This window comes from Muntiacus reevesi, chromosome 10 (genome assembly GCF_963930625.1).
Source record: "Muntiacus reevesi chromosome 10, mMunRee1.1, whole genome shotgun sequence".
NCBI lineage: Eukaryota > Metazoa > Chordata > Mammalia > Artiodactyla > Cervidae > Muntiacus > Muntiacus reevesi.
Window position 1 is genome coordinate 56605405 of NC_089258.1, and position 144179 is coordinate 56749583.

Sequence of the window (144179 nt, forward strand, 5' to 3'; positions counted from 1 at the left end):
GGCTGGATGGCATCACCGACTCGATGGACATGGGTTTGGATAGACTCTGGGAGTTGGTGATGGACACGGAGGCCTGGCGTGCTGTGATTCATGGGGTCGCAAAGAGTAGGACACTGAGTGACTGAATTGAACTGAAGTGTCCAGTTAGCAAAATAGAAACTACTCTAGGACTTTCAGATAGAAGAATGTTAGCATAGGAAATCAGCTATAAATGTTTTGAAGGGCTGGAGGAAAAAAAGAGAGAGAAGCTGAGATCACTCAGAGATTAGTAATTGCAAGAAGCTAGCTCCATCCTAGGGCTGACCAAGGGGGAAAAAAAACAGTGTTGAGGAAAAAAAAAAAAAAAGGCCTTATCCAGAACATGCCATTGCTATGTGGCTGAGCCTACTCTTATAGTCACTGCTCCACTGCTATTATTCTTGGAGCATCTCTCAAGAAGCCAGGAAGCTGAATTCTCATCCATGGTTGTCCATCACTGATCCTGCTGCTACCAGAGCCGGGGTCTAGGAGCACCTCTGACTCCACTGTTGAAATTCAACTACCTAAGCACAAACCCACCTCAGCCACTGTTGTTACTGCTGCCATAGCCAAAGACTTCAGCAAAAAAAAAAAATTTTTTTTTAATTAGCTCCTTCCTTCCACGTACCTTCCAGTCTCCCCCCAGTGTCTCCCCTTGGTAGAGCTCACTGGGAAGCCAGCTGGCTGGGGGTCTGGGAAATGTGGTTTGCAGGCTTCCAGCCCCTCTATAGAGAAGGACAAGGAGGTGGGAATGGAACTCAGAGACTATAGAAGAATAGCCAGCACCCTGCTCCACACACACAGGTGTTTCCCCACAGATGTGCGTGTATCTCCAGATGTTTTCTACTCGGGTCTATCTGAAGCAAAGAGAACATACGCTGAATGTTTCAAAACCTCTAATAGAACACTACCTCACCACATTTAACCATCTGATGACCAAACCGCTCTTCCTCTCGGCCATTTATTCCTTTCTTCCTTGGGATTGGCGGGGAATATGTAAATGCTGGTAATAATTTGCATGTCACACTCCTCTCTGCAAAACACCAGTGGAATCATTCTGGCTTCTTTAGACACAGGGACACGGGGGACCTTGCATTCAGTCAGCAACACAACCAGGTTGCGCACCCGATCTATTCCATTCACACGTCAGTATGGGTGAGTCCCACAGACTGGCTAACCCTCCCGGGGGCTAAGGGATGAGTAATCTTCACCAAGCCTCTGTCCTGGGCCAGTCGCCTTCCTGTGTGTTTGCACACAGCATCCACCGCAGTCTACCTAACTACTCTGACTACTAGGTATTGGTGCACCCACTTTTCAGAGTAGGAACATGAAGTCTAACATTATAAATGGTACAGTCAGAGAATTTGAACTCAGGTCTGACTTACTCCAAAGCCAAATTATTTCCATAACACCGGCAGCCTCTAGATCTACCTTGGGATAACTCCCAAGCATCTAAGCAGCAGGAAGAGGGCTGGGCAGAAGAAGACAAGAGCTGAATGACTGGTTTGGACAGGACTGGAAACAGGGCAGGGGCTGCAAGTGTCCCCACTCATCACAGGCGTCTTTCCGCTTGTGTCCCCTCTTCCGCCAGCATCTCTCAGAGGTTGAGAGAGGCCTGGGTCACTTGCTTTTATTGTTTTTCCCAGAACACAGTATATAAGTTTGAATTTGGGGTTTCTGCTGATTTCCCCCACAGTGGGCCCCGAGGCTGCCCCTCCTTCTGTCTGCACCATGATCTGCTGGGCTCCAAGGGGCAAGTGTCTTACATGACACATGAGACCTCCTCTTTCAAAAGGTTGTAAATACAGCTGGTCAGATCCCAAGCCTGCTCTTTAATTGCTTTCCCTCAGGACCCATTACATCACTCTGCACCCAGGGGCGGGTCTATAAATATTTTCTGACCAACTGAAAAAACACACTAACCTTTAAAAAAAAAAAAAATCCTCATCATTTTAGGAAATGAGTGACCACTAAAGTTGATTTCATGGGTTCACTTTGGGATTTGCAATGTTTCGAGCAGTCACAAAGCATGAAGCCTGTGGCATCGAACAAAATGAAAGAAGTAAACCATAAATATATATCATTTTCTAAAATCTCTTCCTTTTAAAATTTCATGATTTGAGACAGTGTCTCCTGCCTGGGCAGCCCTGTAGTCAGGTCCTCACCCCCCACACACTGCTCTCCTCTGAAGAAGAATGAGAAGGAAAGAAAAAAAAAAAGGAAATCTTGTGCTATTGGGAAACTGCTGGCTAAAAATTCTTTCTATCTCAACACATTGTCCTCCTGACCCAGTTCTGTGAAATATCTTCATGGTTGAAAGCTTTACACATTTAAACAAAACAGAACTCAGAATCCAGGAATGAGAGAGAAAATGAGATGATCTGAGGTGATAAAATATGCTATTTTAGCCTAGTCTTCCCTTCTACATAGATATCATTTACAGAAAAATGGTTTTAAACACCATTTTATGAAAACCCATCACTGGGAAGCAGTTCAGAAGAGGTTTCCTCCCGGTGAGGAATTTGGTGCAACTTTTGGAATTTCATATCTACCATATTTTCAGCAGCTAATCAAAAAGTCAATAATGCTACCCAGACAATTTTTCAACTTTACACCAGCTACCAGACAGATCATCCTAAGGGTCTGAAAACAATATATCCCTAGTAGTGATTTCTTAGAAGCTTTGAAAGACTTCTAAGCTGAGATGGCTCAGTAAATTCCATGTGCATTTTCAAAATGTCGCTATCCTGCCTTCAATTTTAGTTCCTCTTTCAGCTGTGGAAGAGCAAATGCTGCTGCAGAAATTAGCTTCTCCCACTCCTCTGGAGTCTCTGAAGAGAAATGGACAGAGAGATGTGCATATAATATTTTGTCTCTGGGCCCATGAGCCTGTGCTTGGGGCAGGGCGGTGGGGGGCTGGGGTGACCTGCAGTACTTCTCGACAGGGGTCAGATGTCTATGGCCTCAAGAATCGACCCAGAAAGTTGGGGAAACTTCTCTTGCAGAGTGATAACAACTCTCCCTCCTCTGGCTCAGGCCCTGGCCACAAGACAGGAAGGAAGTCACAACTTAAAAATAAAATTCACACATAAGCATTCAGTCAACGTCTTAGTATTAATCAGAGGTCTCATGGTGTCCTACCCTGAACTTCACCCAATGTCATCAACAGTCATGTGGGTATTCAGACACCCTAGACCATCCCCTCTGGCTGGGATCTTCCTAGGAGAGGTGCCCACCCCACCCCCAAGCCAGTGTGCTACCCTCAGCTGAGAAAACCCTGCCCGTGGCTGGTTGTGAGTCCCACACCCAAACCCCCTAGGTTGCCGCTGTGTCCATCTGCCTCGTGATGAAGTCCCCAGGCTTTAGGTCCGTGTCTTTGGACCTCTTCAAATTTCCCTTAAGGAGGGTTTTGGAACTTGCCTCCTGGCCACTAATGATGGAAAGCTTGTCACTGAGAAACTTTCAGTAAAGTCTCTGCTTTTCATTCAAGTAAAGGCTTCCTCCCCTGGAGCTTGCCCCATCTGGAAGTGGTCCCCGGGCACTGGTCACACGCAGAGCCCCGAGCCAGCCAGCTTTCAGTATCTCCACCCACAGAGAAGGTGGGTTTTCATACCTTGAAGTGAATGAACTACTCCAAACAGCCTTTCAGTACAAGATCTCTGTTCCAGCTTTCAATATGCATATTTATTCTCTCTCTCTCTCTCTTTTTTTAAAGATCACTTCCTGGTAACAGCCAGGACTCACAGAATGACTGACTCATTTCATATTCCCCCGAGTTGGCCTCAATGCCTACCCAGCTTCTCTGATGGCAAGGCTCTGTTTCCCAAAGGTTGGTGTGAAGCCAGCAGCAGAGCCTTCTGGCCCCCGGGACACAGGACATCATCATTTGAATCCATTGATCACGGTCTATGAAGAGACCTTGGTTTGTAGTCTGGTGCTTCATGAGATGAACTGTTTTTTTGTGAATGTAGACTCCAAATCATCACTCCATACCAACGAAATTAAGTCAGACACCTCGCCCTAAATCTGCCTTCAAAAATTATTGCTCTCGGACTATTTACAGACTCAGTCCTTTCCCTACACGCTGGCTTGGATGAACTGTGTATTTATTTGCTGACTAAAGTTCTTTCTTTAGTCCTGGTGGCACGGAGTCCTCCCTGCCCCCATCCATGCTGGAGGTTGCATAAACAAGCTTATCTTTTGGCAATGATTTTTCAAAAACATATAAGTCCTTTTCTTTCCTCTCCACCCCAACCCCCCATCCTGTACTGTACTGTACTAGTGTCGACTTCCCAAGCTTTTCTCCAGAGCATTGTGCTGGAATAAGGTCTATGGAAAAACACCACCTGATGGATTTGCGGATGCAGAGGGATGATGGGATTTCAGTGGATCGTGGAGAACACCGCTCTGCAGTGTTAACGGAAGGTCAGGGTCCACTGTACTTCGTTCATGTCCTTCCTTTAGAACACAAAGGCCAACCTGATTCTCTCCTTCTCACCGTACCAGCTTCTGGACCTTGGTAGCAGATGGGTGTGTCAGCATGGAGATTTGCTGAACAACTAGTGAGCAAATATTTACCTCTGCAGGTGTAGCTTCCCCGAGCAGGGGCCTCACAGTGAGAATTACCTCCCTGATTCTTTCCTCCTCTGGCCTTTAATAAGCCCCCATGTCAACCAAGTTTAATGGATCCATTTTTCCAAGCCTTCCAGAGAGACAGATTCATAATTGCTCCAGAAAGAGTTCTTTAATGTGTCATTAAATCCAGTTCACTTAGGTATTCGATCTGTACCTTATGGACACATGATAATCCATTGTGTGTAACTCATTTCTCATATTTTTTTTCACTGAAGTACAGCCGATTTGTAACATTATATGTTGCCGGTACAGCAGAGGGATTCAGTATTTGTGCAGATTATATTCCCTTATAGGTTATAACAATTTAATGGCTATAGGTCCCATGCTATACAGTGTATCCTAGTTGCTTATTTATTTTATACATAGTCGTTGATATCTCTTAGCCCCACAACGCTAATTCATCCTTCCATCATGATTTCTTGAATAAGTGAGTGAAAAAAATTGAACATGTGTATCTCCTTCCCAGTCCTGTTTCTGGGTCTTTCTAAGATGGTGACAGAGGCCCCCCCCCCCCCCCCGCCCCACCTTCCTTTGGCACGTCCCTCTCCAGAACAGCTCTCTGAATGCTGGCTGTGTCTTCTTGTTGTGCAGAAAGAAAGGCACCCCGCCTCATTGGAAGAACCTCCTTGACGGGTCCCCCCAGCACCTGCCGTCTCTCCCCAGCCGTGTGACTGCAGTCTCCCTGATGGTCTCTGGGGCTCTCCTTTGAATCCTCTTAATGAGCAGTTTCTCCCCTGACATCCAGCCATGCCTGAGTTTACTCCTGAATGACCACCAGGCAGGTGGACAACACAGAGTCTGAAAACACGGGGACGAACGCGCAGCCCTCTTGGAACAAAGGCCAAGGCCAACCCTGAGTCCAAGAGGTGGAGCGTGGACAGGGTGGGGGCAGCGCGAGGCCCCGGGAGCTGCCTGTGTGCCCACTGACCCAGGGCCTGGGGGCCACACGGGGCTTTCAAGTTCCCGTGGGACGGACACTCACGGTCCCTTCCCACCTGGAGCATCATCTTCACCTCTAGAGGGTGGATTTGAAGGGGTGAAGGGGAGAAAGAGACACAGAGGGAGAAGCAGAGGAAGGAGAGGAGGGAGAAGAATAGACGGCACAGGTCGTGGAGAAGGAGGAATGGATGTGCATTAAGAATGGCCCAAAGTCTAGACATGGGTCTAAGTTAACCTACAGAAGCTCCTAACCTTCACGAGGTGGCGTATGCACTGGAAGGCCCACCCAGTCTATAGTTGCTTCAATGTGGGTGAGACTTTAAGCGTTCTGTGATAGGCAGAGGCGTCACCATCATTTGAAGGACGCTAGCTGCAAATATTGGGAAAGTATGCACATTTAGAACCTCTCTTCTGTAATTTTATTTCCTCCAAGAGTGCCAATGCCACAAAATCACGGGAGGCTGTTTTGAAAGGAAAATTACAGGGGTAAACACAAATAAAATATTTAAAATATATATAGACTAACGGTGGGAAGCGGGGAGAAAGCAGAAGGGACAGATATAAACAGACTTCCTGAGCCTTTGCTTTGTCAGTCAAATGCTCAAACAAATTCAGACTCCGTGTGCATTTCAAGCTTCTCTCCCTTCAGCCCTGAGCCCAACGCCAGCACTGTATATACACAGATGTAGTCACATTAACCCCATGCTTCCCTACTTCTCTGTATTTAAAAAGTGCAGTCCCCTCCACCTAGTTCTCCTTCTTGCCTTCCCTATTTTGTCAGGTTTCATTTAAATCAGGGGTCCCCAACCTCCAAGACCTAATAATGCCTGATGATCTGAGGTGGAGCTGATGTAACAATAACAGAAATAAAGTGCACAATAGATGTTATTCACTTTCAGTTTAGTCAGTTCACTCACTCAATCATGTCCGACTCTTTGTGACCCCATGGACCGCAGCACACCAGGCTTCCCTGTCCATCACAAACTCCTGAAGCTTGCTTAAACTCATGTCATAGAATTGGTAAAGCCATCCAACCATCTAATCCTCTGTCATCCCCTTCTCCTCCCACCCTCAATCTTTCCCAGCCTCAGGGTCTTTTCCAGTGAGTCAGTCCTTCCCATCAGGTGGCCAAAGTATTAGAGTTTCAGTCTCAGCATCAGACCTTCCAATGAACACCCAGGACTGATCTCCTTTAGGATGGACTGGTTGGATCTCCTTGCAGTCCAAGGGACTCTCAAGAGTCTTCTCCAACACCACAGTTCAAAAGCATCAATTCTTTGGCGCTCTGCTTTCTTTATAGTCCAACTCTCACATCCATACTGGAAAAACCATAGCTTTGACTACACGGACCTTTGTTGGCAAAGTAATGACTCTGCTTTTTAATATGCTGTCTAGGTTGGTCATAACTTTTCTTCCAAGGAGCAAGCTCATTTAATTTCATGGCTGCAGTCACCATCTGCAGTGATTTTGGAGCCAAAAAAATAAAGTCTGTCACTGTTTTCATTGTTTCCCCATCTATTTGCCATGAAGCGGTAGGACTGGATGCCCTGATCTTAGTTTTCTGAATGTAGAGCTTTAAGCCAACTTTTTCACTCTCCTCTTTCACTTTCATCAAGAGGCTCTTTAGTTCTTCAATTTCTGCCATAAGGGTGGTGTCATCTGCATATCTGAGGTTATTGATATTTCTCCCGGCAATCTTCCTTCCAGCCTGGGCTTCATCCAGTCCAGCGTTTCTCATGACGTACTCTGCGTTTAAGTTAAATAAGCAGGGTGACAATATACAGCCTTGATGGACTCCTTTTCCTATTTGGAACCAGTCTGTTGTTCCATGTCCAGTTCTAATTGTTGCTTCCTGACCTGCATGCAGATTTCTTAAGAGGTAGGTCAGGTGGTCTGATATTCCCATCTCTTTCAGAATTTTCCACGGTGTATTGTGATCCACACAGTCAAAGACTTTGGCATAGTCAATAAAGCAGAAGTAGATGTTTTTCTGGAACTCTCTTGCTTTTTTGATGATTCAGTGGATGCTGGCAATTTGATCTCTGGTACCTCTGCCTTTTCTAAATCCAGCTTGAACATCTGGAATTTCTTGGTTCACGTATTGCTGAAGCCTGGCTTGGAGAATTTTGACCATTACTTTACTAGCGTGTGAGATGAGTGCAATTGTGCGGTAGTTTGAGCATTCTTTGACATTGCCTTTCTTTGGGATTGGAATGAAAACTGACCTTTTCCAGTTCTGTGGCCATTGCTGAGTTTTCCAAATTTGCTGGCATATTGAGTGCAGCACTTTCACAGCATCATCTTTTAGGGTTTGAAATAGCTCAACCAAAATTCCATCACCTGCACTAGCTTTGTTCATAGTGATGCTTCCTAGGGCCCATTTGACTTTGCTTTCCAGGATGTCTGGTTCTAGGTGAGTGATCACACCATCGTGGTTATCTGGGTCATAAAGATCTTTTTTGTATAGTTCTTCTGTGTATTCTTGCAACCTCTTCTTAATATCTTCTATTTCTGTCCTTTATTGAGCCCATCTTTGCATGAAATGTTCCCTTGGTATCTCTAATTTTCTTGAAGAGAAATTCACTTGAATCATCCCCAAACCATCTCCTACCCCTGTTCAGTGGAAAAATTATCTTCCACAAAAACAGTCCCTGGTGCCAAAAAGGTTGGGGACCGCTATTTCTTTCACGATGAAACAAGAACCTCAAATTCACCAGGAACAATATCATGGAACAGAGCCAAGTCATTCCTGCTGTCTAAATTCCAAACCCATAGAAGCCCTGAACGTGTAGTAGATGGGTGTTTGAAGCTGCTAAATGTCAGGGATAAATTCTCATGCAGCAACAGTAACTGGCGCAGCAGCTATGAGCATAGACACATTTTTCACTGAATTTACTGTCTTGGAGTATTCCTGAATCGGAGTCATCATTATAATGTAAAGAAAAAATATTTGGGGGAGATAAATCACTTTTCTAAAAGAGAAAAGTGTGTAGAATTTGGGGAGGGGGTGTTGCACCAGTGCAGATGGGCACAACTCCCCACCTCCCCAGCATCCCTCAGGGTGAACTGCCCTCCAGGGAGAGGAAGCACCAGCATCCAGAGCATGCACGAGTGGTCCCCGCAGGAAGAAGGCAGCAAAGGAAGCTTATCGGGCAGCCTAGGGATTGGAAGGGCAGTCATGGGAAAAACCCTTTTCTGTTGCATCTTATTTATGCCTTGATTATGCCACATTGTGGGTAACAAACATACACAGCGACACCGCACCGCCCTCCACCGCTGATAGGGGACAGGACTTCCTGGTGACTGGATAAAGTAATTATTGCTGGGAAGAGAAGGGAAGTGTATGCTTCCGGTGAGTTTTGTTTTCTGTGGCTGAAATGTGAGTAACTTGGCCAACTTCCCAGTCCAAGGAGTCCCTGTGACAGACTGATAAAGGAAGGAGACGACCCCCCCACTCCCCAAAGTCACTGAAGCGAAAGTGAGCTGTGCTTACACGGGATCCTTCCTTAAGTGGAGAAGAGTTGAAATGAAGAACAAAACACGGTAGATTTTGTAATATTATCTTGGCGGTTACATAGTCGTCTAGAGGTATTGTTAAGACATTTAAGAACCCCAGTGATTAGCATTTGGACTATTTGTTTGACTTCCTGGCAAATGATCCAGAAGAGCCAACATAATATCGAAGAAGAAGAAGAAGAAAGTTAGAGAATGGACACTACCTGGGTTCAAGGCTGGAAAGTTACAACAATCAAAACAGCATGGTGTTGGCAAAAGAATAGACAAATGGATTAGTGAAACAGAATACAGAACTCCAGATAAATATAACTTATAAATATATATATATTTATATATGCATAAATTTATACATTTATATAATATATAAAATATAAAAATAATATAAATATAACCCCAGATAAATATAAAACAGACCCCAATAAATATAACTAACTGATCTTTGACAAAAGAGCAAAGGAAACACAATGGAGAAAAGGCAGTCTTTCCAACAAACGATTTTGGGACAACTGAGCATCCACTTGCAAAAGATTCTAGACATACACCTCCTACTCTTCACAATTATATGCTGCTTTTATTACCAGAGTTTAGCTGCAGCTTATTTCTTTTTAAAAAAATATTCATTTATTTGACACCGCTGGGTCTTAGTTGCAGCACGTGGGCTCTAGTTTCCTGACTAGGGATTGAACCCAGCCCCCCTGCATTAGGAGCTCAGAGTCTTGGCCATGGGACCACCAGGGAAGTCTCTGTACCCTATTTCATAATCAGAGACTAAATATTTTCCCAAGTCACTTTGGACACCTACAGTTAGTCACAGCCTGACGAGGAGACGCTATCTTTCAATCACACTAAAGAGCTTGGCCTTTGCGGCACAGTTAAGATTGACAATGTAATTTGAAGGCGTCACAGAAAACCCTAGGGGTGTGTTGGCATTTCCTCTTTGGTTAAACTTATAATTTCGTTTTTCCTTTTTTAAAGAATGTTAAACAGCTTCTATTGAAAGTCACTAGAAACCTTTAAAAGATTTTGAGGCCTAAATAATAGTTTTTTTTATGATGCATGAAGGGGTCGCACCAATTTTCCCCAGTTTTGAAAATTTTTATAATGTACCCTGTGTCGTGGGGCAACGTGTAATGCTCGATATGTGCTCACGAGGTGACTTCTGCTTCCATACAGTAAAGTAGTGTAAGCTTTTTGAAGACATTTTCGGTGGCCACTAGGACACATATCCATTGATAAGTTAATAGCATGTGGTGCCACCATCACAAACAGTGAACCAGGAGATGAAGAGATGCTTCTACGCTGGCAAAGCTTGTGTGGCCATAGGCAGTGCCAACTGTCTTGGCACCTCACTTCTCTGCCCAGCAGCAGGCAAATCTTTTTGACAGGGCTTGCGTTACAGATCCCAATTTCATAAATGTTAACATATGGGAAAATAAACTGAGTGTTAAACTCGAGAAAATAGGGCAGCTTTCAAATAGTCCAAGCCCTTGGAGAATTCTGCAGAGCTGGAGCTATGTCCACCAGCTAGAAAGTTGTGCCTGCCTCTACCCTTTGTGGTCCCAACTCCTCCTGCAGTCTCAAACCTGGAGATCACAGAGTTCAAGTCACAGCATGGAGGGAAAACCAATCTAAAAAGGAAGAAGAAGACAATGGCTATGCTTATTTTAAGCTTCCTGCCTGAACTACCATGAGGCTAATTTCTTCTAGATTAGACTTCATTTCCTGAGGGTTCATAAGCAAATGTGTCTTTTCATGGCTGTGCTAAGACATGAAACCTCCTTTTCTCAGGAGGCTCATGTGAATCAGTGTGAACACACAGCTATTATGAAAGACCGACTCCCATTTGATAAAGGAATGAAGAGTAACTCCAATAAAAGCACTTTGCAGTTTTGCGTGTCCGTGTGTGGTTATTTTTCTTTGGGTGTTCTTTGATTCTTTCTTTTTAATAAAATTATAAAGCAAACAAACTTTTAATGATGGTTCCAAGTGCTCACAACAGCAAAGCCGCTCCTCTTCCTGCTTAACAATTAAGAGCTTTGCTTTGTTGCCTGTGAAAAAAAATTCTTAGCTTTAAAAGAGATAGTAAGTCCCCCAGTTTGGAAATATGCAACAAGAACCTATAGGAGGACAAAGTCAAACCAGGTCAAGTTGCAAGTCCCTAGAAGGAATTTACACAAAACTCTGGGAGAAAGAGTCACCTTGTGGGGGCTCAGTCTCCCCTCACCCAGATGGCTAATTTAATGAGACCATAAAATGAATATATGATCAATTTTTCCAAATGATCCATATCCATTGCATTTGAAAAGAAGATATGATCACTACTCTTAGGGTATAGTGTTGAATATACATGCATAAGTTCTACCTAATTATTTACTAAATCGTTTAAAACTTTTATCTTTATCTTATTTCCTCCAGACCTGCCATGCTGAGCATGGTGTGTTGAAGTCTCCTTTTACTAATATGTTTCCATCTCTTTCTATTCTCATTTTATGTACTTTTTGCATTATGTGCTTGGTTGTTGTACCATTTGGTGCAGAGATGTTCATAATTTATCTTCATTGTGAATCATGATTTTTCAGCCTTAGATAGCATGATTTTTTTTCTCTAATTTAAAGCCTTTTAGCCTGAATTCACTTTATCTGATATAAAAATCATCACCCTTCTTTCGTACTGCTTTTGTTTTTCTGTTAGAACTTTGCCTGTTTCTTAATTTTTGGTCTTTTGAATCATTGTGATCGAGGCGTGTCTATTAAACACAATATGGCCTTGTAAGCTAATTTGATACCTGGATCATTTGTCACTACAACAAGAAAAGAGAAGAAACCAGTAAAGTCTGTTCCATTTATTGATACCACTCCGTTAAGTCTCAAAGCTGTCATATTATTTTATGTTATATTCACTGCATGTTATGTTTACTGTATTTCCTTCTTCATTTGGCACATTTTCTTTGTTATTTCTTACATGTTTATTTTTTCAGGTGACCTGCCTCTGCCCTCTCCAGGGTGTTTCCCATCATTTTACTTGATCTGCTTCTGAGGCTCAGGCCACTGCTCATCCAACCACTAAAAATAAAAGAACCAGGAAACTAAAAAACAAGCTAAGGGAAGCCTGGCTTGCTGCAGTTGTGGTCCACACAACTTAGCAACTGAACAACATCATAAGGTGGGGCGGGGGTCCTGAGATGGCAGCTGGCATACCCTCGGCCTCTCTCACCTCGGGCTACACATCTCTCAAGGGTGATGCAGTATCTTTATGAGCACAAGCAGCAGTCCCGACAGTACTGAGAACAGCCCTTAGCATCTTTCTGGCTCCAGCTGGACACAGCCTCAGCCTACACTGTCTTCCCAGAATCTAGTCTCTGACATACTCTTCTCACTCTTCTCCCAGGAAGCTTCTCAATCCCCGTGTTGATCCACGGAGGCAAACAGATACCTTGGAAAGGACTTCTCCTGCCCCTATACCTGGTCTATGTCTAGACTCTATCGAAGCTTCTGCCACACCCAAGTTCCTTTATCCTGTCCATGACCTAAGATAACATTCTAGGATAGGGCAGGAAAATATCAAGAAACACAAAAGTTAATAGTGTGCTTGTCTGATTCATAAGTATGCTGAACTGCACCTGATTTCAAACTTGCTGAGTCAACATGTCTTGCGTCCTAAGAATCTGGTGGGAATCAGCGTGCCCACTGGTCTATGATGAAAGTCATGTTGCTGACCCAGAATGAAGTCAATTAGGATCACCTCAATAATCAAAAGTTAATTAAATTCCACCTGGTGATTTTAGAATGCATTTTAAAAAATGTGTTTGAGTCCATGATGTTAAAAATAAAAGTCCCTACGGACAGATTCTGATTGCCTTCAACTCCTACCAGGAAGGAATATTTTCTTAACTCTAAGCCCACTCAGTCATAAAATGAGTATTGCCCAGCAAAGCACGGACCAGGATCTAGGGAGGATAAAGACCCACTAATTTTGGGCTACATAGAAATTGGGGTTACAAGTTTGAGCTCTGGAATCCTCAGTGATAAATTCTTGAATTAATATAAATCTGGGAGTGGATAGGTCATTTGGAAGCAGTGCTCTGTAATATGGATCCTGGCTATTTTATATCCAGATTATGTGCTTGTAAAACTGACTGCATACAACACAGTCCAGACTTTAATGATATGATCTTCTTCTCAACATTTTTGAAAATTAATTAATTAGTTTATATTTTTAATTTTAATTGGAGGCTAATTACTTCACAATATTGTGGTGGTTTTTGCCATACACTGACATGAATCAGCCATGGGTATACATGTGTTCCCCATCCTGAACCCCCCTCCCACCTCCCTCCCCATCCCATCCTTCAGGATCATCCCAGTGCACCAGCCCTGATTACCCTGTCTCAAGCATCAATCCTGGACTGGTGATCTATTTCACATATGATAATATACATGTTTCAAGGCTATTCTCTCAAATCATCCCACCCTCGCCTTCTCCCACAGAATCCAAAAGTCTGTTTTTTACATTTGTGTCTCTTTTGCTGTCTTGCATATAGGGTCATCATTACCATCTTTCTAAATTCCATATATATGTGTTAATATACTGTATTGGTATTTTTCTTTCTGACTCCAGTTTTCATCCACCTCATTAGAACTGATTCAAATGCATTCTTTTTAATAGCTGAGTAATTTCACAACATTCTTGCAAGATGTTAATTTCTTTTATACACAAAAAATCCTGTTTTGTATAGATATTAAGAAATTTCTGAAAAGTCAGCAGCAAGTGAGAACTGAACCCAGGTTCATCTGATTTAAAAAACCCAATCTCTTTACACTATAGCATCTTGCAATCCCATACACACTGGAAGTCCAGGATGGCGACTCTGGTCTCTGGATTCTCTTATTTGGGAGTTTCTACTTCCTTTGGTGTAAATGGCAGAGTGAATTCCTCGAGGTGTATGCATATCCCAAACAAGCACTCAGCAGTCCCCATGCCCAAATTTGGGGTGTGTGGGGGAATTAAATCCATCCTCCTGGATTGGAAACGCAGGAGCCTTAACATCAGGGAATTCTCTTCTGCCTTCCTCTAACACCAAAGCTGGAAATGGACAGCCTTATTTCCTAGTTGTTCTTGGGCTTCTAAACTACGAATCTGGTTCGTCGAGTTAGTTATCTGCGCATGAGTGAGACTGGGAGTCAGGATGGAGGCAGAAGCCACCTTCCCTCACATTCACTTGTAATCATCGGGCAACATGATTCTGAGACACTGGGACTTTCTAAAGCTGTGTCTCAAGGTTTAGTCACTAATTTTACGGGCCCCCAGAGGGCTTCCCAGGTGGTGCTAGTGGTAAAGAGCCTGCCTGCCAATGCAGGAGACATAAGAAACATGGGTTCCATCCCTGGGTCAGGAGGATCCCCTGGATGAGGGCACGGTAACCCACTCCAGTCCTCTTGCCTGGAGAACCATGGACCAAGGAGCCTGGTGGGCTACAGTCCAGATGGTCGCACAGAGTTGGACACGACCGAGGCAACTTAGCACACACACACCAGAGATAGGTTGGGGCTGACAGGGACTTCTTGGTTCTCAAATTTCCACAAACACATCACGTCCTCACGATCGTTAGGTACCTCCAGCACCAGCTTCCTGGTTTCTGAGGTTGACAGCGGAGGCAGAGATGAGGCAGCCTGCTCTCGGCCCCTCCAGCCTTCCCAAAACACGAACACCTGCTTCTCCCCAGTCCAGGCCTCTCTGCTGAAAATAGCCAGAGCGGTTTCTGTTTCCTGCAACCGAACCCCACTGATACACACTGTTCCCCATCTCTCCCACTAACTGCTGGGCTTTACAACTGTCAACCCTTCAGTGGATCCTTTAAGCCCTAAAATGAGAGCTCTAAATACCTCCATCACTCCCATTCTCCCTGGTCTGGCTTTATTTTTCTCCATAGTATTTATTGTCTCTTAAAGATTGCTTGGGCTTCCCTTGTGGCTCAGTTGGTAAAGAATCCACCTGCAGTGCAGGAGACCTGGGTTTGATCCATGGGTCGGGAAGATCCCCTGGAGGAGGAAATGGCAACCCACTCCAGTATTCTTGCTTGATAATGCCATGGACAGAGGAGCCTGCTGGGCTACAGTCCATGGATTTGCAAGAGCTGGACATGATTTAGTGACTAAACCACCACCAAAGATTGTTTATTGGTTGGACGTCCACCACTACTAGAATTTAATCTCTATTCAAACAGAGACTTTGTTTTGCTCACTTCTGTACAGCCTTCTAACACTTAGAACCCTATTGGCACAGGGTTTGAATGAATGAATCTATTTTTCTTAACAGAATGTGGGTGCGTGCATGTTAAGTTGCTTCAGTTGTGTCCGACTCTTTGTGACCCCCATGGACTGTATCCCTCCGAGCTCATCTGACCATGGGATTCTCCAGGCATGAACACTGGAGTGGGTTGCCATGCCCTCCTCCAAAGGATCTTCCGAACCCAGGGATCGAACCTGCATCTCTTACCTTTCGTGCATTGTCAGAGGGGTTCTTTATCACTAGTGTCACCTGGGAAGCCCTCTTACCCGAACACTACTCCTAAATTACTGCATTAGTAATAAGGTCATCAACAATATACCCTCAATTATGTCTCCTCATGAAGATTTCACCTGGGTTTAGAAAATCCTCAAAGAACACAAAGTGATATGTGTTCTCTGAATCTTGGTATTAAATTTAGGGTGACCAAATCCTTCTGGTTTGCCTGATATGTTCTCAGTTTTAGCACTGGAATCCCATGACCTGAGCAAAACAAGATGATTAGTTGCCCTAGTTAAATTCATGAGGTGGTAAAGAAAGGCATGTGAAATTACATTATTTTAAATCCATCTTGCAAATTAAAGTTTGCAAACAGGAATCTTTTAAATCAGCCTGTGGTTTCCTTCCCACATCACAATTGTCTTGTGAATGATCCCAGAAGCCATCAGGGTGAAATTTGAGCAACGGCCTTGGGCTGCCTTCTACACTTTTATCAATCTTCTTTTTTGGTTATGCACTGAATATGCTACAGCTCAGGGTGTGAAATATAATTAATAGCACATTTCGTAATTAAATTAAAAACTGGATGCAGAAGCTTCCCAGAGAAAAGTTATAGTACTAGATCCTTCGGGAAGGCAAGGGAAATCTGTTTACAATGTTGTTGGGAGACAGAAGAGTGAATTCTATTGAGAATATTTATCAATATTAATTCTAGGGATAAATAAATACTTAGCCATCAAAAACCAGAAACAGCTCCCCCCTCCCCTCCTCCCCTCTCCAGCCTCTAGCGGCTAACATTATCCTGAAATTTCAGACATCGAGTTGAAGTATAATTTGTGGTTCAAAATAACGTCTTTGATCTGGTGCATTACTGAGAACTGGAGAATGTGAGCACGCTCAGTTCTACGACCTAAGCTTCCAGTAGATGGATCATCTTAGAGAGTTTCGTTCCCCGATGATTCATGCAGTTGAATGCTTGGATGTTTAGATTTTCAAACATTCTTCTCAACCCAAACCAAAACTTAGCGATGCTGTCACCCTGGAGTTTGTTGAGCACCTGCAAAAACAGTTGTGTTGCTAAAATCAACTGTGCCACGTGACGGTGGCGTTTCTCCGGCTGTGTGTGTGAGGGGTTAACGGAGCCGGAGTTGCACAATCCAGCACAATGCATTCCTCAGAGACTGCAAGCGCTGTCTGAACGTGTTTACAAAGCAGATACAGGAAAGCCGCCCAAGGGCAGCGTGCTTAGGGGAACAGAGGCACCACCTGAGCTGCTTTTCTTCTTAAGAAATCGCCCAAAGGACTCCAGAAAACGCTTTTAGACCGTGTGAACTCTGACAGGTCCCACATCTCGAGCCTTCCAACCCTTCCATGGAATGACTCAAGTTCTTGGACAGACTTCACATTTTTGCTCACACCGGCTATTAGGCCTGGCCACTTCCTTCCTTCCAGGCTCTATTTTCGGTAGCAGAACCCCTGCACCTGTTGTTAGCATGGCTGTAGAAGGAAACCTCAACAAAACCCTGGTCTGTCTGCCCAGCAAGGCCAGGCCTGCCCAAGCCGAGGCAGGGGATGGTGTCAGGGTCCAGAGAGCCGGGAGCCTCGGGAGAGAACCGCTCACCCACCATCTTCTTGTGTCTCCTGACCCGAAGCTTTGCCCAACCGGGGTGCTCCTCTCTGGGTCTGGAAGTGGCTGGCCACACTCCCGAGGGCCGGAGCCCAGGGGCCCGGCCCCGTTCTTTTGACACTGGTGTGTGGATCCCAGGGGAGCAGGAGAAGATTCTGGGTCGGGGGTGACTGCCTAATTTCCACATGTGGGAGGCCAACATGACCGAGACATAAGCTGGAGAAGCTTCCAGTCCCGCAGAGTGGGATCCCCTCGGGGAGGGGTCTGCGGCAGCCTGAGAAGAGGTGGAGATCTGGTTCCCAGGCCCCTCGGTGGGTCAGGCTCTAGTCCACTGGCTCCGACCATCCTGGCCCAGCGTGCGCCAGCGGGGGTGGTGTTTCAAGAGGTGGCTGAACACCATGGAGTCAAAACCAGTTTCTAACGCCATTCTCTTGGCAAACCCAGGCTGCTCCTGAGACACCGGGTACGTGACACTGCATGCCAGGACCCCTCTGGGCCACCTGCTTGCAAGCCCCCTATTGGGCTTTCGCTTTCCTTAGTGGAAATTTGGCAGAATCGCAGGGGGTTCTTATGTTCACCTTTTATCTGGGTCTGTTTGTCCACAGCTAGAATAACAGGGGGCTTTTAAAACCTAATGAATTCAACGTTCAAAGAATAGCCTCGAGCAAAAGGAATGTCTAATGTTCCATTAGGGCAGGAGGCCATTTGGGGCTTAACCGTCGTTTTGATTCACATGCAAAATACTTCCAAAAGCACGAGTTGGAAAACTCAGAATCCTGAAACCCAATCACTCATCTTCCTCAGTCCTAAAATTTTGATCGCACTAGTGGTTACCTGATAGCTGAATATGCTTTAGATTTAGGAGGGGGGAAGAAAAAAGCAGATACTATTTTGGGGTTTGGGTGGCCAGTAGATTTGTATGTATTTCTTTTCTGTGTATATTTCTTCTTCTCTATAAATACATTTAAATAGACTAAACACCTCTTTTGGCAGTTACTTCCATCAAAACATGGAAAAATGCTATGGCTTGAGCATGGATTTATTTAGAAACTTGCAAACGGTGTTCTGGAAGCCCTTTGCGGTTCAGGATGTGCTGGGTTCTTTCAACCTTCAGACTGGGCGGAAGTTCCTGCCACTGGATGTACAGTTCACAGCTGAACAGGCTCCTCATTATTAAGGGGATGACCCAGGTGCTGGGGCAGAGACTAAGACACTGCATCTGCCAGTTACACACACACACACAGATACACACAGACACACACCACCTCCCCAAGGCCATCACAAAAGCATATCCACACACACACACACCCCAAGCCCATTATAAAAGCATATCCACACACCAGTCCATCATAAAAGTGTACCAGTGCACACACACACAGAGCAAGCCCATCATAAAAGCATATCAACAGCCCCCCGCCAAGCCCACCATAAAAGCGTATCCACACACACACACCCAAGCCCATCACAAAAGCATACACACACACACACACCCCAAACCCATCACAAAAGCATACACACACACACACACACACACACACCCCAAGCCCATCATAAAAGCATATCCACACACACACACACCCCAAACCCATCACAAAAGCATACACACACAAAAGCATACACACACACACACACACACACACACACACACACCCCAAGCCCATCATAAAAGCATATCCACACACACGTACCTCCCAAACCCATCACAAAAGCATACACACACAAAAGCATACACACACACACACACACACACACACACACACACCAAGCCCATTATAAAAGCATATCCACACAACAAGCCCATCATAAAAGTGTATCAGTGCATACACACACACACCAAGCCCATCATAAAAGCATATCAACACACACACACAGAGAGCAAGCCCATCATAAAAGCATATCAACACCCCCCCGCCAAGCCCACCATAAAAGCGTATCCACACACACACACCCAAGCCCATCACAAAAGCATATCAGCTCACACAGACGCCAGCCAAAAGCAGCACGTGTCCCCAGCACTTCCTGTAACGGACAATGAGGTCTGAGGCTGAGTCCCTGAGATGCCCCGTCTCACTTGTTTTTCTTCCTCAGGCCAACCCCAGGCACGGGGCTCTTTCCCTACACTCCTGGCAAGTGACACTCAGAAGCATGACAGAACATGCCCTTTCTCAGAAATAATTTAAACATCATTCTGCTTCTCCCGCCTTCTTGGCTGTGCTGTGTGCGTGCTCAGCCATCTCCGACTCTGTGACCCACGGACCGTAGCCCGCCAGGCGCCTCTGCCCATGGGGTTCTCCAGGCAAGAATACTGGAGTGGGTTTCCATGCCCTCCTCCAGGGGATCTTCTTCCTGACCCAGGCATCAAACCTGCGTCTTCTTGGTCACGGATGGTTATCTATAGGCCCCTCAGGGGTGCATTTCCAGTTCTCGTCGTCTCTCACCTGCTGAGATACTGCCTGTCTGGTCACAACGGTGTCGGCAGGAGCACATGGAGCGGCCTCTGGGTCCTGCAGAGCTGCCGAGGCCTGGAAGAGAGTTGGGGGGCTACCTCTGTTTGGAAGAGAGAAAGGGGTCAAGAGGATCTCCCCTTTGCCCTTTGATCTCCAGGCCACGTGATCGAGAACCGCCTTCTGCTACTGGTTTTTAACTGATTCTAAAGCAGGGTGACTGAGTAGAAGGATTTAGATACAAGTTGCAAAGAACTGGACCTGTTTGTCCAGAACCTGGGAGAAGGCGAGGGCTTCAGTGAAGGGCACGGGGCCGAGGAGGACGGGCGCCCCTCCTCCCTGTGGCTTCTCCTCTCGCCGAGATTGCAGAGGCTTTTCGTGAAGGGGAGGTAAACCCACTGTCACCTGGGTGCTCCTCATGGGAGCAGCCAACCGTCCAGCCTGGCATTTCAGCCACAGCACAGCAACCAGTAACATGCTTCAGCTCATTTTTTTGTTCAGGGCTGGGTAATTTTATGGCCACTAATTCTATCTGCAGCCACACACAGAGGGAGGCATAAAATTAGCCCTTTGTCCTTTCACTGAAGGAACCTTTTCAAATATTAACCCAGCAATCTCCTGCACAAGCCCCAGGGGTAACAGGGAGGGGGCCAAGGCTCCATAGGTTGATTTTACGGACACTGTGGAAGCGTGAGGGGGGAGCCCTGTGGCTTCCCCGAGGTCACGGACTCGGTGGTGGAGTCTGGGATTCTGGAATTCACATTTCTCACTCGAAAAGATATGCCCCAAGTTCTGAGGGCAGGGCCTTGGGCTAAGGCCCCAGGTCTTAGAAAGGAGACTGAGCCGGGAGGAATCCAACAAATATCTCCTGTTACCAAAAATGTCTTATCCGTGAGCTTGGGATGTGACATAAATACATAATTTTAATCATATGTTTAAGAACAAGAAAAACGCAGATGTGTGTGGAATTTGCTAACAGTAGAGAGCAGTGGAAAGGGGGAGAAGACTCCCTCCATAATCACACCAGCCTCGGACACTTACTACCTGTGAGGCTTTGCATAAAGGCATTTTCCTTTTCAGTCTCCATTTCTTCCCTGTGAAATGGAGATAAATCTCTCTCCTGTGCACAACCTTGATGAGTGAAGAGGTGAAATTGTCATGTAAGACAAAACTCAGCACAGGATCCAGCTCCGGGCAAACACCCAGCAAAGGAAAGCATCCGTATCCTCAGGGATTCCCAGATGGCTCAGATGGAAAAGAATCTGCCTGCAATGCAGGATACCTGTGTTCGATCCCTGGGTTGGGAAGATCCCCTGGAGACGCACCTGGCAACCCACTCCAGTATGCTTGCCTGGAGAATCTCATGAACAGAGAAGCCTGGTGGGTTACATTCCATAGGGTCACAAAGAGCTGGACATGACTGAATGATTTACACAAAGGAAAAGGAAAGGGGGAAAGTTCCAGTCCGCCAGAAGAAATGATACCCCTGCCAGTCCTGTCCCATGACTGTCCTCTAAGGTACACACAGACAAAGCCAGGCGTGATGCCCATTAAAAATTTAACTATATATCATATTCATTTATTATCAATCCACAGGATAATTTGATTGCTACATGAGCTCATAAAAGCTTTTCACCTTTACAAAATTAAAAAAAAAAAATGTGCCACAAGGATGTAATAACTGCCGATAAACAAGAAAAGGAATCTTAAAATTATAAATTTGCTGTAGAAAAGATAAAAAACAATTATATTTTCTTTAGAATTTTACCTTGAATAAAATATTCCCCTGTATAAAAAATAAAAAAGCTTGCTCTGGTTAGAATTAGAGTATTTTTGTCTTCAAATCTGAGAATTTGCATAATCTTTCCATGATAGTTTTCCTTTGTACCGCGTGGCATTCAAGCATAGCAGATTAGAAAGATTTTCTTTTTTTTTGCTGTTTTTTTTTTAAAGCAGTCTTTTAAAATGGGACATCGGTGGAGAAGTTCATTGTCTTCTCCTCCTCCTCAGGGATGTGGAACATGGCCTTTGAGGGGAGGAAGAGGAGGAAAGAAAATGAATGGGAGAGGAGGGAGGGGAGGGGATGAACGGAAAGAGATGGGAAGGGAAGGGATGAAGGGCCTGGGGTGGGAGGGGAGGAGGGAAGAAGGCTAGGGAAGGGGGTGCTGAGTGTGCTGTCAAACAGAGCAGGATCATAAGAAGGTCTATCTGTAAGTGCTTTTAAGATAAGGTGCAGAAGCAGACTGCAACGTCGCTAGTACTGCCCTATGTACATATTCACAAGAATAAAAAATTCCAGCTAGTTCACATTTTCTCCTCCGTGTGGAGGCATCCATTCCACCATGCTGGCCTTGACCACAGGCAACGCAGCACCTCACTGCCCGTGTGGGGGTTGGTCCTATGACGTCCTTGAACTTGAGGGAGCAGCCCTGGGAGATCCAGCAGGCTCTAGAGATAACGCGTCTATCAAGAAGCTGGAGTCCTGAGTTAAAAAGAAGCTCCAGTACTGGAGTTGGACACAGCAATCAATGTTCTATTTTGTCAAGGCTTTTTCCCTTAAGATTCGTCTAAAACAGGTGTCAGAGAGAAAAATAAAATACAAACAAACGATAAAGACAAAGCCAAGAAATCCCAACAACCACCAGGGGAAGTCGCAGGCTTATTAATAGCTCTTGACGCGGGCCTGGGTGATGTCTGATGTCTTCTTGATGACGCTGGCCCGGGTCTCCCGGTCCGGGCGGCTGCTGCTGGGCGTGGGGCTCATGGGGGGGGCGAGGGGGAGGTCTGAGAACGGGGGCCAGGAGCTGTTGTAAGGCACGGGGCAGCTCTCCTCCTTGATGGTGACCTGGAGGTCGGGCTTGTTGGACGTGACGAAGGTGGCCATGCTGGGCAGCAGGTACGTGTTCCGTGGCCCCATGTTGCTGAGGTACTGTTTGCCTTCAATGTTCCTCTTCCGCCAGTGTGGCCGACCCTTGCAAAGAAAAGAACGATGACAGGTATTTCCTCTGCCCTTTCTCCAATGGCTTTTTAAAACACGGCTCCTTCTCCCCACGGGTTAAGTGTCTGAACTTAAGAGGCGTGGAATAAACGAGAAGCTGAGTGACTCCACATCCTTGAACTGAGAGCTATCCCCAGCCACACATGCCCCCAAAACACGGTTTCTCTTCCCCTCCCTTTTTTTTTTATCATCAATGCCCATCGCCCACCTCCCAGAAATCTAGACGAGACTATTCTATGAAGGCAGGAAAACGAGGCAGCAGCTTGGTTTCTGGTTCCCCTCTAACGCCGGCTGCCTGGCCTGATTGTTAGGAAGCCCCGGGCCAGGATGGCTGGTGCCAAGAGGGCGACCAGGTCTTCACAATGGCCCCACCGGACCCCTGAGCCCAGCTGCATTTTTCAGAGGGAGGCAAGTGAGGTGCTCAGTAATAGACATGGAATGCCCCTGGATCGCTTTCAGATGGGTGCAGTTCAGAGCTCCAGCATGCTGCCAACAGCTGGCTCCAAGGTGTGGGCGCCATTCAGGGAAGAACCTAGAATTCTGACCTTGAAGAAACAGGGTCTGAATGTGTGCGAGCATCTGCACCGACTGTCTTTTCAGAATTCCTGGGCTATCCTTGGAAGCAGTGCGCACCCTGGGAAATCGCTAATTCAAACAACCGCTAGGCAGTCTGTCTGTAACTGACTCCAACGCAGACACAAGGCAGGCTTCAGAGGAATGCTTTCGCTCACCGTCAGAGCCTTGCCTGCCATTGTCAGAGCCCAGCCAGACGAAGGAGAACAGGAGAGGGACTCAGAATCCGACTGAACACACACTTGGCCAGAGGGCATGGATCACGGGTGGCAGGGACCTGGAGAGCTGCTCCTGCTTAAAGCGCTTCCTGACATTGACCTCTCATCACTGTCCGGAGCCACCTGGACCTTCTGTTTCTGCTCCCGAGTTGGATGTTTATGGCGCTAAGAACATCAGCGTTTCCTGGCTTTTTCCTGCCGTCACAGCCTCCTTTCTTACTGAGCCCTCCCCTTCAGTTCCCAAAGCCTCGTTTTGTAAGTTGAAATCCAAAAGTACTGTCAATTTTACGTTATGTATATTTCACCACCACCACCAAAAAAAAAAAAGCCGCAAATGAAACTCATGATCAAAAGAAAAGAACCTTCACTAGCCACGAGGAAACCACCGCGCTGGTTGGGAAGGCTCTGTCCCAGCGCCTGCTGGCGACAGCCGCCCCGCCAGGCCTTGCTTACCTCCGAGCTCTCTTCGTCACTGGGCACGCTATCGGTAGTTTCGCTTTCTGTTCACGGAGAGAAAAACACAGGCCCATCATTCCTGCCGCTCAAACCGTTTGGAGGCTCAGGCAGTGTTTTAAAAAATTATATATATATAAGCAACTTTTTTTTCCAAAGAGAAGTGGGTCACTAAACTCATAACCTCCGTCCCCTGTGCTCAGGTCAAATGCATGCACCTGGAAGGTGCCGGAGCAGAATTGGATTTCTCTAGTTCTGCCCCATTGCAGAAAAGGTGGAGGGTGGAGGGGTGGCTCATTTTCCCAGGGCCAGGCTACGTTTATTCATGGTCTCTGCTTCCCGGGGTGGGGTGCTGGGCCCCCGGGCGCCTGTCTGCCCCCCTGGTCCACTGCCAGCTCCCGCTTCTGCATCAGGCCCTTTCCTTGAGGCTGCTCCATCCAGGCCCCATTGGATGGCAGCTGGTCCATTTAACTCCCAGCCCAGTCTCCCCAGGTCCCTCCCTTCCAGCCCAGTCTCCTCCCAGCCCCTCAGTGCTGATATCCTGGATGGATAAAGGAGTTTATCTTCCCCCTGGCTTGCTGTGGATGCACAGATTCTGGGGGGGGGGGGGTGTCCTGTGAGCCTCAGTAAACTGCTGTTTACCTCCTCGTGGGGTTCCCTCCTCCAGAGGGCAGGCGGGGCCCGTGACTTGCTCTGAAACCTACAGAACATGGCAGAGGCGATGGGCTGTATGCGATCACATTACATAAGTCTGAAACCCCATCTAACGAGGCGACGGCCTCCCTAGCTGGCCTTGAGGGGGCAGGCCACCACGGCAGGGAGGCACCCAGACAGACAACCAAGGGGCTGCTTCTAGCCAACAGCCAGCAAGAAGCTGAGGCCCTCAGGCTGACAACTTGCCAGGAACTACATTCTGCCCCACACGGTGTGAGCCTGGAAGCAGACCCTCCCAGATCCCATCCTCAGATGCGACAGCCGCCCGGGCCCAGAACTAGACTGCGGATCTCTGCAGAGAATGCCCGGAGCCGAAGACCGAAGCCAAGTCACGCCTGCTCTCCTGACCCTCAGCAACTGTGGGATGATAAAGTGTGTTGTGTTCAGGCACTAAGTTTGTAGTTATAGGCGGCAAGAGACAACCAACTCAGTCACCACCCTGATTCAGCCTGCCGGCTCTGAGAGACAGAGCAAGTGACTTGACTTCACGGAGGCACAGTTTTCCCCATCTGTAAAATGGGAATAGAAGCACTTTCCAAAGAGGATGCCGTGCTCAGCCCGGGGTCTGGTACACAGTCCACATCCAGTGAATACTGGAGTGCCTTTGCTCTGAGCTCACTAGCCTCCTGCAACACTGGATCTGTACCACATACTAGGGGAACAGAATCAGGCAACAGCTAGAGGTGACATCACCCGTGCACAGAATATAAGATTCTTTTTTTTTCAAGGCATTTACCAGTGTTCTTTAAAAAAAAATTTTTTTTATTTATTTATTTTTGGCTGGGCTGGGTCTTCATTGCTGTGCGGACTTTTCTCTAGTTGCAGCGGCTACTCCACAGGTGAGGTGCGTGGGCTTCTCTCGTTGCAGAGCACGTGCTCCAGGTGAGTTCCAGACTTCAGTAGCTGCCATTCCTGGGCTCTAGAGCACAGGCTGGGTAGCTGTGATGCACAGGCTTAGTCGCTCTGTGGCATGTGGGATCTACCTGGACCAGGGATCAAACCTGAGTTTCCTGCATCGGCAGGTATTAGTCTATTCCTCACCCCTGAGTCACCAGGGAAGCCCCAAGATTTCTTTTAAGTAAAAATAATTAAAAAAAAAATTTTTTTAAGCAAACTACTTTTGATTTTTTTTTAAGTAAAAAAATTGTAATTGTTTCAAATGCAAAATTGATGGCGTGCAGTTTTTCAGGGTTCACAGCATCGAGAAATGAACGCACAGAAGGGAGAACTTCCAAAAGACAGGGACCCTTAGAGGTCACCCTCGGGGTCACTCACTTTGCAGACAAGGCCTGCAGGGAAGCCGTATCAGTGAATGCTCATGGGGCTAGTGAGCAGTGGGCCTGCACTTTGCCTGCAGGTCTCGTTCAATATCTCAAGGACCCTAAGTCAGGAAACAGGTCCTGTCACCCCACCCCACCCTCACTGGGCAGAAGATCTTGGGTGCTCTTGTGGCTTCCAGCCCTTCCACTCCAAACCTACAGAGGCCCTGGCCTCCAGCCTCCAACCTTGCTGGTGGCGTGCTGTGATCAGGTAGCCCCCCCAGCCCACACAGAGCCCTTCCAACCACACAGAGCACCAGTCCTAGACCAGCCCCCTCCATGAACTAAAGGCTAGGGAACAAACGGACAAACTGAGGCCCAGAATCATTCTTCAAACGAAGAAGCCGAAAGTGACGACACGGAGTCCAACCTGGGGCCTCTGAGCACCATTCTCAGTGACTGTACTTTGGTGACTTCCCCCGGGTGTGAGCCATCGCAGAGGACTGACCACCTGCAGCCAGAAAACCGGCCCGTCCAGCAGGGGCAGCAGACCCTCTTTATCGGGGCAGACCAGCAACGCCAGGCACAAGAGACCCTTCCCCACAAAAACACATTATTGTAAAGACAACGGCAAGGGAAAGGCCCCTCCTGGCTTAATCTTCCAGCTAGCCCAGGACTCCGCGGAGGAGACAGAAATCAGTGACTGCCACTCCCAAGAAAAAAAAGCAGAACAGAGATGTTGAGAAATCAGCTCAAGTGTGGTGGTCTGAGTCAGCAGAGGGAGGGAAGACAGACCAGCCTTCTGATCCCCGGGCCCTGGGCACTGAGGCTCTCCTGCAGCTCCGACCTCCCACGAAACTTCAAGATCCCCTTTCGGTTTTGAGCGTTAGCATCTTAGGGCTCCAAAGTCGAGGTTTCTCTTCCTTTCCTATAGGTCCAGCCCTTCCAATTCCTCCTAAACACCCTCCAGAAATACTTCATCTTCTGTTCCTCTCCCTTTCAAATAAACACAGGATACCACCAGGTTTGTTGGAAATGGGCAAAAACCAGCAGGGGATTGAATCACCAAGGCAGGAGGGGTTGGGATGCAGCCTCTGGGAACTCTGTGGTGGAACCTGGCATGACCATGAATGGGATCAGGATGTCATCCACCTGTACGTACAACTTCAGGGAAACTGCTAGAACCAAGAGGAGACACAAATGCTCCGAACTTCTGTCTTCAGCTGACACAAGCGTTAGCGGAAGAGCATCATATCTAAAGGAAGGTCAATTCCCTCTGAAGCAGTTTTGAAGAATCTCCACATTAGCAAACTGAGATTTCTAATTTTTTTTTTTTTTAAGTATTTTCTTGGATGCTCTGCACGGCATGAGGGATCCTAGTTCCTGGACAAAGGATCAAATCCCTGCCCCTTGCATTGGAAGTGTGCAGTCTTAACCACTGGACCATCAGGGAAGTCCCTGATTGTTCTAGTTTTTAGTAGTTAAAGGAACGGCCTTGAGTGCCTTCAGCTTAAGAGCAAAAGATGCTTGAAGCCCCAGCCTGAGGATCTCAAACCCTTTTCTCTAGAAGAATAGCGATACTCCCAACGACTCCTGGGTCACTGGCTCAAAGTGCTTTGCTGGGGGCCACGCATACCTATCTTCCTCTGTTTTCTTGGGTTTTACTTCACCACTGGTATTTTCACAGAACTAAAAGTTCATGGCAGCTGCCGCTTCTAGATCAATGTTGCTGCTGACACATCAATATGAGTTGTTTTAGTTTTCCTTTTCATTAGTTTCAGTTTGGTTTTTTTATGTGCTTTGAGTAAAATGGAATAAAAAAAAAATTGGGAGTTGCCTCCTAAGCACGGTCTGAGTAAGTTGCAGTGTTTACAGAGTAACAGCAGGTACCTAAGCAGTTTGATGGATCTTTCTGATCTCCGTTTTCCCAGGAGCAACCGGAGTGAGAGGGAAGGGGGAGGTTTGGGTGCTTCCTTCAAGGACCTGCAGTTTTACAGTGATCCTAGTCTTAGGCTTACTCTCCACGTAGCCCAGTTTCTTTCTTTCTTTTTTTTGCTCTATTTTTTGGCTATGTGACCTGGCATGCAGGATCTTAGTCTGCTGACCAGGGATCAAACCTATGCCCCTTGCAGTGGAGGCATGGAGTCTTAACCACTGGACCGCCAGGGGAGTCCCCTTAGTCCAGTTTTTATTGTCAGACCATCTTAGGAACATAATCTGGACGGAGACAACACGTCTTCCGTCACAGCCCTTTTGCACAATGACATCTTGGTACACTTTCTGGAAGACTTGTTCAACAAGTTTTATTAGTAAGATTGACAAGGATTTTTTTCCCTCAATCACTTCCTCAATGACTTTCACTACAAGTCTCAATGAAAAGGTTCAAATCAGAGCCCTCTTTAAAAAAAAAAATTTATTTCTGTATTTGGCTGCATCAGGTCTTAGCTGTGGCGTGTGGGATCCTTTGTTACGGGATGCGGGCTTCTCTCCAGTTGCAGCACACAGGCTTAGTTGCTCCACAGCATGTGGAATCTTAGTTCCCCGACCAGGGATCAAACCTGCATCCCATGCATTGGAAGGCAGATTCTTAACCACTGGACCACCAGGGAAGTCCTTCAAACCAGAGTCCTCTTAAAGCACTTTTATTTTTGCTGCACCCAACAAAACACACGCCTTCTCTGGTTTCTGGAAGCACCCAAAGTCTTTTCTGCTGGTGGCTGATCTCCCTTCTCTCAGTTATCACAAATCAACCCTCTGTCTTCTGTCTTCTTCTCCATCCTCTCATCCAGCCTTCCCCCCAATACTACCGTGATTTCTCTTACTAAACCACCAACAACATAATAAATGATCCCTGTTCACACACCGGGATGTTTAAAAATAAAAAGGACTCTTCTCTAGAGTTTCCCAAAGTTGGGCTTTGGGACATCCTGCTCCAGAATGAAGTTTCATGAATCCAACTAAAATTCCATGCTGTCTTCAAACAACATAATGCAAGTGTGTGTGCTCGGTAGTTAAGTCATGTGCAGCTCTTTTGCGACCCCATGGACTGCAGTCCACCAGGTTCCTCTGTCCATGGGATTTCCCAGGCAAGAATACTGAAATGGGTTGCCATTTCCTCCTCCAGGAACTCTTCCCAATTCACGGGTTGAACCCATGTCTCCTGCACCACAGGCAGATTATTTACCGCTGAGCCACTAAGGAAGCCCACAGTGCAAGTATGTCCGTCCACTCAAAGAAACTGTCCCTTTTCTTGCTCAACATCATATTTAGACCATGGAGAAGACCGACTTGCAACAGTGAATGTGATTTTTGTAATACTACTGGGATTCTATTTCAATGATCAGCAGAGAGGGAAAAAATAGCAAACAACTGCCTCCAAATACCAGTTTCCTAAATGAATGAAAGTGGTTAGAGGAGGCTGAAATTCACTTGAATAGTCCAAACAAAGGGACCCTGTCATGGAAAACAGGCAAACAGCCTATTTTTTTTGTAGAGACCATCAAGTTTAAAAAGGAATACAACCAAGAAGCTGTCTTTCCTAGCAGCAAGCTATGGAATTCCTGAATGAAAGATTTTAGCTACCCATGGTCAGTAACAGATAAGTTTCTGGTGTATCGTGGGTTCTAGAAAAGTAGTAGTGATGACTTATCTTGGCTGTATCCAATAAGCTTCCCCGCAAAGGGTTCTGGAGAATTCAGACAATGAAAACAATGGAAAGAAATAAAAGGCCAGGCTGAAACACCAGGCTCCAAGCAAACCCCCGCTGCCTGCCAGCCTGGCACTAAAACCCTTCTTTTCAAATCTTGCAAATGTCCTGAAAAGGGTAATGACATTTTCATTTCTCTCTGCATGAATCAGCTGTTCTTGGGATTCTTCTGTGAAGGCAAAATGCTACTGCTGGCAGAACAGCAAGAAGAGGCCCTTCCAGAATCCCCAAGAACACTTCAGAAAACTCTTACTCAACAGATAAATAGAAAAGTCGATTCTAAAGCGCTAACCCCTTTAAAAAAAAAAAAAAAAAGGATGTAATAATGCCTGCAGTGCATGATACAGAGGAAAGTCACACATTTTCAGCCACGGTCAGAGAAACAAAAGCCAAGTGGCTGAGTGTTTCAGGTTTCAGTTATCTCCACTGTAAAATCAGGGCATAAACATTCAGCTCTGCCTCCTTTGGTTGGCCCTTGAGATCCTGGAATGTGGACTGCTCTGAATGGCCGAGCCCCACAAGTTCCTTCAGGGCAGCGTTGCAGTGCAAGGGCCAAGAACACCATCAGCCACGCGTGGGTCCCACTGTGCTACAGCTTGTCCATCTCTGGACACACTGCTTCACCCCAGCAGCCTTAGATACTTAATTTTTAAAGACAGAATAATGACAGTACCCAGGGTTATTCTCCTGACAATTAAACAAGCCAGTCAACATCAAGCACTTCACATAGTTTCCAGGGCACAATGAACAGGCAACAAACAGTATCGTTATAGTTCTTATTACAGGGACTGGTACACACAGGAGTTCAAACTATGTTTCATGAATAAATAACTGATGACAAGCTTAGCCTGTTTGGCAGATTATAGGCTTCTTGTAGCCAAGGCTGCTTCTCACTTTCCTTTTATGTTTGCGGCACAAAAGAAAGTCAGGACCTTGAGGACATTCTGCAAAGTGAAATAAACCAGTCACCAATGAACCAATACTGTATGATTGCACTTATACGAGGCACATAGAGTAGCCAAATGCAGAGAGACAGAAAGTAAAAGGGGGACTTCCAAGGGGCTGGGGGGAGGGGCATGGGGAGTTACTATATATCAGGCACCAAGTTTCAGTTTCGTAAGGTGAAAGAGTTCCAGAGATGGATGGGGTGCTCCTTGCACAACACTGTTAAGGCGCTGAATGCCGCTGCAATGTGCACTTAAAAAGGGCTGAAGTGGGGGGACCTCACTGGCGGTCCAGTGGTTAAGACTGAGCTTCCACTGCAGGGTGCATGGGTTCCATCCCTGCTCGAGGAACCAAGATCTCACAGGGCACACAGCATGCAGCCCCCTCCCCCCCCAAAAAAGGCTAAAGTGGTAAATGTTATACTATGGATATTTTACCACAATTGAAAAAAATTAAGGTGACATGAAAGCAAATTGGGGTTCAGGAAACAGAAAGTTAATTTAGGGGCTGCTAATGTACAAACAATGTGTCACATGAATCCACCTAATTCTGAAGCCGACTCTGCCAGTCACTGGGGTGGTGCCCGGATTGAAGGACACGCTACTTGGCAACTCACAAAGAGCACTGGGAAGAATTCCTGACCCGAGCAACTGTGGTTACCCGTCAGAGGACGTCCTCTTTTTACCTGTAATATCTGCAAGGAATAACCCTAACTCAGACCTTACATTTCATAACTGTAACTGAGTACCAAAAAGTCAAGAGGAGATCATCAGAAGGAGGGTATGATGTAATGCTGGTGGGGGAAGGGAGCCACCACTTTGTCCTCTAAGGATGGGAGAGCCTGCTGAATCTGGTCCTAACCCTGTGACATCGCAACCAATTTCTTCCAGTCTGGGGACATTCCCTGGAGAGTTCAAAATGCCCAATGAGAAGCTTCGCTAAATTGAAAAAAGAAGCGGAACCTACGTGGAGATGACAAGGAAACTTGGCAGAACGACAGAATGGAATGTGGGGTCTGCAGGTTCAGTTCAAGTTCTGAGCCAAACACTTACTGGCCTGGAGCAATTCCTTCACTTCCGATGAAGGAACTGGAGGAGGTGATCCCTAAGGTCCTATCCAGGTGGGACAAACTCAGATTCCGTGAAAAACACCCTCACAAATTTCTGATAATGTGTGCAAATAAAACAGACGCAGATGAACTATTACACTGGCCAAAACTTTCGTCCTAGTTTTTCTGTAACATCTTGCTGTAACGTCTATAAAATTGAACACACTTCGCCCCCCACCCCCAAAGAAATCTTCTTATCCATTAGTCAAGTGTGAACATGTTACCGGTGATCAAGAGAAATGTGGTGACCAAGACTTGGACCTGAGAACAAAAGTGTCTAAGAAGACGCTGGTTGAGAACATTAAAGCCAGAATAATTCCAGCCAGAGTAATCCTCAGGACGGAGGAGAGGTTCTCTGCTGTGTTGGTGAAGGGGGTGACCTTAGACTAAAGGACCTCCCCGCCTTGTTCCCCGTTCAGTAGCAGAGTTTCTGACCCACCCACCCCCTTACCTGCGTAGGAAGACACGGGGGAGATCTGCAGCGGGTAGAGCTCACTCATGCTGACCGGCTGCTCATCGCTCTCGGTGGTCACCTCCACAACTTGGCAGATGTCCGGGGGATTAGTGACAATTTCTTGATCCTCATAGGTGCCGTCCAGATGTGACTGTCCTACGACTTTAAAGAAAAGATGGCCATCATGTGCCACCATCACCAGCCTATACCATCCTGGCATGCACTCTCAAGAGAGAAAAGCTCCCCCGAGAGAGCCCAAGAGTCGGAGTCCCAGTTATCAAATGTCATCTGCCATGAAATAAGAACAAGCCTTTGCTTTGGATTAATGTCCGGGGAGAAGCAGCTTGCCAATAACCTGGCTGCCCAGGGCTCTTTCCAGCGTGCCTGCCAACGGTGCTCACGTGTGGCCGCATCCCAAACTCAACCTGCTCATGGCCAAGGCTGCAGGAACAGGGGCCGCATCCAGACCGAGCCCCAGGGCGTGAAAGGGAAACAGTGCTTCCAACCCAACCCGTTTCTCTTCTCTGTTCCTCCTCTAAAGGATGCGGCCGTGCTAGTTTCTGGGTCCTGGGATCCAGAGAGCTCATCAAACTTTAATACAGAGGAAGGACCACCAAAACCCACCCTGTTGCGTCAGGTCTAACTGTGGGATGCTCTGTTCATACTCTCCACCGTCTTCCTCCTCTGCAGGAAAGGGTGTCACATCAGAACGATTGAAAAGATGCCTTCCCAGTTCTAACACACCTTTGCAGCATCAGCTCCTCAAAACACCGACAAGATGAATTTTGACCACCTGGGCTCTGAATCCTGCCTCAATCTTTTTGTAAATCAAACTTTCCAGTCTGAGATCACTGGAGATTCACATACAGGTGTAAGAGATAATACAGAGATCTCGTACGCCCTTTGCCATGCGTCCTCCAATGGTAACACCTTATAAAACCATCATGCAGTATCAGGATATTGACATTGATAATCTATGCATCTTGTTCAGATTTCCGTGTTTCACTTGTACTCCTGTGTGTGTGTGTATGTGTACTTAGTTTTGGCAATTTCATTACACACGTGGTTTCACATAGCCACCACCGCAGTCAAAACACCTAACCGTCTTATCATTACAAGCATCTTCTATAACCGTATCCACCATCCTTCAGCCTCCTCCCCTTGACTCTAACCCCTGACATCCGCTCATGTGTTTCCTATTTCTATAATTTTTGTCATTTCAAGCATGCCTCACAGATGAACTCACACGGTAACCTTTTGAGATGGGCTGTTTTCACTCAGCATAATTCCCTGGAGATTCATCCAAGTTGTCGTGTTTATCCATAGTTGGTTACTTCACACTGTTGAGTAATATTCCATGACATGGATGTACCACGGTCTATTTTTATTCACCCACTGAAGGACTTGCAGTATGTTCCACTCTTTGGCTATTATAAATAAGGCTGCTATGACCATTCATGCACACTTTTTACCTGAACATAAGTATCCATCTCTGGGACAAAGCCACAGGAGTGCAATTGCTGGATCACGTTGGAATTAGATGTTTAGTTTTATAAAAAACTGCCAAAGTAGCATACAGAACGGCTATACCACTTTACATTCCCACCAGCAATGTATGAATGAGCTCACTTATGCACATTTTCACTAGATTTTGGTGTCATCACTACTTTTTGACTTTACTCATTCGGATACACGTTGGTGACACCTCATTGTGGTTTTAATCTGAATGCCCCTAATGCCCTGTCCCACTTTCAAACAGAGCAGACCATATACTTCTGTTGGGAACTGATTGGATGGAATATCCCTGGAAACTGGCACCCATAAGCAAATGGGACCGACATTTTCCCAAGGCACTTTTTCTCTCAAAGCACTCCGTACCCATAATCAATGTTTTGCTCGTGCGTGTTACTTTAACATTTCAACACATGAGAATGTCAGGGAAAAAGCATCACTATCCAGTTATAAATGAAGACACTCGGGCAAAGAGAAGTGCAGTGGCTCGTCTGAAGTCACTCGGCTCGGATTCTGGGCAGTGCTCTGTGTCCCCGGCCACCTGGAAAAGGTTCAGGTTAGGCGGGAAGGCAGCCACACTCCAGTCTCCTGGAGAAGTTATTAGCATGATGGGCCAGTTCTTGTTTTCACTGCTCCAAGTATTTTGATTACTTAAGTATTTCTGTTTATACACTGGTTTCTGTTTGAACTGCCTGGGCAATGAGGGGTGATGAAATGACCAGCACAAGGTAGGGAGAACATAACCCGATTTCTATTCAGGGGAGGTTTTAGAAGGGAGTGAGAATCCATGGATTTTCTAGCAAAGAAAAGAAAGGTGCCGAAGAAGCCGGGAAAGGAGATTTGGGGATGTGATAACAGCCTCCACAAAGTCACGGCAGACAGAATGGAATGGAAATTGGATGCCAGCAAGGTTTCCCTGGGGTGGGGGGTGGGGGGCATAAAATTAAAGAAGAGGAGGGCAGGCTAAATATGGCAGGCAGACTCCCAAATTCTTATTTTATCCTTTGGATGATCCTACTCAGGCCTGAGAGCATCCATTATGCTACTCGGCAGACACAGACTGAGTGCTGGTACCCAGTTAATATGAGCTGACACTGATCTCTCAAGTTTCTTCTGCCTCTTCTCCCAAGGAAAATAAGAGGGCAGGAAAACGAGATGGGGTCTTTCCTTTCACAAACCAGGGGGTGGATATAAAAACCAAAGAAGTTGTATCTGTGTGTGCATGTGTGTGTGTGTGTGTGTGAGATCTTACATGCTAAGATCTTTTATAAATTTGATTTAAATCGAGTACACTTTAACTTCCAATCCTCCAAAATTCCTTTCTCCCTTGCACTGTCATTCCTGGGAGTATAAACAATGGTGGCCATTCAAGCATCTTCCTAATGGCATCCCTTTGTTCTGACCAGGAATTCTCTCCCCCCAGGTTTTTCCCCAGAAGGCCCAACTCAGTCATTGAACTGACAAGAGATTTCTGGAGCATCTTCTTTGTACAAGGCCTGGCTGTCTGGTCCTAGGAGGAGATGAGGGACCACAGTCTAGTCCAGGATCTGGTTTGTGAGAAGTCCAGCGGGGCTGGAGGCCAGCACACAACGATCCAGAGAACAAGCCGAGGACAGTCATGAAAACGAACAGAAAGCGGAGGGCCCGTGATGAAAGTTCAGGAAGTGGAATATTTTTTTCCAGTTCCAGGAAATCAAAGGCTTCAGTGAGCGGGAGGGGAGAAGGGGAGGGCGAACGGCAGGCAGGAGTCAGATGCCTCTGCTTTTGGGGGGCTTTTCCTGCCCCCCCCCAAGAACAGAGCTGCCCTCTCCTTCCTGTGGGCCCCTCACTCGCTGTCCCCGAGGTTCGGCCAAAACGACAACGTGACACGATCTCGGGACGTGTCCTGACTTTCGGCCTCGCGTGGCCCGTTAATTCTCTGTCTCTTTATTAAATTCTGTATTCGTGCATGTCACCTCCCAACCACGCCATGGCTCCCGAGAGAGCTGAGAACCTGCACAAGGACTTTGTGTCTCGAGTCACAGCACACGTTTGTGGCTCGGACCGCAGAGCGGCTGGATGACTCTGCTGAGTAAAGTGATGAATAACCAGAGCAAGGCTCCCGGGCGGGAGCCAGAGGCCTGCGGGAGTTCAGGACCATTTGTGAGTACCGGATGGAACAATGGATGTCTTCTAGAGAATTTCAGGACTCCTGGCAAATGGGATTTAAAAAATCTAGCTGAAGTGATAAAGACAGAGCAGCCACAGCTGCCAGGGGCTTGCAGGAAGGGCAGAAAACATTTGGGAGTGAGGAACATAGGGGTGGTCACACCACTGAGGACATCCGTCAAAATTCATAGAGCTGCATGCCTTTAAGGGGGGCTGCTTTTACTCTATTTCACTTAATATACATGCTTTCAGATCAAAAGGAGATAAGCACCTCTAATTCAATTTTTAAGTGATCCTGAATACCAGTGACAAGGAGAGAAAAGTAAGTTTTTGCTTTCTGGGCTATATCTGGTACCCAGTTAATATGAGTCCACGATGTTTAAGGCCAAGCATCGCCCTGAGAGTGTGTGGCTTTGTGCTTGGGACAGGGATGACGCCTGCTCTCTATCTGAACATGACTAAGGAAACTTCAGAAACTTCCCAACTCGTAAGTCACAAGTCCAAGAGAGAAGCAGGGAGGTCCCACACACCTGAGATGCTCTCTGGATAGGCTTTACATACAAGCCTTGATCAACCTCTCTCTCTTTACCCATCTATAGAGACAGATGGGAACTGATTTCCCTGAATCACCAAACTCTGCCCCCAGGGGACCATACAGACAGTGCCACTGATTCCTGAGGAGTAAAAAGTCACAAGAAGAGCAAAGTGAGCAATCTGCTCAAGCAGCGGTACCCAACTCTTTGGGCACCAGGGACCAGTTTCATGGAAGATGATTTTTCCAAGAACCTGGGGGTAGGAGTTGGTTTGGGGATGATTCAAGCGCACTACACTTATTGTGCACTTTATCTCTATTATTACTGCATCATCTCAGCCTCAGATCATCAGACATTAGACCCCAGAGGTTGGGGACCCTTGTGCTACAGCGCGTAAGGACAGGGGTGGGAGCCCTCTAGGTGTCAGATGATCCTGATAACCAATAAGAACAAAACCTAACACCTTCTGGGCCCTGAAGTTTGTCTTCCTCACCATGAGTGATCACCTACAAGACCTCACAACTCCATGGGGAAGATACAATTATCACCCTATCTTACACAGGCGGAAAAACATTGTGGAGAATCAAACAGCTAACAGAGCGATCAAGGGTCAGACAGCTGGTTAAGTGGCAGCCTCAGGGTAGAAATTTAGTTTTCCCTCTCCAGTGCTCAGCAGCACGTTTCCTGAAAGAAAGAGTTAAAGAAGTTCAAACTGAGCTACCCAGGGATTTCTGAGCCCCTCTTAGGAGAAAAATTTCAAATCTCACCTTAATAAAACTCTGGGCTCATAACCAATAGTGAAATTGCTTTTCAACAGTTCTATATTGGGTGCCAAGGAAATTCTCGAATGGTTAGAGGAGCAAGGAATCCACTAAGCTCCTCTAGCTTATGAAGGTCAGCACATCAGGAAAAGAGACACCCACAGGAATGTAATTTTATCGGGACCTCGTCGCTGAGACTTACAACAATATTATTCATGGCTCGTTACTGATGAGCCTGTTTGATTCCTTAAAAGGTCATTCTCACTTTATTAACAACTGTTGACTTAACGCAGGGCTCCACCCGAGAAAGTAAGTTGCCCCATGCCTCAGAGAAAGATCTTAAAAGGAGACTACTAGAAATGGGAAAGTTCTTTGAAGGTGGGTTGGTCCTACCACTTGGCAGCTGAAAAAAAGCTGAAAACCAGGGAGGTCAGCTAAATTGTCAAGGTCACTCAGGCAGCTGCAGGGTCCAGCTGAAGGCATAGAAAAGCAGGCCATCTGCAAGCTACCACGGAGAGAAATTTCTCTGACCTCATCTGAAGTTTGAGAACTTAAACTGTGAATACCAGCCCTGATGACGTAACACAGATAGAGAAAACTTCTCTTAATCAAATCTATTTTAATATGATTTTGATAATATCACAATCATAATATCATTTTACTATCTTCTAACCACATTGTGGGCTTCCCTGGTGGCTCAGCTGGTAAAGAATCTGCCTGCAATGTGGGAGACCTGGGTTCGATCCCTGCGTTGGGAAGATCTCCTGGAGAAGGGAAAGGCTACCCACTCCAGTATTCTGGCCTGGAGAATCCCATGGACTGTATAGTCCATGGAGTCGCAAAGAGTCGGACACGACTGAGAGACTTTAACTTCACTTTTCAACCACACAGTGATTTCTGGTGATACCCACTGGACGCTCGCAACAACCCTGTGAGGTGGGCAGGATCAGTTTTATCATTTCTGCTTTAGCCATGAGGAAATTTGAGTCTCACAGAAGTTAGGGAGTTTGCCTAGGATCACGTGATAAACAGAAACCTGCAGAACTAGGTCTAGAGCCACATCCTTTAAGCTTTTAATCTGGTGCTCTTTTGTTTTTCTTTTTCTAAAAGATAAAAGAGTCTGGCCACGATTTGGTTTAGGCATTCAAGGGTGGTAGAGACAGTGTCTGCAAGGTTAGTACTTTCAGAGAAGGGAGCTCTGTCCCCACATGGGCCACACTGTCCCCCGAAAGTGACAGGTCTACAGGGGTGCCAGGCAGAGCCAGAGTGTGACAGGTGTGTATACACTCTTCACTCCCACCAGAAAACAGCATCCTGTACTGCCCTGCTACAAAGGGGAGCAAACAGCGTGTTCTAGCAAAAACTCGGCTGAGTTTATCAACTTGTCTCAAGGGTCAGCTCTCTGGGAGCAGAAACCCGGGTAAGACCTCATGGATTGGCAGCATACCCTTCCTGATGAAGCCACCAAATGCCCCTTCCTCACCCTGCTATGTGGACGGAGCCTGAGCACCCACCCACAGAAACAAAACCCACGACCCAAAGCTTTTTCTCCCTGGATGCACACACAGAAATCAAACTGTTCAGGGTCATTCAAGTTCAAACACAGGTATAAAAGAAGTCGACAGGGGCTAGGTCACCAGGAGCCTGTGGACGTGACGGTCTTGGTCCTGGGGCAGGGCGGTGGTGACAGGGTGAGACTGGCATTTTGTGACACACGACTCCATGGAGAAGGGGCAGCGTGGACGCGGAGCTCGGGCCAGTGCGAAGGTGACTGGGAGTCGCATCAGAAATAGAAGAGGACGGATTTGAGAAATACGACCAGGGAAGACAGGATCAGACGGTTAATTATAAATGAGGCGGAGGTGGCAAGAAAGAGGGGGAAGGAGAAAAACATCGATAGCCTCCTGAAAAGTTGACAACATCCTTGGGTAAATAAACACTCCTTAAAGGTTGAAAAAAGAAAGAAAACCTCCACCTTCACTGCCCCGGGCTGCAGGGGCACGCGGGACTGAGACCACGTCCTGTGCTGGCTCGCCTCTGTCACCCTGGGTTTTCCAAGGTCCAGTTCACCCAAGAAAAACAACATGTATTATCGGTTGTGTCTGGGTACACTGTGAGATCTCAGTTCTCACCTCATACATGGACCACCCGATGGCTAAGAGTTTTCTCGGGGTCCTGATAAAACTGGATATCCGATCTCTGACCCTGTCCCCAAGAGCCTCCAGGACAAGGCCCAGGCCACTGAGAACCAGCATGGAGAGTCTTTATTCACCCCATCTCAAGAGGGGTGCCTTCTATCAAAGGAGCCACCCCAAAGCTACTTTTTATCTCACAGATGGGATTTCTCATATCTGAAGCATCAGGGAAAATGGGAAAGCGAAAGGCACAAAGGAGCTGAAAAAATGAAGACAACCATACAGCCTGAGCATCATCTGTGTGTGTTCTAAGTCGCTCCAGTCGCCTCTGACTCTTTGTGACCCTATGGACCACAGCCCGCCAGGCTCCTCTGTCCATGGGACTCTCCAGGCAAGGGTACTGGAGTGGGTTGCTGCACCCTCTTCCAGGGGATCTTCTAGACCCAGGGATCGAACCCGCGTCTCTTACGTCTCCTGCACTGGCAGGCCATCCTCAAACAACTATTCTGATGCCAGAGGCTGCTGATCTCAAGTTATAAGTGGGAGGCCCTGGGAAGTTTGGTTTCTTAGTTCTGAATCTCTTCTGCACCTTTTTTGTTATGTTCTGCTCCTGTAGATACTCAAAGTTTCTAAGCTTAGCTGAAAAAAAAGAAAAAAAAGCTACTCAAGGTTTACTTTAGATGAAGTCAGTAAAATTTGGAAGCAATTATAAAAAAAAAAAAAAAGGTACGTCCTAAGACAGTGCGGTTTGGGCCACCAAAATCAAGGCAAAATCCAAATCACATTATTTCCTAATTCTTTATGTCTAGTTACCCAAGGCCTGCTTGATTTACTTCAGGGTCATGAACAACCTTCCTTATTTCACAGCAGTCTTTGCTTTCTTGCAGGGTGGGGTTATCTTTATCAAGGAACACAATGGGGGCGATGAAGCCCCACCTAAGCCAGGGAGACAGAATTTCCGCACCTGCAGACTTCACACACTGGCCTGGAGGTGATTTCAATACAGTTCAGCAGAGGCCCTGCTGACCCGGGCAGTAGGCCAGCAGGGTATTATCAGAACAATCCAACATGTTGCTGGCTTCTTCCACTTCCTAAAAACAGAAGTTGCCACACACACGAAATAATTCAATGTGAAAGAAAAGTAAAAACAAAAATAAGGAGTGTTTTTTTTTCCCCCTCCCTCCTCTTAAAGGGGCAGCAGGTAAGGGTGTTGGGGGGTGCTAACCTGTGCACTTCAACGCTCAGGAGAGAGGAAACGGGAAAGGACCTGGTTTAAGTACTGAGACACCGCACTCCTGCGTGGAGTGCACAGCCAGCTAAATCTGGAAGTACATTCAGCTGTTATGGACAAGAAGGCGAGCCCAGGACACTGCCCGCTGACTGTGAGTGTGTGTGCACGTGTGCATGTGTGCGTGTGTGTGTGTGTGTGTGTGTGTGTTTTCCTGCTGCCCTAAGAATAAAAGTGAAACACAGCTGCGATCCAGCAAGAGTTCATTTGTCAGGGTAACAGTACATTTCATTGTTTACGCCCTTACTGGATTTGCTTACCACACAGCCCGCCCATCTCCAGAATAAAAATATACTGGCTGGCTGGCCTCCACGGGATTAAGATATTGATTTTCAATGTATTTCCCCAGGGACAGAGCTGACCAACAACGAGGAAAATGCTCTCGTATTAAGGACTCATTTCAGCTCCCATTTTTAATATCATAAACATGGGCTTATAAGAGGGGACTGAAAACATCTTGAAGTTTTCCTCTTGGTGCCTGGATACAAAACTGGAAGGAACTCTGAGTTTAGAGACCAATAAACAGAAGGCAAGAAACGGTGTCATTTTTAAATAAAACATTTTTTTAGAAAGTAAAGACAGCCCAGAAGAGAATCTCTCCAAAGCCATTGGAGCCTCGGAATCAGAAAGTGCCATGTTTGTCTCACCTAGGTCCACACATCACAGAGGCTGGAATAGCTAACTAACCATCACTTGGGAGAGTGGAGACAAGGCTCTGAGAAGGGTTTAAAATCTGAACTAGTGGTTCTGTTAGCAATAATCACAAATTACTCACTCCTTTCAAATACTTGCATGGATCCACTGCACCTATCATTATACACCTTTGGAAGGGTCACTGACTAGTTAGAAAGAGATATTCAAACTCATTTTACGGCCATCCATTAGGATTTTATTCTTTGGAAGAGAATCATTTAATCTGGTCGGTGATCCTCTAACCAAACCTGGCCTTCATCTTTGCCCCAGAAGGAATGACTCATTAAATCAGTGCCAACGCTATGCAGCACCCACTTCACCAAAGGGCAAAGAACAACCAACCTGACAGAGAATTTACATACTGAAGACTTAACCAGAATGTTAAAAAAAAAAAAAAGGTGGTGGGGGGGGGCGGGTAAAGAAAACTGGTCCAATTCTGGCTTCTGTCTGGCATTTTATCTGAGGCTGAATTTCCCTCCTTAAGGAAGGGGAGCTCAAAAGTCAAACAGCTCCCTCAAAATAAGCTGAATCTTAAGAAAGCGTGCCTGGAGGGTTGGCATATATCTTGCTTTTTAAAAAGAGCTCAGAGGACCGGAGCTTTCCGAGGACAGTCTGCTGACACAGGGCCGATCAAAACCCAGGTGCTGGAAAAGCAGCTCCCGGCCCTGGGGGAGAAGGCCCAGGAGGGAGGGAGCCGGACTTCCGGTCAGACAAGCAGCCTCGCTCCAGAGGGGAAGTGAGAAGGCTGCTCTGTGGACAGCTCGCTCAGCTCAAAATGACTGTGGGGCCATCTGTCTCTGTGCAAAAGTGCCGCATCCCAACGAGGAAGACAAGGCCGTCCAGTCACGAGATACAGCATATGCATCATTCTTCCTTCACCCTGCACGCTGCTGGAGACTCCAAAGTGCAAGGGAGACCCTGCACGCGTGATTCTACCTCCAAACTCCAAAACCCCATGTGCAGTGGCTGCAACTTCCGGTTCAAACTACACACTATGTGCTTAGTCACTCAGTCGTGTCCGACTCTCTGCGACCCCACAGACTGTAGCCCACCAGGCTCCTCTGTCCATGGGATTTCCCAGGCAAGAATACTGGAGTGAGTTGCCATTTCCTTCTCCAGGGGAATCTTCCCAACCCGGGGATTGAACCTGCGTCTCTTTTGTCTCCTGCATTACAAGCAGATTCTTTATCTGCTGAGCCATCGGGAAAGCCACTGAGAACCCACGAATGAAGGTCCTCAGATGTGAGGCTGACTCTTGGGGCTCTGCTTGATCTTTCCCATTCTTACCAGCGTCAGAAGGCCTAACTGTTTACAAAACGGAGCAAAATGAAATGAAACCAAAGGTATTGAGGGCAAAGAAACGGAGGTTCTGGATTCAGAGGACTGGAGTCAGAATACAAGTTTAAGGCTGGGCCTCTACTCTCGCAAAGGGTCCCCACCATCCGCTCACAGCAGCACCCCGGCGGGACTTTACTGAGATACAATCCTCACTTGTCACCCTCCTGCCTAAAAGCCTCCAGGGGTGGGGCTTACATGATGCATGTATATGAAACGTCTGTGAGCCTTAGTATCTGCTATATTTCAATTTTTAAAAACTTAAGCACACACACACATAGACACCCTCCAGCACTTTTGAGGAAAAAGACCCAAACTCCTTCCCAGGGTCTGCAAAGGTCCCCATAAGCCCACTCCACTTCCTTTCTGAGGAGCCTCATGGGCCCTCCCTAGGTGCACTGGCCTTCCCTCTGATCCTCCAAGCGTGTTTCTGCACCGGGGTCCACGGGGCTAGGTCCGCTGCCAGCCCCCTGCTGCAGTTCCTCACCCTGCAGCATCATCTCTCCAGTCTGTCCCTCTGGTGCATTTATCATGGACGGTAAAGCTGTTGTCATCTGCAGTTCCATGAAACTAGGAATTGGTCCAGCCTTGCTCCCCATCTACTTCCCCATGCACCATGCGGCTTCTGCTGTACGGAAGGCACTCGGCACTCTTGGTGGGATCACAGTGCCCCCTCTGGCCACGCACCTCTGTTTCTGCATCTCAGAGATGAGCGCCACCTCTGTGGCAGGTCCGTCATCCAGGAGATACTGTGACGACTCGTGGGGACTGTCTCCCCCACGCCTTGTTCCCAAGTTAAATAAATAACACATTTGTCCACATAACCAAAAATACAAAGACTGAGAACTGCTAGTCATTAGCTGCCGGCGGGCAGTGGGGGGGGTATCTCTTTTCATCTACCTATTTTCTTGAGGTCCATCCACCTCAGTTCCTTTATCTGATCCTCAAAGGATTTTATTTTTCAGCCCTGACATCCGAGGGCCTGAACTTGCATTCTGAGACAGTTCCAAGCCCTCCTCCCACGGCCTATGTTATTTCAAGTCACGTTTTACAAATTCTCGACCCCGGAGGGGCTACTTGTGTGTATAAAGAAATGAGATGTCAAAATAGTTTACCTATGATGTTCACCGTACTATCCACTTCAGTTTTTATAGTTGAAGTCAGGACCGCATACTCAGGAGAAAGATCACTTACTCCATTACTAAGCCCCAAAGGTGACTCAATTGGTTCTTGCTAGGAAGAAGAAAAGAAAAAAGAATTGAGAACACTTCCTTTTCCCTTCCTTCGCTTAGTTTAAATTCTACCCTGTCTGCTTTCTTTTAATGCCAAGGTCAGGTTCGTCTCCCAAGTGCATGTTTTCAATCAGCCTAGAGCTTAAAAAGCACATTTCTGCCTAGAATGTCTTCTCTAGTGTTTCCTTTTTTTCCCCCCCTTCTTCCTTGGAGGAGATAACACCACTGCACCTGGCTTGCCTTCCTGAAATGCTTACCTCTGCACCCGATGACCCCTGGGTAAGGAAGCTGCGTTACTATCGAGGTAAAGCACCGTGCTGGGGAGACCTCAGCTCTTCCTTCTCTGAAGGAGGAGGTGCATGTGAGTCAGCTCTTGGCCTTCTCTCTAAGGGAGGAATCCTGCTGCCCCTTTTATACTTTTGGAGGAAAAGCTCTGCCTCAATTACAAGCCCAAGGACAGGAATTTAGAGCACATGGTGGATGAATTCTTCTCATATTGGGTTTGCCCTGGACCCTAGCCACGTGAGAATCCTGCCCCGGGGCGGGGGGGTGGTGGGGGGTGGCCGGTGACACGGGCCAGACTCCCAGCTGAAGACTCCCCAACTCCGTGGAGGCCAGTGGAGCAGCCCATATCCATGGTGCCTGTTAAAGCCTTCCAAGAGTCTACATATTGATTCTAATGAATCTAGGAGAACCAATTCCTCTCCCCAAGCTTGACTCTCAATTTCTGCTTTACTCAAGTGCACCAGAGCCCTCCAACCTCTGAACACACCAACAGCTCTGGGAGAACCAGTGCTGGGGTACAGACTGACTTTCAATGGGTCTGATGAGAGCGCTTCTCTCCCAGAGGACATTGCACTGGTGTCCACGACAGCAGCAGAATCAGACCAAAAAAAGCCACAAACTCCTGGGGAAACCACACTGGAGAGGGGGGTATGAGGGTGGAAAGAACAGAAGACGGGAGCAGATCACGTGAGATGGATATGACTGTGCTTTGAAAAATTTCGAGTGGCTGCTCCAAGGCATGCAGAGTGTTCTTATCAATGCATGTGCTGCTTGGACTCAATGACAAATGCCCTGCAAACCTTAGGGAAGCCACAGTCCCATAGGCCCAGCAAATTCCCACCATGATATCCATGACTTTGAAAACATCACCTCACTGTAATGAAAAATCACAAACAGTAGGATTGACCAGATGTATGAAACACTGAACCCAGGAAGGACCTGGGACAGCCCTGTTAGCATCTGTTACCCCCTTTCCCTGTAGCATCTCTTTTACATATTCCAAAGTTTATCCTTTCTGGGAAGAAACTCGCTTGCTTGTGACTTGAGGTGTCACCTTCCCTTGAAAGCTAAACTCTTTTGACTATGTACCTGCCTTCCCACCTCAGCCTCCTCACTACGGCTTGGAAAAGCCTGCAGTCTGGCTGCCACTCCACTTGTGGAAGTGAACTCTCAGCTCCTGGAGAGGGTGATGGTGAGACAGTCTGGCTTTGGAGTCACATGAGCCTGGAGTTCAAGTCTTTCACTAGTTACAGGGCTTTAGTCTCTTCAGGGGTCTCTTAGGATGCTGTGGACAGCTATAAACTGAGGACAGTAATAGAACCCACACCATTCCCACGGGGATGATGGGAAGATCAAATAAGATAAATTGCACCTGTCATATATAATTAAATAAACACTGGATATTATCCAAGGTCACCGATAAAACTCCCCTCTCCCAAATCCAGGCACCTTTCTGCAAGTCTCTTTCCCAAGTCAGCCCCACACCCTGACATCCAACAGGAAGACCTGGAAATCTCCCTTGACAACAAAATCTACCTGATTCTCCACCCTTCTGATGGCACCCTCCTCTCTGGTTTTCTCAATGGCCCCCTTTCTACCCCCACCATCTCCAACAGGCCCCACGTGTCATTTTATCCCTCTTGCATCTCTTTGATTTCCCAAAAGGAACTAAGAACATTTTAAGGAATTATGGAAAGAACTGCTCATTTTCATGGGTCTCTTTTGCTGTCATTTTCCACTCTAGGTTTCTTATAACAATAATGAGGCAGTCAGACTTGCATATATTTAAAAACCTAAATTATTCTGATTTCTCAACGTGGAGACGTCAAAGTGTTTCACATGATCTACAGTTTAATTAGTGGCAAGTGAGACTTTTATCACATTACACTTGAGAAAACTATGACTCAGAGACGAAATTAGTTTTCTAAGATCACACTACTTTTTTTTTTTTTTCCCTAAGATCACACGGAGATATAGGAACTGAACTCAGTCTTTGGTCAGGGAACATGGTCTAATTCCAGTAGTTTCTGTCTTAATAAACCCTTGGATCCTGTACTAATTCCAATGGAGACTGAGACAGAACTACTGCCAACATTGTTCTACTCCCCAGATCCCTGCCTTGAATCCTGCACAACTTCTGTAACAGAACAGAATAGGAAATGGCAACTCACTCCAGTATTCCTGGGAAATCCTATGGGCAGAAGAGCCTGGCGAGCTACAATCCTTGGGGTCCCAAAGAGTCCAACATGACTGGGCGACTAAACCACCAGCACAACCAATGGAGCTGAGACTACTCTGAATGCTGCTTTGCCTCCTCCCAACCCCACATCCAAAATAACCAGCCGGTCGATTCCCAAGTCCTCCATGCAAACCTCCTCATTGGTTCTGAGAGGACAAGACAGCAGATTGTCTAGTGAAAAGCATCCAGCATCTCTCTGAAAGGTTTCCATCCAGGGAGCAGAAGAACAGGGATCTTTACTACCTTCAGCTGAAAATTTTGAAATTATTAGAATAGGAAGATCTAAAACTAAACTATGTTTTTGTTTTTTTTAAAAAGGCAAGAGCCCAAATTAAGAAAATAGGTGAACGTTTCCCTATAGAACAAGTATACAGAGATCCTTCAGGTCACGAATGGCCTCTGCCCACAGCATCTCCTGGTCCTCTGTGATGCTCATTCTTGCCCTTTGCCACACCTGGCTGTACCATAACCTGGCCCGCTGAGTCCTAAAGCCAACCTGCCTCCTCCTTCTGTCCTAACATCTCTCCAAGAGGCCTGAAAACCCAGGGCTGCTCTTGGATCCACACCTATCTTCATCCTCAGCATCCTCTTCCAGAGAAATGTCTCCTCTCCATTCCAACCACTATTCTCTCTAAACTGTCTACTGCAGTCTCTCCTCCGTGACTGCTTCCCACCACCATGAGAAAGACCCCCTTTAAATATCAAGTCCACCACGCTCCAAGTCCTTCCCAAGGAGTTCAACTGTGCCTTATGCCACAAAAGCACCCACGGAGGTTAGTCAGCCAACCAGTTTTGCAGACTGTGCTCTGAGCAGTCCCTTCAAGAGCTTCCAGGAGGAGAGGGAGGCACCAGGGTTGGCTGGGAGGGCCCTTGACTTGTTCCCTCCTTCTACAGAAGTTCCGATTCCATCTGTTGAAAGTTCAGGTGGGTTGCTTGCCTGGGTTTTCAGCTCATTAAGGTTTAAAAACTGAAGGTCCCTTGCAACCCATGAAAAGTTCACTCCAGTATCATCCCTGACAGGTAGTCATTCAGCCTATCTGTGCACAGCAACAGAGAGCATATTGTTTGGTAAGCCAGCTCAAGTCACTGTTGGATTCGAGAGCTCTAGCAGAAAAATCTGCTGACTTCCCTGGAAGTCCAGTGGTTAAGACTTCGCACTTTCAGTGCAAGGAGTGCGGGTTCAATCCCTGATGGGGGAATTAAGATCCAGCATGTTGTGCAAGGCGGCCAAAAAAAAAAAAAAAAATTTTGTTGAGCTAATACCTGCTTTTCTGTAACTCCCATCCAGAGGTCTGCACTCAGAACTAACAGAGACCAGACCCGTTCTTCACCAAGTGACTGTGCAGGCTGTCCTTGATTATATTTTCTGTAAGAGTACCAATTCTTTGATTTGGAAGCAGTCTACAGTTTGCAAGTATTCATTTCTAATCCATCCAACCTACATGCCTTCTTTTCCCCATGTGCCCTCACTCAGGCTCCTGCTCTAATGAAGCTGGAAAGTTTCCTGATTTCTCATTTCTGACTCTTCAACCCCATGGACTGTAGCCCACCAGGCTCCTCTGTCCTGGAATCCTCCAGGCACGAACACTGGAGTGGGTTGCCATTCCCTTCTCCAGGGGATCTTCCCCACCCAGGTATCAAACCCAGGTCTTCTGCATTGCAGGCAGATTCTTTACCATCTGAGCCACCAGGGAAGCCCTACCCAATGGAGATCAAACAGCAAGTCTGACCTCCAGACCTTCACATATGATGCTCCTGGTGGAGGAGGATGTCCACCAATTTACTGGCGTGTCCCCCAAGGCCTGGCTCGGAGCCCACGGCTTCCAAGAGGCTGAGAGGCATTGAGGGAGGTGATGGGGCACAGGTTCTGGAGCTGGACTCACCTGGAATCAAATCCCAACTCCATAAAGCAGTGCAACTCTGGGGAAATCACTCAACATCTCTGTGCCTCCACTGCTGCTGAGGCAAAAGGGAGACAGCCTGCCCATCATGAGAAGGACGAAGTAGGTAATAATTGAAGCTGAGAGCATGGCAGGAGCTCCAGAATGTCAGCTGCACCCCTCTGTTTTATCCATTTTGATCCTTACTGATCGTGGCCTTGGGACATTTTCTGAAACACAGATGTGCTCTGATGACGTGCCATCTAGTACTGCTCTCTACTATGCTTCTTATTCGAATATTTCCTTAGACAGACAGTTACCGCCACACAGGCAGGGCTCAGTTCAAGTAAAAGATGGCTCACTTGGTAAACAGCGTATACTCCGACATCAAGGGATATGGAGGCTCCAACATCAGGGGATATGGAGGCAGCATTTCTGCACATATTACGTGGTCACTGGGCCTTGGGTCTTCCAGTTTCCGGGAAGCTATTTCCCGAGGAAACAAAGAGCATGGAGATAACAGACTGCCTAAATGGCCCAAGAAGTATCCTAAGAGTGGGCCAGCATGCTCTGAATATTCTTTCCTAGTTAAAACTTCAACTCAATCAACTATACTGCAATGAAAAAAAATAATTTAAAGAATAGTATTTATTCAGTTATCTTTAAAAAAAAAAAAAACCTTCAACTTTAACTCAAGGAAGACTGGGAAGAGCTTGTTTTGACAGCAGATTTTCATCCCTAGTTACTACATGCTCCTGCCTAATCACCCAGTCACGTCTGACTCTTTGCGACCCCATTGACCATGCCAGTCTCCTTTGTCCATGAGACTTCCCAGGCAAGAATACTAGAGTGGGTTGCCATTTCCTTCTCCAAGGGATCCTCCCGACCCAGGGATCCAACCCACCTCTCCTGGATTAGCTGGCAGATACTAATTCACCAGGGAAGCATACGCATTAAGACAAACTTTCTCTGTAGAAGAAACCTACCTAGTCTATTCAGTTGCATATATGCATAGGACTATGAACTCAGATCTTAGGTGTTTTGACAAACAATAAAAAGTAATGTATGAACATCTCAGTAAAATCCTTTACCCAATTCCAGACAACCTGGGGAATGAACTTTGAACCGCTCTACAGAAACATTCAATGAACACTCTGCAGCCATGAGCCACAGCACTTGGGAAAGCCTACCAGCCTCCTCCATGTTCCCAGACAGATGCAAGGGGATTTATATTCAAAAGTTAAGTTGTGTTTACTTCCGACGAATCGCCTACCTTCTGCTGAAGGAACAATGTCTCTCTGAGGGACACATTTCAGGTACTAAGCAAGCCTACATCATAGCAGGATTTCGCACTGTGCCCTCTCCTGGGATGGAATTAACACACATGGCTGCACCTACGAGGAAAGCTCTGACTTGCTCCCCAGTGTCAATGTGGGGCCTGGCCACATGGAAGACACTGTCATTGGTGACGGGGCTGCAGATGACCTTTACTGCCGAGAACACCACGTGCCATCAATTCTCACATTGTCGGAATTTCGAGGGGCACATTCCTCACATTTCCCTACCCCTGAAGTAAGACGTGCCTCCTGGTCAATTATATGTGTCAGGATTTCACTGCAAGCAGTTTTCCTTGCTTACAGATAAAAAAAATAATGGTACATCTTACAATCATTGGTACCTAATAGTCATTGCTTCTGGTGGATATGTCTGAGCAAATCAGCTGAAAAGTGAACATTTTTTACTCCATTTTTATTTCTCCATTAACTGAGATTATGAAATTTAATCTGCATTCTAACCCTCCACTCCCTCCCCATATATTTATTTATGCATCTACTTGGTCAACAAATACTCATCTATCTATGCAGTGATCAAATATGTATTAATTATCTGTTTTGTACCAGTGACTAAACTAGATGCTGTGAAAATATTAATAGCAGTAAATATGATAGAGTTGTACTTAAGACTGTAAGCTGTACTTAAGAGGATTCTTCAAAATCACATATTTGTGGAAGTTACACTTTTCTGACTAAATAAGAATAATCAGAATGTACGCCCTAAAAAAAATCCAAACAGTGGGAAATTTGATACAACGAACAACATTTTTTCAATTGCAAGAAAAAAATAATTTTTTGAAAGTAATCTAGTGGAAACCCATAGGTTAAAAAGACTTGAGACATATACAAAAATCACAACATGTGAACTTCATATGATTTTGATTCAAGTGATCAGACTGTATAAAAACTATGAAACTTATGAGACAAATTAGAAATTTTTAGCACTGACTGGATGGATATTTGGTGATATTAAAGAATTACTATTAATTTTGTCAGATGTAATAATGATTCTGGATTATTTTTAAAGAGCATTTATCTTTTAAATATATTTATTGAAGTAGTTGTGAAAGAAAATGATGTTTGGAATCTGCTTTAAAATATTGGGCTGAACCATATGAAATTATTTTTGCAAGTCAAAAATGGTTGAGTATCTGCAATTTCATGCATATAGGAAAGTGGACAGAGGTACTAATGTAATAAAATGGCCATGAGCTGACTGATGTTGAAAGCGGGGTGACGGTCTATGAAGTACATTTGACTCACTTGCTTCCTTCCTGTGTGTATAAAATTTTTCCATAATAAAAAGTTAAAATAAGGCCTATACTGTGCTATATTTAAAGTAAGTCACCATCTAAAAATACTGAAAGTGGAAACTAGAGGTCTCACTGCTGAAACATTCTAGCTAAAATGTTTCTTTTCCATTGTAGAAGTAAATGTGTCTGAAATTTTAACAATTTACCTAAGTTTTCCCCTCTAACTACCTTCACAAGTCAAACTGAAGTATATTTTTTGTGTGTGTTTTTCTGACTATTCTGACTCAGTGGTTTGCTTTTAAACATTGTGCTGTCTAGATAATTCGGATTTTCCTTCAACAGTTATTCTGGAGTAGAAATCAGAGTACTTGGCATCACTTTTAAGTTCAGTTCTAAGTTACCATGTGAACTTGGCCACATATCCCGCTGCCCTTGGGCCCGTGTCACTCAGCCCTCTCACGCCACCGTCTCCGCATCTGCAAAGAGGGTGCGCTGAAGCAGGACATCATCTCTCCAATGGTCTACGGGCCCCGACTGTAGTCTGATCTTTGCTTAGCAACTGAAGCTCATCTTCAGTTTCTCATGGGATATTTGGAGATTCTCTGGCTTTTGAACAAGGGCCACCCAATCAACACACAAAGACCCTCACAGGGTAGGGGGTTTCAGACTACACAACTGACGGAAAAGCTCACACACACAAACACATCCCTACGGGAGACCTTTGGGACTTATGAAAGCTAGCTCTATACTGAGATCCACATAAATACAGGGCTTGAACAGACCACAAACTAAGAGTCTACCAAGGGAAAAAAAAAAAAAAAATATATATATATATATATACACACACACACATAAATAGATATACACACACACATATATATGTGTGTGTGTGTGCATACGTGTTTGGTCACTCAGTCACGTACAATTCATGTGCAGCCCCATGGACTGTAGCCTGCCAGGCTCGAGGGGCCTGGTGGGCTACTGTTCATGGGGTCACAAAGCATCGGACATGACTGAGTGACTAAGCACACACATATATAATGCACATACACATATAAATGTAGGTATTTAACATAAGTTTATAATACCTAATATATTTTAAAATAGATTTAATGACCTGAAAATATACTTGATATTATCAGATAGTAGCAGGTTGCTGGAGCTTAGCTGGAGCTAAGTGACCAGCTGGCAAGAGTTGCGGGGGCCAGATGGAGGCCTGAGACTGCCAGGCTCAGTGTGGATTTGTGAGTTCATTCATAAATCGCTCAGGGAAATTGGATGAAGCAGGGGAGGTGTGTGTACCTGGGCCTACAAGCGGGCACATGCCAAAAAGGAGACATGAAAAGCACAGAAATCACAACAGCAAAGGAGGCAAGATTAAATACTTCACAGAGACCACATCGCTTGTTTTCATGAGACAGACTATGAATCACTAGTATGATCACAACTTTGGCCTCCTCTCTGCACAAAGATTACCTTGATGTGCTTCACTCTGTCTTCTTTTTCTGTCTTTGGTTTCTTTCCTGTGGCAACAAAAACAGTTCGAGATTAATCCCAGAACAGACAGACATTTCCCCTATGTTAAATTCTTTCTGAAACTCTCGGTGCATTTATTGCTGTAATCTGTAGATGTTCAAGATCCCAAACGTTTCTTTTCCTTTCTTTGGGGGCTCTGAGAGTCATTTTACCCAGCCAAGTAAGGGCAGAATTAACATCCACAATGGGAACAAGGGTTGTATCCTTGCTGTGGCTACTATTGTGGAAATCAAGAAATCACAAAGGCGCTATTTAAGCGGTGGGTGTTTTAGCCTGTAAATATCTTTATCTACCTTTCTTAGAAGGTCGCTCAGACATGGGCAGCATCCGGTAGACTCTGAAGGCATTGTTTCCTTTCTTTATGCTTTTGTCTTTGACTTCCTCGATGTCAGGCAAGGAGTTCATGGCACATCGGAAATTTGCCTTCCACGTTTTCGGGTCGGGTTTATCTATTCCTGGTTGATGCTTTCCTAACAAAATAGTCGAAAGAATTAAGGTTAAGAAAAAAAAAAGAAAAAGAGAGGGAAAATTATTTCCAGAGTAAAAATTTCTGGAAACAGGATTGCTGGCGGGTTGTAGAGAGAATGCTTTTCATTCCAGGCCACGCCTACAGTGAACAAACGTCCTGGTTTGTTCCAAGCTGAGAAGGTTCTTGGGATGTGGGAATTTTAGTTTTAAAATCCAACATTCCAGGGCAAACTGGGACAGACTGGTCACCCTGGGTCTACAAAATAGATTGAGAGAAAATACGGCTAGAAATCAAAGTGGAAAATCAAGGTAAGGAAAAGAAAAAGCTAGGACGCCAGGAAGGTTTCTTTGGTGGCTCAACTGGTAAAGAATCTGCCTGCAATGTGGGAGACCTGGGTTCAATCCCTGGTTGGAAAGATCCCCTGGTGAAGGGAACGGCGACCCACTCCAGTATTCTGGCCTGGAGAATTCCATGGACTGTATAGCCCACGGGGTCGCAAAGAATCAGACACGACTGAGTGACTTTCACTTCATTTCACTTCAGGAGGCCAGGAGACCAACAAGCATGGGTCACTGGAAGGTCTCTTTTACAACCGACTCTCAAATAAACAGCTCCCTAGTTAAATTATATTATAAATAAATAGCTACATAAATAAACAGTAAATAAATAATAAAAAATAAATAGCTAAATAAATAGTAAGTAATAAAAAATAAACAGCTAAATAAATAAATAGTAAGTAATAAGAAATACATAGCTAAATAAATAGTAAAAGAAACAGCTCTCTAGTTAAATTTTATTATAAATAAATATAATCTCGACTACCTTTGGGGGAGATAATTCGACCAAGGTTTGCGGACCAGAACAAATCAGTTCTACATCCCCCTGATACACACCTGGGGAGCTTCATCAGAAAACCACATTTATATGGCTGAGTTCCTTCACTGTTCACTGGAAACTGCCACAACATTGTTAATTGGATATACCCCAATAAACAATGTTTTTGGTGTTAAAAAATTTAAAAAAAAAAGAAAACCACATGTCCAGGAAATTTAAAGACTCAGTTTCTATGGAATGGGTAGAGCATCACTTCTGAGTGATGAAGTCTACACCTCACATGTCCTGGATGTGTCTGGAGATAAGTCACAGGTTTATCAGCACTAGCTTCGTGAAACCATAAGCCACGGCATTCATACATGCAGTAAAAATAAAAAGAAACAATAGCTAACAGTCTATCATATAACTGATAAAGTACCCTTTAAACACACTGCAATTTCATTTGTCAGTTGTACCTTGATTTTTAAAAAGCATGAAACCAACCAAAAAAAACAATAGTGCCGGCCTCTGGAGATGATGCGGGATTCATACCTGTATGGATGGCCCAGTTTCTAAAGAGGGGTGCATCTTTCTCCACATCCCACCCATGTCTAGCAGCATGCATCCAGGGGATCTGAAAAATCTTCTTTTCCTAAAAAAAAAATAATAATAATAAGAACTGCAGCCAAGGGTTTCAGGCCATCATTGCAGAGGGTTCTAGTTCGTTTTAGCTAGTAAGACTCCCCATTAAGTAAAAATCAGTGGGTTTGCTGAATATCTATGGTAAACCAAACCCATTTTCTCACTATGACCCAAAGCTTGACAGTCTACCAGGTGAGATTGAGAGGCAGGTGGAGTCTGTTAGGCTAGAAATAAATTCCGAGGTCAAAAGTGATGATCTGGGAAATGCCAATGTGTTTCATTATTTGTGCCTCCTTTTTTACAGGACCACAGGTAACTGGTCACTGACTGAAACGTCTATAGCTTACGATTTATTTCTATCACTTGGTAAAGAGGAACTCCAGCTGTCTTAGGTAAATTAAACATCAGGCAACTCTAGCATGGAAACACGTACATGAACATATGTAAAACAGGCAGCCAGTGGGAATTTGAGGCATGACGCAGGGAGCTCAACCTGGGGCTCTGGGAGAAACTAGAGGGGTGGGATGGGCTGGGAGGTGGGAGGCAGGCTCAAGAGGGAGGAGACGTGTATATACCTATGGCTGATCCATACTGATGTACGGTAGAAACCAACACTATACTGTGATTATCCTTCAATTACAAATAAAGATATTTTTTAAAATTAGGCAACTCTCCAAAGCAACACTCATTTCACTGCTAAAGGGAAGTTGGGGTGTCTGAGGCCACTGTCGGAGACTGAGTACCTCAATCTGCTCATGAAGCTAACAGAAATGAAAGATTTTGTTTTATGGACTTCCCTGGCGGTCCAAGGGTTCAGTTCAGTTGCTCAGTTGTGTCCGACTCTTTGCAACCCCATGGACCGCGGCACACCAGGCCTCCTGGTCCATCACCAACTCCTGGAGTTTACTCAAACTCAGGTTCAGGGGTTAGGACTCGGCGTTTTCTTTCTTTCTTTTTTTTTTTTTTTTTTTAGGACTCGGTGTTTTCATTGCGGGTGGGTGCGGGGACGGCACAGGTTTGATTCCTGGCTGGGGAAATAAAGATCCCGCATGCCAGATGGTGTGGCCAAAATACACAAATATAATAAAATAAAATAGAGAAGTTAAAAAAAAAAAAACTTAAAAAGATTTTGTTCTAATCCCTATGTGCCTACTACCTGGCCTGAGGAGAAAGGAACAAATATAAACAAAGATGTACCAGTTATATGAGGATGATACTCCTTTCTGAAGAAAAGTCCCTTAAGTACAGTTCTTGTCATAGAAGACCTTCTCCATCTCTCTTACATCCAAACTCAAAACTGCTTTAATCAACCCTGGCAAGTCTATGACTAGAAACTAGTGCTTTGGAACCAAAACAGTAAAACTACTTATGTGAAACTCAGTTCACTTTGCATGTTCACACACTCTCAGTTTTGGTTCTTGCAAGACCCAAAGGAGCTGGGTACATGTTACTATTTCCGCTTTACCGTTAAGGAAACTGAGGAACAGATTTAAATTATCCATGCAAGGAACTCACGGTAATATTAGTAAATAACCAAATTCAAAACCTAGGTCATGTGACCCCATATTCAATCACTGACTCACACTGCCAGTTGTCTCCCAGGGTTTAGATTTACGTTTCCTGACCTGCAACAGATCCGCTGACTTGGATTCCATGGAGATTAAAGACTAAGAAAACTGGATTTTTTTAAACCTCTCAAGGTAGGTCTGATCATTTCTAGGGATGGGGAAAAAAAAATCTCTGCACAATACACCGGAGCAGGAAAGTAAATGTCAGGAGGGATTTTCCACCACTTTGGTTTCACACAATGAAAGATACAAATGGGCCCCGCCAACCCAAAAGGGACCTGGTGCCTCCCCACAGAACCAGTCACAAAGCCGAAACTAAAAATATGTCAGAACATTTGAGGGTTCCCCAGAACTGTTAGAGGGGAAAATTCCATGTATATAAAACGTAGTCAATAAAGAAGAACTGAAAGTGAGGTTTTTCATAAAACCCTCCGTGTTCACGCTGTATCATCCACCGAGAGAGGGCAGGGTTTCAGGTTGGCCAGTTTCAAAAGGACAGTGATCTGAAGAGGGTTGAGTGAAACTTTATTTTTTACGGTCGATGAATATCAGAGTGCAAAATCACTCAGTGCAGTTTTTAACATTCCCAGGGAAAAAAAATTAAAAAAAACCCATAAATTTATCTCTGAAAGAACTTTTCCTGAAGTACACAACCAGAATCTAAAGGTTTATGCTTAAAGATACAGACCCTTAGAGAATCAGACTCTTGTACTTTTTTCTAGATCAAAGGAGATCTGGGGTGACACAATCTGACATCAGTCTCCTGAGACACAAAATTGATTCTGATAAGCAGATCTTTTCAAGCGTGTGTGTGCACACAAGCACACACAACTTTGTGTTTCAACAACAACAGCAACAACAAACATACACACACACACCTCCAAACTTGTCTCCCAGAAATCATGCCCAATCATGAAACCATGAAAGTAATGACCAAACCTAGCAATCATCCACTCTAGTGTTCTTGCCTGGAGAATCCCAGGGATGGGGGAGCCTGGTGGGCTGCCGTCTATGGGGTCACACAGAGTCAGACACGACTGAAGTGACTTAGCAGCAGCAGTAGCAGCAATCATCCAGCATGAATCCCCTTGAAATGGGCAAAGGACCTGAATAGACATTTTTCCAGGGGGGCCTGCATACACCGTGTATGGAAGGACTGAACCCAGCAGCAGAGTCCACTTGTATTTCCATATGTAGAGACCTCTGCCCACCTGTAGGCAGGAGAGATAAGCCCAGTTCAAGTTGAGAAAAACATCTGAGATAATTTTTTTTTTTTTTCATCTGAGATAATTTTGAGCAACGCAGGACAAACATACCTTGGCCCCAAGCGGAATCCAGCCTTCTTATCTCCCACGGCCCCTTCACTCCCCCAATATTTATAAGATGTTCCAATGCCACTCGCTATATTTGTTTGGACTTCTCACTGTGTTCTGAGATGGCCTGATATTTACACAAGTACAAGCCTGCTTTCAAAGTGCAGAGCAGGAAAAGGTCGGAATTACCCGATGACCTCCAGGTCTCAGGGTGGGGGTCTTGGCGCCTGGGTCCAGGCAGACCTCCGGGGAGAAACAGGAATCTCAATAATCAGGGTGGGAATCGATCAAAGTGATGAGAACAGTGAACCTGGAAGCCACCTCCTTTCTTCCTCAAGAAACAGTCCAGGGAAACCACAAATCAAGCATGAGGACAAATCCAGAACAGACCTGGTCTCTTCCACAAGCCAGTGGAGAGACGGCCAAAAGGGAGCGGGCATTGCTCACAGACAGGAACCAAATACAACCTGGGGGTCTGCTGTGGCTTCTGATGGAACAAATAAATCCTAGAAAGATATCTGGGGAATAGTCAAGGTATTCTGAATAGGACGGGGCAGTAGTGACATTTTAAATGATGACTAATTATGATTAATTTACGATTATCCAATTGGTAATGGTATTGTGAATCCATAAGATAATGTTCTTGGGTCTTACAGATAGATATACCCAGTCAGGGAGTTGCCTTAATCACCTCCCAACACAGATTTCTTAACTTTTAATAGTTGTTCAATCCAGATGTGAGTTTTAAATCTAGAAGGGAATTTGCTGCACTATTCTTTCTAGTCGTTAGATCATTCAAGCATACTATGTATATTTGCAAATACTCATAATAAACTGGCCCAAGCCACAGCCACTTTCAAGAGCCAGGTACAGTGCTGCTATGCGAACCTCCTCATCGCTCCTCCAGAGGAATCCAGAGCACCTGTTCCATCAGGTCCCACCCCCTCATGTATTGGAAGCAGGAGATGCAAACAAATTCAAGGCATTAATTAGCCACCTATTTATCTTCCCTGGTGGCTCAGTGGTAAAGAATCTGCCTGTTAAGCAGGAGACGCAGGTTCGATCCCTGGGTCAGAAGATCCCTGGCAGAAGGGAACGGCAACCCACTTCAGTATTCTTGCCTGGAGAATCCCATGGACAGAGGAGACTGGTGAGCTCCAGTCCATGGGGTTGCAAAGAGTTGGACACGACTGAGCGACAGACTTTCATTCACTTCCCCACCCCTTCATGTATTGGAAGCAGGAGATGGAAACAAATTTAAGGCATTAATCGGCCACCTATTTATCTCTTGCTAGGAATGCACTGCGTATGATGGAGTCTCCGTTTGAGAGCGATGTGACATTGCCAACCCAGTGTTATTGAGTCTAATTATCTTAACAGAACAAAAACAGGGTCACCGATATTCCTCCCCTTCAAGTAGCCATCCTTCATCCATTCATTCTCGGCACAATGTTACCTAAAGCCTCCAGCGTGGTCAGGCCTGGCACTGAGCTCTCAGTTACAGTCAAGACACCCCTGGTATGTGGCCAGCCTGGAGTGCCTCCCTGTGAGCACTGGGAACAGCAAACCCCCGAGGACAGCACAGCTTTTCTAAGAGTCACAACAGGCTTCAGCAGAAGAGAATTTGGGATGACCTCAAACCACTCAAAATACAAGTAGGGATTCTTGGGCTTATGAATGGGCAGGGAATAACAGTAGGGTCTGAGTGAAATATTTATGCAGACAGACAAATGCCAGCGAGCCTAAGTTAGCAGAAACCTATAAATAGATGCCCTGGGGAGGTGTGGGTACAGACAGGAAATGCCCCGAGGCCACCCAACATCTACAGTGACTACAGCTAGAGGGCGTTTCCGTCGGCATTGGGCCCTCAGGCAGCCCAGGAGCCGCGGGCACAGCATCGTCCTGGGAGATGCCATCTGCTGCAGCCACCACCCCCTCTCTGTCCTTCAGCCTCGCCCACGCCCAGCCCAGCAGACGATAAGGTGGTGGAGGTCTCCTGTCCTGCACCAGGGAAGGCACTCAGGAGCCAAGAGCCAGGTGAGTAAGGCTCCACACGATGGATTGCCTGAGAGGCCCTAAGTGTTCAGCTGCACCAAGAAGAATCCATTCACTTTCTGGTCCTCTTTAGAGCCAACTGGACAGCAAGGAGATCAAACCGGTCAATCCTGAAGGAAATCAACCCTGCCAATTCACTGGAAGGGCTGATGCTGAAGCTGAAGCTCCAATCCTTTGGCCACCTGATGCGAAGAGCCGACTCACTGGAAAAGACCCTGATGCTGGGAAAGACTGCAGGCAGGAGGAGAAGGGGATGACCGAGGATGAAATGGTTGGATGGCTTCACCCAATGGATCTGAATTGAACAAACTCTGGGAGATGGTGGAGGACAGAGGAGCCTGGTGCACTGCAGTCCAAGGGTTCGAAAAGAGTCGGACACAACTTGGCAACTGAACAACAAAATCCAAAGTACACAGACAGAGGGGCTGGAGAAAAAGGTATCTCAGTGGACAGTCCCAGTGAAGAAGTAGCTCTGAGAGGGGGTGTACGCTTCCTTGGACTGTCATAACAAACTGCCATCCACTGAATGGATTAGCACCACAGAAATGGATCCTATTATTTTTCCGGAGGCCAGAAGTCCAAAATCGAGACATCAGCAGGGCAGTATTCCCTGCAAAGGCTCCAAGTAGGATCCTCCTTGCCTCTTCTGGCTTCCAGTGGGTCCAGGTGTTCTTGGCTTATGGCTGCAGCCCTCTAGTCTCCGCCTCCTTCTCCACGTGGCCTTTCCCTCTGTGGGTGTGTCTCCTCATCTGTGTCTTTTTTTTATTTTTATGCAGACCATTATTTTAAAGTCTTCACTGAATCTGTTACAATATTGCTTCTGTTCTACCTTTTGGTTTCTTGGCTGCTAGGCATGTGAGCTCTTGGCTCCCTAACCAGGGATTGAACCTGCATCCCCTGCATTGGAAGGGGAATTGTCTTAACCACTGGAACGCCAGGGAAGTCCCTCTTCTGTGTCTTTTTTTTTTTTTTTAACCTTGAGAAAACAAGCATGTTTTTATTGAAATATATTGAATTTACAAGATTGTGTTAGTTTCAAGTGAACAGCAAAGTGATTTAGATATATACATAAATTTTTGCAGATTCTTTTCCATTATAGGTTGTACAAAATATCAAATATAGTTGCTTATTATTGTTGTTATTATTGTATTGCCACTAACTTGTGTCCAACTCTTTGCCACCCCATGGACTGTAGCCCCACTGTCCATGGGATTTTCCAGGCAAGAATACTGGAGTGGGTTGCCATTTCCTTCTCCAGGGTCTTCTGTGTCTTATAAGGACGCTTGTCACTGGATCAGCCCACCAGATAATCCAGGAGGATCTCATCTCGACGTCCTTAAGTTAAGTACATCGGCCAAGACCCTTTCTCCAAATAAGGTCACAACCACAGTTTCTGGGGGTTAGGATGTGGACATATCTTTGAGGGGGTTACCATTCAACCTACTACAGACAACAACAGACTGCAGTGTATTAAGAGCCCACTTGCAGGAGACATGGTGACGTTTGAAGCAAGCCATTGTGTCAAGCTAGCCAAAAACGGTGGGTGGGTTTTGAAAAGGAAAAAGCAAAGGCAAACAACTGACTTCTCTTCAGAAATCAGGAACATCTGCTTTAATTTCACATCCTAAATCAATATAGGCAATAGTACCAGTTCTTCAAAATATAATCCTCCTAAACCTACGAGCCTTGGTTTCCTTGTCTGCAAAATGACAAAAAAAAATCTAGCTGATGACTTGTTAAAACTCAACATTCAGAAAACTAAGATCATGGCATCTGGTCCCATCACTTCATGGCAAATGGATGTGGAAACAGTGACTTTATTTTTGGGGGTTCCAAAATCACTGAAGATGGTGACTGTAGCCATGAAATTAAAAGACGCTTGCTCTTGGGAAGAAAAGTTATGACCAACCTAGACAGTTTATTAAAAAACAGACACATTACTTTGCCAACAAAGGTCTGTCTAGTGAATAGTCATGTATGGATGTGAGAGTCGGACTTTAAAGAAAGCTGAACGCCAAGGAACTAATGCTTTTGAACTGTGGTGTTGGAGAAGACTCTTAAAGAGTCCCTTGGACAGCAAGGAGATCTAACCAGTCCATCCTAAAGGAAATCAGTCCTGAATATTCATTGGAAGGACTGATGCTGAAGCTGAAACTCTAATACTTTGGCCACCGATGTGAAGAACTGACTCATTTGAAAAGACCGTGATGCTGGGAAAGATTGAAGGCAGGAGGAGAAGGGGATGACAGAGGATGAGATGGTTGGATGGCATCACTGACTCTGTGGACATGAGTTTGAGTAAACTCTAGGAGTTGGTGATGGACAGGGAGGCCTGGTGTGCTGCAGTCCATGAGGTTGCAAAGAGTCGGACATGACTGAGCGACTGAACTGAACTGATGACTTGTTTCTTTGGAAGAGGCTAATTACAAAGCCCCTCCAGGATATAAACCTAAAACACTACAGACACAACAAGGCTGGAAAAGTATATTGTTTGCCCTAAGACCTTAAAATATAGGACAGGTCATTTGAAGTGAGCATATGCTTTACTTAAAATATTTGTTTACTTCTATGCCATCTTGTTTCAGAAGGGACTCATTTAAATTGATCCATTCAAATCCAATACACCATTACATTTAAAATAAATGAAAAAAAATAGGTAAATGAGGAAGAAATAAGAAATAATGAAAAAATGAAAAAGAAATAAGATTGAGAGATATCTGAGAAGATAAAAATGAAGTAAGGAGTAATATTCATACAAAAATTATGCTGCAATATTTTGTACACTTGTTAGGAGCAGCCACAATTTGGCTGTCAGCTCTCCACACGTGATGCAAAGGTAAAGCCTGACCTGCTAAATTATTCATCGTGTCCTTAAGATTAAAAACACAGGGGGAGGTAGAAGAGGAAAAAGACACTTGCTCAGAAGAACTGTAATACTCCTGGTAGTGGGAGAGAAATCTCTCTTGGGCTGTCTTAAAGAAAGCATGATGTAGTCATTGCTTTTCTAGATTATAACTGAATGATTCCAGGCGTTCTTTATTTTTACATCTAATGGCTTCCTGATTCATCCCCTAAGAGTCAGGATCAACTAAACTGAGAGTTTTGAGGTTGATAAAAGTAAGAAAGTATTTATGTACATATGTGGGAGGGGGTTGTAAATGACAGAATACTGCTTTTTTCAGACAGGTAGGCACACAAACAGGGTTTCATAATAAAGTAAAAGCATTTTTTTTTAAAGACAAAAACAAAAATTTTCTTTACGTAGAGAATACTGAAAAGAAAATCAATATGCTCCTTTCCCAATAGAAAGCCCTAGAGTTTCCATGTCCTCCAACCCTAGAAAACCAGAAGCAAGAAAGAATATTCAGAGATGGAGAAGGGTAAGAAGCATTTAATAGAAATACAGTGAGAAGCTTCCCACAACAGTCATACATGAGACCAGAGCCTTAACTCGGGTTGAGGCTACAGTCTGAAGTGATGATAAATCTTCTGTTTATGATTCTTTGATATTTTCATAATCATTTTTGCTTGGTTGGCTTTTGTAATAAACCAGCATATTTTGAAAACAAAGAACAACTTTACTTGCAGCAGTCTACACGCAGCTGCTTTTAGTAGGGATCTCTCTCACATGGACACACGCACTCACATACATACATGTACACACACACACACATGCACACACTTACCTTGCTAAGCCACTTCAGCCCTGGTATCATATTTGAGTTGATCTGTTCTTCCAGCCACGGGCGCATACGCATCCTTTCCACCGGCATGGTGTCCTTCTGCAGAAGAGCAAACACAACATCAGGCATTTCTGCTGCTCACTGTCATGTCCGCAGATGAGGTCTGACACCATGCCTGCCCGGCTGTATGCGCCTCTTCCTCAAAATCACACAGCTTATGTGTACCCTGGGGCCGCGGGGCTACGAGAGCGTGTTAGGGGCTTTGCCCTGGAGCATCCTGCCCCACTCATTCCCAAGGGGCCGTCTCCGTGGGGCAAAGGTGAGTGAGGACCACACCTGCTCTCAGCTGAGAGGATCCTATGATGCAGAAACTGCAGCCAGAGGGGCTTGGATACCTAACACTGGGTTTTGCGCATGCGTGTTCCATTGCCGCCAACTTTTTGTAACCCTATGGACTGTAGCCCGCCAGGATCCTCCGTCCATGGGATTATCCAGGCGAGAATACTGCAGTGGGTTGTTAACTTCCTCCTTCCGGGTATCTTCCTAACCAGGGATCAAACTCGCATCTCCTGTGTCTCTGGCATCGGCAGGCAGGTTCTTTACCACTGTACCACCTGGGAAACCCTAAGGCTGGGTCTTACGCCTCCCAACCTGGCTGTGTTTATGGCAGATACCTTCAGTGTATCAGGTACCCAGCGGACCAGTGTTTTACAAGTTCCTTTGGGCATCACCTTTTTAAGAGCCAAGGGTGGACACAGTAGCCATTCCTTTGGGGTATCTGAGTTATTGACAAGCTTCAACATCCCGACACAGGCACGTATGGGCAAGGTCTTAAGGTATCAGTTCATTTGGCTCCAAGGTCTTTCACCAGTTAGCCATCCCCTCCTGAGGCAGCCTGTCTCCCCGCAGAGCACACCAGCCTCCTGCTCTAGCTTCAGCGTCACTTTTATGTGAAAGCATCTCTTATTCATTGTGCTCCCTCAAGGATCTTTCTTCACTGCCACCCACCCCCTCTGACCTGGGGTCTCCTTTCCTCCACTAGCCCAACAAAACGCCTCCCCCACCCCTCCTTCCAGATGCCTTTCTACACAGTCTATCCCCCGCCCACCTAAATATACCCAGAGCGGGATCACTCATTCATCTTCAGCCTATTTACACACAAGTTTGCATTCGATGCAAAAGCAGAGACAATGGCAACCAAGCCTCCAATTCCACAGGACTTCATGGGCAGTGGGACATGGTGCTCTTTTCAATCCGTGGCTACCTCACCTATCCTTGGTTCATTTTCTCCTCCAGAAATGAGCTCTGGATATTCTGTTCCGATGACTTCGGGCTGGGATGATCACAGGCTCAGTAACGCTCTCTTCCAGCTTGCAGAGGACTTCCTGTCTCCTCTGTGCCCAGCCCGCAGCTTGCACCAGAGGACAAGCATCACTATTAGCCACCTGGAGCTGCACTCTCTGCCCGTAAAGCCTATTTCGACTCTAGAATTAAGCCTAGCCCTTGCCTTTCCCTTGGACCTTTTCCCTACTTCTGACCCACTCACTGTCACAGACACCGCCTCCTCCTTGCTCCTCTTTCCCGGCCTCCCCAATCCCAAGCCATTCTCCAAGACCCAGTCTCCGCCCTCCTCCCCACAAGGCCTCCCAGACACGCCAGCTGCAGGAGTCCCTCCTCCTCCATGTCCCACAATGCCCAAGATCTTGCACTGCTCATCGGAAAATCAAACATTGCTATAGGGCAGCTATTCTAAGGTTGTGTTTATTCTTACTAACTCTTACCTTTTTAAACGGAAACTTCTCAGCTGTGCCCACCCTCTCCTCCTATCCAAAGAGTGAATTCACTGAGAGCAGGAACTCCAGCTCTCATAGGTCTTTGGATAATCCTACAAAACCTAAATGCACCCACAAGAGAGGTGGAATACAAGAACCAGTTCTGCAAGTCAGCCAAGATGGGGTCACCATGGCAGGCTGGCCCTGTCCACTCATCTGGTGGCCTCAGGAGTGACAGGAACCGCAGGAACACCCCAAAAAGACGTGGAACAGCCACAGGGGGCCCTCACACAGCTGCTCTGAGTGGGTCTCAAGCTGTTCGAATTGCTCGCTCTTTCATCCACCCACACAGAGGTCATATATCAAGACTGATGTTCCAGGAACAGGAAGGAAGGAGATGGTCCCTGCCATCTAGGGACCCCCAGTCTAGCAGGAGACAGGGAACAAGACAATTCCCATAGCCCAGGGCACCTCCTGTGTACAGAATGATAAGGAGTTGCAGAGCGTTCTGGAAGCGTGGGGGAAAGTTTGTCCACATTAGATCCACTGGGTGACCGACCATGGCGAGGGCTCTGCCCAGCTGACTCTGCAGACCCCAGTTCTTAAAAAGATCTCAAGACACAGAGCGGGGGCAGGCAGATCCGGGCAGTAGAGAGGGGCGAGGAGGCGTGGATACGAGGTGACAAGCTCTTCTGAGGGGACAAGACGACAAGCAGAACCGCTGTGGCCCAGGAACCTCTGCAGGCCCTACCTTAGCTTAGCAACACGGAAACACGCCCCTGCTTTCCATCTGCAACTTATAACATGTTCCTCCCCTATTTTTTATTTTTTCACAAACGACCCATTTAGGAAAAAATGGTCACCTGAAATAAGGCAAAAAACTTTCTATCTTTAAAGCCTGTGTGGGGAAATACAATCAATCTTCATTATTCGAGGATTTCATATTTGCAAATGTACCTACTCACTGTGTATATTTCTGTCATCCAAATTGATCCTTGGGGGTGTTCCCTGGCTCTTCACAGACATGCCCAGAGACGTGAAAATCCTGAGTCAGCCGGTGCACACGCTCCCAACTAAGGTGAAACTGGTGACATCCTGCCTTCTTATTTCAGCTCTCACACTATAAATACATGTCCTTTTCAGAGTCTATCCAGTGAAACATTTTTCACATTTTCCTGCTTTTTTGTTGGTGATTTTGCCATTTAAAACGGCCCCCAGAGAGGGCTGTCTGAAACGCTGTCAACCATGTCTAAATCCAAGAAGGCTGTGAGGAGACTTTTACAGAAAATACGTGTGTGAGATAAACTTCCTTTAGGCATGAGTTACTGCTTGTTGTCTACAAAACGTATTAAATATGGAGTCTTAAAACAGAAGCACGTAAAACAAGATTACATATCAATGAGTTGACGAAAATGTGATCAGAGGCTCACAGGAACCTAACGTCTTTGGAGAAGAGGGAAATGCGGACACAGACAACACAGAGAGAGGGGCTTCCCAGGTGGCTCTGCGGAAGAATCTGTCACGATGCAGGAGGTGCAGAAGATGTGGGTTCAATCCCTGGGTCAGGAAGAGCCCCTGGAGGAGGAAATGGCAACCCACTCCAGTATTCTTGCCTGGAGAATCCCATGGACAGAGGAGCCCAGTGGGCCACACAGCCCATAGGGACTCACGTAGAGTCAGACACAACTGAGTGACTGATCATACACACACACACACACACACACACACACACACGCACACACACGCACACAGAAGCCCATGTGCAGACACAGCCACGGGGGCAGACAGCCACTTGAGGACATAGGCAGAGACTGGCGTGATGCAGCCACAAGCCAAGGGCTGCGTGCAACCACCAGAAGCAGAAAGAGGCCAGGAACCATCCTCCCCTGAAGGATCAAGAGGAAGAACCGCCCTACAAACACTTTAACTTGGGGCGTCAGAACTGTGAGAGAATAGATTTCTGCTGAAGTCACACGGCTTGTGGTACTGTGTTATGGCCACCCTAGGAAATTTAATGGAGAAGATGCTCTGAGTCAGGTGACAGGTCTCCTATTCTGTCTACAGTTAAGGGAAGATGAAGACAGCAGACAGTCCAAAGACCCCCAGGGGCAGGAGGACCAGCTGCAGAAGGCAGTCAGCAACAGGGTGATGTCAGAGACAGGCTGACCCCACAGGCCTGGAAAATCAAGCTTGGGATTTTGGTCATCATCCCAAGAGTAAAGAGAAAACTAGAGATTTATACCAACCAATGATATTACTAGTGTTGTGAACAGTAAAGATAAGAGCTGATTATAAAACCTAGACCAGGGCTCCACCAACGTTAATGCACATACAAATCTCGATTCAGGAGGTCTAGGTGAGCCCTGGGATTCTCAGTTTCTAACAAGCTCCTAGGTCACTGAACCACACTCTTGAGGAGCAAGGCTCCAGACTCACTTGGTTCTTCTGCGAAGAGTCTGGTTCTTCTTGCTACAAAGTCTGGTTGTCCCGGCAGACAGCCCGCCTCTACGAGTCTCTGTGCATCGTGTTCTGCAGCATCATCTACCTGTTGACCCAGCCCGTTTACATACGTCCTTCTAACAAGGATGCAGCTCAGCCAAACCTCAATGTTTACGGCTCACCTAGCCAAACTCTATGGAAATCCCACATATGGAAACTATTCTAAATCTTTAGTCAGGACTGTCATAAATTATAAGCAGATTTTGAGGAAAAGCAAATACAGCAAGTATCTGATCAGAGTAGGGAAAACTCTATTATAAAGTGCTTCACTTATTTCAGGTTCCATGCTGTGCGTGTGTGTTTTTAATAGCTAGGACATTCCCGATGATACACAATGAAAGCTAACCCTTTTACACGGAAGCACTTCCTCTTTCTTACTCGATTTTAGAGGCTGGCTCCCCTTCCCACACACTAAACAGGTAATGAATTACCAGTGGTCTTGCCACATGACCCAGAATAAAAAGGTTGCCATTTGACATAGATTTCTCACGACTATCAGAGGCTGAATATGCATCTGTGAAAGGAAGGGAAGGTAGAACTCAACATTGATCTAGTACATGCCTACGAGGAATGTGTTTTCCAGTTTCCATCAGTGAAATTCAAGGTGCTAGCCGGGTCTTCCTTCTTTGATGCACGCTTCCCTTGGGAAGAAACACTCAGGCCACAGGAAACCGGAAGAGAGTTGAAAAGGTCAGCGGACTCAACAGGGAAGACAAAGAGGTGCTATTTTTGCCAAGAGGACCGAAATACATCAGAAACTGGGACCTTTGTGTTCCAGTTCTGACTGTTGTTACTACTGTGCGTCCCTGGGTCAGTCACTCAATCTCTCCGGTGGACACTGTAATCATCTAGAAAAAGGAGGGGTTTCACAAGGATATTTTCCAAGGTTATCTGTGACTCTAGGAATCCTTTTGTAACATAAAGGCTCATAACCTGATTTGTCTTTTTTTGCAAGCTTCATTTCCTGTACACTGTGCATTAAAAGCGAAAAACTTAAATTTTATGGTTCTATAAAACCTAAACATGGGCTTCCCTGGCTGCTTGGATGGTAAAGAATCTGCCAGCAATACAGGAGACCCAGGTTTGATCCCTGGGTTGGGAAGATTCCCTGGTGAAGGGGATGGCTACCCAGTCCAGTATTCTCACCAGGAGAATTCCATGGACAGAGGAGCCTGATGGGCTACAGTTCACGGGGTGGCAAAAGAGTTGGACATGATTGAATGACTACACTTTCAAACCTAAAATATGAAGGGAAGCATCTATCCTCAAGATTGACTTTGAGAAATCAGTTAACCTAACATCTTTGAGATATGGAGTTGGGATCATCTTTGAAACCACGGCATTGGCTATAAATCAATTCAGGGCATGGCAAGTATTTAGAATATTACTGGCACCAGTGCTGCTACATAAAGGCACAAGAGCTGTTCACTGTGATTCATGGGATAAACTCACATCCCCCACGAGGCTGACAATAACTCTGGTCCTGATTAGTGCCATTAACTGAGATCTTGAATTTTAACCTAAATATCTGCAGCTTGGCTCTCAGAATAGTAGGCCACTTACTGAGAACTTACTACATGCTGGCCATGAAAGCCAGGGTTTTCTGTGAGCTTCTCACTTCTCTTCAACCCCAGAAGGTAGGGACTTTATTACCCATATTTCAGATGAGGGGATAGGTTGGGGAACTACCCAAGACAATCTGCTGATCACTACGGGAGCCCAGACTCTCGTTCAGGTCTGTCTGCAATGCCCAGGCTCAGAAACCCTAACATCTGCCTTCCTCTTGCTTCGGAAAACACTCAGATGGTCTTTTCACTGCTCTACTTATGGAAACTTTCCCAACCCCTCTCTGATTTGCATACTATTGACATGTTAATCATCCTAAAACACCACTTAAATCATGTTAATGTTCAGTACCAGAGACTTCTAAAGTCCTTGCTGGATTTAGAGAATTAAACTCCGGGCTGAGAGAGGGGGGTTGCTTCTGACAATGGCACGGTAGGTAATTCAGACCGAACTCCCCTAGTGAATAACTAGGAAACCTATTTGAACAAAGTGTGTTTTTTAAAATATGGTTAGAAACATCAGAGAACTAAAAAAGGTGGTAAAGAATTAGGAGGGCAAGATCTTGGGGAAGGAAGGAACGCAGGAAGGTAAGCCTGATAATTTGGGGCTGCTCTTCTCCAAGCCTAGGAGCAACTGCTGAACCCAGAGAGGAAGCAGGGCTTCGAAGCTGAGCAGGGGTGCAGACACTTCCAGTGACCAGGGGCGGAAGAACTGAAGTCAGGAGCCAGCTAGGAAAAGGGAGTCCTGGGAACTCCCCGCTCCCAAACACAAAAGTCGCGTTAAGGTGTAAAACGAAATGGAAATAGACTAGCCTCAAACACTAAAACCTGGCTTTGATTAATCTCAATCCTTGACCAAACTGAAATGATCTGGAACTACCAGAAGTCACCTTAAAACATATCTTGAGGAAAGATAACATTATCCTAAGATTTATATCCCATCTGGTGTTTTTCAGATACAACGGCCAGCATTCAACCAATATAGCTAGGAATCCGAGGATGAAAGACAACAAAATAGAAAACCAAGGAGAGCAGTAGACAATAGAAACGGACCAATAGGGACACACACACAGATTTAATACGGATCTAATGAACACACACACACCAGTGCTTCCAGACATACTCTTTAAACAACGAGGCTTAACACGTTTAAGGAAATAAACGGCAAGATGGAAAATTTTTTCAGAGAACTGAAAACTATAAAACTGAAAATTCTACACTAAAGGATAACTACTGATACTTCAAAGTAAGAATTCAAGGGATGAGTTTACCAACAGATTAGACACCACTGGGGGGGGGAAATGTGAACCAGAAGACAAAACAGACAATAATGAAGCACTGAGACAAGAGAGTGGGATATGTGTTAATAAAGGATCACAAATCCATAACACTGATAGATTGTATCTTAGACCTAAAAAGTTCTGGTGGTTTAGTAGCTAAGTTGTGTCTGACTCTCTTGCGACACCATGGACTGTATGTAGCCCGCCAGGCTCCTCTGTCCATAGGATTCTCCAGGCAAGAATACTGGAGTGGGTTGCCGTTTCCTTCTCCAGGACATCTTCCCAACCCAGGAATCGAACTCGGGTCTCCTGCATTGCAGGTAGATGATTTACCGACCGAGCTATGAGGGAAGCCCAGAAGGCCTTCCTTTTGGATATGGGTAGTTGGAATATGGGTAGTTGGATATGGGTAGTATCTTTTGGGTAGCCAAAAGATATGGGTAGTTGGAAGTTCTACAAAGATAAGAGAGAATGAGGTAGAAGCAATATTTCAAGAGACAGTGATCAATTATCATCTAATCACAAATTTAACACTCACTACAGATCCCAAACTGACTACTATAAATAAAGCCACACCTAGGCATATCATAGTACCTTTGATAAAAACCAAAAATATAGAGAAAAAATCTTAAAATCAGCAGAAGAAAAACAGGTTCTTAAAAAAAAAGGCTCATAATCTTCAAAAAACACAAAACGCAGAAGCCTTCTAGTGACTACTCAACAGAAACCATGAAAACAGAAGATGATGGAAAAGATGCCTTTAAAGCACCTAAATTAGGACTTCCCTGGCGGTCCAAGGGTTGGTACTCTGCATTTCCACTGCATGGGGTGCGGGTTCAGTCCCTGGCTGGGGAATTAGGATCCCCGCATGCTGTGTGTTGAGATCAAAGCAAAAAGCACTCAAAGAAAATAATTGCTCTTTTTAAATGTTAAACACAGTGTAAATTTCCTTCAGGAATGAAGAGGAAGTAAAGGCATCTTCACTTGGAGGCAAACCTAGAGAACTTCTACCAGCAGCCCCACCGCATGTCAGTTCCCAGTTACAGCATCACAGATGGTGGGTCACAGCGTGGTGAGAGGGCAGGCAAAAGGCTGGGAGCGAAGTAGCTGATAAGCACAGGGCTTGACTTGGAGGCTGTGTCACAGAAGCCAATCACAGTGGAGCCCAGCCCCATGGCTTCTGCAGCTGCATCATTTGTTTTAAATATGCCTGTGCAGGCTTCTTGTTCTCCCCACTTAGCCACGTGCCAGCCCTCTGATCAACCGACATAAATGTCACCCTCCCGACAAAAGCCAACTCGAGTCTGTTTTCACCCATTAACCCTCTCTCACAGTTCTAACCACTGGACCCTCTCCCCCTATGGATGTACTGTCTGCAGTATCTATTCATCCAGGGTACCACGAAATATTTATTCAACACACATTATTATGAGGAACAGTGTGCTAAGTGCAGAGGAGAATTCAAAGACGTGTAAGACACGATCACTACCCTCGAGGAATTAGTAAATTAACTGGGGGCATGAGACATAAATTACATAAAGCTAACTAATAATACTATAATTATCATAATAAAAGACTGCAATAGAGATCAGAAGGTAGTGGATGATTAAATGCCAACTAGGTGAACTCGTTCATAAATCATTATTAGATGGGTTCCTAAGCGAAAGCTTTATGGTACAGGAAGAGTTTACAGGCTAGGGCGGGATCACTTACGCAGACAGAAGGCAGCAAGCCGAGTCAGGCAAGGTGAGCATTAGTGTTTATGGCCGAAGTAGAACTAAGGAAGGCCTCTTTGCTGATGTGGACAGAGCAACTGATTCACATACCAACAGACTGGACAGTTCACATATTCACATATTCACATATTCATCACTAACCCTCACGATAGCCCTTGTCAGTTAAGTATAACTATCCCCATTTTAGAGATGAGGGAAAGCAGAGCTTACAAAGGTACATTAAACAAAAAAAAAGTGTCCAAGTCACCCAAGACCCCAGATTTGAATCTAGGAACCGAGATTTGAACTCAGGTTTTGCTGGAGGGTCTCAAATGCCCCACTATAGACATGGGGCTTGTTTGCAGGGGTTACTGAAAAGTCCTGAATGGCCATGTTTCATCATGAACCAAGTACCACTCCACACACGAAGGCAAGGAAGCCAGTGGCCAGAGCTACTGCTCTATCGAGGATGGAAGCTCTGAGGAAAGGAAAAACACACAAGTGGCGATACACTCGTAGGAATATAGCACAGCAATTTTTAGTGGCAGTTTCTCCTGGATTGGGAGAGTAGTCCTTCCCAAAATGTAAGTTCCTCTTACATGACATCCTGTGCTCCTCACATTGACTTTTATGTACCTTTTTGGAAAAAAAAAAAAAAAGAATTTCAGTTCAAAATGATGTGAACTTAAAGGAAGAAGGAATTAAAGATTAAAAATCACCATCGCCCTGACTGTTATCATCATTATCTTTATCCCCATCACACTGGCTTAAGCCCTTACTAAGAATGAGATACCAGTGCTCATAACACACAGTTATACTTCGCTATACTTTCTCTCCACTTATAGCAGCACCCCAAACTGTATGTGCAATTATCTGGAGAGTAAAAAAAAAAAAAGATTCTCTGACCCCATCCTGAACTACTGAATACGAATCTCCAGGGCTTAAGAATCAGTTATTTATTTTTCAAATTTTTTATTTTGTATTGAGGTATAGTGAGTTAACAGTACTGGGACAGTTTCAGGGACTGTCAGGGACTCAGTCATATACATATATACATGTTTCCATTCTCCCCCAAACTCCCCTCCCATCCAGGCTGCCACATAACACTGAGCAGGGTTTCATGCGTTATACAGTAGGTCCTTGTTGGTTATCTATTTAAATAGAGCAGTGTGTACCTGTCCATCCCAAACTCCCTAACTATCCCTTCCCCCAACTCCACCCCCGGCAACAATAAGTTCATTTTCTAAGTCTGTGAGTCAAGAATTAGTTATCTTTTATTATCCTAGGATACTTTAAATGCAGGTAAGTGTATGTAGTGATACATACACTTAGGATCATTAGCCAACGGTCTTTCGGACTTCACACGGTTAGTAAACAATTGAGTCATAGGGAAACAGGGAGGCCAATGGTGAATAAATTTCCTCATCAATGGAATACAACTGCATATGAAATTAAAGTCTAAATACCTCTAAGTACTGCAGAGCCAGTTTCCCATACTGAGAATTACCCAAACTACTGTTTTGCATATTCACTACTGCACACCCACAAATTTCTTATTAGGCATGTTTTCTATACCCTTTTAGAAGACGTTACCAGAGCTCCTTTACAAAAATCTCCCTGTTTCTGACCACAAACTACCCTGGCACCTGAAACAGGTCGATTTAGCCTCTGAATCACAACCGTAAGTTGACAGAGAAATTGACTTACAGCCTCCACACATGTGCTCGAAAGACACCAAAATATCTCTGGTTTTCAGTACTGCAGGTGAGCCAACGGTCATTCTAGAAAACAGTTCTCAATGTGACCAAAAGAGAACAGAAGGACTCCACCCAGGGAAGAAGCCTTGAACATCCACGCCACACGGCACGTCTGTGCAGATGTGCGCTCCCCACGAGAGGGTCCACCTCCCCCCGCCATGCTCCGCATCCCTGCTCTATCTCCCAAGAACGTCCACTCTCGGGGCCCACTCCTTCCCAGACACAGCTCCCAACCACTTCACTGAAGACGGGTCTCACTGCCTCCCTCTTCTTATTTGCTCACGTGGCAAAAATTCAGGACTGGGCTGAATAGTTGTTGCTTAGTCGCTAAGTCGTGTCAGACTCTTTGAGACTTCATGGACTGCAGCCTGCCAGGCTCCTCTGTCCCTGAGATTCTCCAGGCAAGAATACTGGAGTGGGTTGCCGTTTCTTCCTCCAGGGGAACTTCCTGACCCAGGGATAGACCTCACGTCTCCTGCTTGGCAGGCAGATTCTTTATCACTGAGCCTCCTGGGAAGCCCCTGGCCGAATGGTACCCAGTCATAATAATAATAATACCATTATAGATTTATGGTTTGTCACTTCACCAGAGCTTTCAAACAGTCTCTGTCTTTTTTTGTTGTTGTTGTTCCTTCTCCATCAATGCTTCTCATTCTCCATGGGAGCACCTTTAGATTTTTCTACCCTCACTTCCACACTCATTGATCCCAGCAAATGATTTTGCCTCCCACCCCAGAGAGGAAAACAGAGGTCACCACTCTTCTTTCTGAATGTCTGACTCCCTTCCCTCTTCAGACTGCTCTGTGACCTCCTTTCGTCCTTCAGACCAAGTGGGTGGTAATGTCACCCTGCAACAGGGAATGTGGAAGGTTTAAGAAGCGAAATACTTGGTATGATCATCTCTGGGTCCATCCATGATGCTGCCAGTGGCCTAGAGATGACCATTCTAGGCGAAGTAAGACAGAGAAAGACAAATATCATATAATAGCACTTATGTGTGGGATCTAAAACAAAATGACACAAATGAACTTATTTACAAAACAGAAATAGACATACAGACATAGAAAACAAATTACAGTTACCAAGGGGAAAAGGTCTGTTGGGGGGGTGGGAATAAATAGATTAGGAGTTTGGGATTAACAGATACACATTACTGTACATAAAACAGATAAACAACAAGGATTTCCTATATAGCACAGGGAACTATACTCAACATCTTGTAATAAACTATAATGGAAAAGACTTAATATGTACATATCTATGAATATATATCTATATATATATGCATAACTGAATCACGGCAGTACATCTGGAAGTAATACAATACTGTAAACCAGCTATACTTCTACTTGAGAGAGAGAGGAAAAATACTGAGGTTGGTTTCAGGTCTATTGAATTTCAGATATCTCTGGGATATCCCAAGAGATGCCAGATGGGCAATTAGATACGTGACGCCAGAGCCCAGGAAAAACGTCTTGCCTGGTCATAATCAGGCACCCCATTACAGATCGTTCAAATGCCATCTCCACAAAGCCCACACTGGCGAATTCAAAACTGCCCTTAAATTCATACTATACACTGCCTCTATCATGTATCCTATGCTGTCTTCGCTGCATTTTGCCTTACTCCACCGAGACAAACTTCTGTTAACATTGCTACACCTGTTAACACGTAGAACTATCTAGAACATCTAGCCTTGCACTTTGTTCCCAGAAGGAAGCCAATAAATATACACCAGCCCCCTCCAGCAGTACTGGACATGTTCTAAGTGGACAGGTCAGGGTCTGATCTCAGTCCTGTGACTTCCATGTGACGGTGACCCACCTTTTTCATCTGTAAAACAAGTGGTACCAATGTCCTGGGGCTTCCCTGGTGGCTCAGAAGTAAAGAATTCTCCTGCAGTGCAGGAGACATGGGTTTCATCCCTGGGTCAGAAAGACCCCCTGGAGAAGGAAACGGCAACCCACTCTAGCATTCTTGCCTGGGAAATCCTATGGACAGGAAAGCCAGACCGGCTACACTCATAGGGGTCCCAAAGAGTCACTAAGGGACAAAAGCAAACAGTATCCAAACAGTCTAACAAGGTAACCACTGGCCATCACTGGTTACTGAACACCTGGGATGTGCCTGGTATGAAGAGAGAAACATTTGTTCCCAAAGACAGACACTAAAGTTTCAAGGCCAGCTCTAGTCTTTTCAAGTCACTGTGAGTGGTCGGGTGCCAGGGAAAAATCAAAGTGTCTGCAAGAGACACCCCTGTGGGATTCCTGCTAAGGTACTTTATCCACCTGACACTGAAACAGTTACCCTGAATTTTCAGTTGGGTCGGCTTGAAAAGGCCTGACTCACCCTCGGCAAGCTGAATCATTTTGGGGGAGGCAACCCTGCTGGTAAGTGGTGAGCTTCTGTGAGTCATCCTTACCTCCGCCTAGACCTGCGAGCCCTTGAACACGGCTTGCCCGGGGTATCCCACGCCACACGGCAGCAAACCCAACACGAGCTAACAAGAAGTACGTGTTTGAGGGGTAGCACTGACATATATAAACCACCATGTGTAAAGCCAGCTAGCCAGTAGGAAGCTGCTTATATAGCACAGGGAGCTCAGCCCGATACTCGGTGATGACCTAGAGGCCTGAGATGGGGGGTGGGGGGTGGGTGGGAGACTGGTTCAAGAAGAAAGGATGTATGCGCACATATAGCTGATTCATGCTGTTTTTACAGCAGACACTACCACAACATTGTAAAGCAATCACACTCCAGTGAAAAAGCAAACTGAAAAATTAAAAAGAAATAAATAAACAGAAGGAGTCTTAGGCCCTCAACTTAGCCTGTGGATTATGAGGCCAAACTGGGAACCACATAAAGAGCCATTGAGATCCCAGTGCCTCTCAGTTCGTTCGACCCAGTGCCCGCCCAGGGAGCCCTTGCTGGTCCAGAGCACTGGCCGGGCTGCGCTCGCCTGACCCGATGAGTAGAAAGCGTCGTCGGAGCCTCATTACCCAGCTCCACCCCCTTCAGTTCACACTTCCTGCCCCTTTTAGTACCTTCCTGGTGGTGGAAATCAGCAACAGGGACTGCATATCCTGTCCAGCCTGGCTTTATTTTTGTAATTTGCAAGGAAAACAGCATTTCCCCACTCCCATACTCCACCCCTTTACACCTCCATCCCTTCTTTAAGAAGCAACAGGAAAGAATCTTTTTTTTTTTTTAACTTGAATCACTGGGTGTATTTTCCAGTGGTTTCATTTTAGTTTCTGCCTCTGCCATAGAGCAGGGTCACCTGGCCTGAGCATGGGCCACCTGGGACCTGGAGGGGTCTGATGAAAGCAGGAAGGGAGGGAAGCGCGCCCTGCCCTGCCCTGCCGGTTACTGATTAACCCAGGAAACTATTTCCGGAACACAGACAAACCCCAAAGAAGCCACTGCTCTGCCATCTCAGAGTTGATTTCACAGGAACACTTTTGTAAGGCACTGAAAACCACGGAAGTGCTAGGCATTGTGGGTATTTGTCAATTTCCACGGCCGTCAGCGTGCATGAAGAGCAATCGCTCGCCCACGAGGCCTTCTGCTTCCCCTTCACTTCTAGTTTCAGGACCTCTAAAGAGTGCCAACAGCCCAGCCCACAAATTCCACTCCAAACAGCTTCAGTCTCTCAGCGCCCTGCGTGTCCTCCACACTCCATACACCAGCTCACTTCTCTCTGGGAGTTCAGGGGCCGGTTTTAAATCAACCCTTCCAAAAAAGCTTCCCCTGAGCAGTGCAGATTCGACCATTACCACAAGGCTCATTTTGTTCACGTTGATATGACAGCTCCTGATAAGTATCTGGACACTAAAGATAAGCAATCTTGTCTGACTCAGCTAATACATTTGACTGGGAACGTCTGAATAAGTGATTCTGATCTCCGCCGGGCCTAGCACTGTCCTTACTTATCAAGAATGATGCTAGCCAAGATGCAGGACGTTACCGGAGGAGGTCTGACTGCCACTCGGACCTTGGGACACCATGGCAATCCCTGGGCAAGGTGGAGACCAGGGGTGGCCCCGGTAGCTTCTGGGTCCACCGCAATGCCCTGGGCAGGGCATTGACTGGGCAGCCTCTTGGGAAAATGGCTGACTCCAGGGCTAAATCAGAGAAAGCTAAAAATGAGCTCGAACCATCTTGGAAGCCAGAAAGTAAGGAAATGATCAAAGAACACTGGGAGTACATCGAAAAAACACAGTAGCCAACTTGAAGGGGCTCCCCACTGGCCAAATCTGAGACAATTGGAGCACTGAAATAATGATAAAATTGTGCTATAGTCCATTGAATGAAACAGGGACCTACAAAAAAATTTAATAGGAAGAAGAGAAAGCTTTTCTGCAAAGTACAGTGCCAACTAACAACCGTGGAAAGATGATGGAACTAGATTGCTGTTTGGCAGCAATCCAAGTAGTAATTACTCAGTCAAGACACAAGTTAAAACCAGTGGGTGAAAGGTTGATGAGAAAAAGACACTTATACAATCTCAAAGTACCTCGCTCAAAATATTCTGTATTACAAAGGGGAAAAAGTAACTTTACAGTGGAGAAGGCTGACAGATAATCTCCTTACTCAAATGATCAAATGCATATCACTAATAAAGGAATGAGTCAAAGACAGATGCCACCAGAGAAGAGGCAAAAAGAACAGAGCATCACGTCTGAGATATTCTTGCAGAAAATGCATCTTCTGAATTTAATCATGAGGAAACCACCAACAAACTCACACTGACAGATGCTATGTAAGATAACTGGCTTGTAGTCATCAAAAATCTCAAGTTCACGGATGCTCAGGAAAGATGACAAAAGCCCGACACCTGAAGCTGGATGGGATCTTTCTTTTTTTGCTACGAGGGACATTGTTGAGACAACTAGCAAACCTGAACGGGGTCTGTGGGTTAGAAAGTTCTCATGTCCACTTCCTGAATCTGATGGTCACGTGGAGATGTCATCCTTGTTTGCAGGATAGATACATTCAAGGATTCAGGAGTGATGGGACTTCAGGTTGGCAAATTTCTCTCCAGAGGTTGGGAAAATAGGAAAACTCTTTGCAAGTATTTTTGCAACTTTTAAGTCTGAAATTAGCTGCAAACAAAAAGACTTGGCAAAAAAAGAAGACAGCCAAACATGCCAATAATTTACTGTCCAGAGTGGGAAGCAACAGCATTTCTGCAAATATAACAAACTCTAGCCAATTCCCCCTGAGGTGCTTAAACTAAACTGCTGGTAGTTTTTTCTTAATCCATGGGTACCATGTCTGTATGAAGTATGTGCATCAATCACTTTATCTGTCCACCCATAAGGGGCTTCACAATCAAGCGACAACAATCTGAACACGGAACCCTGAAGCTTCATTTGCTGGGGAAGACGGTACATAAGTCATTTAAAGTATAGGGTATGCGGGAAATGAACAGATGACCCCAAAAGCCAGCCTGCATATTTGAGAAGGCTCTCAGACTTCAGCATCCAAGAGTTATCTCCAGTCAAATATCTGAATTCATATTTAATTGAACTCATACTTGAATGAAATTATTTAGACTTGGGGCTTCCTTGGTGGCTCAGACACTGCTTGCAGTGAAGGAGACCAGGGTTTGATCCCTGGGTCTGGAAGATCTCCTGCAGAAGGAAATGGCAACCCACTCCAGTATTCTTCCCTGGAGAATCCCATGGACAGAGGAGTCTGGCGGGCTACATACAGTCCATGGGGTCGAAAAGAGTCGGACACGACTGAGCGACTAAATAGATGCTAGATTTAGATTTTAAAACATGAGGTTGGTTTCCAGGTGACACTGCTTCACCTTAAAGGTGAAGTCAGCAGCAGAAGGAAGAAGTCAGAAGGCCAGGTCCCTGAGGTGCTCAGGGATGGTGGGTTTTGATGTCTTCAGGGGACCCCACACCACAGGATTCTCTGGGGGGCATTTCGGGCCAGTCCCAGTTGTCAGCAGAGCCCCCAAAGCGGGCATTCCCAGCCGGCATAGTTTCATCTTCTTTCACGACAAGAGTTCCTGATCCCAATAGCCAATTTCCTGCACTTGGCTCAAGAAAAGTCCACCATGAGTGAGGGTTGTTTTTTTGTTTTTTTTTTTTTACTTTTTGTGTCTTATTTACAACTTTTCCTCAATGTGGAGAAAACGGAAGCCTGAAAAGCCTTCAGTTCTACTTCCTCTCACTTAGCTGATCATTTCAGTAACTGCTCTGGCCTGCAAGTAACAAGCACAGCACATATTTACTTTTTTCCCAGGAGAATAACTACAGCACTGTAAGAACAGAAAGTGAAAGCAGGGAGTCAAGAACAATTCCTGCCTTCAGCAGAGCCCACACCGATCAAGTCCATTCTGATGGACCCCCCGCACCTCTCAATCCCCAGCCTGGCAACCAGAAGACTCTTGTAAAAGCATAAACATGATCTCCTTTAAAGCTCACTGCTGTCACCCGCTCTGGCTCCAGCTTCCCCTCCCGATGCCTGCCTACTCCCTGACCCTCGGGTCAGCAGGGCAACCCACGACCTCTGTTCTTGCCATCCTCAAAGGCAACCCGCTGACTCACACGGCTCACATCTTAGCTTCACAAGCACGTCCTGGCCAAGACTTCCTAGTCTCCCCAGGCCAGGCCAGACTCCAAACCTATCCACCTCCCTAGTCAAGAATCTCCATGACGCTCAAGAGCAATTCTGTCTTCTCACCTCTCTTCTCCCAGGGCCCAGCGTATGGCAAAGATTGATGCTGAGTTAATAAACTAGGACCTGACTGTGGATGTCAGACAGGAAAGACAGTGAGAGGGGGAACAGAGAGGGGAGACAGCCTAGTAAAAGAAGGCTGGTACACAAGCAATTACAGTGAAGAAAGTAGTGATCTGCCCTTTAAAAAAAGGGGGGGAGGGTATATAAATGCAACGATTAATTTGTCTGAGAAAGCACTGGGGTATCTATTTTTACATTTTTAAAATTATTTCTTACAAGCACTGCTTTCCATTATTTTAGGGTTTCAAGATATAACCTGGAATCAAATTTATTTCAAAGTGGGCCTATCACCACTGTGTTTTCCATCACCAGAATGCACAGATGGTCAGTATAGTGACCATATCATTTGTGGTCCAAAATGGAACACTTCTGAGTATGAATGGGGCCTTACTAATAATTATACCTTGCCTCTAAACATATGTAAAGAGAGACTATCCTGGGGGGAAAAAAAAGCAGGATGAGGGGGTCTTCAGGTCATAGGAGATAACTGCTCTTTTACTTAAAATCCTTGGGCCATGTATGTTTTAGAATTCAGCAGCTTTGGGATTGTAGAGAGATGATATGGTGCATATAACATATAGAAGAACATAACACCCCCAGCGATCTCTAGAGCAGAACCACTTAATCTAATACAGCAATATTTCTGCAGTAAAACAGGAACATTCACACTGATTGGGATTAGTAAAAGCTATAAATAGCTTCATGCCAGTTCGGGGCAGACTATACAGACAAATGAGTCATGATAAAAAAACTTTCAGTTTTCAGAGCTTTTTGGATCGCAAAGAAGGGATTTGGGGCCTGTAATTAATTTCAAGTTATTTCAATCCTTGCAATATATTATTGTTCCCATGCTATACAAGACAATCAGCATCTTCTGCCTTAAACTGTACTTACATTATAAACTAATCAGGCACACACCATGCTTGAGTTAGTAACAACACATTTTCAGTCCTGAAATGGAAAACTTGAATACAGACTGTTTTTGCATATTAAAAAGTAAAGGAATGTTTTTGCTGCATTTTTTTTTTAAGATTTGACATCTGAGATAGCCATTTAAAAACTATTATTGCCTTTCACATTAGTTCCACCAAGCAATAGGTATACATTTCACTTTACCAATCTCATACATAAAATAGTTATTTACAAGAGAAAGTGAAAGTGTCAGTCGCTCAGTCGAGTGGACTCTTTTCGACTCCATGGACTGTAGCCCACCAGGCTCCTCTGTCCACGGGATTTCCCAGGCAAGAGTACGGGAGTGGTTAACCATTCCCTTCCCCAGGGGATCTTCCTAATCCAGGGATCAAACCCTCCTGCATCGCAGGCAGATCCTTTACCATCTGAGCCACCAGGGAAGCCCAAGAAAAGCTTTAAACAAGATTCAAATTTTCTTTAAAATTTCTTCCCTAAGGTTTCCTTACAGTGACATTTGCAATGCCATCATTCCTTCTCTTACAACATTTTAAATATCCGATTTCAAAAATCAAAGTTATGACAAAATACTTCCAGGAGTATCAAGTTAAATCACTTTTATTTGTTGCTGTTTATCATAGTTTATGCAGCGTAAGAACAGCATCATCCATTGAGGAAGCATGTGAGTCATTCTCTACATAATGTAAGCCCTACTGCTCTGCAGAAACCACTGCGTGAAAGAAAAAGACTCAAAGTGGCACAAATGGAAATTCATTCAAGGAATTGTCCGGAAACTTTACCCCCTTACACTTAAAATAATTTTGAATGAAAGGGCAGGTATATCCTTGCCACGTGAGACGTCTAATGTACGTTTGAACTGTTTCGGTTCTATGGGACTTGGGTAGAGATTCAGTTCGGACATCCTTGCATACACACTTCCTCCAGGCAGTGTGAAGAAAGAAAACACAGCAAGGCTGACAATGGCCAAGGTCAAGGAGCCCCAGAGACCTTCTTACCAAAAAGGCCAACGCACGCATGCCACCAATTACGTCTACATGCACTGAATTGAACTGTTTATAAATCAGTCAGCTCGGCCGTGTCCGACTCTTTGCAACCCCATGGACTGCAAATACATGCATTGAAAAACCTAACTTGGGGCTCCTCTGGTGGTCCAATGCTTGGGATTTCCCCTTCCAATGCAGGGGCATGAGTTCAATCCCTGATGGGGAGAGTGGGGCTAAGAGCCCACATGCCTCATGGCCAAAAAAACCCAAACAAAAAAACAGAAGCAACATTGTAACAAATTCAATAAAGACTAAAAAATGGTCCACATTCCCCCCCCCAAAAAATCTTTTAAAAAATTTTTAAGAATAAAAGAGCAAACTTGACTCCCCAAAAAATGCTCTCCTGATTCCTCAGCAGGCAAAGATGGTGGTAGAATGATGGTAGCCATGACTATGATGTGCATCTAGTATTAAACTCTACGCTCTTCATACATCACCTCCCTCAACCCTCACATAACCCTGCGAGGTAGGTAACACTATTATCACTGTTTCCATTTTTAGAGAAGGAAGCTGTGGCTTAGCCCCTGGCAAAGCTGATCCCCCATCCCTGAGCTCGATGACCATGAGATCCCAGCATCCGAGATGGGCTTCAGACTTGAATGGACAGGATTTGTCTACACGTGCCCTCAAACACATACACTAGAAAACGGGTATGCTTGCCGAGCCTTTCATGGACACCATGCTAGTTCTGACAGTTGCTTCCTCGTGTAGGGAACACTTCAGGAACACGAGCTTAAGTCCCGCAGGCCGACAGACCCAGAAAGGAAAGAGCCGAGTCGAGGGAGCATTTCCCTACTTTGTTGCGTTGGGTCTCCTGTTCTGAGGGAGAAGCAACTAAGAATACAAATCGCCCACAAACAAGGATGGAACAGGAAGACAGTGAGCTGTCTGGGGCTTTTCCTAAAAGAGGAACAAATCTTTTGACCTTGTATGACCCCAGGGCTGCACTGGTGAAAATAATTGAGTGTATGTGTGTGTCTGACTGGTCTCACCAGGTCTGGCAGCCAAGGGTTTAAAAGTTGAAGTCCCCAAACGAAGCTTTGCAAAACCTTAACACCTCTGTTTGACAATATCCCCTAGGAGACACTAGCAACCACCAGAGGCCACCTCAAACAGGCATCCTTGATGGGCAGGGCGTGGGTCCTCCCAACACCTCCATGAAGAACAAGACAGCAGGAAGAAGGGTCTTATAGGGGTAAGATTTTAACACTGTCTCCTGCCTATCTTTGCCTACAGCCAGTCGAACACAGAGCAAGGAACAGCTGAGGAAAGGGGATGGATCTCCAAAGACCTTTCTCGGAGAACACTTTCCGAAGGGTACCATTTTGGAAAGAATGTAAAGACCAAAGGTTTCGCCTCAGGAAAACCCTTTTGCAACTCTCTTATCTGATGCAGCAAGAATGATGTTTAAAAAAGAGCTCCCTGGAGGTTCAAGAGGAAGGGGACATTCGTGTACCTATGGCTGATTCATGTTGCTATATGGCAGAAACCAACACAATATTGTAAAGCAATTATCCTCCAATTAAAAATAAATAAATTTAAATTTTTAAAAAACTTAGGGCAAAAAAAAAAGAGCTCCCATCACACCCAGTGACTTGCAGAAGGAAGGAGCGTATCATCAGAGCATCCCTTGGCTAATTTCCTTACAAGAGCTGCCACACGAGTAACAGAGCAGAAAAGGCCACGAGGTGAACTCAAGCCTGGTCTGAAAGCCCATCTCTAATGCTTATTAACTGTGTGACCTTGGGCAGGTTATCAACCCTATCTGTTCCCACAGGGCTCTGCAAAGATTAGATAAGGAACCCTATAAAACACCTAGAATTGTGCTTTACATCTCATATGTGCTATACGTTGGAGTACAAACAGATACAAATTTTCCAGACAGTTAGCTTGATCACAGGTATCAGACACTTTAAAGACTATCCTTTGACCCAGTCAAGTGTTTTCAAGGCAGTTTAACCATGTGTGAAACATGTTTTCTAAAACATCAAAAACAAAACACACAAGAACGATCTAAATCTGTTACATATGCAAATGCAATATTCTTTCTCCTATTAAAAAAATTGAGAAAGCCATGTGAAGTTGCACAGATAAATTACTTTCCAGGTATATCTAAATTATAGAAACCGAAGAGCATTAAAAAAAAAAATCCATCACCTTTTAAAAGAGTATCTTCTAGAATAATTCACAGAAGGCAGTAAGGACCTAGAAGGGGAGACTGACTTTTAAAAAAGACTTCATAAATCTGAAGTCGCGCTGCGACCACTGTGTGTGTTTGGCCCCAGATCCGCGTACCTAGGTGGCATCAGATTCTGCAATTCAGCAAAGCAAGAATCATGGACAGATTTCAAAGCATATGGACGCAGGCTCGTACTGCATAATCAAACCTTCTTTCCATATGGAAAATGGGAAAAGAAGCGACCCTATTTTCCCCTTAATCAGCATGTCCTCTGAGCACGGCTTCTGCACTAAGTCAAAGCCTGAAAGGCGTGACTTCTCCTTTTGCAAGTTAAGTGGGGAGTCCATTTCAGACTGTCCCTCTTCGCATAAATAGGTGGATGCCTATGGAGCCATCCAGTTAAGCCAGCAGTCCAAAAGCCCGGAAAAGACGTCCTGGTCCTCAAGTACCCCGGGGAAAGCACAGGAAAAGTTAAACAAGATGGTGCAAATGAGAAAACTCTGGACCAGAAGTGGATCGTTGAGACACACACAGTAGCTTGGGAAGGAAGAACACGGCAGGAAATGGGCAGGACCTAAATTCTCCGAGCTCTTTACATCACCCAGGTCACTGCCTACCTGCCACTGCCATAAGATTCTCTGTGACCCTAAGGATGGTGGGTGTTTTGTCCCACTAGGAACACAAACAAGGGGACGTGTAAAAAGGGGGACGGCGATGCTTTCATTAGTTAGAAAACTCAAGTGAGAGGGATTCAGAATACTGGAACCTTCCAAGAAAACCCATTTGCATAAAATGACAGAAATTGTTTGCTGCCATCTGATTTCAAATCCATTTACTGGCCGATGATGTTGACACGAGTTTGAGCAAGTTCTGGGAGTGGGTGATGGACAGAGAAGCCTGGTGTGCTGCAGTCCATGGGGTCGCAAAGAGTCAGGCACGACTGAGCGACTGAACTGAACTGATGGTGAAAACTGATGCTTCCCCAAAGATACTTGCCTGAAAATAATTTGCTCTGAAAAATGTTGGCACTGAAGGGCACTATCTTTTCCCCTCATTCCACATCCACAGGGTCTCTGACAGTTTCCTTCTTGCTGCGGCTTTTCCTTCGGGGATTTCCTTTGAGCTTGTCCCCTCAGCCAGTGGACTCTCAATAAAGGTTACTACTGATGCTCCTTCTTTTACTCCTTCTCCTCCCGCTCCTTCTCCTCCTCTTCCCCTTCTTCCTTCTCCTTCCCCTTCTTCTTCTCTCTGTTATTATAATTATTATACTTACTATTATAGGGGCTTCCCTGGTGGCTCAAGTCAGTAAAGAATCTGCCTGCAGTGCAGAAGACCCAGGTTCAATCCCTGGGTTGAGAAGATCCCCTGGAGGAGGGCATGGCAACCCACTCCAGTATTCCTGCCTGGAGAATCCCATGGACAGAGGAGCCTGGTGGGCGACAATCCATGGGCTCACAAAGAGTCCAACAACACAATTTAGCGACTAAACCACCGCATTGTAATTGTATAATATTACAGAGCCATTCAACTCATCTCTTTTTGCTCAAATCCAGTTGAGATCCAACACACAAACTATAACCTTCCACAGTAATGATTCTATTCATGAATGCTTCAATGTTTCTAAAACAATAAAAAGAAACCACCACACTACAATGATCTAAATCTGTTACATATACTAATGTAATATTCTTTCTTATAAAAAAAAAAAGATGAGAAACTGTGAAGTTGCACAGATAAGTTACTTTCCAGATATATCTAAAATATGAAAATCTAAGCTCAATTAAAAAAAAAAAATCGCTGATGAATTCCAACTGGAAATGAAAGCCACCACTGCTAACCGCCCCCAAATACATTAAGACCTGACTCAAGAACACATCTTTCCTCTACGAGCTGCAGAAATGTCTTCAAATATTTTTCGAAGCTACTTACTGCCACTCACCAAGTCCCACACAGTACCTGGAAATTGGATTTGGCATCCACAGTATTGTTACCATGTCCCCCTCTCCACCAGCCCTTCCCAGGACCACACTGGTTTCCCTCCCCTTCCTGGCCTCAGCAGAAGGTGCTGGAGACAGCACAGGTCTGGTGTCATGCACGCCTGATGGGAATCTCACCACTCACACTCTGTCACCTCTCCAAATCTTACTTCCTTCAGCTATAAACAGAGATCTTAAGAGCAACTCGGCAGAGCTGCTATGAGGAAGAAACAGATAAAGAGCAGCTTCTATTCTATTAGGAGGAAAAGTATGAGACGAGCGCCTTGGTCTCCCCTAAAACATCCCCCAAGAAATTCCAAAGAGCAGAGCCAGCGTCCCACCTGATAGCAGAGTGAACACCCCAGAATTCCTCCCAAGGAGCAGGAGGGTCCCCAGGGTCCGAGCTGTGGAATGTGAGCACCGTCTGCACTTTGCACAGTGCTGGCCAGATTCCTCTTCCAAACGTCTGATCACCTGGCTCGACACTCTGCAGTGTCTCCACAATGATCAGTGAATAAAATCTGGACTCACCAGAACTCAGCCCCATCCCACCTTTCTGACTTCTTATCCTACTCATCCCTCCTACCATCTAAACGCAACCGAAATTCACTGCTTCCTGTGCTTGAAAAGAGACACAGCTTGGGTGAAGTCTTTGCTGGCAGGAATCGTATCTTACTCATATTCCCTAAAGATCAGGTACGGTCCTTTACACATGAATCATCATGTAGTAATTACTGATTGATAAGACAGTGGATGAACCCCTCCTGGAAAACCCACTGTGGCTGGGATGGGGAGGAAAAAGCAGATGACATGAAATACATGTTGTGATGCTGGAACTACAATATGAACAAGTAACAAATAAGCCCGGCGGGAGGCGCCGGTGCCATGGGGTGGGAAGATTGCTAAAGCATGCAACCTCCAAAAGAGAAAAATTGTACTATTTTCATGACATTTTTTGCAGATGAACCAAGTTAAGTAAGTTAGCAAACTTCTGAATTACATTTATTTAACATTTCATTCAAAACAGAATCTTGCGAAAAGCTCTGTGGGGAATACAAAGCCAATCAGGACATGATCTTTGTCCTTAAAAAGGTTACATTGTAACGATGGAGGCTGGAACAGAAAACAACCAGCTCTAAAACTAGGTGATCCTAGAGGAACAAATCAAAGATGCCAAAGCTTCCCATGATGAGCCTGAAGTTATAATACATCCCTTCAGGGGCTTGAAGTCATCAACACAACTGGTTCTTGGTTTCTTCTCTGCACTGGACTCACCCTGGGCATTTCATAAACATGAGAATCATAGAACCCTGAGCTTTTTGGAAGGCATTTTGTGGGAGTTTTACTAGATTACATCAAAAGCCAGAAGAGAGGGCTTCAAAGAAGAGGGGGCATCTGAAGTGGGCTTGGAAAGGTAGGGGATCTCAGGACTCTGGCGGAAAAGAAGGAAAAAACTTACAAATGAAGGGACTTACAAATGAAGGGCGCACAGCAACAAAGAAAAGGGCGGAAGCAGCCTGCTGGCATGTTCGAACCATTAGTAATTCGGAGAAGCTTTGCCCCAGGAAAAATGGGCGGATATGGGAGAGCAACAGCCGGAAGGCTCCCTGAGGCTGGCTGGCTAACAGAGAGACCTTTGTCCTTGCACCTCAACAAGGATCCCTGCCGGCTGGTGAGGGGAGACACCCTCACACATCCCGGAGCACACACACGTGTGGCTGAGGTGTCTCCCACCTGCTGTCAGGACCTGGCTCCTCACTAGAAAACACAGACCAGGAGCCCCGTCGGCTCTGAGGTCCCACAGAGGAGCCTGTCTGGACAGGAAATGACAAATGGGACAACTAGGTCAATCGTTCCGAGTTAATTCATCCAATGTTTCTGGAGTGCCGGGCGTACACAAGTCGTTCTGCTGAGCCCTCCCACGACGGTGCTCCCAAATTTATAATCAGCTCAACAAGGCAGTTGTTGATAATAAACCCAGAGCGTGATCTATTGAAATGTAACACAGAAGTATCTTGGGCCTTTGAATAAGACCTTCAAACGTAAGCAAAGAGCCCAGCACGGATCCAGTAAATGCTACCACTGCAGCCGCTAACCTAGTTATAGCCTCTGCACGGTCACCTGGTCACACTGGCGGGGAGAGACGGGGGTTGCGTGCAGATGGGAAGAAGCCCCACCAAATGCACCCCTACCTGTGGTTTCTTCCAGGCTTCCTGAGTCGCTGAGGCTTGCCCCTAAGGTTCCATGAGCCTGCCCTTCCAGGCTCTTCCATTGCGTCACTCGGAGAACACAGCCAGCGACCACAAATACAATGCCAACTGCAAGTCCCGCTGCTGAGATGAAGCCACATCCAGTCACTCCTGGAGCCGCTGGGACGCCGCACCCTAAACACTTCTGCTGTGCCAAGCTCTGGCTTGGGGGCACCTGGGCCATCACCTTGGTTCTCCAACTTGGGTTTCTCATCTGTATTAACGGCAGCAGTCTCTATCGCCCCCTCACTTAAGTATTGTGAACCTAGTCATCATAACTTCTCTCACACTAAAAGCCAAATCAAAACAAACAAAAGAGGATACAAAAAATATTTTTGTACCTTTGCATCACTTCCTCTTAGAAACGTACGAAAACATCTCCTAGACAGGCCTGGTTATTATCAAAAGTACAGTCTGGTCCTTCCTGCAGTGCCCATGTGTCTATGAATGAAACGCATGCATCATTCTTAAACCTTCTTCTATCTTCTCGTAAGCAGAGCAAGCTCGCAGCTCTGACTTCCAACTGCTAAGAGTCACTACCTCTATATCATCTTCTAAAACATAAGGGGTGGGGAGATGTTCCAAATCCCCAATAAGCCTTCTCCCACAAAACTTGCTCTATACTCAGAATAAAGCCTTTCCTTGCTAATAAACACAGGAACACATGCACTGAAGAAAGTATTCGTTCCTACCGGGAATGATCCTTGGCACTTCCTTGACCCGTCTGCTCCCATCAGACAAGAGATCTCTCCATCCACCAAGAGTGGGAGGAATTTCCAACCCTTCATGGTTTCATTCTTACTGCTCTTTCGACCAAAGGTGCCCTGAGCCCCCACAGGAAACTGGCTGAACCTTCCCTATTCCTACAGTGTGGAAATGCATAGTGAAGTTCACCTCCATCGTCCTGGTCAAAGACAGCCCCTGCCAATTCCTTCGCATAGCCTTTCCATTAAGCACATCTTTTGTTCTTTTTGCTCCTACAGATGGCTATTTCCCTGCCTGTCTCTCTAACTAAATGATAAGTTCTGTGAGAAGCTAGAATTGTCAATTTTGCATCTCTACACCAGCAGTCCAGAACTGTCTGTTGAAGGAATAAACTCTTCTGAGAGTTGTATTTAAAATATTTGTCTGCAGGAAGGAGTCTTCAACTTAACTTCATCATCATATTTGTTTCCATAGCTACTTGAGGCTAGTTTTACAGACTTTTTTAAAAGTCTGGGCCCCAAGCCTGAAGGGAATACAAATTTTTGCAACTATCTATCTGCTTCCTAATTATTTACAATTCATTCTGAATTATAATCCATATATGATCTTGTCAGGCTACATTATTCAATATAGACCAACTTCTCAAAAGGATTAAGTGAAGCAGAAAATTTGAGCAGAACACAAAAGTAAACCAACAATAAATTTGCTACTGTAAAGTTGACATTTCACTAAATTTGTCGTCTACTATAGCTCTTATTAAGGACAAATACATGGTTTCTCATCCTGTCAATTATTCACATTAAATACACAAATGCTTTCATTCATTTTTCCCAGCAGACCTGTTATAACAGCACTATTTTGCTTCATCTGCTCAAATGGTAGTTATCAAACCACTGTTGAGAGTATTACGTATAAATTCTCAGGCCCCTGAATGTTATTCTGAGGCTGCTTTTACTCAGTTTTATCCAAAATATCTCAAAAGTACTGAACCCTAGGGTCTTTTTATGAGCCCCAAGTATTGAAGGTACTTATATGAGTCAGAGATGACCATATGAGTAGCTGATACAATTAATTCACTACCATATTCAAGCATTATGTTTTTTCTCTTACCAGAAATTTAGGATTCAAAATGTAACAGAAAAAAATTAACTCTTTACTACCGAGTTCAACAAAACGTACTAAGGACTTAATCTGGCCACGTGACCCTGGGCAGGCTGCCTGATTTCTCCAGCTGTGAACATGAAGAAGTAGACTATAATCTCTAGGAAAACTTTCAATTCTAGTATTCTGTGAGAAGTTTAAGTACTCTTAGTTGATTCCCCATTTCAGAGTCCACTCTGATATACTCCATTCAGTATAATTTAATTCTTCAATAGGTGCTTTATCAGCTCTACATCTCAAAATTTTTCAAATTTTGAAAAATTTTCACTGGTTTTATACCACATGTTATATACATACTGTAACAAGGGAGAATCTTATGTGTTTTCAGACCATACTAATATTTCAGACCATATCTTTTGAGTTTTCAGACCAGACTTTGGGACTTAATCCTACAACTCAACAACAACAAAAAGCAACCAGTTCAAAAATGGGCAAAGGACTGGAATAAACCTTTCTCTAAAGAGGATATACAAATGGCCAAGAAGCACGTGGAAGGATACCCAACATCACCAGCCATTAGGGAAATGCAAATCAAAACCACAGAGATCATCAAACATCCGTTAGGATGGCTATTACCAAAAAAAAAAATTCAAGGGAAGAAATTCTGGCTAGGATATGGAGAAACTGGAACCCTTGAGCATTATTGATGGGAATGTAAAATGGTGCAAGTGATGTGGAAAAAAACAGTTTCTCAAAAGGTTAAACCTAGAATGACTGTATGACCCACTGGACTGTAAGAATTGAAAGCAGGGACTCAAACAGATACTTCTATAGCAGAGTTCACACCAGCATGACTCACAATAGCCAGTGGTAATGACAACCCATCGAGAGATGAATGCATCAACAAAGTGTGGGAATATTACTCAGTCTTTAAAAGGAAGGACATTCTGACACGTGCTCCAACGTTGGATGAATCTGAAAAACACTCTGCTGAGTGACATAAGCTGAACACAAAAGGACAAATATTGTCTGATGCCACCTATGTAGAGGCAAGGAGAATGGTGGCTGCCCAGGCAGAGGGAGGTGGGTTTTTATTTAATGGGCACAGAGTTTCTATTTGAGATGATGAAAAAAGGTTCTAGCGAAGGACAGTGGTTGATAGCTGCAAACAGAGTAAATTAATTTTATGCCCTTGGACTGTATACTTAAAGATGATTATAATAGGAAATTTTGTGTTATGTAACTTTTACCACAGTAATAAAAAAGAAAGAAAAGAATGACCAGACACGCATTTATGAACTCACTGCTTGCTGTCACTGTTTCTGTGAGCCCTGTCGTGGACAATAGTCATACTTTACTTCCAGGTAACCTGAGGGTAATCTACTGACCACATATATACATGCACAAAAAAGGACGGGTTTTCAAAATTAAATATGGGCCAATTTCCCCTTCAGGGCGATGTCATCTCAAGCCGTGTGAGGTATGTGAGGAGCGAGGTTCTCCTGGCACAAACCTCCAGGGAGGGATTCGGAGCGGTCTGTCAGCCGCAGCACGGCCAGTTCCAGTCTGCCCTCAGAGGGGAGGTAGAAAGCGGAGATAACCATCATCAAGGCTCAGCCACTTCAAGACAAAGGACGCCAGACAACGGCGGGAGAACCAAGGTGCCAAACCCAGGGAGGGAAAAACGGTAGCGAACCAGCCAGAGCAATGAAACAAGACCCTGTTCTACGCCTGTGATAAGCTTTACGAAAAATCGGTCCCTTAGAAAATACAACGTACACAGCTGGCCCCCAAACGTGCCGCGTCCACACTGTCGTCTCCTGGACAACCTGAGACGGTGCTGGGTGGCCCATAGATGATGCACACACACCGCAAGTCACTTCTTTAACTGAGGTCTCAGCCGCCCAGACCGAGGCTCCTCACTGCAGGGAACTCACACCAACTGCCGAGCTCACTCAGTTCCAAGCTGAAGACCTCTCCACCGGTCTATACCTTCTCCCCCGACATGGAGTCAGTACTGAGTACATCTCCTGTAGCGTAAAGAGCGACTGGACGAATGATCAAAATTGTCCACTGCTTCCTTTCAGGGCCCGGACAGACCCCATTGCCCAGACGGCAGCCCGAATTGCACCTTGACTTTGAGAGAAAAAAAAAAAAAGACTTGATGCATTCAAAGCACCTATGAGAGAGGCAAATAAATAAACCCTCTCCTATAATATTTTAAACTCATCCTGACTTCCTGAATCACCAGGAGAGCCACACCCCAAAGGGGAAACAGCAGTTCACCCACATTCCCTCCTGGGACCTTTGGACTTCGCTTCTATAACAGAGAAGAAAGGGGTGCCATCCGTGCCGGTCCTCAGGGCCACCGAGAGCACCCCACGAACCCAGGGCACCCCCTGGGGCCACCAGCTTCTCAGGTCATTTCTCTGTCCCCTCATCCCTGAGGACCTTGACTTTCCAAGTCAGCTCAACAGTGCACCGGAGTGAAGTTTTCCCATTTGAACAAAATCTCAACATCCCCCCAAAAAGTCAATCAAGATTTACCTTCAGGATTACGATTTTAAAGTGAGATTATACTTTCCTGTTCTTCTGTCAGTTGCAAATCCCCAAACCTACTAGAATTCACTTAAAACTAATCTACAGTGTTTTCATTGGAAGAAAGCAATCAAGAAAGCTCTGACCCGCTGAGCAGCTGGGAATTTCTTTGCTGAAGGTTTGGTTTAGTCTTTATTTTTCTAGCTGCTGGCCCTGCTAACATGATTCAGTGAAGGTCGTATTTAATCTCGCAGAGAAAAGCTACCTAAGCAGTTCTTAGGTAAGGCTTCAGGAAAAATAAATTGCCTGGGCTCTGTGGCTATGTCTGTTGCTTCTCCCCAACAATTACAGTCAGAGAGGACCAATGAAGGCAACTGTTAAGATACCAGGGCTTGACTTCAAAAGAACTTCCCTGCCTATAAGTTATGGGCTGAAAGTTTGTTAATAATAAAGTTATTATTAATAACTAACCCACCAAGAAAGTAGCAGCTCCCAAATGTATACCTCTGGTTTATCAGCAACAAGAGCTTATTTATATGTACCGGAAGGTATTACTATCAGCATTGAAACATAAATGTCAAAGGAATCGAGTGATAAGATTTCTGTAAAGGCCTCGGTCCAAAGGAGAAAACCAGACCATTTTTTTCACCTTCTGGATATTGAACTCCTTAATACAAAGTGATAACTCCTAACGCAACGTGACAAATCCCAGGGTTTCTGTGCTCCATATATATACCACCAGGTTTCTAACACAAGAGAGATCTGGCCCATCCATCCTGAGCTGGAATCCAGCTTTCGGAGCTAACCTTCGCTTTCGGACTGAAAATCAAATCAACAAATATTTACCTAGTGCTCACTGCGTATCAAGCATGGGTGGGGAATGCAAGGAAATACGACACGATCCCAGGCCTCAGATAACCTGGCCGGGGAGGTGTTGCAAACGGGAAAATCCAGGGAATCGACGTTTTTCACAGCACTTCAAAAGGGTGGAAAATATTCAAGGTGTTTGGGACTATGGCCAAAAGAATGGCACACACGGTGTGTTGCTTCTGAAGAGATTCAGAGCATCTTATTTTAAGTTGATGAGAGGAGGTAGAGTTGGCAGGGGACACACAGGGAGATGCAGTTATGACCAAATAAGTACTCTCACTCTGCTTTTTTTTGTTGTTTTTTCCTGGTCCTTTTAGGTTGAGTCGCTGTATTACAATGTTTCCCCATATTTTTCTTCATTTCCTAGTCCTACACCGTCCAATATGGTAGCCACCAGCCACGTGGCTGCTGCCCGCTGCATGCTTGAAACGTGACCAGACTGAATTAAGATGTGCTGAAGGTATAAGATACGGCGGATTTTGCAGATTCAGCATGGAAAAAAGTAAGTAAATGATCTCATTAATAGTTTTATGTTAATTACATGTTGAAAGGATAATATTCTGGACACACTGGACAGCATTAAAATTAACTTCACTCACTTCTTTTGGGGCTTCCCAGGTGGATCAGTGACAAAAAAAAACCTGCCTGCCAATGCAGAAGATGCAGGAGACACAGGTTCAATCCTTGGACTGGGAAGATCCCCTGGAGGAAGAAATAACAACCCACTCCAGTATTCTTGCTAGGAAAATTCCACGGCCAGAGGAGCCTGGTGGGCTGTAGTCCATGGGGTCACAGTCAGATATGACCGAGTGTCTGAGCATGCACTTCTTTTTACTTTTCTAACATGGCTACTAGAACATTAAAAATTATATATGTAGTTCACATTCTATTTGTATTGAATAGTGTTGCCCTAATCAATATTCTTTTTTCTCAGCTGTGCTTTGGCATTCTGCCTCTAAACTCCTAATAGTTACACCCAAGCCCAGTTTCATAACACATCCAAAAAAACCTCTCCCGTGTCTATAAAGGAATCAAAACTATTCTAAAAATTTTTTCCAGACACAAATTCCGGATTTGGAGGCTTCTTCAGTTATGGAACGTCAGAAATCACACTCTGATTGAGACGCAGAGTCTCAATTCCATGGAGATTCTCCCCATGGAGAATCCCACGGGGATTTGTAAAGTTTGCCGTGTGGGGAAAATAAAACCTCCCGGATTTCAGGGCTCCTGTGAAACAGCCAAGCCACCTAAGACACAGGAGCCAACAAGATACAAAGACTGCACATAAGGCAGGGAAAGTTGCATTCACTTCCCCTAGAAACCTTTTCTTCTTCACCTACCACAAGAATTAGATCTGTAGCCATTTGTCTAAACTACTGCTCTGTTCCAGAAGGATAACCAAACTTCTCTAATCTTCTCAAGAGGGCCAAATGGTTACAGCCTTGACTAGGTTCCTGGGTTAAGTTTGCAGGGTCTCACGAGGCCCTACCTCTCTAAGCATGTACATTTCAAAAGGGACAAAGCCATGACCTCGGGGACACCTGTCGTTGGTAAGAGCCTTACGTTCCAAAAGGTGAGGATGTTGATTCAGAAGAGGAAAGGAGCAGAGGGTTCGATCCCTGGGTCAGGAAGTTTCCGTGGAATAGGAAACGGCAACAACCCCCCCCCAGTTATTCTTGCCTGGGAAATCCCACGACGGAGAAGCCTGGCGAGCTACAATCCATGGGGTCGCAAAGAGTCAGACACGAGTGAGTGACGGAGCACACACACAATCTCTCTCTCTATCCACCACCACCTCCCCCAACCCAGGACCATTGGCAGCGGAGAGGGATGGTCGTTCTGACATAATCTATGGAAGATAATCCACACCCAAGTTCCATCAGTTTTCAATGGTGTTGCTTCAAGGTCTAGGTATGGGGGGCCAACTCCGTAGCATCTCTCTGGCTGCTGACCCGGTCGTAAAGATCAAGAAAGAACTGTCGCCTCCTACCCCCGCATCAGGTGCTTCTGTCACATACACAGAGGACATATCTGTGAAGCGGGTAACATCTCAGACCCTCCACTGTTGCTGATAAAACAATGCGTCCCAACCTCCCAAACGAACCATCGATCTCAGTATCTTGAAGCTGTAAGAGCTGAATCAGGACAAGAGCATATCCCGGCACTGGCTGGGAAAGCTCTGATTCTAGAGCCCAGCTCTGTACATCAAGGCAGAGAGGGCCTGGGAATGGCCAAGCTCACGAACAACACCCTCCTTAGCAGTATCCGATTTACTTGTCCTCATCCACATTTACCAGAGGTGAGGTTAGAGGGGACACTTCAGAGTCATCTTGAGAATATTTTTCTGGTTATAAAAGTAATTGTGTTGTTGTATTGAATTTGGGGGAGAAGTCAAACATCCATAAGCACGCCATCCAAATGTTTCCTTCCAGTTTTGGGGGGTTTTTTATGATGTATATACAAACACACACGTTTTAAAAATAAAATTAAGATCACAATTGAAAATCCTCTTTTTCTCCATTCAACATACACCCCAAATACCTTCCCATCACTAAATGCAAAAGCATGAATTTAATCAGCTATCTGTACTCAAGGCCTGGTGCACTATAACGCATTTAAATGTGCTCCTATTGTTGGGGATTTAGGGTGTTTCCGAGTTCTCACTATAACAGAAGCGAACAGTAAACATCCCTGTACAGAAATCTTTGTTCTGCTTCTGGTTACTTAACATCTGTAGGTTCCTAGAAGTGGGATTACTGGAACAGGGGGAGTTCAACATTTTTAAGACATTAAGGGTACACCGCCTAACTGTATTCCAAAAAGTTTATTTCAAAGTACAATATGCCAGCTACGGTATGCAGTGATTAGTTTCCAAACTACAGTGACCGCAGTACCAGCAACAATATCCACAGCTCAGTTTTAACCCTGTGACTTGTATTCTTTAGGGAAACACAGTATTGGCCGATTCTCTTTTCCTGACTCCCTACTTACCTCCTACCACCTAGAAAAAATAAAAGAGCAGCAAGGAAGATGGGCATTGGGGAGGGGACAGCCTAAGAGCTGTGACAGTGTTTCTGATCCATTTCATCAACAGGTATCTTCTTCGAGGGGACTGTGGTTGCCTCTAAGGTAACTGAGTTTGAGTCTCAAGGCCTCAGGTCAGGGCACCGATTCCTCCATCCTCTCTGGCTCCAACACCACCTCTACCGTAGTTTCAACCACGCCCAAGGGGTGACCACTCACAGCCTCCTGTTTACCTGTCTAAAGGTGGCCATGCCTAGTTATTTGATCCCCTAGAAAAAAAAAAAAGGCCAAACTCCAAAGTTAAAAGTGGAGGGTCCTCTAGCATTTCAACTTGTTCTGCATTGACTGTCAATTAACCACCAGCTTGTCTACTTGCAAAACGTCTCAATGACATTCGTGGCAGACACAAAGTCTACCGGTCTGACTCCCTCTTCACTCTCTCTCACTCAAGAATTCAAGAGGCAGTATTCTACTCTACACCTTCATCTCTTTCTTCATCACCTCATTCCCTCAACTGTCACTTTCCCCACTCACTTCCCACCCCCCACACCCACTAACACCCTAATCAGGTGCCGGGATGCTCTCGTCCACCACTGTCATTGTTCTCATCGCCTTCAATAATTTTAGGGTTAAGGAGTACAGAGAAAGCTCTTTAAAAGTAACATGTTAGATATGACTTGAAACATGTATGCGGTTTCTTCTCACTCAAAACATCAACCTCATGACATCGGGAAAGTCCTCTGCATTCTAAGCTTATGGGGCCAGGAGAGCCTCTTCTATCTAGAAGGTATTTCTTTGGCTCCTACAAAAACCTGACATCTGTAAGCTCAAAAAGAACAGATGAAATGAGAAGCTCATCTTTCCTTTGATCACATTAGGTGTGTGAGTATCAAATGCTCTTACACAGACAGCAACAGATTGCTAAGGATGCTGGAAAAGAAATTATTCATGAAACTGACAGAGCAACTGGTTAACTCTCAAAAATGTTTAATCAAAACTGGACCGGCTTTTATCTCACAGAACTCTAAAGCAAGGTATTTTGTTGAACTAAATTGGCCTTGCCCCTGAGATAAAAATGCTTAGAACCAGAAAGGACGACACAGCCTTGTCTCATAAGCATGGCGCTACGAGGTATGCACACAGGGCATGGGACATACGGAGCCTTTTTTTGCTTGACTCGTGTTCTTTCTTTCTTATTAAAGCTGAATACTAAACCTATAAAGGGGAGTATAAGCCAAAACAGAAACAAACAACAAACCAACCCATGACTCCATGGCCTTCCTAGAGAGAGACAGGCTCATGAAACACAATCCTCCTCTGCTTGTTCAGAGCAAAAAATTCAAAGTATCACAACCCTACGACAGATCCCATTTTGTATGACAAGCAAGGTCAACGTGAGCAGAGCCAATGGGGAGGGACCATAGGTTACCTATTCAAAGAGCTTCCCTAGTAGCTCAGATGGTAAAGCGTCTGCCTGCAGTGGGGGAGACCTGAGTTCGATCCCCAGATTGGGAAGATCCCCTGGAGAAGGAAATGGCAACCCACTCCAGCACTCTTGCCTGGAAAATTCCATGGATGGAGGAGCCTGGTAGGCTACAGTCCATGGGATCGCAAACAGTCGGAGATGAAGGAGCAACTTCATTGGTCCAAAATGTGGATAACAGTTTCCATCTGCTTGCTGTCCTGCATAGCCTGACCTGGGAGCCAATGAAAAAAAATGAAAAGATTCGACCCTGGGAAGAGACCCTTGATTCAGTGGTTCTCTGCCTTTGCTCTGGCCCACATACCCAAGGGACAGGGATCCAGGACACCCTGGTCAATGTCAGAGGGTTAATCGGGGGCAGGGGGAATGATTCTCAAAAAGAGAGAGGCAAGGAGAGGAAGGGGCTTCAGTCTCAAACCTGAAGGTCTGTGTGGTTTCTAAAAGCCCCCTCCTCTCCATGATTCTGATACATATAAGTCCCACCCCCCAAAGATGATAGAACCATGCAGCCCCATTTTACAGATGTGAAAACTAAGGTCCAGAAAGGAGAAGTGAGTGGAGAGTTAACAAAAGAGCTGAAAAGTCAACTCCAGGCCTCTGGGCTCTTTGAGTTCATGCACCTTCCACTCTCCAGGTCCTTGAACATAGCTGGCTGTCAACAGATACTTAATAAACAAATGAAATAAGGATTCAACATTTGCATTCATTTAACAAAATAATCCCCTCGGTTACTGAAATGGTTCATATCCTGGGGTCCCTGGACCCCCAGCAGAACTCAAAGTTACTGATGGGGGCAGGGGAAGATGGCAACTAGTTTCAGAACCTCAGAAGGTCCAACAGGACTAACAGTTTATCTAGGCCCAGGCTGCCTACAACATTGACTTTCTCTGCTTTGGGCTGGAATTGGATTATCTAGATTTGCTGATGTTGGTTCTCAGGTCAACCATGATTCCTTACTGCAGTATGTTTCTGAGGAATGAAAACAGGCCCATGAAGTCTTCCTAACTAAACACAATCTGTTTCAGAGGCTGCTTGTCAAAAGATGGAGCTGGTAAGATGAGAAATCATTTTAAAAGCATCTTTGGAGGAAAAACTGCTGGTGACTATGGGTCTTCCGAAGAGGTCACCACCCAGCCTCAGCTACCTGCAGGCTTGATTTCCTGCCTGTATATTGCCTTTGGTATTTCATATAAAATATTGGCTTTGGGTTTAAATCTTGACCCTACAGATAACTTACCATTCTTTGCTGAAAAAAAAAAAAAAATCAAGATTTAATCAAATCTCATCACTCCCTTTCTCAACAGCCACACCCACTATGAGGGCCACTGCTTGACCCTGCCTTGGGCACAAATTATAGCCAAATATTGATCATATTCAGGCCAAAAGTAGGGCACAAATGGGGTGAACAGGGACAGAGGCCCTAACTTCCAACCCCTGTGCTCAAAGGAACATGTGTCCCATACAGACCAAAAAAAGAATTGGCTTTATTGCTAACAATAACAAACATTTCCCAGCAATTTATGTTACTTATATATACTCCTTTATGTATTTTGCATCTATTATAAACATATACCATCTATTACATTTATTTTCACATACACTGTCATGTATCATTTTCACGTAGATAGTGTTAGGTACATAGTAAGCATCTAATAAATGCAAGTTAACTGACTCGCTTTGAGGATGTCATAGCAGGACTCTCCTGGTGGCGCAAAGGTTAGGACTCTGAGCTTCCACCGCAGGCAGTTCAGTTTCCATCCCTGGTTGGGGAACTATGATCCCACATGCCCCGTGGTGTGGCGAAAAATAATAATAATAAAGATGCTATGACAAAAATTCAAATCAGTTAAGGGCATATCCTTAATAACAGATAAGGAAGAGTCTTCAGCAACGAGGAAGAAAATTCACACTAAAACACAAGGAGGTTGGAAAGGAGTTTTCTTGATATAAGGAGGGAAAATACACTGGTCCAATCACTTTTATTTCCATATCATTTGGTCTCCATGGACACTAACTTTTGACAGAAAAAAACTTACTAACAATATTAGATGTCTTGTTAAAGATTTTAATGCCCTACATAAAAGTTATTCTGTGTTTAATTCCTTACCATTTCCTATATTCTCTCAGAACAAATAAAATCACTTCTTGCTAAAAATTCTCTAAAAGAAAGTCAGAGTTTAATCCACAGTCATGATTCCCTGACTTTTAAAGTTAAGAATGCATGTGTGGTTAGTCGGTCAGTCCTATACAACTCTTTGCAACCCCATGAACTGTAGCCCCGCCAGGCTCCTCTGTCCAGGGGATTCTCCAGGCAAGAATACTGGAGTGGGAAGTTAAGAACGATCTGATAGACTTCTGAAGGTGAATGCCTTAGCATTTCTAGACTGCTGTAGCTTAGGCAACCTTCTTTCATAACAGTATCTTATTTGTTCCCCAAAGCAACCCCATCAGACATTCAGTTACATTCGACTATCACCTTTCATAGAACTCACCCCTAAAGGTAATTACTGTATTTATTTTTTGGCTAGGTATTTTCAGGTCACCAACTAGAATGCAAATTCCCCAAAAGGTAAAGAAACTCCCTTCCTGTTCTCAAACTCACAGAACCCAGCACTGTGTCTGGGGCATAGCGAATGTTCTATGAATACTTATTAAAATGAATAAAACCCCTTATCTGCTTTAAGTGTTTTTCTGGTATGAAGCACATAACAGAACCATGTCCCAGATATCCCATTTAGAGTTCACTGGTCTGTTCACCATCAAAAGGAACATTTTGTGAAAATGCTCTAAAAACAATGAAGCTTATGTGCCATGACACCAAGAACAGTGTCCTTGAAGACATGAGAAAATTGATGCACATCAAACTCCCCAATGTTAAATGCCCAAAGTTTTAAAGTTTCCACTACTAAGTTCACACATCTTGAACTAGCTGTGGTATACTGAATATTTGCCTAATAAAGTATATGGGAAAGCAGAGGAAGAGAGAGACTGGGTCATGGTTCACGGAGCTGTCAGGACTTCGGTTCACCATAATCGGTCTGCAATTTAGCCACAAACCCTTACTTTGGATTATCATAACACTTTTAACAGGTAAGTAAGTCTGAAGTGTGCAGAATTATCTCTAACTTTTGAAGGACAAAAGAAAAAAAAAACCCAACTCATTGAGAATGAAAAATCTTGATGTTTAATATTAAGAAGCAGTTACAAATCAGAACAGACAAGAGCTCGGATCCAGGAGGCCAAAATCTAACTTCTTACACAACAGGCTGTTATAAATTATAACCATTCACTAATTATAGTGAAATCCTGGACTTTGCCCCCATCGATCAATACATTTTTCGAGGTATTAAAAAATACCAAATGAAGTCCTTAATATTCCATCTACTGAAGTTTCCTTAGAAAACACAAGTTTTCCCAGAATTTTGTCCTTTCCCTCTCCGAAAAAGGAGTGATGGGGGTGGGGTGAGAAAAGGAGAAAATCCTGAGTGTGGGTGCACGAAGGTAAATAGGGGTCACCTTCCAGGTCGTGGCAAGGAGCTTGCATCTGCCTAACGTCAAGACCATCAACCTTCCGTTCCAGATTGTCACCAGGCCCCTGTCAGTACCTGCCCTTAAACACCAAAAAGCAATGCACACGCTGCTGAGTCCTCAATGTTATCTGCAGTCGGTCAGAAAACTCAGAAACGAATGCAGGCTTGACAGCAACCTTGGTGATTCCTGAAAATCCACAACAGGAAATGTAACTCTCCTCCACCCTCCCTCGCCATTCATCAAAAGCAGACCGAGGCACAGCGACCGGGAGGCCGGTGGCAGAGGGAAGATGCCAGCACTCTTCTGAACCGAGGACCGGGCGCGTTTACCGTTGCCCACACTGGAGGGAGGAGGCTGGAGAGGGAGGGAGCGGGGAAAATGTCCCCAAGTTCCAAACACTATCCTTTAGGGGCAAAGACGACCGAAAACCACGCCGCCAGTACGTGGCCACCTCCACTGCCAGTGCCAAGGGTCACACTTACAGCGATGACCAGGGGTCCCGCCGACACCGGCTGACGTCGGCGCCTCGCCAGGTGCCCAGAAAGCTGTTTCTGCGCCCGGTTCGGGCTGCCAGCCTCCTTCCCGCTTCTTCCCCTCTAAAGGGGTAAGGGGGTGAGGGTGGCCCACGCAGCCACACCTGGGGCCCAAACTGAGATGCCGGTGCGTCCTCGGGGTGGAGGGGGGGGCGCGGTGTGAGCTGCGTCCTGAAACCCTTCCAACTTGCAAAAGGCTGCCCGAGCCCTCTCAGGGCCGGCTCCCTGGCACCGCGAACCGCCGGGCGCCACGATGGGCCGCGGCGGGCATCGCTTGGTGGGCGAGCCCGGCCCGCGAGGCGGAAAGGAAGTGGCGGCCGCGGCTTTGCACCAACCACGTTCGGCCGGCTGGCGAATGCCACTCTGCGCCCCGAGAGGGGTCGGAGGGCGTGGGGCGGGCACTCACGTCCCCACCCCGCCGCCGCCGCCCGCGCCCCGGGACCCCCAGGGGACGCCGGCACCCCCCGCCGCGGGCCTGCCAGCGGGGCGCCGCTCGGTCCCCGGAGGCTCCCCGCCCCCACCTTGCCCGCTCCGTAGCCGAGGCGGGTCAGGCCGAGCGCGTGAGGCCGGCCCGGGGGCGCCCGCGGGGACCCGGAGGCGCCCGGCGCTAGGCCGCGGCCCGGACCGCTGACCCCTCCCGGGACTCCCTGCCCGAGCCACCCTCCACCCCAGCCCCGCGCGGGGACAAGTGCAGCGACAAAGCCCCAGGGCCAGGCCGGACGGTGGCCGGCGGGAAGGAGGATGCCGCGTCCCTCCCGGGCGGTGGCGACAGCGGCCCAGCCCCCAGGAAGCCCGGCGCGCCGGCCAGGCCCCGCGCGCAGCCCCGATCGGAGCCCACCCGCCCGGCCCCCGACCGCTGGCACCCGATGCCCGCGACCCTTCCCGGAGCCCCGAGGGTGGGCGAGCCCCGGGGACCGCCACCGGGCGCCCCATGAAGTTTCCTTCGGCCGCGGCGGGAGGCGCCTCTCCCGGCCCGGGCGCGGGGCGCAGGCTACGGGCGGACGGCGGGTTCCTGCCTATTTACGCCAGAGGCTGCCTGGAGAGAGGCGCCGCCGCCGGGCGCCGAGAACGACCCGCTCCCCTCCTTCGGATCTGGTGGCGCCGGCATCTGTAAACACACACACACACACACGCACGCACATACATGCACGCGATCATGTTGTTTTTAAAAGGAGGCCCGACTCCAGCGGACCTGCTCCCCCACAAACAACACCTGGGGCGCAGGATCGCACAGAGCAGGTCTGTGTCCATGGAGCCAGCTCTCCGCATCTGCAAATCCAAAAGTGAAATTAAACCTCCACCAACCTCCTCCTCCTCCTCCTCCTCCTCCTCCTCCTTGCAGCCTCAGCAGCAGCAGCAGCAGCAGCAGCAGCAGCAGCAACCGAACCTGCTTCCCCTAAAACCAGATGATCCATAACAGCGCCGACTGTTCCTCCAAAAATCAGTATTAATATTTATGAACCTCAGCATTTTCCGTCTGCAAAACATCGTGTCAAACCATCAGGACGCGCGCGCACGCACACACACACACACACACACACACACACACACACATCCCCTCCAGTCCTCCTAAACATGCCCTCGAGAAAAACACACACGCACAGTCCCAACTATTATTTGAAAAAAATGTTACCTCTCAGAGTGCTTTTTTCACGCTACCAATACAATTCCGCAAGGCTTAACTGTTGCTAGGGTGTGTGAAATGGAAATGAAAGCCCGTCAGTTGAATAATCGCAGGAGCAAAACTAAAAGTTACTCCCCGGCTTGCCTGAGAACAGTCCAGATCGAAAGCAAAACAAGGAGAGGAAACTGCGAAGCGCCGCGGCTGGAAATCCCCCCGCCCCCCGCCCTCCCGGAGCCGGGCTGGCTCCCGCCCGCCCTCCGCGCTCCCCCCGCCCCCCCGCTCCGCCCTCCTCCCTCCGCCCTCCTCCCTCCGCCCTTCCTCCCCAGTGTTTGTTTCAAGCTTGTGCAACCGGGAGGTGCAGGCGGGGGGAGGCCGCGAGCAGCCCGGCCGGGAGGTGCGGAAGTTCGCCGCCGCCGCCGTTCATTGGCGGGCAGCGCCGCTTTCATCATTTCTCAGAAAAGTCAATTTCATTTTCACTTCCCCACGTCGCGGCCGCGGGAGCAACTAGCGGCTGCTCGTGAGTGTGCTGCCCGCGCACCCGAGCGTTCACACCACTCGAGCCGGGGGGTCCGGGGGCGGTGTGTGGGTGGGGGGGTCCGGGGGCGCCAGCTTGGGCTCCGGGCGTCTGCTAGTCGGCGGCAGGAGGGGCAAGCAGGTACCCTACCGACTCCCCATCCTAAAGGGCGATCCGAAGGTCGGGAAGGAGGGAGGAGGCTGGCGGCTCCTGGAAGCAACGCTCTAGCCATCCATCCGGCCGGTGGGGTAGGTGTTTACAGCCTCTGTTTTCCGAGTGAGTAAAACTTCACTTTGCAACACTGCCCACTTCCAAGGAACACAAGAAGCAGTGAACTGACCTGACAGCATTACTTAGATACTAGTTCGCTACCTGGGCCAGGCGGCGCGTCCTTCACCTTATTTGAACCCTTATCAGTAGCTGAGGGTGTAATCATTTAAGGGGCTGCTGTCATCTGGGACCCTGCCCGGGGGGCGATAAGGAGGGCCCTCCCCACCCACCCCCAGCCTGAGTGTGCCACAGATGTTCCCTGCCTGCAGCTAAGATGGGCAAGGGGGAGAGCCGATTTTCCTGAAAGATGTCTTACTGTGGCTGCACCAGGGGACAGGTTTATCCTGGAGTACTTCCAGCCAGGTTCTGATTTGGCCTCTTGAACTTACTACCTGGCATTTCCCAGTCAAGTTGCTTAACCTAAGGCCTCAGTCTTCAGTGCCCTGAAACGGGGATGATTTAGAGAATGCAAAGAATACAGGAGCTGCACCAGTTCCCTTCCAAGGGTATTAGCTCAGACTAACAGTTCACTTGGGACCTGTCGCTTTGGGGTCCCTTGCTTTAAAATATCGATTCTCGTCTGGTTATATCTGTTCCTTCCCCCACATGCAGTTTCATTTTCCTTCTCCCAAATATCTCTCCCCTCACACAGGAAGTCCCTTCCTGGGGGGCCATAGCTACATTTATGTAAATACCTAAAAAAGCTCCAGCAGTCCTCTTTCACAGAAGTATTCAGTGCTACAGACCAGTAAAAGTATCTAAGTATGCTTTTTTTTTTTTTTCCATTTATTTCTACCAGTTGGAGGCCAATTACTTTACAACATTGTAGTGGGTTCTGTCATACATTGACATGAATCAGCCATGGATTTACATGTATTCTCCATCCTGATCCCCCCTCCCACCTCCCTCTCTACCCAATCCCATGTGTGGCCAGGAGAGAAGGGTTTAGGATTCTGCTTTGTGGCTGTGGTCCCAGAAACAGATCTCCCATACTCTCTGTTACTTTTTATCCTCTCTCATAGAATACTATTTGCTACAGTCACTGACTTTCTTATTTCATAAAGCAATGACCGTGATAGATGGTTAGAGTAACTATATACAAACTCTGTAGAATTTTCGTTGCTCTTTACCCACCCGGTGAACCCAAGTAAGAAACCCCGTGGTCCTTAATGTTTTCCTTCCTCCCAACACACCACCCATCATATGGACCTGTTGATGCTGATCCCGAGTATCTCTGGCCCCAGCCCCTCCTCCACCCCTCTGCATCCCCTTCACTCAGTTATGGCAGTGGCCTGGGGACTAGGCTTCCCGCTCCAACTCGAACTCCTCTGGGTTAACAATCAGGTTAAGCAGAAAATCGACTTCAGGTGAAGCACAATTCCAGACCTAATCCCGCCCCTTCAAAAATTTCTCCACAGCCCTCTGGATACAGTCCGTATTATTTTCAAGACATAAAAAGCCCATTATAATCTGACATTAGACCACTTTTCCAGCCTCATCTCTTGCTACTGTGCCCCACACCCCTCCCTTGCCAAACCAGCTTCCATTCCTTTTGGTAAAACAACAGAGCCATCCTCTTGTTCCGTATTTTATCTTCAGCGTAGTCCCCAGCACAGAGGCACTCAACTACTTAGGAACTAATAATCGTTTGCCCTTGGCTCAAAATTGCCCTGGGTTCAGAAAATATTGTAGACTTTATCAGAGTATTTTTAACAGAAATGTAATCGATATTTGTTGTGCAGAACACAGAAAAGTTGAAGGAAGGCTATGACACCTGCAATTTTACCAATAAGGAACAGACCTGAAGATATTTTCATGTAGGTCCTTTTAGTAATTTTTGTAAAGAACGTTTCTGCTCAGCATCTCTGTATCATTTAATAATCGCCATAATACGGCCTGGTGCCCATGTGACATCCTTCTGTCCTGTTTTATTTCTTTGCTGGTTCCTCCTCTGCTGCCAGCCCCCTAAATTATGGTGTGTTGAGACAGTCTAGCCTCCCCCTTCCTGTTCTCTCATCCTACATGCTTTCTCTTAGAGTGCTCTCGCCTACACCCAGATCTTTAGAAATCACTGTTTGGTGATAACTCCAAAATCTATACCTCTTGAGCTCTGGGTGCATTTACCTTCTAGATGTTCCTTGGGTGCAACAACTTATTTATGTCCCAACTAAACCCATACCATCTTCCCCAACCACCTTGTGTTTGTTACTTCATTAACCAGCCAGGAAACTGGGAAGCATCACCAACTCCCATCTTTCCTGAGTCCATACTGGGGCATGGGTATTGTTTCTAATTTCCAGGCCCCTAAACCCACAAAGCATAGAATGGATTTCACTCTGTTTTATGCTCTTGAAGACATGTGATTGCAGACCCAAGATGTAAATATGACCCCCAAATCCACATGGTATTCGTATACAGGGTCAAAAAAATATTTTTAGCCTTTTGATGAGATGCATAGAGTCATAAACCTCTGTGGGAAATGAATCAATATAGCACAATATAACCATTTTGAAAATCTCTGGGAAAAGTAGCTTTTGCCACGCCAAAGAAATGTGACCAAAGATCTGATATAAAGCAATAAATGTTGTTTGAGCAGTCTAACACAATGAAACTAGAGTGAGGTGTGTTTATGTCTCACCTGTGTATTGGAACATCCTAAGATCATCTGTCTGGATGCACCAGGACTCATTTCAAGGGAGTCGAGAAAGGACAATGATGACTTGGCCATACAGCCGTCGATCTTTCCATGAATGAAACTTAAAGATACAGTCAAGGTTAACCTTTCTCAAATGGGTTAATTTATTTGTTCTGATAAATGAGACTAATTTGATAAAATAATTGTTTAAGTAACGAATATTTATTGATTTTTGCCCAAAAACTCTTCTTGTGAACGTAACAAATGAAAATCTCTGCCATCCAAGAAGTTTTATTACAAACTGGAATGTTAATTTCCATTGTATCATCCTAGTAATGGCCCGGACATCACCTCCAGCTATTATCACAGTCTTTAGAACTGTATGTTAAAGTTAGAACTATAGGCTATGATGGCATGCTAACTGGAGGGCTAAGGATTTAGAGCTGTGATTAAATCAGTTCCCCCCCCCCATAACTCTTTCAGTTGATGCCCTAATTTTTTCCACAGTATCACTGGTACTACTTCTGCCCTGGCCCCCAAGACTCTTTTGCATGCTGCTAGAATTCAGCAGAGGTTATAAACTCATGGAAAATGAGTGTTCTGCACTTGCCAGAGCAGTTGCCCAATACAAAGCCATAGATTATAGTTCTGCGCTGCAAAGAATATCATTGTGAACTCCATGTTGAATAAACAATACAGCCATGGTAGATTTTAGTTGAAACAGTAGAACTGCAAAGATGTTGAAAAAACCATCTAAGTTCAAGGATCATAGGCATTAAATTGGAGAAATTCTTGACTACTGTATTACCTCATGTAGTGGTTTTTTTCCATTTTACTAGAAACTCTGAAATGAGGTTCATTTGTTGCAATTATTCTCTGAAAATCATGAATTTCAATTGAGTAATATATTGCCCAATCCTTAGTAATAAATATTAATTTTGTCCTGTTCCTCTGGTGAAATAAGGGAAGAAATACTCTTTAAATGTGCCAGGATATGTGTGTGTGTATGTGTGTGTGTGTGTGTGTGTGAGTGTGTGTGGTGAGGGAGGTGGGTACAGGGAGGGAGATAGAGATGAGTATCTCTTGTCCAAAAGCAAAGCTTTCAGCTTCAAAAACTTCATTTTTTTTTTTTTTTTTGCTATCATTTCTCAGTCTTATCCCAAATGGCTTTGAAATATTCATTATGTCTCTAAGGTGATAAACTACAAAGTAGTGCTTTTAAAGTCAGAAGGGAAAAGTGCCTATAGCCTTGCCTTGAGATTCTTTAGAAACAATTACTGTAACAGTTTCAAGAATGAAAAGTATTTCAGAGACTTCCTTGGTGGTCCAGTGGTTAAAACTTTGCTTCCCAGTGCAGGAAGTGCTGGTTCAATCCCTGGTTGAGGGGCTAAGATATCACATGCCTCACAGGGCCAAAAAAACCAAAATGTAAAAAAGAGGCAATATTGTAACAAATTCAATAAGGACATTAAAAATGGTCCACATTAAAAAAAATCTTTAAATTTTTTTTTAAATATTAAAAAAAGAAAGAGAAATAGAGATCTCAGATCCTAAGGAACCAGGAGAAAAATAAAAAGCAATTATCTCAAACAAGAACTGGAAATAAATTTCCAGTTTGTAACATAAATTCAGCAAACCACAAAATTCACTGAATCTGAGTTTTTGAAGAATCTTCTGTTACAGCTTCCACCACTTTTCTGTACACTCCTCTCTCACCAGCATGTGACTCTTGATGATATTCAGTCTGTTCTCTTTGTCCCCCCAGCTTCTGAACACTTTGAATAATACACCTTATTCTATTTGAAAATGTTTGGAAATTTGCCGATCAGACAGACACAAGAGTGTCATAAAACAAAGGACGAAGAGTATTTTTAAATAGTCTTACTTCCTCAAAAAGTTACATCTCCACTACATCCAAAAGGTGCACGACATTTCATACATACAGCTCTTGATGTTGCCTCCTTCGCCTTAGATGCACCTCCAAGACATTTCCTAGCTGTGTTCTGGGTAAGAATAAAAGGAAGCCCTGCTCTCCCAGAGCTTACATTCTAATGGGGATGATGTCAACACAAACAGACCAATCAGATAGTTACAGATTTGTATCCGTGTGCTGAGAGAAACAAGTCAGACCTTTGACAGAAAATACTGGGGGGCCTATTTGTTTCCTGGGGTACCACAAACCAGGTGGCTGAAATAACAGGAATGTATTGTCTCACAGTTCTGGAAGCTATATGTCCAGGATCAGGGTGTCCATGGGGTTGGTTCCTTCTGAGGGTTGAGAGGGAAGAATGTGTTCCTTGCCTCCCTCCTATCTTCTGGTTGTTGGCCAGCAATCCTGGGCATTCTTTGGCTTGTGGAAGCATCACTTCATCTCTGCCTGCATCTTCACATGTTCTCCCTGGATGTGTATCTGCATCCAAATTTCCCCTTTTTTATAGGGACAGTAGTCTTACTGGATTTAGTTCAGTTCAGTTCAGTTGCTCAGTCGTGTCCGACTCTTTGCAACCCCATGGACTGCAGCACGCCAGGCCTCCCTGTCCAACACCAACTTACTGGATTAGGGACCCCCATACTCCAATATGGGCTTCCCTGGTGGCCCCGTGGTAAAGAATCCACCTGCCAGTGCAGGAGACGTGGGTTTGATCCCTGGGTCGGAAAAATCCCCTGGAGAAGGAAATGGCAGCTCACTCCAGTATTCTTGCCTGGGAAATGCCATGGACAGAGGAGCCTGGCAGGCTGCAGTCCACGGGGCCATGAAGAGTCGGACATGTCTTAGCAACTAAATAACAGCAACAACAATACTCCAGTATGATCTCATCTTAATTCACTGCATCTGCAAAGACACTCTGAGGTCCTGGGGGTTAGCATTGCAACATGTGAATTTTGAGGGGCACTCACTTCAACACATAACAGATACCAACTGTGTGATGAAGCGCTGATGCAGGGGAGAGAGTGGAGGCAAAGGCCTTGAGAAGCAAAAGGGCCTGGTGTGTTCTGGAAACCAAAGGAAGGTAAATGTGACGTAAAAGTTCTGAATGAGGGTGAGGACACAAGCAGAGGCCAGAACAAGGAGTATGGATTTTATTGTGAGATCAATGGGAAGATTTTGAAGGATTCTGTAGTTTTAAAATGTCACACTATAAATTTCCCACATCAATGAAATGCAAGGATTTCTTAATTTGTGGATTTCTTAGAATTTGCAACAGTTCTTTTGCTGACCTCTCAGTTCATTACACAATGAGTTTGTTGAGGAAACAACACATTACGGATATTTGGAAACAGTTTGATCTCATTTTTCATTTCTTTTTTTGTATTCCTAAAGTATTTCTTTCCCTTTAATATTTTCTCTGATTTTCATCTCTACAAGTGAAGCAAATATTTACTTTATGCTCTTCATCACACCCCCATAAAAACTTTCCTTAAAAAAGAATGTACATTCAACTGTGGATTCCTGGCACACACTATTTTCCTCAGACTGTTTTGAGTGAACAGTGATAATTCTTAGAGTTTATGCCACCACAAAAATCAATATTCATCCCAAAATTTAATGGTTTTGAATATTTCTTTTTTGACTTTGAAAAATTTTCAGAATTTTTTTTCCATCAGAAACCTCTTGTGTATAATGAATAGTTTCCACAAAACTGAATTTTTGTTGGCAGAAGTTTTAGGTAAAACTTCTCGATTTGCCTTGGATGTTGTATAACTTGAAAGCAAATATTGGTTTAAATAGCCCATCACATATTTTTTCTCAGTTTCCAACTGTGGATACTGGATTTCCACTCCTGGCAACCAAGAAAAAAATCACTTTCTTTCCTGTTTTACATGTTGAAGTTTTGAGTAAGATTTCATTTGGGGAAAAGCTTCTATTGCTTTTTTTAAAAAAAAGGGAAAAAAGACCAAAGTCTCAAATACTGGCTGTTAGTTCAGCTTCATTTTCCTATAATTGGAGATAAGAAAGAAGACACAGCAAAGTGTGAGTGAAGATCCTTAAGACTGAAGGAGAGGCAGAAATATGCAGACCAAGGAGCAGAAACTGGAGGGAGGGTATATGGGTGCGTTCCTGCTGGGTAGCCAGGCAGAGCCAGCCTCATAGCAGGGACCAATTTTTAGGTTCATCCTCACTTGACTTGCTCAGATTGTCTCCATATTTTCCTTGTTTTTAGTTCCTATCTTGACAAGAACATTTCATCTTTTCAGGGATGTAAAACCAACAGAATCATGACCACTTGTTTCACAGTGCGTATGGTTGATGTCACGTTTGGGTTTTTTTTAATGTTTCATTTTTATCTTTTGGACGTACCGTACAGCATATGGGATCTTAGTTTCCCTACCAGGGATTGAACCCTTATCCCCTACAGTGGAAGTGCGGAGTCTTAACCACTGGCTGGCTGGCTGGCTGGTGTGCATGCTCAGTCATGTCCAACTCTTCGCAACTGTAGCCCTCCAGGCTCCTCTGTCCATGGGATTTTCCAGGCAAGAATACTGGAGTGGGTTGCCGTTTCCTTCTCCAGGGGATCTTCCTGACCCAGTGATCAAAGCAGTGCCTCCTGTGTCTCCTGCATTGACAGGTGGATTCTTTACCACTGAGGCATCTGAGGCATCTGAAGCCCCCTTAACCATGCCCCATGTCATGTTTTACGACACTTTTGACCAAGCCTTTTCCCTCATTGAGAAATTAGAGGAACACTACCCTAACCCTCTCATCTTCCACAATGCTTACAAATATTTACCACATACACACTCTTAACGGTATTTTTGCTTATGATGAACTTAAACATGATAGTAGGAAATTTATGCTCCATTGAGGGTAAAAGGAAAGCAAAGTTTTATATTTACAATAAGGTCACCCCAAAGATGTTCCTATATATAAGGCAAAAAGGAACTGTATCAAAACATTAATAGTGGTTGTCTTTGAGTAACAGAACTGAGTGATTTTTGTGGTTGAAAAATTAACATTTTTGTGAATAGATTTTCCTTTTATTAATGTAAAAATGTTAATATATTTTATAAATGATTTCAGAAAATTATTTCTTGATATGCTTATGATTTTTATACAAATGACTTGTTTTAGCTAGTTTCTTCCACTGGACTTCAAAAAGAAAAGCACTGGTTTATACATCTTATATCTTACACTGCATCCTTATAAGAATTTTTAAATCTGTCTAGATAATTTTTTCCTACAAATGCTATATAGTTTCTTCTAGTCTTTAATTTTATAAAAATATTCATTTTTAATGACTCTCCAAAGAACCATATAAAGCCAAACATAAATTACTGTGTGTCCAAATCAATGGCTATTAATAAGTGATATATCCCCTGATCATGATTAATATTTGAATAAGCTTTTGCTTTGGTTCACATCATGTTTTAAATATGCTGTTTGAAAAAGATTGACTTAAGAGAAATCTATGACAACTAAATCTTTTCTACTTGTAAAGTTTCATTTCATTTGGATGTAAGAATATTACTAGATGCTTAGATGCTCAGCAATCAAATTCAAATTCTTAGATCTCAAATATGAATGAGGATTCTAAGAAAAATACCATAATTTTTATGTTACATTTTTTTTCCTTTCTTTGCCTTTCCTCTTTCTGGCACTTTCAGCTTTAGTCATCATAGTTCCTATTTTGCTTGCTTTATTTCCACATACAACAGGATTATCAGAAGGGAGAGAAAACAGTTCATCTGAAGGCAGCGATGGGAAGGATGTTTACCTTTCTCTCTCTCTCTCTCTCTCTCTCTCTCTCTCTCTCTCTCACACACACACACACACACACACACACACATGCACAGAGGAGAGGTGAGTTCTCTGCATTGTGGAAACTCACTTCAGAATACTTTTCCCTTAGAAATAAGAAGAAACCATGATGCTATATGTATACAGTTTTCATTCATGATGGGTTAAAATAAGAGTTCATGGGCTGGCCCAGGAACACACCATTTTATAACATTGTACACATGTGAAACTTTCATTCTGAAATCTAGACAGCTGTTGTCAAAAGATTCTATGAGGGCTCAGTGGGTTCTGTCGGCCTGGGACTGCTGGCCCTCTGCAGGGGCGTCCTTAACAGTCTGCAGTAAGCAGGAAAGAAAGAAACCTGGTCTTGCTCTTGAGGCATTTGAAGTTGGGAGATGGGACCCACAATGGAAAGATGATTATTTCAAGACAAATTATATGTGGCCCCACTCCCAGGTAACATTTTAATACATTTTTGAATTTGTTCATTCAGCGTCTGTTTCTTGACTTGATAGTACTGATCTTTTTTTAATATTCTAAATGATATTTTCTAATATAAATAATACATATTATTTATATATGTAAATACATATATACATATATGTATTATTATTACATTATACACTTATGCATTGTTATGTATATAAATACATATGTGTATTATATCTATTATATCTATATTATATATTATATCTAATTATATCTAATATAATATATTACATCTAATATAATAATACATATATGACAGTAGGAACACTCAAACTACCTCACAATTGCACTCATCTCACACGTTACCAAAGTAATGCTCATAATTCTTCAAGCCGGGCTTCAACAGTACGTGAACCGTGAACTTCCAGATGTTCAAGCTGGATTTAGAAAAGCCAGAGGAACTAGAGATCAAATTGCCAACATCCATTGGATCATTGAAAAAGAAAGAGAGTTCCAGAAAAACATCTGCTTTATTGACTAGGCCAAAGCCTTTGACTATGTGGATCACAAAAAACTGTGGAAAATTCTGAAAGAGATGGGAATATCAGACCACCTGACCTGCCTCCTGGGAAATCTGTATGCAGGTCAGGAAGCAACAATTAGAACTGGACATGGGAGAACAGACTGGTTCCAAATAGTGAAAGAGTATGTCAAGGCTGTATGTTGTCACCCTGCTTATTTAACTTATATGCAGAGTACATCATGAGAAATGCTGGACTGGATGAAGCACAAGCTGGAATCAAGATTGCTGGGAGAAATATCAATAACCTCAGATATCAGATGACACCACCCTTATGGCAGAAAGCCAAGAAGAACTAAAGAGCCTCTTAATGAAAGTGAAAGGAAAGTGAAAAAGCTGGCTTAAACTCAACATTCAGAAAACTAAGACCATGGCATCTGGTCCCATCACTTCATGGCAAATTGGTGGGGAAACTGGAAACAGTGACAGACTTTATTTTCTTGGGCTCCAAAATCACTGCAGATGGTGACTGCAGCCATGAAATTAAAAGACGCTTGCTCCTTGGAAGAAAAGTTATGACCAACCTAGACAGCATATTAAAAAGCAGAGACATTACTTTACCAACAAAGGTCCGTCTAGTCAAAGCTAATAACTTGATGGCCATGAGTTTGAATAAACTCCGGAAGTTGGTGATGGACAGGGAAGCCTGGTGTACTGCAGTTCATGGGGTCACAAAGAGTCGGACACGACTGAGTGACTGAACAGAACTGAATGATGACAATAGAAAATAGAGCAATGCAGACTTATTTGTTATGACAAAATCAGGAAGAACTTGAATGTCTGTTGGTAACTGAATGAGTAAACTAAGGTTGATCTATTCAGTGGGATATTAGGCACCAATAAAAAAAGAAAAAATTAAGAATATCTGTTTTTATGGATGGGGGCCATGATGTATTTTAAAGAATGAAGATCATGATGCAATGAAATGTTCATAGTTTGATATCCTTTTTGGAAAGACAACAGTGCTAGTATTAGTTGCTCAGTTGTGTTTGACTCTGCCACCCCATGAATTGTAGCCCACCCAGTTCCTCTGTCCATGTGATTTTCCAGGCAAGAATATTAGAATGGATTGCCTTTTCCTTCTCCAGGAGAGCTTCCCAGCCCAGGTATCAAACCCATGTCTCTTGCATTGTAGGAGGATTCTTTACTGTCTGAGTCACCAGGGAAGCCCAAATGACATCAGTGGACCCCTGCACAAAACAGTTTGAATTTAAAATGATAAAGATGTAGATATAAAGCTGTTAATGTTGGTCACCTTAAGGACAAGTGGGCTATTCATTTTTTTAATTTATTTTTGTATTGAGGGAAAAGAAGATAATTTTAAAACAAAATGAAAATTTGGAAATTCAGAGCAGATTAAAGAGAAAGAATAAAATCCCTTTGAGGGGCTTCCCTGGCAGTCCAAGGTTAAGATTCCACCTTCTAATGCAGCCGAAAACTACAATCCCACATGCTTTTTTATTATTATTATAAGGTAAAATAAAATGTAAAAATCTATTTAAAAAATTATATTGACTTCTGATTTCTGTTTCGTTTGGTATTATGTGTATGTGAGAGAGAGAGAGAAACTGCCCTCGATAATTAATTATAAATAGATGTCCACTAGTCTACGTCACTTCAGGGCCCTTCTGGAAAGAGTGTCTTGACCCGGAGCCACCCCACAGAACCACAAGGGAGAGACATAAGCAGGCTGACATTTCCTTTCCCTAAGGCATCCTGCCCTCCCTGTGGGAAAGGCCTCCGGGCCTCAGATCCCTTCTGTGTGTCTCCACAACCTAAAAGGAGAGCAGGAGTTTCCTAAAGTTAAAACTGTGGGACTAAAGGCTGTGGCGCTCATGCCTGCCTGACCCTGCTCTTGTTAAGGCTTCTCTGGTCACCCTGAGGGACTCTCCTACGTCACCGTACAGAAGCAAGATGGCTTCCCCCGGGGCAGGCCGGATGCGCGCGCCTGAGGGACGCCCGCGGCTTCTGGAGTCTGGTCCACGGGATACCCTTTGACAAAGTGTGTGTTCCTGCTCCAGACAGTGCTTGTGCCTCCATGACATCAGTTCAGGGGCCTCAGGGAAAGTAGGGACCTTAGTCCAGTTTTCTCTGTACCTCCCTGAAGGGTTATTCGCCGGGTGACAGGCGTCCATTGCGTCAGAATGACGCGTTCGTCAGTCAGGCACAAAAGGAAACGGTTCCCCGTGGTAAACAAGGAAGCACAGCAAGAGAATCCAGAGCAAGGGCTCGGGCTTCCACTGATGGTGGAATCTGAGCTGTTCCTTAAAGAGCAGGTTCACAATGAGTAATTAAAAATAAATTCATCTGTGAGTGTGTCATACTTACTCCTCAGCCTTGAAATGTCTTGCCAGGAGCTTTCAGATTTGAAAATGTCCCCTGATCCCACGCAGAACACCTGTCTAACAAACTCATCTGGTCCTACAGTCCCAGCCAATTCGGTGTTTAAGCCAGAGAGATTTTGTTGAATTATACATCAAATGTATTTCTAGGGTTAAAAATACTAGTTTCTTTCAATTAAAAATTGGATATGGGAGTTGGGGGTGGGGGTAGAAACACTCCTACATCCAACATGTGGAAGAAATATGTGCATTTAATAAGATCTCTGAGGCAGCTCTTTGGCCTCTAAAACTATAGGCTGAGAACTATTTCCCTGCGATACTTTGATTCCATGGGAATGGAAGGGAAGACGGTCACCAGATCAGTGCCTGCAGACAAGAATTCCTTGAAAGCTCTGAGGTTCCGGCGGCATGTGTCACTGGATGGGCAGATGGAATACTGTGGACCTGCCCTTGGCCATATTCAGGATGTATAGAAAAGTCTGTGCTCAGTCGCTTTAGTTGTATCTGACTCTTGGCGACCCCACGGACTATAGCCCACCAGGCTCCTCCATCCCTGTGATTCTCCAGGCAAGTATAGTGGAGTGGGTTGCCATGTCCTCCTTCCGGGGATCTTCCTGACCCAGGAATTGAACCTGCATCTCTTATGTCTCTTACATTGGCAGGTGAGTTCTTTGCGACTAGTGTCATCTGGGAAGGCCCATATAGAGGAGTAGCCTCAAGTTATTAAGTCAGCATCCCACTCACAAGTCACTTTAATTACATGGCTTTGGTCATTCCATGATACCAGACAGCTGGTGAAAACTAAATAAGGAAAAAAATCTAACGTCCAGATGTTTTTAGCTTGTGGTCATGTAGCAAAACACCTGTGCACCAAACTAGTATTTTATCCAGATGTTTGATGACCTTTAACTCTTTTCTGTATAGTTTATTTCTTTCTATTAGCCAGTAGATTAAAATTTAATTTATCCCCAAGTTTAGGCTTTAATGAAACAAAAATAAAGGAATTATAAGAATCTACCGCATGTGGCGAGTCCTGTTTTCTGCTACAGAAATATGGGAGACTCTGGTTTCACAAGGACAGAGTAAAGGTATACCCACCCAACTGCTTTCTCTCAAAATTGACCAAGAAATATCAAGAAGAACAGGTAACAGAAATTCATACCCATCATTCAGAAACTGGAGATGTCTGTGCCCTTGGTATATATATGGAGATAGCATTTTGAAAGAGGAACATCAAAGAGTCAGAGAGAAGAAAAGTCAAACCTCAGTGTCTGCAAAGGGTGTGGGAGGAATGTCTATGAGAAGTGAACTAATTTTCCATACAGAACCCAGAGAAGCACAGGAATGGGAAAATCTGGGCAGGGGCCAGCAGAATTAAATTGAGCCCACCCCTCACCCCACCCCAGTTGTCCACCCTCATCCAGTTCCCAAGCAGTTTATTTGGCCTCTCTTCTCTTTCCAGACACTCAGGTCAGCATAAAAAGAGAGAAAGTGAAAGTCGCTCAGTCGTATCTGACTCTTTGCAACCCCATGGACTATACAGTCTATGGAATTTTCCAGGCCAGAATACTGGAGTGGGTAGTCTTTTCCTTCTCAAGGGGATCTTCTCAACCCAGGGACTGAACTCAGGTCTCCCACATTGCAGGTGGATTCCTTACCAGCTGAGCAACATAACTCTCATCCCTTAAGTGCAGGACGCATGTAATAAATTCTTTCCAAAGAGAACAGTATGGAAATAGAGGCAAAGGTAACTCTATAGCAGAGAAACCTGACGAACTACCTCCCCCAACTGATCAAAGTTAATGTCATCGGTGATAAATCGTGTTGATAGCATGAACCTTCAATATGATGTAATGACAATGACTCAGTGGCCTTTGTCTCAAAAACCCATAACTCCAATGCGGTAGACAGAATAATGGCCCCCCAAATGTCCACATTCTAAACCCGAGAATGTATTGTGGTGGTTTAGTTGCTAAGTTGTGTCTGACTCTTGCAACCCCATGGACTGTAGCCTGCTAGACTCTGTTCATGGGATTCTCTAGGCAAGAACCCTTATGGGAAAAGAGACTTTGCAGATGAGATTAAGGATAGGGACCTTGAGATGCAGAGATTATCCTGGATTATCTGGGGGAACCCAATCTAATCACAAGAGTTCTTAAAAGTGGAGACCTTTTACTGCTCTGTCACCAGAGACGAGAAGTGACGATGGTAGCAGGGTCAGAGGCAGAAGTGTCGGAGAGAGTCACTCGGTTGAGTTGCTCCAGGAAGGGACCGCTGGCCAAGGGACTGTATTGATAGGTGGCTTCTAGAGATTGGAAAAGGCAAGGATACAGTATCCCCCAGAATTTCCAGAAAGGAATACAGCCCAGGTGACACTTTGATTTTGTCCCAGTGAGACTCACGTCACACTTCTGACCTACAAAACTCTGAGTAAGAAATTTGTGTTGTGTGGTTTAAGCCACTAAAGTTTGTAGTAATTTGTTACGGCAACAATAAAAAAAAAAAAAAAAACTAATACGTTCCATCTAACCATGATGAAAACATCACCCCAACCCAAACTGAGGGATATTCTGCAAAGCTCAAAATTCTCAAAGTCATTCAAAACAAATAGTACAGAAATTGTCACAACCTAGAGACGCCTAAGGAGGCAGGATAACTACATGTAAGGTGGCATCCTAGATGAGAAAAAGGACATTGATAAAAACTAAGGAAATCTGAATAAAGTATCGACTTATTTAATAGTATCATAATGCTATTATGTTGGTTCGCTAGCTCTAATAAATGTATCACAATAACATTAAATGTTAGCAATAGGGGAAATTGGGTAAGAGTATATAGAAACTCTGTACTATCTTTGTAATTTTTCTGTAAATCAAGACTCTTCTCAAACAAAAGTTTATTTTAAAAAATTCACTGGATAGGAATAGCAGTACTAGGCACAAAAGCCAGGGAATGTGAAATGATACCAATACAATCTATCCATAGTGAAGCACAGAGATTAAAAAAAAAAAAAGATTGAAAGAAAATATAAACAAAGACAAACAGAAGTCTTGAAAACTGACTTGAAGTCACCAGAAACTGAAAGAGACAAGGAAGGATTCTCCCCAGCACTTTTCCAGGCCAGAAGCTATGGTCACATGTATGCTTTGCTGCATATATAATATTAATAACTATGATCAACCACCTCTACCTTTATAAGTACATAAAGTCAAATGGGTTTAAATTCACTAACTCAACAACTATCTGCTTCACACGCAGACTCTGGATTGGTTAGAGTTTTATCATCCTTCATCTCAACCTCATGGTCTTATGTTGTCCCGTATGAAGTTCAGGGTGATTCATCTCCTTTTCTAAGTTGATAATTTTCCAATATCAGGCAAATTCCTGACTTTAGTGTTTTGTACCATTCTATGCCAATACAATGCCAGGTGAGATCCAGAGATTGGGAGAACACAGAATGGCACATAAAGGTTAGTTGTTAATTCTAGCAAAATGATCAAGCAAGTTTTTTTTTTTCTCTCTGCACCTAAGGATAATTTTTTAAAACCTTTATGATACATTTTTTCCCAGTTTTATTGAGAAACAGTTGACATACATCACTGTGTAACTTTAAGGCCACCAGGATAATGGTTTGATTTACACGTTAATACTTTTAGTGAAGACAATTAAATAGATTGATACTAAATGTGTTTTCAGGGCATCAGTAAGGCCGGTGATCTTCATAAACTTTAATTGGTAGAAAAATTTTAGCTGTTTCATGTCAACAAATATATGAACACACCTACACATATATCAGAGAGTCATAAACAAAATTTGAGCGTGAGTCCACTCACGCTTTTTTAGGCTTTTCTTTCTTTTTCTTTTTTATTTTTTGATGTGGATCATTTTTCAAGTCTTTATTGAAGGTTTGTTGCAGTATTGCTTCTGTTTTATGTTTTGGTTTGTTGGTCGTGAAGTATATGCGATATTAGCTCTCCAACCAAGGATCCAAGCTCACACCCCCTGCATTGGAAGGCGAAATTCTACCTGCTGGACTATCAGGGAAGTCCCGTTCATCCACTTTTAATGATAATATCTGACCTGTTTTTAGTAAAATGAATCATTTTTCTGAGAGTGATGAGAGATTTGGACCATTAACATTTATTATTTACGTATAATAATATAATGTTAATTAATATTATTAATTAATATTAATGATATTATTAACATTTAACATTATTAAAACATACCACAGAAATATAGTCACACTCCTGCCTAACATGCCTAAGGCACTCCCCAGCACAATTAGAATAAAATCCACTCACTTCCATGGCCTACAAAATGCCTGCATGGGGTCTGGCCCACACCCACCTCTCTCACCCCATCTGGGATCACTCTCTTCCCCATTTGCTATGCTTTAGCTCAGGTGTCAGCAAACGATGGGCTCCCCCAATGATTCAGCAGGTAAAGAACTCACCTGTCAGTGGAGGAGATGCAGGTTCGATTCCTGGATTGGGAAGATCCCCTGGAGAAGGAAATGGCAGTCCACTCCAGTATTCTTGCCTGGGTAATCCCATAGACAGAGGAGCCTGGTGGGCTACAGTCCATGGGATCACAAAGAGTCAGACACAACTGAGCAAATGACAGCCCACAGGCAAAAGCCAGGGAACCTGTTTTTGTACAACCCCTGAGCTGAGAATGGCTTTTATTAGTACATTTTTTTGGTGTTCAGTCATTCAGTTGTGTCCGACTCTTTGCAACCCCATGGTCTGCAGCACGTCAGGCTTCCCTGTCCTTCACCTTCTCCCAGAGCTAGCTCAAACTCATGTCCTTCGAATCAGTGAAGCCATCCAACTATCGCATCCTGTGTTGTCCCCTCCTTCTCTTGCCTTCAGTCTTTCCCAGCATCAGGGTCTTTACCAGTGAGTCAGCTGTTCTCATCAAGTGGCCAAAGTGTTGGAGCTTCAGTTTCAACATCAATCCTTCTAATGAATATTTAGGATTGATTTCCTATAGGACTGGTTTGATCTCCTTGCAGTCCAAGGGATTCTCAAGAGTCTTCCCCAAAACCACAGTTCAAAAGCATCCATTTTATTATCAAGTGTGAAACAGATCACCAGTCCAGGTTGGATGCATGAGACAAGCGCTCAGGGCTGGTGCACTGGGATGACCCAGAGGGATGGGATGGAGAGGGAGGTGGGAGAGGGGGGTTCGGGATGGGGAACGCATGTAAATCCATGATTGATTCATGTCAATGTATGGCAAAAACCACTACAATATTGTAAAGTAATTAGCCTCCAACTAATAAAAATAAATGGGGGGGAGAAAAGCATCCATTTTTTAGCACTCAACCTTCTTTATGGTCCAAGTCTCACATCCATACAGGACTACTGAAAAAATCTTAACTTTGACTAGATGGGTCTTTGTTGGCAAAGTAATGTCTCAGCTTTTTAATATGCTGTCTAGGTTTTCATAGCTTTTATTCCATGGACCAAGCATCTTTTAATTTCGTGGCTGCAGATACCATCTGAGGTGATTTTGGAGCCCAAGAAAATAAAGTATGTCACTGTTTCCATTGTTTCCCCACCTATTTGCTGTGAAGGGATGGGACCGGATGCCATGATCTTAGTTTTCTGAAAGTTGAGTTATAAGCCAGCTTTTTAAAATGGTTGCAAAAAATATCAAAAGAAGAACACTATATTGCAACATGTGAAAATGACAGGTAATTCAGTTCTCTGTGTCTATAAATGAGGCTTTATTGGAACACAGCCACCCTCATCTGTGCGGGCCTCCCTGGTGGTTCAGATGGTAAAGAATTTGCCCACAATGTGGGAGACCTGGGTTCCATCCCTGCTTCAGGAAGGTCCTCTGGAGGAGGAAATGGCTACCTACTCCAGTATTCTTGCCTGGGAAATCCCATGGACAGAGGAGTCTGGCAGACATCTCTTCCTATACAAGCATCCCTGGAGAGAGACTGGGTTGAAGGTTCCTTCTTTCCCATCTGGCAGCAGCAATTAATTTAAAAGTTTTCTGGAGACCAGGCTTGGTGCTCAAGGATGTGGCAATTCCTCCTGCAGTCAGTGTGAAGGATGCTCCCCACCTATGCACCAAGAGCCTAGGGAGTGGGAGGAAAGGACTATGAGCTCCATCTCCCAGACTCCAGGCAACAGAGGCGGCTTCGGAGACCCTCCTTGGGGTCATTCCTACCATGGCTCCATCAGATCACAGCCAGCAAAGCAGCAAGCACTGCCTAGAATTTCTGGTGTAGCTTGTGAACACAGGAAAGGGGGTGAGGTGTTCCTTCACTGCATTGCACTGGTCCGCGGGAGCAGTCCGCCACTCTCTGGGTGAAAGGGATGGGAACTTAGTGTGAGGAGGAGTCAAGTACACAACTCTGCAATCAGAAGGCCTGCACTCTCCACAACAGCTGCAGGACCACGGACAGTCACTCGCCCACTCAGAGCCGGGATCCGCTTCTAGGAACTGTTATTACCAACTTGTCTACCTTATCTACCTTGTAAACTATGACTTACAGGAATAGAAAGGCTTCATTCATTGTCTCTTAAGGCCATGAAGCTGAGAACACCAAAGTCTACCTAATACAAATCCCTGTGACAGTCCCACTTAGTTAAATTGGTACATACTTTTTTTTTCTTTTTTAAATTGGATCATCCTTAGGTTTATTACTTTTGTTCTTAAAATATGAAAAGAGAAGATGTGTGTGAGACTTTAAGGGATGCCAGCTTAAAATGCAAATACATTGTGTGAGATGCAGGGGGAAGTCTGTTGGAGGCAGCGATGAGAAAGTTGGAGATTCTGAAAAAGAAGGAACAGATCACGGCCGGCCAGGGAGAGAAATGCCTCGATACTTCCGCTCATGTTTAAGTGGCAGTTTTCATTTGGAAGCAAAATGTTTCTCAAGGCAATTCAGCAAGTGGGGCTTGGTTAGGAATGGTTTTTGTGTAAGTGAGAGCACTGAACTCCAAGGGGAGCATTCCGACCGAGTCTGTGGGGGGATTTTGAACCGAAATTTAGAGGGAAATGCAGTGAGTTCACCAAGAGTAAGGACAATGCTGGGCTCTGAGCTGTTTTAACATAAACCTATGTCTGTTAAGACCCTGACGCTGGGAAAGATTGAAGGCGGGAGGAGAAGGGGATGACAGAGGATGAGATGGTTGGATGGCATCACCAACTCAATGGACGTGAGTTTGAGTAAGCTCTGGGAGTTGGTGATGGACAGGGAGGCCTGGTGTGCTGCAGTCCATGGGGTTGCAAAGAGTTGGACATGACTGAACGACTGAACTGAACTGAACTGAACCGATGTCTGTTAAGGCTGGTTTTGAGAGCCCTGACCCTGAAGTTGGGAGATGGGGGCCCAAGAGGATATTCTGACACTTTCTAGCTATGAGAAGCTACTCTCCACGGGATGGGGCAGTGTTTTCACTGTAAAATTGGGATTCTACCATTCAGGGCTATTGTGAGGAGCAGAAACCCTGCATGTAAAGAGACTTCCGTGGTGCCCTGTTCAGAGGGCAGCGTCAATGCTGCGTTAACCTGCCAGGTCGGTCACTGTGTAGATGCAACCTTCTAAAATCACATCATGATCTTCACTAGGCTGCGAAGCTACCCATGTGAAAGCTTAGCTGATATGTTGTTCAGTCGCTCAGTCATGTCTAACTCTCTGTGACCCCATGGACTGCAGCACGCCGGGCTTCCCTGTCCTTCACTGTCTCCTGGAGTTTGCTCAAACTCATGTCCATTGAGTTGGTGATGCTATTCAACCATCTCATCCTCTGTCACCCCCTTCTCCTCCTGCCCTTGATCTTTCCCAGCATCAGGGTCTTTTCCAATGAGTCGGCTCTTCACATCAGGTGGTCAAAGTATTGGAGCTTCAGCTTCAGCATCAGTCCTTCCAATGAATATTCAGAGTTTATTTCCTTTAGGATTGACTGGTTTGATCTTACCGTCCAAGGGACTGTCAACAGTCTTCTCCAGCACCACAGTTCGAAAGCATCAATTTCTTCAGTGCTCAGCCTTCTTTCTGGTCCAACTCTGATATGAAAATCTGACAGATTCTACCTGGGGTACCTGGAGCCGCTTCACTGTGAGAGAACCACAAGAATAGAACCATCTGCTGCCACAGATGCCAAGGGAACAGGGATGGTCCTCGCTTGGCTGAGGACTGGAGTGAGTCTGGGGTCTGACTCAGATATTTCGTGCAAGGCCAGAGCCACAGGAATTGTTCAGAATGGGACACGGGGCCCAGGGAAAGAACTCTGGCTGAATGGAGAGATTAGGCTGGAAAGATACGAGTGGGAAGCAGAAAGTGGGTATGGGCCAGGAAGGTCTGAGCAGGTGGTACACACAGCTAGCTGGCTGACACTCTGGCACTGGGGTGTGGCAGGGGCACTTTCCTCCGCTATCCTGCAGAACACGCTGACCTTGCATATGGATAACCTTTCTCACCCATCCCCAACCCACTCAGACCATCTGTCAGCTTCCTTGGATGGATGCTTACCCAGCTGCCTGTCACGCCCAGTGGCATCCAGAGCTCTGCTCCTTTCCTCACCTGCAACAAACAAAAAGACAAAGAAGAGAGCAGAGGCGGGCCGGGGTGAAAGGCCACTCGCCCTGGCCGGCAGTTAGAGGTGAGCCAGGAGGCTCCAGGCCCCTAGCATCTGGAAGATTCCTTGGGTACAGGTGGAAGAGGCAACTCCACGTAGCAAAGGCCAACCCTCTTGTCCACTTACAAAGCCATCTCTCAGCATCCATTTATAGCAATTCACCAAGCACCTTCAAATTTTAAGGCTTGGAGGCGGAGAGAGAGCAGGACAGGTGCTGATGAGAAACAGCCCCGAGTTCTAGTCTGTACTGCTTTCCTGCATCTCTCATGCATCTTCCTGGTCTGACTATTGGCACCAGTTGGCAGGTAGGATTACTGTGCAATTGTTCAATATGACCAGCCAAGCTATATGAGACAAAAGGCAGTTTAGGATTATTGATTTTAAAATGTATGACACACAAAAAATAAATAAAAATAAAATGTATGAAACATTGGGGTGGGTGAAAGATGAATACTGAGTATTTTTCAAGACTTTGTATAATACTTTATATACAAATAGACTTTGTGGATTTCCAAGAAGAAAATAGAGCATGTAGTATTTCTATTGTACTGCAGAAAACGCTACAGGCCGGATAGAGCGCCACTCCGAATTCACAGGTCCAAGTCCTAAACCTCAGTTGCTCGGAATGTGACTGAATTTGGAGACAGGACTTTTAAACAGGTAACTAATTTAGAATAATTAGGGTGGGCCCTAATCTAAGGACTGGTGTCTTTATAAGAGGAGATTAGGACACAAGACACCAACAGGTGCACCCACTAAGAGATGATCATCTGAAGACATAGCAAGAAAGTAGCTGCCTGCAAGCCAGAGAAGCCTCAGAAGAAACCATCCCTGCCAAAAGGTTGATCTCAGACTTCCAGCCTCAGAAAATAGTCATGGTAAATTAGAAGCAAGCAATGACAAATTAAGCAATACTGTAGAAGCCAAAAGAATAGAATGTGGCCTTCCTTTAAAGAAAGACACCAAACCAAAGAAGCACATTCTCTCCTACCTGCAGCCCTTGTACAATAAACCATCATTATATAAAGAGAAACAGAAGGAGGCTGTGACCTGTATCTCCAGTTTGGGGTGAGATAGGTTCCAAGAAGAGAAGATAACTTAGTCTATTTCATTCATTGCTTTATTTAGTTTTATTCCTTGTAGCACCCTGGTTTGAGAGGACTTGTAACACAGCATTCCAGCCAGTGTATTTGGCCAAATGGGTGACAGGAGGGGCCGGAACGGATGAATCCCTCATCCTTGGGGTGACCAAGTGCAGTATTTTCCCCAGCATGCAATAGACAAACATGACTTTTCATCATTATCATTCTCTATATGTTTCCAGTGAGATGGAGAAGGTTGGGAGGTTGGATTGTAGCTGAAATGGTTCTTGATCTATGAGGCCTTCATGTAGATAACAAAAGTCTGTGCATAATCTCACCTGATTCCAACTAGTTATGGAGAAGGGAAATCCACTTTGATGTAATCTCACTGTTCCCTTGGGACCCTCCCTGTCCTCACCAACCCATGCTCTGCTCCCAAATTTACACAGAAGAGAAGTCAAGTAGAAGTGTAACTGGGTAAATGTTCAATCGTCACTGATCAGTTTAGTGACCTTGGACAAATTACAAATTACTGAACTCCTTTAAATGTATAGATGAGGAAACCTTCACTACGACTCAATAGTTTGAAATATCAAAGAAGTGGTTGGTGGTAACACCAAGGCAAGAACCCTCATTCTCTCTAGTTCAGGTATTTGGCTGCCATTGTCCCTGAACCAGAAAACTGTCATCATGCTGCAAGGAAATTATTCATTGATACAAAACAAAAAAAAAAAAAATCACCATGTGCGCTGTCACCATGGCAGATCAGCAGAGCTGTGATCCAACAAGACTGGCTTCCTCCAAATGCAATGGTCAAAATGGACAAAGGGCCTTGATGGTCATCGTATTCAAGGATCAGTGTTCTGTTTTGCTGATGCAGAAGCCCCAGAATTGGTTGTATCCAGGACAGACTCACATCAACTATCCCCAAAGACCTGAGATCTAAAGCAGAATGCTAGTTTATTACCTTATAAGGGAGGATAGATCTTTCTATCTACTTACCCCAATCTCAGCAGCTCCTTCTAATTTTCAAGGTCCCTTAGAGGCTGTGTGATGATCATGAAATTAGAGCGCGGGGATTCCCAGGCCCCAGAACACCTGATGAAGCAGCCTGTCTTGTAATACTTAGAGGATTTCAGTGCCTGCCAGATCATTCTTCTTCCCTCTACATCCTGGCCTCCCCCACCCCCACCCCCCCCACCAAACACTGCTGAATTCCTGCCATCCAGCTCTTTGCTTGAGAGGGTGGTGTTCAGCCTTGCCCCTCCTGTTAGCAGTCATCCTTCCCTAGATAAAGCAAGCCCAATTGATTCCTATTCCTCTAGGTTAATAACACCTATTATGTCCAGCCTCAGGTAAGTTGGTACAGATGTCCGGATAAAATGGCATTGATTAGCCTAGGGCATCTCTATCTCCTTAGTCAATAATTTACTGATTTCACTCATTATCTTTTGGTACTTCCTCATTTAGTCCCGAAGTTGTGAGTATTGCTACTCCATGTACTGACTACAATATCTGCTAAAAGCAAAGCCTATTTGAAGGAGGAAACAGACAGAACAGGCTCCATCTTGAAAGCAGGACTCCATCTCGGGCCAGATGTGGACTTTTGAGCTCTATGCGCAGTATCTATGGAAACGACATACCAACTGGAAAACCAGATCCCCTGGATGAAAGAACCCCAGGGCTCGTACCTAGACTGTCCGTCACCTAAAAGAATACCTTAATTATCTGTGTAACCGAATAGAATCATAAATTCTATTATGCTTATTGGGGTATGACCACAGGCCTAATGATAATTGTCCACTGTTAACTACCTAGGCTTAAGGCATACGAATCACTGGTTCACTTTGACTGTATCTTTCTTTTCCTTTGTTCAGACTAGTTTCAGAGAATTTGGGGAGGTGGGTTTGAGCACGTACACTTAGGGTATATAAGGCTTTCACAAAAACTGGTCGGGGTCCTTGGCTAAGAGGAGACTCTGCCTGGGGCCCGCCGGTGTAATAAACTGCACTCCGCTATCTGCATTGTCTTTCTGAGTGAGTTTGTTTCCCGGAACGCGTGGCTACAACATACTGACCAGCTTAGGGCGCCAACCAAAGAATTCTCATGGACCATCTTTGGAGAAATCATGAAGCGAAGCACATACTGTGGTTGTTTAGTTGCTCAGTCGTGTCCAGCTCTTTTGCGACTCCACAAACTGTAGCCCGAGGGCTCCTCTGTCCATGGGGTTCCCCAGGCAAGAAGACTGGGGCGGGTCTCCATTTCTTTCTCCCGGATGTCTTCCCCACCCAGGAATTGAACCCGAGCTTCTTCACCGCTGAGCCATCAGGGAGGCCTGTAGCACATATTACAGCCTCTCGTTGCCTATTTTCACCCTTCGGCACATGGGACTGATTTTGTTGCCCTGAGCCACACTCTGGCATAACTTCTCTAGTAATTCTTAGCCCTCTTTTGTCCATATTCCCTTTCTTTTCTAACCTCCCAGCAACCTTTCATCCCCATACTTAAACCCAGGCACTCACACTCAAGTATTGGTTGTACTATGCTAACAACACACACCCTCAGCGCCTTCTGGAAAGCAGCAGGGATTAAATCCTTATTTCTGGTGCAGAGTACCACTGCCAGTTCTCAGCCCTGAGACCTCTTGGAGCCTCAGTTTCCTCACCTGCAAAATGATAATGGTCACTTTAGTCACCTGCTTTCTTCACAAGATTGCTGAGAAGTTCAGAGAAGATAATGCAGGCCAGAACACTCTGTAAAAGGCTCAACAAGCCACCCAAAGGTAGAGAAAACAATGCGGATAATTTCCACAAAAAAAAAAAAAATAGGCATTCATTTAAGTGTGGCTTTGTTCCTTTGTTGCATCTAATTAAATCAAAGGAAATGTCAGGTTTAATTCTTAAGGACCAAGATTATGTTTTTGCCCAGGCAAGAGAAATGTGCCTTGGGGATACACTTAATTTGGTTTTTCTATGCTTTAGGATTAAAACCCTATCTGGAATTCTCATGCCTTTTTATCCTTCTACGCATTTTGATGCTAATGTAGGAAAGTTCAGCAGAGATGAATATTCTAAATATTTATTACCTTATTTAATGAGTATCTTCATTAATACTTAGGGTTCATCACATGACTGGGCTTTTCAAAAGCAAGAATAGGCGGATGGGAAGCCAAGCCTTGTGCTTGCTTGCAGAAAAAAAAATGGAGACACAAATAAGTAAATTTAATTAGGGATTGCACATGACATGATTGAGCGATGCAGGCAAATTTACCCTGCCTTCCAGCGGGAGGGTTTTGTCCTGCTGGGTAGCATTTCAAAGGCCCTGGTTCATGGGAACCTTGTCTCCTTTCTGCCTAGACGCTCTTGCAAGCTGCTGTCAGGTGTAGAGATTTCATTTCAAATACCGAATGTTCTCCAGCTCCTGTAATAACCTGCAGCTGTTTGACCACTCGGTGCAAGAGGCTGAACGTTGTACATTGCCCCGGAGCTGCCTCAGACCAAAGCACAATATTTTCCGCTTCCAAGAATCAGTGAAGGGCCACCTATTAGTGGAATTTAAAATATTTTTCCAATTAAGTTCCAGACCTACCAAGTCAGTTTTGAATGCGAGAAGAAAGGGCCAGCAAGTGAACAGAGTTGCTCTAAAAAAGCTGTTTCTTGAGATGACGGGTGTTCGATGTTTGGAGAGCCCTCCACCCTCTTTCTGAATAAGGAAACACCTGCATGAAGCGGGGGTGCAAAGCCCTCCCTCCCTCCAGGCACAATGAGAGAGAAAATGCTGTGGATTTTTCAGTGCTGTTATCCAACCGTCAAAAGTGAGTGTCTAACTAATAAGCAGTGGAGATAGTGGATAGATAAGCCATGTTTGTTGAATGAATGAATGAATGAATGAATGAGTGAACACCATACTTTTAAAAACATTTTAGCTTTGCAAAACTCCATTAGTCTGAGTTCAAGTTGTTGTTTTTTTTCCCTTAAAATTCTAAAAATACACACTTGGGAGGTTGTCACACCCCTCCAGGAAGGGCACCCAGAGACGGGTGAAGAGAGACGGGGCATATCTGTGACGGGCCGGGTCAGCTGACCCAAACCTGGCTTGGCGCTTAATGGAATCAGAGAGGTTCCGGCAGCATCGCATGTCCTTCTCTATCTGTACATTTTAGGAGCAGACAGTGGGCCCTGGTTTGCGTGCGTGTGGGTGTGAACTGAGTCGCTTCAGTCGTGTCTGACTCTTTGTGACCCTGTGGACCATAGCCTCTGTCCATGGGATTGTCTAGGCAAGAGTCCTGGAGTTGGGTTCCCACGCCCTCCTCCAGGGGATCTTCCCCACCCAGGGATCAAACCCAAGTCTCTTACATCTCCTGCATCAGGAGGCAAGTCCTTTACCACTTATTGCTTGGCTATTACTTTTTTCTTTCTGTCTTCTTTTTTTTCCTTTTTAGATTGTTCAGGATTGACCATACTAGACTTGATCATATTCCAAATACTTGTGTGAAGTGTGTGTATAACACTAAATGCAAGACTAAATGGTATTTAAGTTGTGTTCCAGAAGGATATGTGGGTGATGATTATAGACTCTAGAATTAGGAAAAGAAATAATGGGTATGATTTTCATTGTCTTCTGTTATCTAGTCAACCCCTCTGCCTTGCTTTTCTTTCTGTCATAAAAATAGAATGGAAGCAAAATGTCAAGGTCTTGTTTTTGCCACTGAATTGTCATGTGTATCCATTTAAATTTTTTCCTCCCCAGAACCAATAGGTCCTTGACTGAGGGGACCTTTGGGGCCTTGGATACAAGGTTACACAGGAGGGTTTGCACAGAGTTGCTGCAGCTGACCCCTTCTCTCTCCTTGTCCCAAACCTGAGGACATTACTCGGAAGACACCCTGAGACTGGTCGTGTTGTAATGTCCACAGGAAATGAGTTATGGGCCTGATAAAACCAACCTTGCTGAGGCTTCTCATGTGAGAGCTGGGTAGTATTTATCTGTGCTCTCTTTGTGCTGAGCAGCTTAGGGACACGGGTGGAATTGGAGTCTGCAGAGTTAGACACCAGGATCCCAAGAGCAAATGTCTTATGTCAGAGCTGTGGCTCAGAGGCGTCAGTAGAGTGTCTTTATCTTGTGCATTTACCCAAGAACTGAAGGGCCTTTCACAATATGTCTGTGTTCAGTCACTTAGTCGTGTCAGACTCTTTGCAACCCCATAACTGTAGCCCGCCAGGCTTCTCTGTCCATGGGACTTCCCAGGCAAGAATACTGGAGTGGCTTGCCATTTCCTTCTTCAGGGGAATCTTCCCAACCCAGGGACAGAACCTGAATCTCCTGTGTTTCCTGCATTGCAGGTGTGTTGTTCACCCACTGAGCCATCGGGGAAGCCTCTGAGCCATTGGGCAACTGTGAAGGGGATGACAATTTGGGATTCTTGTGAGATACACTATGAGTATTCAGGAATGGAAGAGAGCGATGGAGAGGCGAAAGGGAACATTCCCGCATTTACTCTTGCACTGAACCCAATCTCACAGCCTCACCAGTCACGGGCCACGGCCTCCTGCATCAAAGCCATGACACCCAGGAGTCTCCCAGGACCGCTCCTCATTAATGGTTATGCTGAATGGTTGACCCAACCTGGGACTTTTGCCTTTCCTTCTCTCTACACCTCTGACGTCCCTGAGCTTCTTTCCAATGAGATTACTAGTTTGAGGAACGTGCCCATGAAACCAAACCACAGTGTTATGCCTCTTTTTTTTTCAGCGTCTTTTTATTACAGACTTTTCCCTCCCAACACATTGAAGGGTGCCAGTGCTGAATGTACATGCAAAGTTGTTGGGACTGAGAAATGATAAACCGTTGATGGATGTCCTCATTTTGAATCTACAGTATCAGCAGATCTTTCTACTTAGTTGTGCCAAGAACAAAAAAAGAGTGAAATTCTGGGTATTCTAGCCTCTGTTACCCTGCAGTGCCTCGCTTATGTCATTGCTGGGAGCTTGGATCGATGGCCAGTTCTCAAAGACTGTCCCTGAGCAGAACCAAGATGCTAAAGTATAGTTTTCACATGTGGAGTTTCCTCTGCAGGACCTCAGGCTCATTCGTGCTCCAGCCCACGGGGGGAGTCACTTGCGAAAAGGCTGAGTGCCCGCAGCTGGCGGGGCTGAGCTGTTTCTGAAACTCGGAGCAGCTATGACTCACCCCTCCCACAGTCCGTTAACTTCTCTCTCCTCTTACGAGACCAGCTACCCTTCTCGCTCTGACTCCTACTTATTTTCAAATTTGCTCAATAACCGTGACATTCAAACCCAACCTGCTCCATGTACAGGGTGCTGAGAAAACACACACAGGGAGCAGAGGGGCTACAGAAAAATACAGTGACCTGAAAGGCAGGGCTCTGCTCAGCAACTCTGGGCAGTGAGAAAGAGGTGCTACGAGGAGACTCTAGCACATTTTAGGACAAGTGCCATCCTGCCCAGTCGAGTTAAAGGAATGTAGTCATCCTGACTGGTGATTTCAGGAAGTCACACCAGATGCCGAATTGAATTCACCAGTTCCTGTGTGATTAGGAACATGATACTTCGGCGCCCAAACCGGACTGAACTGGTGACAATATAGCTAAAATGGTTTCCTACCGTAAAGCAGTGATGCTCAAAGCTATTCTCCCCGTGCTGCTTTCAGGCTCTGGTGCCAAAGTCACAAAAGGAAAGTTTTTAAAACAGGAAAAAAACATTTTCAGAGAAGGGTCAGGTCTTTCTTCTGTGGCTCCAACTGCCAATACAAAAAAAAAAAAAAAAAAAAAAGCAATGAACTGTAGCTGGATTTAAGAGAAACTTTGAAGAAAGGGTAAAAAAAAAAACAACCCCATCAGTTTGGTGCAAAGCCACTGAAACCATGTAGCAAGTAGCACCAGCCCCTCCCATCCTTCCATCAGGCACCATGAATTTAAAAGGTTCTTCAGTTGTGTAGCCATTTCTGAGTTTGCCTCCTAAGCTCAGCTGTGTTCACAGTCCATGGAATCCGAAAGCCTCAGAAACTTGGCAAAGAGGAAATATTCAACAGATTCACTTAGCAAATATTTGTTGCGTGTTAACCATGTTTCAGCACTGAGACATAGGGAATTACCATAACAATAATTGGCTTGGATATCAGCCCAGTAAAATTAACCACTGGACTATCAGTGGGGACCCCAGAGAAATGTATTCAATGTATTCAAATGTATTAAAAATATAAGTGGCTTTCTACATAGTAATATTTTTTTTCATATTTCTTTGCTTTAAAAGTTAGATCAATATGGGCTGTAACCTTTTACTTTTAGTTCTGACAATCTGTACACAACTCTCAGCGGAAGGCTCATCAGGGTGTCCATCCGGGCTGCTCAGTGGTAAAGAACCCGTCTGCCAATGCAGGAAACACAAAAGACGTGGGTTCGATCCCTGGTTGGGATCCCTGGAGGAGGAAACGGCAACCCACTCCAGTATTCTTGCCTGTAGAACCCCATGGACAAAGGAGCCTGGCGGGCTACAGTCCTTGGGGTCGCAAAGAGTTGGACACAACTGAGCATGCACACATGCCCTGGTTTAAACTTCATGCCTTCTGTCTCCTTATTGGTTTCTCCACCTTCAATGTCTTTTTTTAGCGATACCATGTGGCATTCAAGCTCTTAGTTCCCTGACCAGCGGTCCAAACTGAACACCCTGCATTGGGAGCATGGAATCTTAGCCAATGCACCACCAGGGAAGTCCTTTTAATCTTTTTTTCCCTCATTCCTTTTTTTACCTTTATTATATTCTTAAAGTCAAGTTTATAAAGGTATAGTATATAAAAACAAAACTCACTCCCTTAAGTACAGTTTGATGAGTTTTGACAAATGTATATGGTTGTGTAACCACCACCATAATCAAAATACAATAGATTTCCATCACCCCAAAAAGTTCTCAACCTTTTATAGCCAATCCCCTTTCCAGGTTTGGCAATTACTAACAATTTATCTCTCTATAGTTTTGCCTTTTAAAGAATACTATGAAAATAAGATAATATATAACCTTTGCATCTGGCCACTTTCACTTAACATAAACTTTTGATTTCATCCGTGTTGTGGTTATCAATAGCTCAGTCCTTTTTTATGGCTGAGTAGTATTCCTCTGTGTGGATATATAGTGACACATTGTTTTATGCATTCATCAGTTGGAGGACATTTTAGTTGTTTCCATTTTGATGATGCTATGAATAAAGCTCTAGAAACATTCAGAGATGGGTCTCTGTGTGAATACTTCTTCCTTTCTCCTATGTTAATTAAAAGCATAGGAATGAAGTTATGGGTCATATAGACAATGTATGTGGATGTTTGGCTTTATAAAAATCTCTCAAACTGTATTTCAAAGTGGCTGTATAATTTTGTATATCAACCCGCAGTGAATAAAAGTTCCAATTGCTCTGCATCTTTATTCACACTAAGTGTTGCCAGTCTTATAAATTATCTAGGATATCTTTGCCTAAGCTAAAGTCATAAAAACTATGTATAAAATTGATACTACTCCTTTCTTCAATGGTTGGTAAAATCCAAGTCATCTGGTCTGGAATTTCTTTGTGGAGAGGTTTTTAACTACAAATCCAATTTCTTTCATTCAGTTTCTTTAGTAGAAGGCTGTTCATGTTATCTGTTTCTTCTTGAGTGGGCTTTAATGGTTTGCATTTTTCAAGAGATGTCTATATCGAAACTATCAAACTTACTGGCATAAAGTTGACCATAATATATCCTCATTATCATTTTAATATTTGTAGTGATGGCCCTCTTTCATTTGAAAAATTGCTCATATGTGACTTTGTTGTACTTTTTTGGTCAATCTGGCTAGAGGTTTGTCAATTTTATGAATCTTTTCAAGAAACAGCTTCTTGTTTTTACTTTATTTTCACCTGTTTTCCAGTATATTAATTTCTGTTTTTATTTTTATTGTGTCTTTCCTTCTGCTTGCTTTGGGTTTAATTTGTTCTTGTTTTTTAACTTTTTTAAGGTGAAAGTCTAGGTTAACAATTTGAAACCTTTCTTCCTTTCTAATATAAGCATTTAATGCTATAAATTTCTGTATAAGCCCTGCTTTAGCTGTAACCTAGAAATTTAATATGTGTGTCAATCAATTTTATTCAAATGATATTTTTAAGTTTTCTTTGTAATTTCTTGCTTAACCATGGGTTATTTAGAAGGGTAATGATTAATATTCAATATTTGAAGGTTTTTTTCCTAGAAATATTTCTGTTATGACTTATGGTTTAATATCATGTGATCAGAAAACTTACTTTATATGAACTACATTTCTCCTCAAAGCCACACTCTAAAAGCATCTCTATGTATTGCTATGGAGTGGTCTCCAGAATACAGTGTGAATAAAGCAAGGTGGCGATATATCTCACATATGCTTTCAAAGCATAGAAGGAAAGGCTACCCACTCCAGTATTCTGGCCTGGAGAATTCTATGGACTGTATAGTCCATGGGGTCGCAAAGAGTTGGACATGACTGAGTGACTTTCACTTTTAAACCATAAATAAATAAGCAAAATGATTTACTCTGGAATGGACTGAAGGAACCAGGTAAAGATGAAGGGTAGAAACTAGAGTTCCCTGAAAACACTTTGTCTTGTAGATTTTCTTGGGAAGCATGATTATAAAGCAAAATTGAATAAAAGTAAGAGAAAAAGAAAAATACTCTTAAAAACAAAAGACTCCCAAAACTATACAGATGGGAAAAATTTCTAAGCAAATACAGTGCTTTGTATTTGCTTACAAAAATAAGCAAATGCTTCATGTGGACCTTCTTAAGAGAAGTATTGTGGCTAAAGTTGGCAAACTAGTTTTTCTCTGGGAGCAAATCATTCCTCTGCTAAAACCTTCCAAGAACCCTCCTGCTTACCCAAATGAGCACAATACACATTCACCCCCTCAGTGCTATCTGAGATGATTTTTTCTTTTTCTTTTCTTTTTTTTTTTGAGATGATTTTTAAGTGATCCATGGATAGATGTTTTCTAAAATGTTAATTGTAACCGATTTGTTGTAAAGTGTATTATTAGAAAAATAAAACTAGTATAACAAAACTGGTTTGGGGGATATTATTGCTTAGGGCAAGATTAAGTAAAAAAGAGCTGATTTTAACATTTTTTTAATAAACAATAAGACAGAGGGCATGGATATGGCAAAATGTTAAAAAAAAAAAAGAGTGGGGAAAATACATTTGGCAATGGCGGTTGACAAGATGGAGTTCAAGTTTTCCACAGGGCACCCAGGGTACTTTCCTCTCCAACCTCATTTCTTGCCACTTCTTGCCCAGAATATTATGCCTCAGCAACAAACACCAAATATCACTGATTTTCCACCCTCCAAAAGGTGTCTTGCCTTCCTAAGCCCACCTTTTTTCTACTCACCTACTCTCTGAACTCCAAATTTTCCTTTAAGGCAGCTCTCAGGCAGACCATACATCTTGACTTCCACCCTCACTGCGCTTATCTACAGTATCTGGGAACGGTCTCCGTGTGTTTTTAACCCACAGGACTTTGAGCTCTCAGGGCAAGGACCGGTTATTTATCTTCATATCCCCAGTGGCAACACAATGATTATTAGCTCACAAATGTCTTGCGTAAAACCTAGAGTGGGCATGGAATATGCTTAGTCATAAAACAGCAGTGCTTTTATTGAAATCTCTTCTCTGTGCAAGGCACAGTAATGGTCAGTTGGAATCAAAGAACATGAATAAACTGTGCAGGGAGCTTATAGTGATCTAATTTAATCTTCAGAATGATTTTATGGGTTAGGAATTATTCTCTATCTTAACAGATGAGAAATCTGAAGCTGAGCAGCAGCAATATAGCATAATGGCTAGATGACTGATTTCCACCATTCAAAAGCCTGCGTTCAGATCCGTTTAATAGCCCTGAGTGGATTACTCAACTTCTCTAAATCTTGATTTCCTCTCCTGTGAAATAGAATACTGATAACAATACCTATCTCTTAGGGTTATTTTCAGGATTAAAGGAGATAAGGTTGATAAGGCCACTTCAACAGTGCCTGGCCCACAGTATCTATTAAACCTGTGTATATATATACATCACATTTATGAAACAGTATGTCACAATAAGTATAATATAATAAACACAAAGTCTGCCTCGAAAATAGAAGACATAAGTAAATTTTATCCAAAAATAATCGAAAAGCAACTTAAAATTTCACACATGTTTTGAAAGTACCATAGATTTCCTTTATAATACACAATGAAATGTCTATGAATATCCTCCTTATCAAGCATATAACTTCCCAAAACACTACGGATCACAGCATTCAACCTCCTCCAGTCTTTCTCTTTCCAAGTCTCAACCCCGTCCCCGCAAAGGAAAACAAAACTTTCTCTTCAAACACACCCTGTGCTGGTTCTTTCACTTTTTGCCCATCTCATTTCATCTGCCGAACCCGTTATCTCCTTTCTCCAAGTAACTTTTAACCTTTCCATTGTAAATCAGTTTTGTTGTGAACTTAAAACTGGCCTAAAAAAAATTAAAACTCTATATTTTTAAGAAATCTTCAGAGCCTTCTCGGTGTATATGCTGCATCACAACTCTTTAGCATGGCCTGGGCAAAACCGACTAAATTATTCATTACAGTAGTAACCTCCTGAAGGAGGAAATGGCAACCCACTCCGGTTTTCTTAGGCTTTCCAGGTGGCTCAAATGGTAAAGTGTCTGCCTGCAATGTAGGAGACCCGGGTTCCATCCCTGGGTTGGGAAGATGCCCTTGGAGAAGGAAATGTCAACCCACTCCAGTACTCTTGCCTGGAAAATTCCATGGACAGAGGAGCCTGATAGGCTCCAGTCCATGGGGTCGCAAAGAGTTCAACATGACTGAGGAATTTTTCTTTCACTTTCCGATTTTCTTGCCTAGAGAATCCCATGGACAGAGGAGTCTGGCGGGCTACAGTCAATAGGGTTGCAAAGAGTCAGACATAACCGAATCAACTGAGCAGGCACACCTAAACTCTGCCCCACCCCTCCAGCCCTTAACTTTACTCCAATCTCGGGAGTAAGGTCAATACCAAGATGGCAAAGACAGACATCCTTGTTGGGCAGGACCTTATAAATACGTATCCTTTTCTTTCCATGTCTCGTTAAGTTAACCTCCCCCAATCCCATACTTAGTAATGGAGGATGTAGCAGCTCTCTCTGACACAAAAACCCCAGGGGTCTTTGCAAACTCTGTGAGGATAAAAGATAAAATTATTCAAAGCAGAACTGTCTCAAACTATAATGATGGGGAACAGATCAGTGACTGTGGGAAGTGAGCATGACTATGCAGACACAGCCCCAGGAACATTCTATGGTGGTAGAATTGTTCTGTATTCTCACTGTGCTGCTGGTTACATGAATCTACATGTGTTAGAATTCATACAAAGTCCATCTACCTGTATGGTGACTTTTTTTTTTTTTAAACCAAAGCTGTTTCAACACTTAGAAGTTTTCTCCTATGCAATGTGGATACAATAGAAATTGAGTCCAAAATTAAACAGTATAAAGTGAAAGCTGTCTTTCCTCCTCTAACAGGGCTGTACCCAAGGGTCAGCCCTTGGTAAAGCTGTCACTTTTCTTTGTAAAGAAAGCTGAGCACCGAAGAATTGATGCTTTTGAACTGTGGTGTTGGAGAAGACTCTTGAGAGTCCCTTGGACTGCAAGGAGATCCAACCAGTCCATCCTAAAGGAGATCAGTCCTGGGTGTTCATTGGAAGGACTGATGTTGAAGCTGAAACTCCAATACTTTGGCCACCTGATGCGAAGAGCTGACTCATCGGAAAAGACCCTGATGCTGGGAAAGATTGGGGGCAGGAGGAAAAGGGGAAAACAGAGGATGAGATGGTTGGTTGGCACCATTGACTCAATGGCCATGAGTTTGAGCAAGCTCCAGGAGATGGTGATGGACAGGGAGGTTTGGAGTGCTGCAGTCCATGGGGTCTCAAAGAGTTGGACGCAACTTAGCAACTGAACAACAGCAACACATTTCTTTGACATGAGGTTTTGCTCTCAGCTGATGGTCAGAACAGAAAGGATCAAATAAACCCATCTCACCGCGTGGAGGTGTTAATAACCAAGAATGATTGAATGGAATACAAATATCATTCATCTTAGGCAAATAAGCTTCCTCATTATTCAGCTCATTTCTTGTAGTATGAGAGACCTGTCCATTTCTGGCTTCAAAACGTACATGAACCATCTCAGAAAGAGGTCATTCCTTAAAAGTCCGCAGGATAGTGGGCTGTGTGCTGCGGGCATGGGAGCACAGGGACAGACTCTCTGTACTTTCTGCTCAGTTTGGCTGTGATGCTTCTAGTGTCAGTTGCTCAGGCGTGTCTGACTCTCTGTGACCCCATAGGCTGTAGCCCACCAGGCTTCTCTGTCCACGGGATTCTCCAGGCGAGAATGCTGGAGCGGGTTGCCATTCCCTTCTCCAGCCTTGCTGCGACCCTATAACTGCTCGGAAAAAACAAAGCTGATTTTTTTTTTTTTAAGTCCTCCAGGGGACTTCCCTGGTGGTCCACTGGTTGGGATTTCTCCTTCTAGTGCAGGGAGTATGGGTTCGATCCCTGGTCGAGGAGTTGAGATCCTATATGTCTTGTGGCCAAAAAACAAAAACATAAAATAAAAGTAATATTGTAAAAAATTCAATAAAGACTTTAAAAGTGGTTCACATCAAAAAAATCTTTAGCATAAAAAATAGAAAACATTTAAAATGTCTTCCGAGCCTTCTCAGTATGTACTCTACAATTCTTCAAAACTGACTGTATTACTCATTAATAATGATAGTAACTAATACTGTATATACAATATTTATATATTATATTTAATAATTAATTAGCATTGTAAATATGTTATATTGAATAATATCTTTATTATATTTTAAGTAGTATAATATTGAAGTTTAAGTTTTATAAATCATGATAGAATGATACACAAGAGTAGCAGCTAGTATTTTTCACCTCTTCTAATATGATAAGCACTATCCTTAGTGTTCCCTATGTGCTGTTGTTGTTTGGTCACTAACTTGTGTCGAGCTCTTTGCGACCGCAGGAACTGTAGCCCGCCAGGCTCCTCTGCCCTTGCAAGAATACAGGAGTGGGTTGCCATTTCCTCCTCCAGGGGATCTTCCTGACCCAGCGATTGAACCCACATCTACTGCATTGGCAGGCAGATTCTTTATTGCTGAATCACCCAGCAAGCAATGTGTTACCTTGTTTAATTCTCTAACAGTCCTAGTAGGTAGATATTATCTCAGTTTTACAGGTGAGGAATTGGAGGCAAATGAGATTAAAGCAACTTCCTGTGATAGACACGGAGATGTTGCACCCAGAGGCCCGGTCACGTTGCCCACCTTCAGGGAGCAGAGAGGTCAGCCTTCTGCCGTTAGTTCCTTCAGGGTCAGCCACAGGCGTGGAGCATGCCTGGCCCGAGAGCTTGCCCTTCCAAGACAGCACATACCAAACTTTAGCACAAGGTCGCTGTAAAAAGGCCTGGCCGTTTCAGCCCAATGCCCAACATTGATAGTGGAGGTTGGTTGAGGCTATGTCAGACCTGCAGCTCACTTCCGTCCTTTCCTCCAGCCAGCCCCGCTTCTTCCCTGCCTTCATAAGTCCTGGTCCTTCATAAACATCCTACACCCCAATCTCCGTCTCCGCGTGGGCTTCCAGAGGACGCAACCTCCAGCACTCAGTGGGGGTCATGAAGCTGCTAAGTGGTGATGCCACTTGGCAGTCCGATGCTCCAAAGCACTATGAGATGCTGCTCCCAGATATAAAAACAAATGCAGAACACTCTGAGAGCAATTGAACAAGGGCTGAAACTATTACTTAAGAAAATCTGAAACTCTGTCTTTGATTTTTTGCTAGGTCACTTCAGTCATGTCTGACTGAAGTCTTTGTGACCCTGTATTGAGATAACATTTACATACCATAAAAATTCACCCTTCTCAAGTATACATGTGAATTGCTTTTAGTATATTTTCAAAACCATGCGACCATCGCCACTATCTAATTCGAGAACATTTCATCACCCCAAAAAGAAACCCTGTACCCTTGAGCAGTCACTCCCCATTTGTCTTCAGTTCTGGTCTTCCTGAACAATAATTAAATTATTCATCTTTTCATGCCAGTGATGAGAATTTTCTACCATCTTGCAAGGTACAAACTTTCCTAATTTCACTCTCTTTCAAAGTACCAAATTCCTAAACATGTTCAAAGTCTTGTTTGGTAATCTCACTCTTGGGAATTTATTATTTTAAAAAAATAACAAAAAGATGGGGGGAAATCAGTTTACAGTATAAACTAAAAAATAAGTTTATAAAACTGAAAAATTGGGAATAAGGTGTGTTCATCATGGGATTTTGTTAATTAAATCATGGCTCATTAACGAAATGAATATTATGCATCTGCTACAGACTAAATAGCAACAAGAAAAATGCCTGGTATAACATTAACTGTAAAAGCAGAATATACATATATAAAATTGCATCTACAGCTATGTGAAATATGTTCCCATGGATAAGGATCTAAAGGAAGTGGACAAAAATGAAAACAGTTGCTGAGACAGGATGTTAAATTATTTTCATTCTCCTGAGTTCCTTTATATTGTCCAAAGGTGGTGGTTGCAGTGAATAAGACTCGGAGGAAAATATGCATGTAATCTACTCTCACCAGTGAGACTTCGAATTCAGAAGGGGAGGTAAGCACTGCATACAATTCTTGTTAAGAGCAAAGGTTTTGGAGTCACAGGGACTTGGATTTTAATTCTGGCTATGATACTTCTGAGATGTGACCTTGGACAAGAACCTAACCTCTGTAAGACTCATTTTCCACGACTATTAACAGGGGCTCATGGCACATCGACCCAAAAGGTCTGCTCTGAAGGAGCAGTGAGACAGTCACTTCGTGTCTGCTCAATCGCTACACTCCTGTCCGACTCTCTGTATCCCGCCAGGCTCCTCTGCCCATGGGATTCTCCAGCCAAGAATACAGGAGAGAGTTGCCATGCCCTCCTCCAGGGGATCTTCCTGACCCAGGGATTGAACCCACATCTCTATGTCTCCTGCATTGCAGGCAGATTCTTTACTGCTGAGATGCTGGGTGCCACCTAGCAAATGGTAGCTGCTGCTGCTTTTGCTCCATAGGTAATGGGGGCAAGAGCGACATGATACCGACAAGAGACAGGAGTCAGAGAACAGAGATTTTTGCTTATGAAAACATTCCTAACACTGGGAAACTTGAATGGCAATGTCATTTTATACTGAACACACATGCAGAGGACTCCCCATTATTTCTATCAAACTCATTTCTCCAATTCAGACCCGGGGAGTGTTGCTTCAAAGGATAGCTGGGGTTGCTGGCATCACCTTTTTTCAGCAGGAGACCCAGAAATCTGTACCAACAAGATGCTCATTGGTGTCCTGGTTGAAAATTTTACCAAAGAAAATAAAGTTCTACTGAATTGGTGTGACTCATTTTATTAATGAATATGGCGCCTGCTGACTATTCCCATTGTTGTGATTGGGGATATCGTCTCCGTTACTAACAAAGAGCCAGTGTGTCGGGTGAAGCAAGCCCCACCCTTGTCTTTGTCTTTCCTCCCCGCTGTGGATGAGCTGTCCTCTTCTTCCAGGCCCAGGCCTCCCTCGCACACAGGATGCCAGCCCAGACTTTCCTGCCCACTCAAGGGTTCTGGCAGGTCCTCTTACTCTTGCATCTGTTTGTCCTCTCTGCTCATCAGCTTCTAAACATGCTGTGGCATATCCCAGCTTCATAAAAGACCCAAATCCTCGCTCAATCCCACATCCTCTTCTGAGTTCACTGGATCTCTCGCCTGCCCTTTACCCCACAACTCCCTGAAAGAGAACAGCAGAATGTTGCAAATTATTGAAGCGATAACCAGCACAGGCTTCCCAGGTGGCTCAGGAGTAAAGAATCTTCCTACCAACGCAGGAGACGCAGGTTCAATCCCTGGGCGGGGAAGATTCGTTGGAGTAGGAAATGGCAAACCACTCCAGGAATCTTGCCTGGAAATTCCACGGACAGAGGAGCTTGGTGGGCGACAGTCCATGGGGCTGCAAAGAGTCGGACGTGACTGAGTGGCTGAGCACACAATATAACTCGCACACAGTAAACTCTACATATTTCATATGTACAATTTAATGATGTACAGTGGGCATATGATGTACCCATGAAACTCTTACTACACTGAAAATAATAAACATATCACCCTCAAAAGTTGCCACACACCTCTTTAAGATCCCTTCCCTTCCACCCCTGACTCCCCAGGCAACCACTGATTTGCTTTCTGTCACTTTGTGTTCATTGGCCACAATTTTTATAAATGCAATCATTCAATAGATACTCTTTTCTGTCTTTCTTCTTTCACGAACAGTATTTGTGAGATTCATCCATGTTGCAGCATGTACAAAGGTTTCTATCCTTTTTATTGCCGAATATCATTTATTTGTACCCCAGTTTGTTTATCCATTTACCTGTTGATGGACACTAGGATTATTTCCAATCTGGGGCTATTACAAGTAAAGCTGCCGTAAAGAATGATGTACAAGTCTTTGTATAGAGATACGCTTTCATTTATCCTGGGTAAATACCTAGAATGGAATGTCTGGTTCAAAACAAATGCAAAATCGTTTCCAGGGTGTTTGTACAATTTCACATTCCCAGCAGCAACAGAGCAGAGTCCCACATCCTAATCAACACTTGGGATGTAGTCAGATTTTATTTTATTTTTTTTACCATTCCAACAGTTGTGGTTTCTTACTGTGGTTTTAATTTGCATTTTCCTACTGACTAATGAAATTGAGCATCTTTTCATGTGCCTATTTGCCATCCAGAAACATTTTTTGGTGAAGTTCAGTTCAGTTGCTCAGTCGTGTCTGACTCTTTTTTTTTTTTTTTTTTTGGTGAAGCATCTATTCAAATCTTTGCCCATTTTTTAAAATTGTTTTCTTATTGTTGAGTTTTGAGGGTTTGGGGTTTTTT

General features: G+C 44.8%; 1 protein-coding gene across 3 annotated transcripts; it reads right to left on the minus strand.

The window, feature by feature from the left end:
- Positions 1-21233: 21233 nt before the first annotated feature.
- IRF2 (interferon regulatory factor 2) lies at positions 21234-104147 on the minus strand. 3 transcript variants are annotated; one of them, XM_065946875.1, is made up of 10 exons: positions 103961-104147; positions 103633-103804; positions 62822-62914; positions 54110-54209; positions 52569-52745; positions 52216-52262; positions 43632-43749; positions 32109-32273; positions 23926-23972; positions 21234-22654 (listed from the first exon to the last, which is right to left on the minus strand). In XM_065946875.1, exons 3-10 carry the CDS (start codon positions 62906-62908, stop codon positions 22346-22348), a joined length of 1050 nt encoding a protein of 349 aa, XP_065802947.1. In that variant the 5' UTR covers positions 62909-62914; positions 103633-103804; positions 103961-104147; the 3' UTR covers positions 21234-22345. The 3 variants fall into 3 exon arrangements, with proteins under 3 accessions (XP_065802947.1, XP_065802946.1, XP_065802948.1); XM_065946874.1 differs by lacking the exon at positions 103633-103804 and having other exon boundaries at positions 62822-62917; XM_065946876.1 differs by lacking the exons at positions 103633-103804; positions 103961-104147 and adding an exon at positions 64088-64197 and having other exon boundaries at positions 62822-62917.
- Between the last annotated feature and the right edge of the window lie 40032 nt (positions 104148-144179).

What these genes read in the sequence shown, in the direction of transcription:
- IRF2 (XM_065946874.1), bottom strand. Translation starts at nt 62,908, where the DNA reads ATGCCGGTGGAAAGGATGCGTATGCGCCCGTGGCTGGAAGAACAGATC. An exon ending in TAGTACGGTGAACATCATAG is followed by an intron (nt 32,274 to 43,631) that starts GTAAACTATTTT and finishes TTTTCTTTAAAG; the next exon opens with TCGTAGGACAGTCACATCTG. An exon ending in CCCCGTGTCTTCCTACGCAG is followed by an intron (nt 23,973 to 32,108) that starts GTAAGGGGGTGG and finishes CTCCGTGAACAG; the next exon opens with AAAGCGAAACTACCGATAGC.